We start from the raw sequence: 121,896 nt of genomic DNA, 5'->3' as shown, positions 1-121,896 counted from the left end.
TACATGACCCAGCAATTTCTACCCCAGAAGTCTATCTAGGAAAAATAAAAACATGCATCCAAACAAAGACCTGTATATACACAGGGAGAAGGAAGGAGGGAGAGAGGGACAGGGAAGGATGAAAGAGAAGAGAAAAGGAAAAGGGAAGTGGGCAATTAAAAAAATGGGACAATGAATCTGGATCAAGGGTACACGGGGATTCCTTATATTATTCAAGTAACATTTCTGTAAGTTTGAAATTAGAACAAAATTGAAAATTACAAAAAAAAAAAAAGAGGCAAGATACTGTATAGCAAACTCCTTCTATCAACTTCTTCAATGAAGACCATATACAGCTTAAAAGTTATTAGAAAACTGTAGGTAATTTTAATAAAATCACTTCAAGAATATAATCTGGTTGGAAAGCCAATACAATGAGCTCTAAAATAATTCTCTATTCAGTTAAATAAAGTCATCTGTAAATCCTGTAACAACATGTTCCTGTTCACAAAATCTGAATGAAAGCAAACATGACTTTGCATAACCAGGAGGGTAATTCAAAGTTCACTTTGAAAGGACTGAGATTTGGGGTTAATCTTTCTTTTAATACCAAGCATAATTATATAGTTATTCAGATTTTGAAGTGACTCACTTTTTATTTAACAAAATATTTGCTGCTCTGAAATAAATTTCATTAGTAAGAATGATGATGTTTAAAAAAAAAAAAGATTATGAAAATGCAAGCTGCATTTCTAAGAGGTTGTAATCATTTAAATTCTGATTAAATCTGTGCATTTACAATTCTCTCTTAGACGGACAAACACAGAACTATGTTATATATGGACAATTGGGAGCACAATAATTAAGTGCATCTTAATGAAGTTTCCACTGACCTATATAGAAATATGCTTCACTTGAGCCAAACGGCAGCATTTCTTCATCAACGATAAATGGTACTATCGAAAAACAAAGATAATCCTTTGATAATTTTACGTTGCCAAGTAAAAGTACTTCCCAAGAGCTAAAGGCACAATTTTTATTCACATCTAGTAGAGGAACCAACCATAAAATCATTACTTATTTTCAACTGAATAACTGATTAACATTTCTGAAACAAGCTGTTTCCAGTCCTAATAGTTCTTTATTTTCTTTAACATATTTGCTATGGGTTGATAATTTGCCATAGGTGTCATCATGAGAATAACCAGAATTAGATTAAATGTGACAAAAGAGAGACAAAGTGTTTCACACTCTTGAGTGATACCAAGGCAAGAATGGGAGAAAAGCATCGCAAAAGGAGACTACCGAAATGCTACTTATATATTCCTGCAGCGAAACCAGCAATGCATCCATTTTAAGAGTTATCATCTCACTTCCAATTTCTTTCCCTCAAGAACAATTTGAATCTCTTTGGCATCCAAAGTCTCATAGGTTAGTAAAGCTTCTGCTAGATTCTTATGCTCTTTTGCATGAGTCTTCAAGATATGTTTCGCTCGTTCATATGAGTCCTGAAATGAAAAAAAGGAGGTATCTAAGAGGCAGAAAACGTAGTAGAAGCAAAAACCATAAATAAGGAAAAAAAAAGTATATGCCTTAAAAAATGTGAACTATATTCATTTCTATTTATAAAAGATAAAAAAGCGTGAAGCTTTTTAAAAAAAAAATTACATAGAATGTTTTATTTGTCCCAGTGGTACAGGTCTGTGAATCATCCGGCTTACACATTTCACAGCACTCACCATAGCACCTACCCTCCCCAATATCCTAACACAGCCACCCTCTCCCCTCCTCCCTGCAGCAACCCTCAGTTTGTTTTGTGAGATTAAGAGTCTCTTAAGGCATGGAGCTTTTAAACACCCAGCATGGAGCCTACTTGATTGATTGATTGATAGATAAGGCAAGCCTGGTTCTCAAAGATTAGTTTCATACTTGCAAACGTTCTATTTTTAACCCAAAATCTATCACATGGATAAGTGAGGACTACTTGGGCAGCTATACTTAAAGATATGTAAGTATATATTATACTTACCTGCTTTTTAAATAAGGTCCGAGAACAAAGAATCTATTTCTCTATTCAATATACATGTTAAAAAGGAAAGGCAGGTTTGCTCCTTTTGCTTTGTGAGATTTCACCAATTTATTCACTGTAAATGGCCAGAAAAGATCTACTTTTCTATTCTCTTATTTGGTAACAACTTATCTGTCAGTCAGTGACAACTATACTCCTGTAAAATGAGTTTACCAACACCAAGAAGCATAGGTCATATAAAAATAACACAACTATTAAAAATAAACATCGTTAGACATTCTGAACAAAACTGTTCTGGTCAAGTGAAATATCAAATTAAAGAGAACATATAAAGTCTTATAAATATGTCATGGAATATTGAAACTAATAACCTAGGATGAATTAGTATTAATTTTAAAAATTCCATTGGAATGAAACCCTTACACTGTAACAAGTAAGACTATGATAAGGTTTTTATATCTTTAAGCTTCATATGGATTTGAACCTAAAATGTATACTAGAGAAGCATCATTTTCCTTAATAATAATGTAAGTGCGCCATCTAGTGGAAAGAGTACCTACCGCCCTCGCAAGCTTAACATTTCAGAAAAGTATTAAGAGCAAAGAAAGAGTATTTCCAATGCTCTAATACCAGAAGAGATAATTTACTCAAAATAACATAAATAGTAAAAAAAAAAAGAATGAAGATTCAGGGAAGGGAGAGAGAATTCCTCTTCTGAAACACCTTCTAAACCTTTCCATCACATAAACTTTTCATAAACTTAATGACTTTAAAGCTTTTACCTCCTTGAGTTAATCAGAACCTGGCCCTCCAGGGGACACTCCGAATACCTCACTTGACAGCTACTGATTCACTCCTATCCCAGATATTTCAGAGTAAGGAGGTGAGACCTTTGCTCCCCTCACCGCTGACAGACTATTACTTTACAACCCTTTTCTATAAACCATGATTCCTTTGAAGTTCACACCATCTGACTTCAACATGCTTCATTCTGCCATCTACAACCCTAATTCCAGTTCTCGCTCACTAGACTTTCTGCCATTTAGCTCAGTCTTTTCCATTCCAAGACCTGCCTTCATGTACAACCAACTGGAATGCACATATCCAACCTCTGCACTAAGCACCAGACCCACGTATCCCTCCCCACGTGAAGTCTTCACTAAACACCTCAAATTCAGGGGCGCCTGGGCAGCTCAGTTGGTTAAGTGTCTGCCTTCAGCTCAGGTCATGATCCCAGAGCCCAGGGATCGAGCCCCACATTAGGCTCCCTGCTCAACAGGGATATCTGCTTCTCCCTCTGCCCCTCACCCACCCCACTTTATGCTCACGCTCTCTTGCTCTCTCTCAAATAAACAAGTAAAACCTTAAAAAAAGAAAACAAATTCAATATGTATAAAACTCAGCTTACAATCTACACACTTCCCCCCCTTAGGCCATCATCAGTGTTTTCTCAGTCAACGGCACACACAACTAGATGGCTGCACCAGGCAGAAATGGAGGACACAGCTTTGTTACTTCATTTAGCTGCTCTCTCACCCAAATATCAGAAAGGCATTCGATTCCGCTAGATCAGCATCTCTTGAATGCATTCATTTTTCTCAATTTCCCCTCTCACTACCCTAATCCAAGCATCTGCTCTGCCTTAAGGAGATTCCACAGAACCTACTCACTCATCTCACTGAATCGACGCTCACGTACTCTGTACTGGACCCTGCAATCAAAAAGACTTTCGTTTTCATATGTTTATAAAAAATAAAATTAAAAAAAAAAAAAGACTTTTGTTTTCAAGGACCTTTATGCTTCATTCTCAGCATATATACACAGCGAGGCACAAAACAACTGGTATTTGCGGAATAAAATGTATGTCAGAGTGAAAAATAATAAAGATTCAAATAATCAAATATAAAAACACTATGGTTTTACAGATGAAGTAGAATATTTGTAATTACTGATATTAACTGTTCCTAGCCTATGGCCAAAATAAAATAAAGTTTCAGACTATGACCAGAGGCTCCCAACTATATACTGGAATTATGGCTTCAATGGTGCACTCATTCTCTTGATTATAAATAGCAACAGTTTTAAACAGGGGATAACCATTATCTTCTGGTAGCGCCTAACTATTTAGGCACATTAATGACTAGACAGATGAATAAGCACAGAAAAACAGAATTATTACCCTTAGAAGGATTCTAATTTCTTGTTCAATAGCAGATTGAGTTTCTGGACTCAGTTTCCCAGTATCACTGTAGGTCATAACTCCAAGCTAAAACAAATGAAAAGAAAGAAATTGAACAGAAACACCCCAAATCACTAATAAATGTAAAAAGAGTAAGTACTATCCCATACTTAAGGAAACCTCATCAAGGGCAAGGAAGAAATTCAGGATAGAAATTTCATCATTCTTCTGAAAGTGTAAGACTAAAAAGTATGAACAAGAGAGAAACTTTAAAATCCCAACTATGGTTCTGAGTACGTTCTTAGAAAACCTTTGTCACTATTCCAAATCCAGAAATCCACAATGTAGTGTATTGGAAGTGCCGTGTGAAGCCACAGTGATAACGTAGGAGAGTGAAATGCGTGGGAAGAGCAAAGCAAGCAAGCTCGGCAAACAGAAGTTTTAGGTCATATGAACAGAAACAGAATATCTTATCATTTGCTTAACTCATGACATACTATTATTGTTCAAGCAGCCAGAATGGAAAGTGAATACTATACTTTAGCACTCAAAAAAAAAAAAAAAAAAAAAAAATTTAGTTTAGAATGAGCTGTGACAAATCTACTCGGAATGAGACAGGGGGAAGGTAAATGTTACCAATTTATAACGAGAACCCTCTCTCCTACAGTGCCTGGGGTAGCTCAGTGGGTTAAGAGACTCACTTCAGCTCCGGTCACGGTCCCGGAGTCCTAGGATCAAGTCCTGCACTGGGCTCCCTGCTCAGCTGGGAGTCTGCTTCTCCCTCTGACCATCTCCCCTCTCATGCTCGCTCTCTCCAATAAAAAAATAAAGTCTTAAGAATAAAAAAAGAACCCTGTCTCATAAGGAGGCACTTGGCAAATCATCACTTGATTCATGAGCGAGGGGTAAATTAGCTATTACCTTTTCGCTCATTCCAAATTTGGTAACCATCCGCTTTGCAATTTTAGTTGCATTATCAAAATCACTGGAAGCACCTAAAAGTTAAAAATATAGACTCAGTATTTAAAAATATTTTTATATCAGCAAGCACAATCTGAACTAAAGCCATTCTTTACAGCCAACCTGTTGTGATATGGTCAGTTCCAAATATAAGCTCCTCAGCCACTCTTCCTCCCATGCTAACATCCATCTGCGCAAGCAGCTGAGCTCTAGTTTCGTTCCATCTGTCATTTTCAGGCAAGAGGGACACCTAGAAATTGGAAACAAAGAAAAACTCCAGACACAGTTGGAAATGCTTCTATTAATGATCAGAATTATCATCTGGCTCTTGCTATAGCACTTCATGTCATGATGCTGACAGCTCAAAGACATTTAGTAGAGATGGTCTCAGGTGACTAACGATAAAACTGGCATTATGAAAAGGAAGAAAAATTCTTTATAAAGCAAAAGTTCATTTTATGTGTCATAGCTATATAACCCTGCAATAGGATAATGCTGCAATAGGATGGACTTGTACCCAGGTGCCGAAAAAGAAAGGCTTAAAATGTCTATTGTTAGAAAGATAAGAAGGGGCACCTGGGTGGCTCAGCGGGTTAAAGCCTCTGCCTTCGGCTCACGTCATGATCCCAGGGTCCTGGGATCAAACCCCGCATCACATTGGGCTCTCCGCTCAGCAGGGAGCCTGCTTCCTCCTCTCTCTCTGCCTGCCTCTCTGCCTACTTGTGATCTCTGTCTGTCAAATAAATAAATAAAATCTTAAAATAAAAAAGGAAAATAAGAAAATGAAACTTGTACTCAGCGAGAAAAATCTTAGAAAGACTATTGAACCACTAACCTAGTTTCTTTGCAGAGGGAAAAAAGCAATGACATATTTAAGAATGATACTTTGTTGTCATTCCAGACTTAAATTTCATCATGTAAATATATAATATTTGAACTATTAGTATTTATTAGCAGGTAAGTTTCACGAGTATCTCATCTCACAATGGTTCAGAAACTTATAAAGAAGAAAGTTATCAGCAATCTTAGAACTTAGTTGAATTTTCTTTTTAATTATTTTCCTCAACAGTTTCCTACATAAGCTTTTAGAGAGTGTTATTTGAAAGAAAAGAAAAAAAACAAGATACTTACATGTCCAAGTGTTGGCCCTCTTGGCATGATTGTAGCTTTGTTGATAGGCATTGCGTCCTTAGTGTAATATGCAATAATAGCATGACCGGATTCATGATATGCTGTGATGGTTTTGTTTTTATTGTCAATTTCCACACTTCTACGTTCAGGCCCTAAGGATAAAAATTTATTGAATAAAATTATTCCATTAGGAAGGCATATTTAGATGAATGAAACCCACTTGCCTTTAAGTAATTCTTAGAGTGATATGACTTAATATCGTTTAAGTTATCTTAAACCAAAATAACTTGCCAACTGACAACAAAATTGTAAGAGCTGTCCTCTTACTCCTTACTATCAACCAGGAAAATTTAGTTCTATTTCCAGAAAATAAATTGAAACAAGAAGTCTCACAGCTAAACTCTTCTGAAGCCAATTCAAGATTTAAAATCAAATGCTGAAAATTGGCAAAATTTTTCTTTTATCTGTACAATTATTCTTTTATCAGCAATACCAAATTAAGAATAAACACAGGGTACCCCCTGCCCCCAAAGAGTATAATCATATAAACTGTATTTGTTCTGTAAGATGCCGAAATGTGTGGCTACTTTTGAGTAAATATATTCTTGCTCCTGTACCTTTCTTTCTTGTAACATTTTTCTCAAAAAGAATTTATTCTCTAACATAATGAACAGTGTAAGACAGGGAAAAGAAAAGAGAGAAAACCTACCCATTAGAATTTTATCTTTGGAAAACTCTAGTTCCTTCATGGTAACCATTTCTTTTCCATCAACAGCTGCCTTTAATGCAGCCTGATTCACAAGATTCTCCAACTCTGCTCCAGAAAAGCCAACAGTACCTCGAGCTATAATTTCTGGATCCACAGCTACGTAGATAAACACAATATTAAAATTCCAAAACGACTCTTCACAAATGACTGATATTCCGAAAGAAAACAGAAAACAGCTATCCTGAACTAGAACTTAAAATATTTATATCACCGATAAAAAAAAATAATAATAAAATACTTATATCACTGGAACTACAAAATAAACTTACTTTTTCTAAAGGAAAACCAAAACTGCCATTAAAGAGATCATTAAAATCCCACTGGGACACATCACAAAAGTTCTTAAATTTAAATAACTTTGTTAAAAATTTAAAAATGCAGGGCGCCTGGGTGGCTCAGTGGGTTAAGCCGCTGCCTTCGGCTCAGGTCATTATCTCGGGGTTCTGGGATCGAGTCCCGCATCGGGCTCTCTGCTCAGCAGGGAGCCTGCTTCCCTTCCTCTCTCTCTGCCTGCCTCTCTACCTACTTGTGATCTCTGTCAAATAAATAAATAAAATCTTTAAAAAAAAAAAAATTTAAAAATGCAGAGTTGCCAGACATGATTTATAAACCTTCAAATTATGACCTAAACGTTACTAGCCTAAGCACAACTGAGAATGTATACTCATAGACAACATTTTGTTTTCTGAATTTCATCTTGAAATACTTTATACATAAGTATTTAGTATTATATGTACATTAATAAAAACTCCCATTATAAGAGGAAGTATCAGGGTTTTTTTTTTTTTAAATCTTTTTTTTTTTTTTTTTTTAAGATTTTATTTATTTATTTGTTAGAGAGAGAGAGGGAGCGAGCATGAGCACAGGCAGACAGAGTGGCAGGCAGAGGCAGAGGGAGAAGCAGGCTCCCCGCCAAGCAAGGAGCCCGATGTGGGACTCGATCCCAGGACGCTGGGATCATGACCTGAGCCGAAGGCAGCTGCTTAACCAACTGAGCCACCCAGGCGTCCCCAGGGTTTTTTTTATTTTAAAATTTTATTTATTTTTATTTGAGAGACAGAGTAAGAGAAAGCATGAGAGGGAAGAAGGTCAGAGGGAGAAGACGACTCCCCATGGAGAGGGGAGCCCCATTTGAGACTCAATCCTGGGACTCCAGGATCGTGATGGGAGCTGAAGACAGTCACTTAACCAACTGAGCCACCCAGGCGCCCCAACATATCATGTTTTATAAATTGATTCACCTATTCTTGAAAATACTACAGCTTAATTTAATAGCTGCATTTATTACTCAAATGGGTCCATAAGATTTTCGTATGTTTGTTTTACAGTTTGCCTCTTTTGGGCCCAAAGTGATGATATTTTATGTGCTTTTTCTACTATTTCATACTTTACATTCATCTAAAAACGCTTATATTGATCTGCAAGTATTATCTGAAAATTCTCAAGAAAACATTTTTCTTTTAAAGGAATTTTTTTATATTTTAAAATTTTAAATTAATTAAATTCACTAAATTTATTATTTTAATTGTTTAATTTATTTAATACCTAATTATTCATTTATAATAATTTTATTTATAATTTATTTATATCTAATCATTTAAAATTATTATTTATTTAATATTAATTAGATTTATTTTTAAATTTTTATATTTTTAAATTTTTTTGAGAGAGTGAGCAAGAAAGAGCGCAGGAGCAGAGGGACAGGGACAAAAAGACTCCCTTGCTGAGCAGAAAGCCTGACGGCAGGGCTTGATCCCAGGACCCTCACAACCTGAACCAAAGGCAACTACTTAACCAACTAGGCCACCCAGGAGCCCCACAAAAACATCCTTTAGCATTGGGATTCAAACGACAGAATGTCCTACATATATAATTATCAAGAAATAAACTTTTTTAAAAGGAAATACAAATGGAGAGAAAAGAGGACATAGAAAAAACTGGTCTTCTGAGACATTTATCAAGTAAGGACCACAAACAGGGCGGAATGAAATATTACCATTACATAGAGAAAATAATAAAGTTTGTTAATAGAATTAGACTTACACTGATCAAACTTTATTTTATTGAGATACCATTTCAAAATTTCTGTTCGACCTTTTACATCTGGTCTTGGAACTGTAACTTGCATGTCAAAACGACCAGGACGTATTAAGGCACTAAAGGGAGAAAACGGGAAGAAAATATAAATTAATAATCTGAGTACTGAAGGTCAAGTTAAATAGGACTGACACTATGAAGAAAAGATGGAAAAATAATGGCAACCAGAAGTTGGATGGAGTTTTGTTTCTTATTTTAATTCTGGGACAGCCAACATACAGTGCTCTGTTAGTTTCAGGTGTACAGTACAGTGATCGACAATTCCACACGTCACCCACTGCTCATCACAAGTGCGCTCCTTAATCCCCATCACCTATTCCAGTCTAGACTGGAAATCTGAATATAAGGATTCAGAGCACTCCTTGTAAAACATGGCTCAAGTAACAGTTTCAATAACCAGAAGGCAGGACAAAGGTTGATAGGAGATAGATAGCAGGCACCCCTCATAAACAAAATCATGCAAGCTAGTCACTCTAGGAACAATAATTCTACAGCAGTCTATTTTGAGAGCTACACTGTGATAGCTTCCTATCACAACTGCTCTAAGTATAGAATGTTAAACCACAAACTTAGGCAAAGATTAAAAAAAAAACTATTAAATCAAATTTAAATATGAATACCTTCTATGGCAAAATCAAAAATTTAAAACTATAATACATTTTATTTTAAAAATGTTCTCCACCATCCCCAAACTTTTGTGATATAAAGTTGTCAGAAGATTCTTTTAACAACTTTCCTGAAATTTAATTTATACATCACAGATTTCAAAGTACATAATCCAGTGGTTTTTAATATAGTCAGAGTTGTGCACTTACCAAATATCTAACTTAAGAATATTTTTATTCCCCCACTCCAAAAAGAAACCCCATAGCCACCAACAGTCACTCTCCATTCTTCCCTCCTTCTGGCAGCCACTAATCTACTTTCTGTTGCCACTGATTTGCTTATTCTGGACATTTCACATAAACAGAATCATATGTGATGTTTGGTGATGGGCTTCCTTCTCTTTTAAAGTTCATCTACGTTTCAGTACATATTGGTACTTGTCAAAAAAAAAGTCTTTTAATACATACTTATCTAATGCCTCTGGGAAGTTTGTGGCTCCTATTATGATAACTCCTTCATTGGGTTTAAAACTGGTAAAAAAGAAGAAAAGTAACATTTCACTCAAAATTAAAACAATACACATTTAAAAATGCTCTACACAAAACTATCATTAAATTTAGTAACAGTAAAGAAAAGGGACTGGTCCTTTTTATACTCAAAGTGATAAGACATCTCTATCATTTTTTAAAAAGAACAAATGTTACTACGCCAGTACACTTTAATAAAACTGCTAACAATACATCACAAAGTCATGTCTTCACGGTATTTGTTCTACTTAGGAAGACATAACCTAACAGAAAAGGCTAGGGAACCTGACTAATTTGTGAAAAATTATTCTCAAGCTAACCACTTCAAATTATTTGCTCCTAGACTTCCCATTTAGTTCCAAAAGGTCAAATATGGTTTTAAGTCCTTCTCTCAAAGCAACCCCACCTCTTGCTCTTTATATTTTAAAAACTGATGCAAACTTTTATTTTTTTTTTAGAGTTTTTTTTTTTTAAGATTTTATTTATTTGTCTGACAGACAGAGATCACAAGTAGGCGGAGAGGCAGGGAGAGAGAGAGACGGAGAAGCAGGCTCCCTGCTGAGCAGAGAGCCCAATGCAGGGCTCAATCCCAGGACCCTGAGATCATGACCTGAGCCCAGGGCAGAGACTTTAATCCACTGAGCCACCCAGGAGCCCCTGATGCAAACTTTTAATCTACCACAACATTAAAATCGAGTCACAAACTGTAGGAACCAGCAAACACTCTTTACGTCTCCAGACTAGTATTCTCAATAGGAACCATCACTTTCCTGTCATGCGACAATCAATGAAAAAAGGTACAGAGATCACCAATAAAGAAGAGCTGATACTTCAGTCACCCCATTAGTAATGGAAAGAACACAATACAGAGAATCCAGCTTGTCTTGACTTAATACACAGGGACTACTCTGTTGCCTACATGTTTTTCCTCTTTCTTTTTTTTTTTAAGATTTTAATTTTAAGTAATATCTATACCCCACGTGGGGCTCAAATGTACAACTCTGAGAGGAAGAGCTGCATGCTCCACTGACTTAGCCAGATGCCCCGCTATTTCTCGAATGTGCCCAAATATATTACCATGTCCCAAAGACAGATGAAGATTCAATTACCCATCCATTTCAGCAAGAAGCTGATTTATAGTCTGCCTGGAATATGGATGCATTGGAGACTCAATTCGCTTCCCACCAACAGAATCTAATTCATCAATAAATATAACACAGGGAGCATTTGCTTTTGCTTCCCCTAGGAAAAGAGAAAAGACACAAATAAGTTTAATGAAATGAATGTTTTTTGAACAAAATCATGTAAGTATTAAAAACCTGTAAGACTGTCAAAGGCAAAACAAAAGACATTCATTACGGAGAAGTACATAAAATGAGATCTCTTTCTTTTAAAACTGATTTAAGAACAGTAGCCTCAGGAAAAAAACTGTACCATACAAAATGATATATAATAAAAACAACCGAGCATTCATTCTTCTGACTGTACAAGCCACAATCAGATCTGAGGCTAACTATTCCTTAATTACGTACTACTGAATTAATGAATAAGATAAAAAGGACAACAACAAAAACCCAGCTTTTCAACAGGCCCCAACCTCACCTAACACTTCTAGCTCCTCTATTGGGGGTAAGTACAGTTCTCTTTTAGATGACACATTAAATTACCTAAAACCCAAACCCCACAATGGTGAGGTCAGCTATCAGTCATAATTGAATAGGAAATAAAGGGTAAGAATCCCTTTTCCCCTAAAATTAACAAAATTTTGTATTGTATGAAAGATAATTAAAACGTACTAAATAGATTTCTGATACGGCTGGCTCCCACACCCACAAACATTTCATCAAATTCTGATCCAGAAGCATAATAAAAAGGAACATCAGCTTCTCCAGCCACAGCTCGAGCAAGAAGAGTCTTTCCTGTCCCTGGTGGTCCAACTAAAAGTATCCCTAAAAGAGAAAACAAATTCACTGATTCAACTTAAAAAATAAAAATAAAACCTGATGTGAGCCTATGAAACAAATAGTTATTAATTAATGTATACATAGTTTTGAGGTTGAAAGCACATGACTATTATTTTGAAACAAAGAAAACATGTCTCTGGTAATGATTCACTTCGGGAACTTCTTCAAAACTAATTTCCCTCTACCGTGAGAGAATGGACCATAATAAACTTACTTGTCATTAAACAAGTAAGATAAAATTCACATAAACACAGATTAAAAGATTAAGCAACCAAATGTGACACATGAACCCCTGACTTGATGTTCTTCCATAAAACACATATTTCAGAAACTCTGATGAAAATTTGATTTGGACATCTGATGAAAAATGAAAAAATTCCAGAGTACAAGATATTAAGGAAATAGTATTTAATTTTATTTGGTAGGATAAATTATTCTCTTTAGGATAATGTCCTTAGTCTTAGGTGACACATAACAAAGTATGTAGAGGTAAAGTAGTTCATTTCTACAGCTTTGTAACTTTTCCTATGTTCGAAAATTTTCTTAACAGCAGTACATTTTTTATAAGTTGGAATAACAGATTTCTCTGGTCTCCATGACTTTTCATTTTTCATTTAAAAAGGCCAAAAAAACCCTATTTATTGCTATATTTTAACATAAAAAACTCTTTTTAAAGGAAAGTTGTTGAAAAATACCCTTAAGACTACCCTTGTATTGCCATGTTATTGTCATTCTTAACTGGTTTAAATGGCAGAATCTATTTTTGTAAATGAGAATTTTCCCACAATTTTATAAAATATCCCTTGTGATTAGAAAGCAAAGTGTTTAACTATTCTATGACTTTAAACTTTAAACTTTCTGATGTTATAGTACTGATTTTAATAAATGAATCCTAAATTAGCAGAGATTCATACCAACACTTTTATACACTGCTGAACATTGTCAGTAGAGATAGTGGGCGGTTTAGAAACAAACCTTAAATATGAGTGCCACCTTTAACTTACCAATTCCATTTCTAGAATTAGAACCCAGAATAATGAATAAATAAATGAGTAAATCTAGAATTTATTCTGAAGAGATAATTAAGGATGTAGGCAAAGCCTTGAGATAAGATGATCATCACAAGTGCTGATTTTATCATTTTCATTAAAAATGTCTGAGTATATTAATAAAAAAAATGTCTGAGTATAGTTGACACATAGTCACATTAGTTTCAGGTGTACAACATAGTGATTTGACAAGTTTAAACATTATGCTGTGCTCACAAGTGTAGCTACCCTCTGTCACCATACGACACTATTACAGTATCACTGACAGTATTTCCTATGCCTTTTACTCCTCTGACTTACTCATTCGACAACTGAAAGCATGTTTCTCTCTTTCCTCTTCATGCGTTTTGCCCAGCCCTCACACTGCTAATTTTAACCACAAAACACTGGAAACCACAAAACACTGGAAACTGTCAACGTTTAAGGTAAGTGATTACAGTATAGCATGATCACATAGTCCCAGGACACCACAAAGTCATTACAACCTTGTACCCAATTCTAGCATATGGTTTTCCCTCACTCCAACAAACAATTCTCCAACACCAGTCAGGCACCCTAACATTCCAATCAATTCTGACGCTACCTACCTGGAGATAGCATCAAATACCCTAAGTTAAGGACTTCATCCCAAAAGACTAAAGAATACATACTAACTTGTGGAAAGTTCCGGCCCTCTTATCACATGGTTGATTCTCCTGGCAACCAGCTGCTAACCTTAGGTGTGCTCTAAAAGTCGGCTCATTAATGGAAGAGAAATCTATTGCTGTCATCAGTATAACACTACAAGAAACGGGACTAAGACTAAATATATATTTCTACTTATAAATCACAACAGTCACTAAAAGAGAAAACATCAAAGACAAACAGGACTATTCCACAAATTAGTATGTTTTGAGGTCATCAAAGATCCACACCCACTCCCATGATAACAGAGTGAGGAGGGGAGCCTGGGTGGCTCAGCCAGTTAAACATGAGACTTCGGCTCACCTCACGACAGGGTCGTGAGACTGATCCCCGCATGGGGCTCTACACTGAGTGCACAGTCTGCTTCAGATTCTCTCCCTCTGCCCTCCCCTCACCGGCTCCTGCACTTGCATGTGTGCTCACTCTCTCTCTCTCAAATAAATAAATAAGTAAATAAACGAATAGGCTAAACAACCTTTTCAGATGGAAGAAAAATCAAGGGGTGCCTGGGTGGCTCAGGCAGTTAGGCAGCAACTCTTGATTCTGGTTCAGGTCATGATCCGTCTGGCTGAAGATTCTCATTCTCTCTCTCCCTCTGTCCCTCCCCACCGCCTGCTCTCCCGCTCTCTCTCTCTCTAAAATAGTTTTTTTTTTAAAGATTAAAGAAAAATCTAAATGTGTAAACCTGGATTGAGTCTTAAACCTGGATTTGGGGTGGGGGATGGGAGGACCTCACTACAAAAGGTATAATAAGAGAAATGCAGAAATTTGAATATAACTAAAATTTCATAATTAGTTCTGGAACCGTGTGAAATTTCCTGACTTTAATAACTATACTGGAGTTATGTAATAGAATATTCTTCTACTTTAGGAGATACATAACGAGGTATTTGAGGTTAAAGGAGCATGATATCTACGATTTACTCTTAAACAGTTTAAAAATACATTTATTTAAGAAACTGAGTAAATGAGACAAAGTCCTAAAAAACTATTGAGTTCGGTTAAGAGTACAGAGAGTTCTTGCACTATTCTCAAAATTTAAAATCTGAAATTGTATGGGGTGCCTGGGTGGCTCGGTGAGTTGAGGCCTCTGCCTTCGGCTCGGGTCATGGTCCCAGGGTCCTGGGATCGAGCCCCGCATCAGGCTCTCTGCTCTGCAGGGAGCCTTCTTCCTCCTCTCTCTCTCTCTGCTTGCCTCTCTGCCTACTTGTGATCTCTGTCCGTCAAATAAATAAATAAAATCTTTAAAAAAAAAATAAAATCTGAAATTGTAATAAAATTCAAAATCCCCCTCCTCTCAAAAACAGGTTATACAATGGTATGTTCAGGATGAAGACTTATTTATAAAATAGCCATGAAGAACTAAACTTTAAGCTTTTAAGTTGGTAAAAATTAAATTACCTATGGATTATAGTATTTTTTTTTAATGTCAAGTCATGGATAAAGGGAAGGGACCTTACCTTTTGGAAGTTTACCTCCAAGCACAGTAAATTTTTGTGGATTTTTCAAGAATTCAACAACCTCCTGTAATTCCTGTTTAGCTTCCTCCACCTAAAATGACACAATTTATCAAATGATTATAAATAATGATTAGATTATCAAGGCCTCCTCTTTGAAAATAGTAAATTGAACTGGAAATTAACTAGAAGACTCCCTTACAAATGCACACACAAAAGGGTTTTCACCCGACTCCTTTTGCCAATTAAACGGTCTCCTTAAATATCTCAACAAAAAAATATTTTAACTTCTTAAATTTTTGAGAAATAGTGTTTCCCCAGTTAACAAGGACTTATATTCACAACTCTAGTTAAATGTATCAGCGGCATTTGACATAAACAGAAAGACTCACAAGTTTCAAATCCAGAACTTTTGACCTGGTTTATAAGCTTAGGGGCAAATTATGTGGGCTTAATACATATCAACGAAAAGGGAGCCTGGGTGTTTAAGTTATAACATTACCTTGTGATTAACTCTTAGATTATTTTCATTATAAGGAATTACGACTAGGTCGTAAATGACTTAGTTCCTTAAAATGTCAAAGGATGGAGACTATAATAAAGCTAAAATTAAGCTTTAGTGTAGGGATTAAAATTAAGCTAAAATAAAGCTATAGTGTACGGATATTGTTTTGCAAATGGTTGTAGCAAAAAAAAAGTTTAAATTATTTAATCCCGGGGTGCCTGGGTGGCTCGTTCATTAAGTGTCTGCCTTCAGCTCAGGTCATGATCCCAGCATCTTGGGATCGAGCCCCGCATGGGACCGAGCAGGAAGCCTGCTTCTCCCTCTCCCACTCCCCTTGCTTGTGTTTACTCTCTTGCTGTGTATCTCTCTTTCAAATAAATAATATCTTTTAAAAAAATAAAAGATTTAATACCCCCAATACAGAAATCACGTAGAATTAAGATCTCTCACAAGAATAAAGCCCAATTTGGTCAACAAAGATGGCATGCAGAATATTAGCTCAACTTTAAAAACTCTGATTTAAGATTAAGACAGCTGCCTATCAGGGCCGCCCAGGTGGCTCAGTCAGTTAAGTGTCTGCCTTTGGCCCAGGTCATGATTTCAGGATCCCAGGACTGACTCCCACATCGGGCTCCTGCTCAGTGGGGAGGTCTGCTCCTCTCCCAGCTTAGCTGCCTTTTGCTCACTTTCTCTCAAATAAATAAAATCTTAAAAGGAAAAAGAAGCTGCCTATCAGAAATTAGTTAGCATACAACAAGAAGTAACAAATACAAATATGTAGAGCCAGAACGGTATCAAAGATGAGTGCAGAAGACCAGATATTAAATACTAGTGGTGGCAGTATGCTGAACTGGAAAGCAAAGACCCTTAGAGAGGAGAAACCGCCATGACTTGGCTCTACCACAGAATATAGACCTTGTGTTCCAGACTTAAATTTTTGAAGGAAAACAAAACAAAACCAGACATCATTAAAAATGTTAGCTATCAATTTAAACTAAAAGCACATTTAGGTGTGTACTTTCATGTATTTATTTTAAATTACACTGGTGTAATAATAGGTTTGCAGCCAATTTGCAACACTATATTAGACAACTTTGAATAGTTTTCAGTTGGGAAAAAATGAACTCAAGTACGTTGGTCAGGGTTAAAAAGGAACTACCTGACAAGAAGTGTACTAAATCATGAAACATCTCTGGGCTGAAGGGCATTATGAAAATCTAGAATTAAACTCATGACTCTCTTAGATTCCTAGATCATTTTCTAGGACTTTCTCTAGGAAGTATACAATCGATAAAGAGTAAACAAGTTTTTTAATTAGGCTTAGAATGGTCTTTGAAAGATACTGATTAAATTATTAAAACTTAATAAAATGTTTGTAAAGTTAACATTTCTAAGTAAAGCTCTGTCCACCCCTAAGGAGAAATACATACATATGTTCACCAAGAAATATAAAAAATATTCACAAGACCACTCTTTAGGCCTAAACTAGAAACAACCCAATGTCTACCTAATGGAGAATACACACTATTGTGACTCATAGAATACTATGCAATGGGGATGAATGAAGTAAAACTTCATGTAAAAACATGGATGGATCTCATAACATCACGTTGAATGAAAGAAGCCATATACACTACATGTATTATGTTTATGTAAAGTTCAAACACAGGCCAGTTAATACATGTTATGAGACAGAACAACGATATGCTTGCAGTAGGAAGAAAGGGACACTAGGAAGTTTCTGGTAATATTTTATTTCTTGAGCTGGGTGCCAATAATATACTGAGTTCACTGTGTGAAAACTTACTAAGGTACAGATTTGTGATTTGTACAGTTTGGTGTGAATGCTAAGCTTCAAAATTTATGTTTATAAAGAGATCTGGGCGGCGTCTGGGTGACTCAGTCAGTAAAGCAGCTACCTTCAGCTCAGGTCTGATCTCAGGATCCTGGGATCAAGCCCTACCTACATCAGGATCTCTGCTCAGCGGGGAGCCTGCTCCTCCCTCTCCCTCTGCCACTCCCTCTGCTTGTGCTCTCTCGCACACTCTCTCTTGAATAAGTAAATAAATAAGATCTTAAAAAAAATAAGGTCCCCTCCAAAAAATAGAAAAAAGACATTATGTATATAAAAAGATATCTGGCCCTTTATCTACTAAAATACGTTTTTTGAATATTTAAAGATATCCATATACTAAAAGAAGGCCAAAGACATTTGGTCAAGGTAAAAACTAAACTTACATTTCCTCTGCCCAAACTTTGTGTCAAGAAAATTCCCAACTGAGGTATATAAAATCTATATAGAAGAATATAGTTTAGGGATCAAGGCAATGAATGAAGGTATAAAAGCCCTTATTAGTATTTTTATGGCAACTATATATAAAATTACTCCTCTATGACCGGAAATTCTAGGTAAGGAAATGAAATTCCTATACTAGCTCTTTACGAGTCAGTAAAACTGATCACAGGTACCACCTACTAACCCACCTATTTTGGTAAATGTTATAAATTACATTGGTCTATATAAATTTAGATTCTATAGCGATGATAGCAATATAAAATTTAAACAGTAATTATAATATTTGTTTAGATTAGCACAGAAAACTGTGATCATCTATAAACTTTGGGATGAGCCCTTTCTAGCATTATCAATATGTCTTCTTTAGCTTCATAATCAGAACTGGACTCATGCCAAAAGAAGTGTAGTCCATTGAGTACTGAAGTATATACACTGCAGGGAGAAAGGAAGAATGCCTCGCGGACCATAATCTCAGCACAGGTTCAATGGAGAGCAGGCTGACTGCGCATCTTAAAATGGGCAGGGCCCTCTGCACTAATCAGTTTTCAAATACTCACCGCACCAACCTCTTCCTCAATTATTATCTTTTCCCAATTCCGACACGGCTCACAGCTGTTTAAATTGTCAATGGAACGGAAGGACTACTTGGTATAAAATTATCACAGTGACTCCTGGTACTTTATTCCCTGATAGTCGAGGTTGTGAAAAATATTTATGCGTAGATAGGGAACAGAGTGTGGAAGAGTAGCTGCTCCCATTCTACTCCACATGACAGTGGGCTTTCGCCCGGTCAAACAAGTCAGGCACGTGAATTCTCAGGATCTTTGCTCTCTCTCTTCCTCTGGCTAGAAGAGTCCTTTGCTCAAATACATACATGGTTTAGGCACAGCTGGCTGGCTCAGTCAGTAGAGCATGTGATTCTTGATCTCAGGGTTAAGTCTGAGCCCCATGTTGGGTGTAGAGATTACTTAAAAATAAAATCTTAAAAAAAAAATACATGCATGGTTTACTCCATCATCTTCAAATCTTCACTCAAATGTCACCTTCTCAGACACTGAATATCCCCATTTAAAACTGGGAACTTTCTCTCAAAACTCCCAATCTTCTTCACACCGCTCCGTATTTTCCCCATAGGACTTCAAAACAGTTAAACATACTCTATTATTTCCTTATGTGAAATATCATGGTTTAGTTTCTGTTAGAAATGACAGCAGAGATTTATTTCTTCTGTCCCAATACCTAAAAGAGGGCTGGAGAATACACAGTGAAGCTAAAACTTCCAAGGTTCTAATCATGGCTTCGTTAGTGTCCAGCCCCATCCAGGAGCCCACCAGAGTGGCCTCGTACAAATGACAGTGCCATCACCCAGGAAATTCCTAGGGATTTTAGAAGCCCTGTGTCAGACATCAGCATCAAAGACCAAACTGCGGAAGCAAAGATGCACTTAGTACTCTTGTCATTTAGGGAATTATAAGAGTTTTAGTGCCTCAAAGTGGAGGTAGAGACCAATAAATATATTTTCTATTTTATACCTTTAAAATCAAATATTGGCCTTATATAATTAGATAATATTTGAAGACTAAAGGGTAAACTTTTTAACTTACTCCTTTAACATGTTCAAAGGTGACATTTTTCATCTGGACGGGATCTACTGCAGAGTCAAGCCCCGTTGTTGTCCGGAAGCGGACTAAAGAGAAAAAAAATGTTTATATATTTGAGGGTTTTAGAAATACCTTCATAAAATACCTTATTATTCAGACATAAGAAAGTACAGAAAAGGGGCGCCTGGGTGGCTCGGTGGGTTAAAGCCTCTGCCTTCGGCTCAGGTCAAGATCACAGGGATCTGGGTCGAGCCCCACATCCGGCTCTCTGCTCAGCAGGGAGCCTGCTTCCTCCTCTCTCTGTCTCTGCCTGCCTCTCTGCCTACTTGACTGTCGAATAAATAAATAAAATCTTAAAAAAAAAAAAAAGAAAGAAAGTACAGAAAATTATATCTAAGTTTGCATACATTAATTCATAGTGAAGTAAAGAAACTACATCTTCCAGATTTCTAGACCATGTTCAAGGAAAAAATGACTCACATTAAAATGACATCTTTATTTTTTTTAAAAGATTTAATTTATTTATTTGACAGAGAGAGACATGGCGAAGGAAAGAACACAAACAGGGGGAATGGGAGAGGAGGAACAGGCTTCCCGCTGAGCAGGGCATCTGATACTGGCTTGATCCCAGGATTCGGGGATCATGACCATAGCTAAAGGCAGACACTTAACGACTGAGCCACCCATGTGGCCCTAAAATGACATCTTTATACCTTCCAATTAAAATGAAAAATTATTTACATCTTCTACTATAATATCTAACAAGAGAAATTTAAACCATTCTCAAACTCAACTCTGCATAAAAAGCACTTGAGAAATGTATTAATGCAAGTTCCCAGGCCATGGCCCAGAACTTCTGGTTTGTAGATTTAGAAAAAGGCCCAGGAGAGTTTGCATTTGCCCTCAGATGATATTTATCAGTAATGACATCATTAATAACAGTGAAAGCTTGGAAAGACAGTAAAATACTTCAGTTCAACTACAGGGAACTATTACAAAACTTTCTTAAAACCTCACCCCTTTAGTTAAACTTCCCTACTGAACAGATGTAAGTGAGTAAATAGAGCAATTTCTAATTTCCTCAGAAAAAGAAAAAAATATTGTCTGTAAGACAGAAATTTAGATGCCAAAAAAAAAAGATCAGTAAGCAAAACCAGAGTTTTGTTGAAAACACTTAACATACCAAGAATACACAAGTTGGCAGAGCAAATGTAATATAGTAACTCTACATTGGACACTAACAGTTTTAGCCCACTACATTGTTTATTTAAGGATCTACACAGAGGGACTTTATAAATTATCCAAATTAAATTTATAGCCAAACCACCTGAACCTTATAAGAAATTATAAGGCAATGCACTTCACATTTTGATATATATTTTTGTTTAATATAAGAAATTAAGAAACATAAAACAATAGCCCGAACTAACCCCACACCTCCAATATCGATCATATGGTGTCCCTACACTGGTTGTGTTTTGAAAATAAGGAGACAAAAGAAGGTGACTCTAGCTATAAAAAGAATATTCTGGGGGCGCCTGGATGGCTCAGTCGGTTAAGCATCTGCCTTCGGCTCAGGTCATGACCTCAGGGTCCTGAAACTGAGCCCCACATCCGGCTCCCTGCTCAACGGGGAGCCTGCTTCTCCCTGTGCCTGCTGCTCCCCATGTTTGCACTCACTCCCTGTCAAATAAATAAAATCCTAAGAAAAAAAAGACTATTCCTGGATGTTAAAATCTCATCTAAGGTTTGATGCCACAAAAAACTTAAAATATCTGGGGTAACAGGCAAGTTCGGGGATGAAGTCCTGATCCAGACCAACTGTTATTCTTTAATTGTTACCAGTTTTTTCTCTCAAGGCAACCAGTCAGAAAGAACATAGAAAACACGAGTAAAAACTGAATAGCTGAGAAAGCGACAGGAACTACTTAGGATGGGCATTATTACTTCCTTTTAGACTCGTAAACTGAGAACTACGAGAATCGCTTGAGGCAATTCTTAATTGTACACTAAATTTATGTGTGCGTGTGTGTGTGTGTATATATATATATATATATTTTTTTTTTTTAGATTTTATTTATTGGAGAGGGGGAGAGAGAAAGAACACACGTGGGGGAAGGTGCAGACGCTTCAATCCCAGGACCCTGAGATCATGACCTGAACTGAAGGCAGATGCTTAACCAACTGAGCCACCTGGGAACCCCAAATTTTTATATATTTATGTATTATATATAAATTTTTCATAACTTTATTGGTGTGTCTTTGAAATAGGGGACTATTTCACTTTGTATTGCTATTATAAAATTATTCTACATGTTTTTTCAATTTTATAATTGGACAGGTGTAATTTTCTAGAAGTCTGGAAAACCAACCATTAACAGAAGCTAAGCTAACATTTTTGCTCTAACATAATCCCTGGAACATTAACAAAATATTATTTTCTCAAAATACAACTTGAAATTCGTACAGTGTCTGAAGGAACTTTTCTTGTAACCCACAAAGCAATGTTAAATATAATGAGGCCTGATAATGCCGTTGGCATGTAAACATAACAGATTAAAACTTTTCTACCGCAATGCAAAAAACCACCTCAAATTGACCCAATGTGTGAAGTGTTGACTTAGGAAAGAAAGGCCTAGACACCAGAACAGTAAATGCTGGGGTGCCTGGGTGGCTCAGTGGATTAAGCCTTTGCCTTCAGCTCAAGTCATGGTCTCAGGGTCCTGGGATCCAGCCCCACATCACGCTCTCCGCTAAGCACGGAGCCTGCTTTTCCTCTCTCTCTGCCTGCCTCTCTGCCTACTTGTGATCTTTCTCTCTCTCTGTCAAATAAATAAATAAAATCTTTAAAAAACAAAAACAAAACAGGAAATGCTTCTTCTCTCCTGTCTAAGGCAGACTATGAAAAAAAAAGTCTAGTATTTAAACGATTAAAAAAAAAAAGATAGGGGTGCCTAGGTGGCTCAGTGGGTTAAGGCCTCTGCCTTCGGCTCTGGTCATGGTCCCAGCGTCCTGGGATTGAGCCCCATATCGGGCTCTCTGCTCAGCGGGGAGCCTGCTTCCTCCTCTCTCTCCCTGCCTGCCTCGCTGCCTACCTGTGATCTCTATCTGTCAAATAAATAAAATCTTAAAAAAAAAAAAAAAAGATAAATAAAAAGAGCCTTTACCAGATAAAAATGGATTTTTTAAGAGTCCATAAATGCCAAACAGCAGCAGAACGAAGAGAATCAGACGAGTTCGTCTCAGAGAATCTGGAGGAGGAAAAGAAAAAAAAAACCCAAATCATATAACAACAATGACAAATGACACCTTGATGAAAAGCAAGAATTAGGTTATTGATGGTAATCATGTTCCATCAAATTCCATTTTGGAACCTGACATTCTTTTGTACAGTTGCCATGATTTCCTTTCAGCACCCTATTATCAAAAACCTCATGAAGGCACTCACGCTTCTGTCCTTGACTCCGGTTCTCATTTGAGAAAAGGGAGATTGTCAACAGGTATTTCCATTTTGACACAGCTTAAGTTACAAATATAATGGAATATAACCATTGGAAAGGTGCATATGTGTTAGAAAAAATATGTGTAACCACTTAAAGGTAGGACTATGACTTCCTTTTAGATATTCTTCCCAAATATGGATGGTGTCTAATCAACTTACCATTGGTTTTTTGCGTTAGGGCTTGAGCTTTCAGAAAACCCTCTGCAAAACCAGTTTTAAATGCATCTTGGTGAGCTTCAGGTATATTTTTGGTTTTCATGAGTTTGTCCAAGCTCTCAACATCCGATCCCCTGTCTCGCAACAGGAACCCCTAAATACACAAACAAGGCATTACTATATAGATAACACTCCCCAATAATATAATGATCACTTACAAAAAAATCCTTCCAAAAATTCTAGAATTTCTAGTTTTTGTTGACCATCAGAAGAATTACACTAAGACTCAAAAATAAATTACTTAATCAACGGCAAGGAAACTAACCCTGGAACTTATACTTCCATCAGTCGATTAAGAAAGAAACTCTCTGTAAGAACACTATACTGAAAACAGTAGGTCGCCTTTGGACTCAGGGTTCTGATGGTTTGATGTTCACACTCCTTTATCCCTACTAGAGGAAACACCTCATTAATTTATTAAATGTTTACTGAGTACCTTTTACAAACTTGGACTCATATAGGTTGTGAAAATGTAAAGATAAATAACCAATGATCAGAAAGAATGTCCTCAGTCTACTGGGGAGAGATAAACAAATAACTAATTTTTTGAAATCATTTTGATATTATGTTAGAAGTTCTAGGTCTGGGAGCACCAGGGTGGCTCAGTCGGTTAAGCATTCAACTTTCAGTTGTAGGTCAGGTCGTCATCTCAGAGTCATGGATCAAGCCCAACGTCAGGCTCGAGCTCAGCAAGGAGTCTGCCGAAGATTCTCTCCCCTCTCTTTCCCTCCCCCACCTTGCTCCTCCTCTAGTCGCATGCATTCCCTCTCTCAAGTAAAGAAGATCTTAAAAAGAGAAAAAAAAGAGGTTCTAGGTCTGGTGGTAAAATAAATGCTACCTCAGAAGTCAAGAGAGGCGTCACAGAGAATAGGATTTCTAAACCACAGGGAACACAAAGCATAAACAATCTGACAGCGCCATGAAATAACAGGCCTTAGCAGTCGGGAACGGCAAGCGATCTCGTATGACAGGACTTTAAATGTCAAGAAACAAGCGCAGCAGAGGTTCAGAGGGGGCCATATTTAAAGATGAGAATAGAAAAATGGTTGGCAGAGGCCAAGTGGATGCTACAGCAGGAAACTGACAAGAAAGCAGGGGAATACAATTACTACATTAAAACATTTTAGACAGATGGTGGGTTGGTGGCAGTCTGGAGGCTGGACTAAAGGTAACCAGGAGACTAAGGGGTGCCTGAGAGGGTTAGTCAGTTAACCATCCAACTCGACCTCCACTCAGGTCATGACAGCAAGGTCATGAGATCAAGCCTCACCGCTGAGCTCCACGCTCAGTCAGGCTCCACACTCAGCAGAGTCTGCCTGAGATTCTCTCTCTTTCTCCCCCTACCCCTCCCACCTGCATGCGTTCCCATGCACTCGCTCTCAAATAAATTCTTTAAAAAAAATAAAGGCAAGAGGCTAAATGAACGATTATTAGAGTCCTTTAGGCAAGAAACTGTTACAGTCTATCTCTGCAGTGGAATGGGGATGAAAAGAGACAGATCTAAGAAATATTTAAGAGGCTAGATCGATAGGACCTTAGTGATTAATGGATATGATAGGAGAGAAAAGATGAACAAATCAAAGTTGATTACTAGGTTTCTCTCTTGGGCAGATGCTACTCATTAACACAGAGAACACACAGGTAGGTGTTTTAGGACAAAAAACAAAAGGAGATGTCTAACAGGCCAAAGGAGAGACATGACTGGGACACTCACGAGAGTTGGAAGTGTAATGATTACATAGGTTATTAATCCTTCAGAAAATCAACTGACCAGTAAAAGAAGTCAGATATTGAATGTTCTCATTTTAATAATTTTTAAAAGACTGCTTTTTCGAACAACAAAATAATGTCTAATTACCTTCACAAATGATGGTGCTATATGCTGTGTCTCCGCCAATCGTTCAGAGGTGGACTGTAAACGTCGAGTTCTTGATTTCAAAGTTTTAAAACCCCGAGACTGTATGAAAACTGAATGGAACAGTATCAGATTTACGCCCCATTGCAAATGCTTATAAGAAAAATACCTAGGATTCAAAACTGACACCAAGCCCATCATCCTAAGTTTATCATCTCACTTTTTAACATAGTTCTTTGTCTGTTACTTCACTACCCTGGTAATTAAAGTCATTAAAATGGATTGAATCTATAAAATAACTTATAGTCTCTCGGTAATTTTAAAATGTGAAAAGAAAAAAACACCCACTGATGAATATCAAATAAAAGTCAGTGTCTAATTCCTCAAACCCCAATGCCACTTCCCAGGAGTGCCCACTGTTAATTTCATGACTAGGGCGCCTGGGTGGCTCAGTCAGTCAAGCATCCGACTCTTGATTTCAGCTCAAGTCTTGATCTCAAGGTTTTGAGTTCAAGCTTGCATTGGGCTCCACACTGGGCATAGAGTCTAATTCAAAAAAATGAAAAATAAAATAATAAAAGCTTTGAAAAAAAACTTCATGACTAAATTTCTATGTATTTAAATACATGCTCTTTCTACAAAAATAATACATAATTTTTTGCAGTTATCTTCTTGCACTGAACAATCAATATACCACGGACATTTTTTAGAACAGATCAGACTACATTCAATTTAATGGCTGTTAATATTTTCCCAATTTATCAGATTTGAATATTCAACCACTTTCCTACCATGGACATTAGTTGTTTCCTGTTTTCTTACTGCTAAGAATGCTTCAGTTAAAATTCTTATACATATCACCTTTCAGCACACATAGACTAAATTCTTAAAAGTGAAACGTGAGGTCTGAATTATTTAACACTAAGAAACTGCCCTCTAAAAGGCTGTTACTGATTTATACACCACCAATGAAAAGGAGTATCCTTTTCTCCACCTCCTTTCCAATACAGAATAAAAATTTTTAATTAAAAAAAATTTTTTTAAGATTTTATTTGTCAAAGAGCACAAGCAAGGGGAGCGACAGGCAGAAGGGGAAGCTGGCTCCCCGCTGAGCAAGGCGTGCAATGCGGAACTTGATCCCAGGACCCTGGGTTCACAACCTGAGCTTAACCAACTGAGCCGCCCAGGCATCCCTATAAATTTTTTAATTTGTACAAATCTGATAGACAAAAAGCAGTGTCCTGGTTTAATTTACATTTCAGATTAGAAACGGGGGAAATTTTTGAAAAGCTTTTACTTTTATTCAATATTTTCTTTAGTTAATTCAATACTCATAACCTTTCCCATTTTCATGTATAAAAAGGATGCATGTTATGTAAACTAACTTTAAGTCATATATATTTGAAATATTTAATGTCTTTGTCTTTTGATACAGCAACTTATAAGGTTAAAATAGACCTATCTTTTAATCTTTAATGTTTTCTGCACTGTCCTGACTAGAGAGCCTCACCCCCAAACAGTGATTTTAAGAGAAGCCCCCCTGGGTGGCTCAGTCAGTTAAGTTGTCCAATTCTTAGTTTTGGCTCAGGTCCTGGTCTCAGGGTTCTGGGATCGAGCCCTGCATCAGGCTCCACACTGGGCTTGGGGTCTGCTTGGGATTCTACCTCTCCCTTTCCCTCTGCCCCTCCTCTATCTCTCTCCCTCTCCAAATAAAACAATTAAAAAAAAAATGGAGTCTACTGACTTTTAACTTTGTTCAGACCTTTACCTATTTGGGACTTATTTAAGATTAAACTAAGATATGATTAAATTAAATTAATTTAATTAAGATTCTCTTATGTCCAAGTTTATTTTTTATTTTATTTTTTTAAGTAATCTCTGCACCCAACTTGGGGCTTGAACTCACAACCCCAGATCAAGAGATGGATGTTTTACTAAGCCAACCAGGTGCCCCATTTTACTGTCAAGTTTAAAATCAACTTCTTGGTTTTCATAGCAAGTGTTTAGGGTTTTGAACATGGTGGCAGTGAATAATAAATTTGAGCATAAACTAAAACTATCATAGTACTGAGTCCTTTCAAAGAGGATTATGGTATTCTCTCATTTTAGTTTACCCAGCTCTTTTATTTCGTTCCATGAAGTTTCACAGGCGCGCATATATATATATATATATATATATATATATATATACACACACATACATATACATACATACACATGTATATATTATATATTACATTCAATACAATATTTGTACTGAATAATAACACAAATATTCAACATAATGTATATACATGTATGTGTGTGTACACATATGTATACATATATGTGTGTATACACATACATACATGTATATACATTATGTTGAATATTTCTTGTGAGGACAAAAGATTCAATGGGTTTGGAAGAAACTATAAATAAAAGCTATTGATAGAATATAAGATATTGATTTTTATGCATTTATCTTATATGATACTAGAGTAGCCTTTCAGTTGATTTTTTTAAGTTTTCTGGAAACATATTACCTGGTAAACAAAGAACAATCATAATTTTGACCTTCCTTAAACTTCTATAACTCCTTTTTAATTATATTGTTTAAAACTTCCAAATTACTCAACAAAAACAGGCTACTAGTATCTTATTTCCTATATTCCTAAGATCCTAATAGATATCCTTAATAAATTTTAAAACTTCCTATTCTAGTTTTTGATAACTTGGTAGGAAGTGTAACAATTAAAATCTATCACATGCCTTTTTCATACATTGAAATAGTATTATTCTTTTCTAATCTATGAACATAAATTAACATACTTCCTAATATTAAATCACTCATATTCCTTATTCATATTTTCAAGCACATTTCTATACTTCCTTTTTCAGATTTTATTTATGATTTCTGTATTTACATTATTAGGTGAAACTGCAATCTATCATGTCCTTTTCTATGATAACATTTTAGTATCCGTAATCTCGTGGAATAAACAGGAAAGCCTATTCTACCTTTTTCTTGATTTTGGTCCTGAAAAACAGAACATAAACCATAAAAACCATCTGAGCCGAAGTGCCTCTGGGACACTATTATATTTCAAAGTTCATAGTTACTGTCTTATCTCTTGAGTCAGTGTTGTTCATTTATAACTTGGATTACTGTTTCAACACATTTTTATTTATACACACTCTTCAAAGTTTTAAATCTTCCCTATATGTGGCTGTTATCACTTTTTTTACTTCTAACACTTCTAACATTTTCTCAGTGTTTTTAATTAGATTGTTCTATTTTCGTTTTCTTAAATTAAATCTGTTCTTCATTTAACTAAGTAAAACTCTCTTATATTCGTTTTATAAATACTAATTTCTCTAATTTACTTAGAGTATTCTCAAAATGAATGTGTAATCGATTTATTTTCTTTCTTACTTCCTAATAAATTACACAATGCCCTCAGCAACAGCTGGCCCTCAAAGATTTTGATGTTGATTTTCACTGTGGTTCATTACTAATTGTCTGCAATTTGTTTCTCTTTCCTTCAGCCACAAGACACTTACAAAAGTATCTTTAAATGTCCATAGAATTGGGAATTTTTTAAGTTATCCTTTCTGTTATTTGATTTCAATATTATATGATCAGAGAACCTGACCCCAGGTTATAACTTTCTAAAAATGAAGAGTTTCCTTATTCCCTAACGAATGCTCAGTTTTTATAAGTCTTCCATGAATATTTAAAAATATATCATCCTTCTTTAAGAATTCTTCTGTCTTCTGCATTAACCATTTCTTCAGGGCATTACTGGTCTCTGTGCCCTACGTGGCACCTCTCTTTCACGCTACAAGTTTTCCTCAACGTGTAAAGATCTTGCTGTTCCAGTTGTAATTGCAAAGAGAATACAGTAATCAATACTGACTGTAGATAGGTTTCCTCGAAACTAGCTAGGTGGTCAATACATTTATACTACAAAATACGGACTTACAATGAGTGAGTAGGGTACAATTAGTGTATGATTCAAACCCATTATTTCTCTCCTTGGCCTCAATGCTCACACAGTCTTCAGAGACAGACTTCTCTACACACACACCCTTTATTACAACAAGTCTTTTGCCAGTTGTGGCATAAAAGTTACAAGCGCTATCTATTCTGGGACTGGCCCACTTTTGGCAATCTTCCAGTTCAACTGTTCACGAATCATCCACTGTTACTGACTTGGAAATGGGTTTTTCCCCTAACTTCTCCTGGAAAAAATAGCACACACCTCTTTTGTGTCACTAAGTTCCATGAAGGTAGGTAACGTATGTCTTTTTCATCTACAATTATCACTGTCACCTAACAGACTTCACTAGCATCTGGAATTAAATAAATGTAAATGCATGCATATTTGATTTTGCTATCAATGTGATGTCACCTATTTCTTACCTTATAGAAAGTCCTCTAATTTCTGGTCCACTGATGAAACCCCTCTGCTGTTGCCCTGACTTTTCCTACACTTTAAATTTTTTTTCTGTCATTGCAATTGATTGGGACAATTTCAAAAACGAAATTTTAAGAATATGGGGAAGTAAACAAACGTGCTTAGTTAATTATGTTGAAGGTGTAGATAAATTCCCTAAAGTTTGATTTACTGTGGCACTTATCACTCACATTCAAAATTCAGCTACTATATATATATTTCCCCAACTAAAAATCAGACATACCCAAACTAATTGACTCCAAATAATCTATCAGTTCTAATGTGAGCTATGAGCTATAAATGACTGTTTATAAACATTAATATTATTAAGAAAGATAAATAAGAAGCTGTTAAAGAAATCTTTTTTTTTTTAATTTCAAAATAAATGCAGTTGTTGTTTCATACCTGGCCAGCACTGAAGATCTGAACAAATACTTTTAAGAGTTCTTGAATGTTGTCTGTATAAGCAAGAGGAACGTAAAGTACTAAACATATCTAAGTAACCTGGAGGAAAATTGAAAAAAAGTAAATTTTCTATTTACCAAGCTAAAAAAAAAGTCACAAAATACAATAATTATATCAAATATTAGAAAGCAAAAGTATGAGCTTAGCCTTTTATTTGTTCATATGACTTTGCTTGTAGGAGTTTTTAAAAATACTGCTATTCTAATTACAGTTCATCGCATTACTACAATCTACCAGTTATCCAACAGATTATCTTTTTGATCTGACATATGACTACAGCTGCCAAAGAAATTAAATTCAAACCACAAGGTAAAAGACACATGTGTTTACCTAAAATTACTTTTAGCAAAGAACACAAAGAGATAAAAAACTGCTACTTCCTAGGGACCATTTCAAAAATGCTAATAAATAATGTGATTTAACACTGTAAACCCGAAGCAGTCATCTTTCTCTCTCAAAGCTTCTGGTCACTAGGTTCAAAGACAGTTCCTCCCATAGCTGGAAGCCATCATCTTTGGTGGTCCTTCGAATTCCCACAGTAGACTAATGGGTCCCATCCTATTTTATATTCGTGATCCTCGGGAGGAAGTAAACAGGACCAAGAGAAACTGGTTCTCCTCTATCCCAATACCCTAGACAGAATGCATGGATTTTCCTAGGAATCAACACACCCCGTCCTAATACCTCTGCCTGCCTATGCCAAGAAAACAGCTGGCAAGGAACCTTAAAAGGAAATGTAAATATGCCGACCAGAAGACCAACAGTAATCTAAACTACAAAGCTAAGATAGTAACAAAAATTTTACTCTACTGAACACTAACTATGAGCCAAATAGCACAGTATGGGCTAAATAAACTATTTAGATTATTGCATTTGATCCTGCAAAGTGAGATAAGGAGTTTTTCCTCACGCTTCACATGAGAAAACAGCAGTTTGGGGGACTAAAGTAAATGCCACAGCCACTCAGTGGCAGGAATGAGTCTGATCCTAGTCTACTCCTCATCCTTAACCACTCAGCCTGAGGACTTCTCTCAGGAAGGAGGTAGTGTAACATTAAAATAGAAGCAGATTTTTAGTCCAAGGCCCCAAGCTCAAAAACTTCATTTTTCTCATTCTTGAATTCTTTACTTATACTACAACCCATATACGAAATAAAAGCAATAGAATAATTAGTAAATGAATTAAGTTTATACCAAGTATGACTTCAATCAAAACTTTATCACAAAATGAATTAAACTTGCATGTTCCTGGGCTATTATAGCTTATACTGATTACTGAAATCTGTTCTTCCATCAATTGAAAAAAAAAGTATTTTGATAAGTTCTAACATTTATTGTTTAAGCATCATCCAAAAAGAAACTCATGAAGTGAAACCCCTTCTACAAACCACCAACTTATTTTAACACCAGATTGTTACAAGACTGAAATAAGAAAATATACATTCTTTCAAAAAAAAGGACTATGATTATTACTTCAATGTATTCTCAGAAACTAGCATGGTTCTTGGAATCCAATAAAAGTTTGTCACCTAAAATTAAAACAATACTCCACTATTCCACAATCTATGTAATGTGCTATAGCAGATCTTGGGACAAATAAAGAAGCCTAGTGTGGAAAAACCAGTAATTTAGGAAGATGAAATTTCATTTGGTAAAGTCTAAATATAGTCTATAGTTTAGTTAAACATACTGTTCCAATATTATTTTCTTAGTTTTGACAAATGCACCATGTTTAAGCAGGCAGTTAACATCAGAGGAAGCCAGGTGAAGGACATACAGGAACTCAGTACTATCTCTGCAACTTTCCTGTAAATCCAAAATTATTCCAATATGAAAGGTAATTAAGAAAAGGAAAAGAAAGGAAAGAGGGAAAGAAAGAGAAAAGGAAAAAGGAAAGGAATGGGACAGAACTCAGGAAAGAAGCTAACACACAGTAAGCATAAATAAATGCTATCTGTTAAATTTTTAGTAACTAAAACGGCTTACTTAAATTGAACAAAAAATACACCAACTTACCATATTTATTTTCAAAGAAGGACTGTGCAGAGATATGAGATGTATGCCAATGGGAAGAAACACGCTTGCCTTTACAAAATCCAGGAAGTAGACTGTCTACTAGTTGATCAATCTGTCCAAGTTTTAATTCAGATAATCCAAGGTCTCTTAAATTAAGTACAGGCTGTAAAAGAATGAGTCAACCAAGTTAGCAATTAATACCAAGATATTTAACTTAAAGAGTTCTTATTAGCTGAAAAATTATGGATTCAAAAAATCTAACAAAGGTATTAAGTCTTTTTGTTTCCTAATATTTAAAAACTAAACTGGAAAAAACAAAACAAAAAACAAATTGGTGCAAATATTTATTTTTAAAAAGACATTATTTATTTATTTATTTGCCAGAGAAGACAGAGCAAAAGCAGGGGGAGCAGCAGGAAGAGGGAGAAGCAGGCTCCGGCTCAGCAGCCCAAGACCCTGGGATCGTGACCCAAGCTGAAGGCAGACACTTAACCAACTAAGCCACCCAGGCATCCCTGGTGCAAATATTTTTATAGTTCTGGTTCTATGCAGATTAGTCATATGAGGCTTGACAAAGATTAAAAATATATTCCCAATAGTGCCTCTAAATTATGGACTTTTAAAGCTTCCTTCAGTCTCTAATGCCCATAAACAAAAGCACATTTGATTTAAAAAAAAAAAAGGTGGGGGGGGATATGCTGTTACCAAAGGACATCTCACTCCTCTGGTCTCACTGCTGAGATCCTACTTTGAAATGAGAGGTTCTATAATTACCCATACCTACCTTCTAATAAAGAGGAAAATTGAACAAAGTAAAAAATGTGTGGGGGCACCTGGGTGGCTCAGTGAGTTAAAGCCTCTGCCTTTGGCTCAAGTCATGATCCCAGGGGTCCTGGGATGGGCTCTCTGCTCAGCAGGGAGCCTGCTTCCCTTCCCCTCTCTCTGCCTGCCTCTCTGCCTACTTGTGACCTCTCTCTGTCAAATAAATAAAAATTTTTCAAAAAAATGTGTGAAAACCAAGGAAGAAAATACACTCACATTAAAATAGTTCTAAACTAACTACAAATAGGATAGAAGTGAGTTATTTTCTTGTCCACAGGAGCTGTCAGGCAGACATGAAAGACAAATAAAAATTAGCCCCAGACAGCCAGAAGTTCTAACACGGGAAACAAAAATAAACAGAACAAGTAAAGTATCAGCTTCTGATGACTGATGTGAAGTTAGATTCATAAAAACTTCACATACGCAAAAATAAATGAATGAAGTTAGATCCATGGATTATATAGTTCTGGACTGATGTCCAGGGGTTTCTCAGCTACTAGCTTTAGGACAAGTCATTCATATTCTCAGAATCAACTGCCTCATTAGTACAATGCCTATGAGACATGCCCTGCCAACTTCACAACAAGGTGGTATGGATCAATGGAAAAGATCACGTGTTGCTCATCTGACATCCAAACACCAAGGCGAGCATAGTTAAAGGTATGATGAAACAAAATTCTTAAAAGTGCTCTTTATTAAAAACTACACAATATAAAGCGTATCATTACAATGAAAACAGCACTGTAATACTCAAAAGCTACTTTTCAAAAGTTATCCTTTATTATTATTTTTTTAAGTAGGCTTCACGCCCAGCATGGAGTCTGACATGGAGCCCAGTGCAGGGCTTGAACTCATGACCCTAAAATCAGAACCTGAGCTGAGATCAAGAGTTGGACACTTAACCAAAGGGGCCACCCAGGTGCCCCTCAAAAGCTATCTTTTAGAATGGGAAGCCAAAATGTCTATTTATAATGCAAAGACTTCAAAAGGGAAATGCAGATTCTTAACTAAAAATTACTTCCCTTACTTACTGGCTGTCAGGTCCTTGAAACGTAAGAAGAAATAAGGTACATATAAGCATAGCAATTATCATACAACATAATAACTGCTATTATAGAGATATTTAAAACAAAAAGTGGTAAAGGGCGCCTGGGTGGCTCAGTGGGTTGGGCCTCTGCCATCGGCTCGGGTCATGATCTCGGGATCCTGGGACTGAGCCCCGTGTCGGGCTCCCTGCTAAGCAGGGAGCCTCCATCCCCCTCTCTCTGCCTGCCTCTCTGCCTAATTATGATCTCTCTCTGTCAAATAAATAAATAAAATCTTAAAAAAAAAAAAGACAAAGTAACTTTTCTTTAGGTACAATAAAGCCAGAATTAGACATCTTTAATCATAAAGGAGATAAGCTAAAGACATTTCTGTCTTGTTACAAGTGCCTATTCACAGACAGACATTTCAGACATGTTTACAACATACTAAATCAAAAAAATCACTGTTTCTGACACAATCAGTGTAAAAACTATTACCTCACTGCCAGCAGCCTCATGCTCAGGAACTACATCTCGATGGGGGTTTTGCGAAGCCAACGCACTGACAGAAACAGATGTGCTTTTTGGTGAATGGAAGGCATTGATGAGGTGACTCAGAGGAACTGTAACCTAAAAGAAGATCAAAGTTGAAATTAAGTAGTGTGCTTTTTAAAATTAAAACAGAAAAAAAATCTCTTTATCGTCAGGATCTGGGATTTGTAAAAAGTTAAACATGCACTGTGCATCAGAACTATGTATTAAAAAATATAAATACTCAGATTTATTGCTAGTAAGAAAAAACCAGGTAAATTCTTCCAGGACAGTAGTCTGGCTATATGAATCCAAAGTATTAAAAATATATTTTTTATTCCCCATTAATCTATTTCCTAGTAGTTTATTCTAAGGAAAAAATCTGAAAAGTGCTTGTATATGCATACATGACAATTCTCATTTAAACATTTAAAAAGCAGTGGAAGGTAGAAATGCCCACCATTAAGACAGTGGGCTAAATAAATGATACCACCACAAAACAAAATATTTCAGACTTAAAAAAAAAAGTAATATATATCCAGAATTTTATTCTTCTCAACTTCCTCACTGCACCATCCTGTTCTCATTCTATTCTAAGTCACATCACTTATACACAGATTTTCGCAATAGCCCTCCTACCTACTCTCCCCCAACCTGCTCTATTAAAAACAAAGTCAGATCTCATCACTCCTTGGCTTAAAACCCTCCAACAGCTTCTCTTCTCACTCACAATAAAAGCAAAAGTCCTAAGCATTATGACACAGAAAGCCCTCCACGGTTATTACCTTTCCAAATTTATCCACCACCATGTTCTCCTTCATTCTCTGTTTCAGCCATACTGGCCTCCTTCCTGTTCTTGGAACAACACCTAGCAAGCTCTCACCTCAAGGACTTCACATTGTTTTATTCCCTTTTGTCTGGTTTGCTGACTTTAGTTCTTAACTCAAATGGCATCTTCTCTTAAGTCTTTTCGCTAGCTAACCTATTCAAAATTTCAACAACCATCCCCTAAAAAAATATTCCTGGGTGCCTGGGTGGCTCAGTGGGTTAAGCCTCTGCCTTCGGCTCAGGTCATGATTCCAGGGTCCTGGGATCGAGTCCCGCATCAGGCTCTCTGCTCAGCAGGGAGCCTGCTTCCCATCCTCTCTGTCTCTCTCTGCCTGCCTCTGCCTACTTGTGACCTCTCTCTCCGTCAAATAAATAAATGAAATCTTTAAAAAAAAAAAAAATTCCTTACCCTTTTCACTACTCCATGTTCTCTTCTTAACAGTTCTAGTATCTAACACACCTTATACATAATCTACTTATTTATCTATACGTTGTTTCTCTTGTTTTTCTCTCTCAACCAATTCTGACACCAGCTGGTTGTCCAACAATCCAATTCTCAAACTAATTGCCCAGTGTTAGTGTAGAACCCACAAGTTAAAGGCTCAGCCCCCCCAAGTCTGTTTCCATTTCAGATAACAGTCACAAGTTCTAAGCCATTCATACTTCTGATCTACCAGCTATAAATCTGGGGTTTCTTCAATCTCCTCCCCAGGTCTGATAATTTGCTAGAACAGCTTACAGAACTAAGGAATATACTTTACATTTACCGGTCTATTAAGGAAGAAAGGAAGGAAGGAAGAAAGGCAGGTAAGTAGGAAGGAAGGGAGGGAGAGAGAAAAGAAGGAAGGGGAAGGGAAGGGAAGAGGAGGGAAGGAGGTAGGGAGAAAATGGGAGGGAGTAAGGAAGGAAGGAAAGGAAAGAGGGAAAGGAAAGGGAAGAGGAAAGGAAGGAAAGGAGGGAAAGAAGGGAAGTGCTTGGCTGTCTCAGTCGGTTAAGCATCCACCTTCAGTTTGAGTCATGATCTCAGGGTCCTGGGATGGAGTCCCACATAAGGCTCTCCACTTAGGAGAGTCTGCTTCTCCCTCTTCCTCTGTGATCACTCTTGTTTTCATGCTCTCTCAAATAAATAATTAAAAATCTTTTGGAAGAAAGGAAGGATGGAAGGAAGGAAGCAAGGAAGGAAGGAAGGGGGCCAGATGAATAGGTACAGCTCGAAGGGTCCAAGATGTGGAGTGTATCACCCTTCTGAATGGTGAATCTTTGCACTGAATCTCACCGCTTAAGAGTTTCTAAAAAGAGATCAATCCCCAGGCCAGCCCTCCCCTCCAAAAAGCTTGGGGAGTTAGGGCTGAGAGTTCCCACCTTCTAATCACTAGGTCTTTCAGGTGACCAGCTCAGCTCTGAGGCTGTCTAAAGACCCTATCCTAAGTCACCTCATAAACATAAATCCAGGTATAATCCAAAGGGGTGCCTCAGGAATAAGACACTCCTACCACACAGGAAATTCCAAGGGCTTTAGGAGCTTCATGACAAGAAATGGGAACAAAGACCAAATATTTACCTTTTATTATATATCATAGTCTCCCACTAAAATCTAAGTTTGATGTGGCAAGGGGTTTTTTTTCTCCACTCTATTTTACTTTATTTATGTACTTATTTAATGTAAAATTGTTAACAGAGTTAGGTGTCCCTGGAAAAAGACAGACCTAGCTTTCTTGACACAAGGCCCCCCAGCCATCTTGTGAGAGAATATAAAACAGCTTAACAACATGCTCTCATCTGATTTTTATAGCATAAATGAAATTGCGAACAAACCTGTTTTTAAAGAAAATGGCTTCGTCTCTACCTTTCTACCTAAAAGGGAATCTATGCCAACTCCAATAAATGGGAAGATACACCGGGACTTGTGAACTGATGTGAAATGTGAAATGTGAACCTTTGAGTTTCGAGTGTTTTGAAGATTGAAAAACCTTGCTCAGCATGGGTGACCACAAAAACCATGTAACGCCATCTACATGTCACAACTGAGAGAAACTGGGGAATGTTGTCTAATGTCACATAAAATGTACTGTTTTTTTGGGGGGGGGGGAATGTAAAACAGCCACTATCAGGCCAGAAGCCTAATCATGCCAGGGGCAATAAATCTGTGGTAAAAGCCCCAGAGTTCAAAAGTGAAGACTGATCTTCTCCAGTTATCTTTTCAGGATCTAAATCCCTTTAGCCCTCACCAACTGGAGGCAGAAAACTATTGATTCTATCCCTTGCTGGCCCCCCTGGTGACGCTGACCTGGACTCAGGCACTTTAAGACGACTTTTGCCTCAATTCCATGATGTATTCTCCATTCCACAAGCCTCGTCATGAATATGTACAAACCTTTAGCATAAAACTTTCCCAATTGTGTTATTCAGGGAAACATCTCTCTGGGAAAGAGGCCTAGTGTTCTCCTTTACTTGCTGCAAGACCTTTCCTTTTCCTATTCTTTGGCTTGGCTGTATCTTTTGGCTTGACGGTCACCAAGAGACAAACCCAGTTTTCAGTAACAAAATGTCTTTATACAATACTTACATGACTACATACTTTAGATTTTATTTTTGTTTTATTCATACTGTATCCCAGTGCAACAATAATGCACGGTAGATGCCCAATAAATATTTCTTGAGTAAATGAATAAATTAAATGGGTTCTTACCGTCCAGGCATATCTCATTTTACTGTACTTCACAAATACTGCATTTTTTATAAATTGGAGATCTGTGGTAACAGTGCACCAAGCGAGTCTTCTGGCGCATGTTTCCAGTAGCATTTGCTCACTTCACGTCTCTGCCACATTTAGGTAATTCTCACAGTATTTCAAACTTTTTTATTATTATTGTATTTGTTATGGTTACCTAACGATCAGTGATTTTTGATGTTAATACTGTAACTGTTTTGGGATGCCATGAATCACACCTATATAAGACACTGAGTTTAATCAGTAACTGTTGTGGGCCTTCTGACTGCTCCACCAATGGGTCCTTCCCATCTCTCTCCCTCTTCCTGGGCTTCCCCATTTGCTAAGACACATCAAAATCAGATGCCTACAATGGCATCTAAGTGTTCAAACGAAAGGAGGAGTCACATATCCCTCACTTCCAATCAAAATATAAATATGATTAAGCCTGGTAAGGAAAGCATGTTGAAAGCCAAGATAGCCTGAAAGCTAAGCCTCTTGTACTTTGCCAAGTTGTACATGCAAAAGAAATTCTTGAAGTAAATTCAAAGTACCATTATAGTGAACACACAAATGATAAAAAAGCAAAATGAGGCCTTCTTGCTGAAAGTTTTCGTAGTCTGGCTAGAAGAGCAAACCAACCACAACATTCCCCTAAGCCAAAGCTTCATTGAGAGCAACGGCCTAACTGTATTAAATCTATGAAGGCTGAGAGAGGTGAAGAAGCTGCAGAAGAACATTCTGAAGCTAGCAGAGGTAGGTTCATGAGGTTTAAGAAGCCCTCTCGGTAACGTAAATGTACAAGGTAAAGCAGCAAATACAGAAGCTGCAGCAAATTATCCAGAAGATCTAGATGACATAGGTAACTAATGAATAACTACACTAAACAGATTTTCAGTGTACAAGAAACAGCCTTCTAGTCTAAGATGCCATCTAGAACTTTCATAACTAGAGAGGAGAAGTCAATGCCTGGCTTCAAAGCTTCAAAAGACAGGCTGACTCTCTCGTTAGGGACTATTTTAGCTGATTTTAAGTTGAAACCAATGCTTATTTACCATTCCGAAAATCCTAGGCCCTTAAGAATAGTATTAAATCGGGACGCCTGGGTGGCTAAGTTGGTTAAGCCGCTGCCTTTGGCTCAGATCTTGATCCCAGGGTCCTGGGATCGAGTCCCACATGGGGCTCCTTGCTCAGCAGGGAGCCTGCTTCTCTCACTGTCTCTGCCTGCCACTGCCTGCTTGTGTGTACTCTCTCTCTCTCTCTCTCTGGCAAATAAAATCTTAAAAAAAAAAAAAAAGTCACTTTCTCTCTTTAAAAAAAAAAAGGAATAGTATTAAATCTACGCTGCCTCTGCTCTATAAATGGACAAAGCCTGGTTGATAGCACATTTACTTAGAATATGATTTAGTCAATACTCTAGGCCCCCTGTTACCAGACCTGCTGCTCATAAAAAAATGATTCCTTTCAAAATATTACTGCTCATTGCCAATGTCCTTGATTACCCAAGAGCTCTATTGGATGTATACAACCAGATTAATGTTGCTTTCCCGTCTGCTAACACAACATTCTTTCTACAGCCCCATGGGTCAGAAGCAATTTATACTCTCAAGTCTTATTATTTAAGAAATACATTTTGGGGTGCCTGGGTGGCTCAGTGGGTTAAGCCTCTGCCTTCGGCTTGGGTCATGATCTTGGGGTCCTGGGATCGAGCCCCACATCGGGCTCTCTGCTCGGGGGGGAGCCTGCTTCCTCCTCTCTCTGCCTGCTTGTGATCTCTATCAAATAAATAAATAAAATCTTAAAAAAAAAATACATTTTGTAAAGACTACAGCTGCCCTAGAGTGTGATTCTTCTGACAAATCTGGGCAAAGTAAACTGAAAACCTTCAGATGGCATTAAGAACATTTTCACAGGAAGAGGTAAAAATATCAACATTAACTGGGGTTTGGAAGAAACAGATTCCAAACCTTATGGGTTGACTTTGAGGGGGTCAAAACTTCACTGGAGAAAGTAACTGTAAATGTGGTGGAAATAGCAAGAACTAGAAGCAGACCCTGAAGATGTGAGGGAAGCGCTGCAATTCCATGATCCCACTAACACGGATGAGTTGCTTCTTATGGATGAGCCAAGAAAGTGGGTTCTTTTTAAGATTTTATTTATTTGAGAGAGAGTGTGTGTGAGCGAGCATGCAATTGAGAGAGAGCACACAAGCCACAAGCCGGGAGGAGAGGCAGAAGGACAGGGAGAAGCAGGCTCCCCGCTGAGCAGGAAGCCCAATGCGGGGCTCGATCCCAGGACCCTGGGATCATGACCTGAACTGAAGGCAGATATTTAACCAACTAAGCCACCAAGGTGCCCCAAAAAAGTGGTTTCTGGAGGTGAAATGTACTCTTGGTGAAGATGCTGTGAAGGCTATTGCAATGACAAAAAATCTGGAATATTACATAAACTGAGTTGATAAGGAAGCGCAGGGTTTGAGATGATTCAGTTCAATAATGAAAGAAGTTCTACTGTGGGTCAAATGCTATCAAACAGCATCACATCAGACAGAGAATTCATTCGTGAAAGGAAGAGTCCATCAATATTGCAAACTTCAGTGTTGTCTTATTTTAAGAAATTGCCACAGCCACCTCCCACCTTCAGCAGCCACTATCGTGATCAGTCATCAGCCAACAATTGTGAGGCAAGACCCTCCATCAGCAAAAAGACTATGAAAGCACAGGCGATAGGCGAGCCTGGATGGCTCAGTCAGTTAAGTGTCCAACTCTTGATTTCTGTTTGGGTCAGGATCTCAGGGTCGAGAGATGGGAGCCCAGTATGGGGTTCTGTACCCAGTAGGGAGTCTGCTTGAGATTCTCTCCCTTTCTGTCTCCCTCTGCTTCCTTGTGTGTGTGTGTGTGTGTGTGTGTGTGTGTGTGTCTACACTCTATCTCTAAAAATCCATCTTTAGGGGAAAAAAAAAAGGTACAGGACACCTGGGTAGCTCATTCAGTTAAGTGTCTGCCTTCGGCTCAGGTCACGATCCCACATCTGGCTCTTTGCTCAGCAAGGAGCCTGCCTCCACCCTGGCCTGTGCTCTCTCTCGCTCTCTCTTTGACGAATAAACAAAATCTTTAAAAAAAAAAAAAAAAAAAAAAGCACAGGGATAGGGGTGCCTGGGTGGCTCAGTTATTAAGCATCTGCCGGGTCCTAGGATCAAACCCTGCATTGGACTCCCTGCTTGGCAGGAAGCCTGCTTCTCCCTCTTCCACTCCTGCTGCTTGTGTTCCCTCTCTCTCTCTGTGTCTCTGTCAAATAAATAAATCTTTAAAGAAAAAAAAAAAAAAAGCATAGATGATGGTTAGCATTTTTCAACAATGAAGTATTTTTTAATTAAAGTATTACATTGTTTTTTAATAGATCATAGTATAGTGCAAACATAACTTTTAGATGCCCTGGGAAATCCAAAAATTCATTTGACTTTTGTTATTGTTAATACTGGCTTTACTGTGGTAGTCTTGAACCAAACCCACAGTATCTTCAGGGCATGCTTGTCTGCCAGGTTTTGTACTATGCGCTTCATTTATAATATCTCATTTAATCCTTAAAACAGGCATAAACAATACTTTTTACTTCTCATTTAATTGATAAAGACAGCAAGAATTTAGACAGGTTTAGGGGCACGTTCAAAGTCACACTCCACAAGTCAAGTGTATGAACAAAGATTCTCACCAAGGTACTCTGACTCCAGATTCCAGTTAGACTTTTACTGAAACAGAAATAAATTTACAATATATTGTAAAATTTTAAAAAATTCTTAAATGTAGGGGTGCCTGGGTGGCTCAGGGAGTTAGGCCTCTGCCTTCAGCTCAGGTCGTGATCTCAGGGTCCTGGGATGGAGCCCTGCATCAGGCTCTCTGCTCAGCAGGGAGCCTGCTTCCCTTCCTCTCTGCCTGCCTCTCTGCCTATTTGTAATCTCTGTCAAGTAAATAAATAAAATCTTTAAAAAAAAATTACTAAAAGATGGTTTGATCTCTTCTCAATGAAAAAGTTCACTTTTTGTATCTTTGCTAACTTCACAGTTTAAATTTAGGCATATTCCATCGGCTAAGCAGCCAGGAATTACAAATGTTTACCATCTTTCACAGCATAAAATGTGTAAGGGTTCTGTGAGCCCAGTTAAGCCTGCCTATGGTACACAAAATACCTTCACCATCTCTACCAACATCATGTACCCCTAACTCTCCATCCAGCTGGTGATAAATCTAAAATTGAGTCTTCTTGATACAAACTTCTTGAACTTCAGTTTTAAAGGGTTTAATACTGTTTCCAACAGGCCAAGTCAGACTTCTTTTGCAAAGACCTGGTAGGATTCCTCTAGATGTAAGCTAGGATGCAATAGGAAGTTACCCAAGTAAGAGGGTAGAAAGCTTTCAGAAGAGAGGAAGGAAAGGGACAAAGGCAGGGAAGGAATATGTTTTGTTTTACAGAACCAACAATTCCAGCCAAGGAGACATGATGTTTCACCTGGGAGCCCCTTGCCAGGTGTGTCTCCCTGACAGCCCCTTATGTGAGCCCCTTGCTAGGTGGGTCTCCTTGAAGCCCCTCTGAGCTGTCCTGAAGTTACCTTTAGCACATGATAACGCCAAGATCCCCTAGAGGCTGAGTTTCCCACCATTTTTTTGAACATACAATGTGTGCACTAGCACGCTGACACGCTGGGCCTGAGTGACTGACTTGAAGTGCTCCCTGCCCCACCCCCTAACACACCGAATAAAAGCTTCCCTATACTAACCCCACAGAGAGCCATCTGTCCCCTTACTTGTGAGAAGTAATAAAGTCCTTTGTTTTCAACAGTTCCTTGAGTTGTGTTCAACTTGATGCATCTCAAGTGGCAAACCCCCTGAGTTTGGTTACACGGACACTGTCATATTGGTAAATAACATTTCCATGCATCTGGCTGGTCAAACCAGAAACATTTCTTTCCATCATCCGTCATATCCAATCTCTCATTAAATTCTACTCCTTGTACAAAACAAAACAAACCAAAAAAACCCCTAACTCGTGGGGCGCCTGGGTGGCTCAGTTGGTGAAGCGACTGCCTTTAGCTCAGGTCATGAACCCAGGGTCCTGGGATGGAGCCCCACATCTGGCTCCTTGCTCAGCAGGGAGCCTGCTTCTCTCTCCGTCTACCTCCTACTCCACCTGCTTGTGCTCTCTCTGTCAAATAAATTAAAATTCTAAAAAACAAAAAAACAAAAAACAAAACCTAACTCATCCCCTTCTTTCCATAACCATTGCCCCCACTTTAGTAGTGCTTGATTCCCCTCCAGGATTACTGCAATAACATCCTTTACTGAAAACACCTCCACTCTTGCCCTTCTAATTCTCCACAGAAGCCAGAGTGATCTACTGAAAAGGTAAATCTGATCATGGCATTCTGTGCTTAAAGACATCCAATGGTTCCCAATACACTTAAAATGAAATCCAAAGTCCCGTCTTATTAGGGGTGCTTGGGTGGCTCAGTTGGATAGGCAGACAGTTAAGCATCTGCCTTCAGTTCAGGTCACGATCCCAGGGTCTTGGGATGGAGCCCTGGATTGGATCAAGCCCTGCCTCCAATGGCCGGGCTCCCTACTCAACTCCCTGCTTAGGGGGTGTCTGCTTCTCTTTCTTCCTCTGTCCCTCCCCCTCTCTCTCACTCTTTCTCAAATAAATATATAAAATCTTTTTTTTAAAAAAAGGTAAGTTACCTTATTATAACTTCCTCTATGATTTGCCTCACTGCTTCTCCCCCACCTCATTTCTGTCATCACACCATTTAATCACTACACACTAATCACCAATTAATCACTAGCCACACTGGCCTTATTTTTGTTCCTCCAATCAGCTAAGCTCTTCCTCATCTCAGGACCTGCAGATATCCTTGCAGATACCTGGGATAACTGTTTACTTCCATTCACTCTTTACCTGGCTAACTCCCATTCCATTTTTCTTCATATGTCCATCAAGATTCCACATTTGTTTTCTCCACCCGACCGGCACATTACTGATGCTCAATAAATAACTAATCACTTCACTTTCAATTATCCAGCCAGTACTAGCCAAAACAAAACAAACAAACAAAAAAACCAAGAGAGTGGGGTTACACAAAGGAACATAATTATACGTTCCTGAAACTTAAAAGTGTTAAAATTATTTTAAAATCTAAATATGTCCAAAACCTGTTTATTTGCAAAACTGAGAACTCAAAAAAAAAGACAAAAAACAAAAACAAAAAAACTATCAAAATGTTGCCATCCAAAAGAGATGATTAAATGAACCAAGGACAAAACATTGTCACAAGTGATTACTCCTGAAAGAAGATAATTAAGAGCCCTGGGTATTTTTTTTTTCTGCCCTACCTTTTGCTTTATGAAAAAAATGGGACAGGGGCTAAACAAAAATAGTAACGCAAGCAGTCAATAACTTAAAAATGTGTTTATTAGTCTTTTCTGGCCGAAAGAAAGAAAAAAAAAGCAAGCAAGCAAGGAAGCATTCGTGGTACTCAAATTATTACAACACGTTTGAGTTAAATTCCATTTAAAAAGGAAAGAAAGAATTGGGTATCGCGGTTGTTACAGTAAATCTCCGGAGAAGTGATAAGATAGAAAACATTACTTGCTCCCTTTACATCTAAGGCAAAGGCGTTTCCATCCTCACTCCGCACCCCCCACCCCAGAATGTCCGGCGCAGAACAATGCCTAATGGATTCTCTAGTAAAAATTTCACGCTATCAACTCGATCAACCAAGGTCTCCATCATATCGATCTCTGCTACAGCGTCCGCCTTCTACTCTCAGCGTAGCCGCTGATCCCGTCTCAATCCTAGGACTCGCTTTGGGTAGATCGCTTCCCTCCTAGGATCCCAAACGAGAAACAGCTTCTACAGAAACAAACGCCAAACAGCCGCGGGCAAGAAGGGAGGAAAAAAGGACCGATGCCGGACTCACCTGGGGCTGCACGGTACTCGACAGGGAAAACATCTCCTCCGGGCTCTCAGCTACCTCGCCAGCCTGCCGAAAGTGCCCCTCTGTCCACGGCTCGGCGGGGAGGTGCTGAGCCCTTCTTTCTTTTTCTTTCCCCCTCTCCCCTTAGCCCTTACTCTCCCTAGAAACAGAAAATGGCTTCCCCTTCTCACAGCTGCTGCAACGACAGACAATCTGCCCCGGAAGCTAAGGTTCCAACGCACCAGTACTTCCGGGGCGGGTGGGCAATGCTCTGGGCGGACGTTTGCCGCTTCCCTTTTCCCGGACTGACGTATCTCCAGCCGCAGCTGAGGTCCCCTGGCCCCTAAACGTGATGTTCACGTTGAATGATACAAGTGCGGGATCCCCAAACTCTCTGGCCGTATTTCTTCCTTAAGGGGCGACGGCATCGAACCTCTTCAATCTTTCTTTGTAAACCGAATTTACCAAACCTTCCAATATATTCTCCTTTTCCGACGGGGCCGTAAGGTACGATAAACTCTTTTGCTACAGTTTGGTGCTCTTTATCTTCCCCACAATAAATCGAAAATTCTTCCTGTTGGTCCTAATCCGCTTCAGTCCGGCAAGTTACATCGTGTTTGTATGTCGGATGACAGGGCCAGCCACCGGCTTCCTGCTCATCCAGTTTCTCCACATTCTCTGATTTGCACTAGCCAGACGGAACTGGCTGACATTTCCCGCCAGGGTGCGAGGTCGCGAAGGAGTAAAAACCAAACAAAGCAAAAGTGAGACGAGGGAAGGGTCCCGTCAACCTCGATTGGAGGTCGGGAGAAACCTCAGGTCTGCGATCGAGATTCCAATCCGAGTAGCCCCTTTCGCTTGTAGGCCAAAGACTGTCTGTGCCTCCCCCATTATTACAAATGAAGTGATTGTGCCACGGTCCCCGCCCTCGAAGAGTCTGCCGTTGTTTAGAGAATTTCCCAAGGTCTCCACCGGGGCCTACAAACCGGAGAAGACAGGGGCGGGGCTCTGCTGGGGGCGGGGCTACGCTGGACTCGGCGCGGCGAGCGCCACAACGCGATGGCGTCACTGACGGCCCTCGAGTGCGTGGGCGGGGTCTTACTTTGAACTCAGTTGGCGGGAGTTGTGGCTCGGAAAGGGGCTTTGGCTGATGCTGCAGGCTTCTATCCGGACTGGTTTACGATGGAGCCCACTGCGGGAAGCGAGAAGGAGAGTGACGGAGACGCGCTTACAGGGGAGTGCGGGAATAGGATCCCAGTGCCACGACCTCCCTCCATTGAGGAATTCACCGTAGTGAAGCCCATTAGCCGTGGCCCCTTTGGGAAGGTGTGCTCGGGCAGAAAGGCGTTAGGTTGTACGCAGTGAAGGTAAGAAGTGGGGGAGAAAAGAAAGGGAGAGAGTCCGGACCTTCGGCCCTCTTTCCTGCCTCCGGGTTGGCCAGGCCCCAGGGCCGCAGGAGCCTATAGAGCGCTGTGACATGACTTCTTACTTGGGGCGACTTGAGCGCGGCCAGGCTGGGTGTCTCGCCTCTGCCCCGCCCTTCCTTTCACTCCGCCAATGGCTTAGGAGAAGCCAGGATTTCTGAATCATGTTTACCATCCTGATCTTTACCGGGATTAAGTTGGAAACATTAAATTTGAAAGAATTATTTAAAGACTGAAACATGTTAGAACATCTCACTCCTTTATCCTTGCCGCAGCATATATCATTAGGAAAGCACTCAAGAGCTTTCAGTGTATTTGAGCCTCTCCTGGCCTCCCTTGGTCCTCACCCACTCCATAGTTTCGGATTACTCTCAATTTCAGCACTGAGGGAACATGAGAAAGGAAGGAAACCAGCAGTCTGAGTGCTGATGCATTTTCACCTTCCTTGCTATGTGAATATCTATCAGGTATCTTGGAATTGTCCTTGCCTGACTTTGAACAGTCCTCTCCGCCTAAGGGCTTCAACACTGAATCTTCTGTATTTCCTCTCTCCGTTTAATAAAATCACCTTCATCGCTGTCCTTCAGGCTAGAAACTTGAGTCATTTTAACTTTCTTCTACTTCATTTGTATAACCAGTGTCTCAGCTAGTCCTGTCAATTCTATCTCATATTCCTTCTTACCATCCCTTCCATTCCATTCCGAAGACTACCCAAATACAGGACTTCATTTTTTCTTTGTTTTTGTCTTCCTCCCTCCCACTTTCCCTCCCTCTTTCCTTCTTAAAAGTACAAGTCAATTTTTGGTAAATTACACTTTGGGTAACTATCACCACTATCCGATTTTAGAATATATCCATCACTCTAAAAAGATCTACTGCCTGTCTTCAGTACCTCCCCCTTAACACCCCTGGTCCCAGGATACCAGCAATCTACTTTCTATTTCTACAGATTTGCCTTTTCTCTACATTGCATGTAAATGGAATCTTACAACATATAGTCTTTTGCCTCTGGGTTTTTTGTTTTTGTTTTTGTTTTTACCAGTGTTTTTGAGATTCATCAGACCTTCATTTACATACCTAGTCTCTTGGAGTAAACCCCTAAGTAGAATCGCTACTTTTTTCATCCACTCCTTAGGCTGTGGCTTGCAAGCTAAAGTCCAAACTTCTTAGAAAAGGAATCATAGGGCGTCTAAGTGTCTCAGTCAGTTGAGCACTCAGGTCTTGATCCCGGAGTCCTGGGAGTCCCGGGATGGAGCCGCATGTCCCTTCGCTCCTCTTCAAACCTTACCTGACCTTTCCGACCCACTCCATTGAAATTAATTCTTCCTTGCTTCATATGTTCCACCAATTTTTTGCTTTTCTTTCTACTCTGTTTCCTAATCAGTCATTATTAGTTGTCGAAATAAAAATACCAATTCATTTTTTCGATGAATATTTGTTGAGTATCCCCTTTGTGTGTAGAGTCTAGGGTCCAGTGTTGCACAAAAACAAACATGCCTTCACAGAGTTTCCAATCTAGTGGAATGACAGGTAAAATCATGTTACAGACTGGCTTTGTCAATTTCCCTCAGTTTTCTTATGGAAAGTATATAAGGCTGGAATTTATAGTGTATTAATTATACACATTAATATTGATTTTATTACTCTTAATGATTCCCTGGAAGAAATATGTCTTTTAATCTTTCTGACAAGTGATCTCAATGTTACTGACTGTTCAGTTTAGTATTCCAATCTTAATATAGATTATATTACAATTTTGCTTCTGTACCAGTTACCTGGCAACTTGAAAAGGGTAGTTTGTTATTTTCTGTAAGACGCATTTGAGATTGTTAACTTTCAGTAGTTTTAACTATTAAGGTTTTTTTCCTTAAAAAAAAAGCGAACAGACTTCCAATATTCTTCCTCTTTCTGATTCAATTCCCATCCATCAAAGAATCAGAAGTTAAAGAAAATTTATTAGCTCCTAATTATCTGTGCCTAGGTTCCTGATTATCTGGGGGCTTATTAGGAACATTACTACCTTTGACTTTGTTATAAGACTAGTAGAATGGAACTATTTTTCTACAAATATGTAGGGCACTAGGGGAGCATGTGTTTACTTCTTTTTCCTTCTCAAAAGGGATGCGATGCCACTTGATGCTAAAATAAGCCGTTCTCTGAAGAAATGTTAGTTCTGTTTACCATATTAGCTCTTTTTCTGACCGGTTTCTGAGGGCAATGACAAGGACATCTATGTTCTTTCTATCTCTGGTTGTTTTCACAAAGGCAACTCTGAAACCTGAGAACACTCTTGTAATAAAAAAATAAAATGAATATATTGTTATGTTGTCTACCATAGGTTGTCAAAAAAGCAGATATGATTCAACAAAAATAGGACTCATCAGGTACAAGCTGAGAGGGATGCCTTAGCCCTAAGGAAAAGTCCTTTCATTGTCCATTTGTACTATTCACTACAGTCAGCAAACAATGTCTACTTGGTAAGTAATTAACTTTACATTTTTTTCGTCATCTAGCAATCACCAAATTCATTGAATTAAGAATACAGTTGAGGTGGTAGGGGTGGCACTTGGCTGGCTCAGCCAGTAGAGCATCCAACCCTTGATCTCAGGGTTGTGAATTCAAGCCCCTCATTGGGTGTAGAGAGTACTTAAAAATGATTTTTTAAAGATTATTTATTTATTTATTTCACAGAGAGAGAGAGAGAGATCACAAATAGGCGGAGAGACCGGCAGAGAGAGAGGGGGAAGCAGGCTCCCCGCTGAGCAGAGAGCCTGTGCGGGGCTCCATCCAGGACCCTGAGATCATGACCTGAGCTGAAAGCAGACGCTCAACCCCCTGAGCCACCCAGGCACCCCCAAAATAAATTTTTAAGGCATGCATCGGTGGCTCAGTGGGTTAAGCGTCTGCCTTCGGCTCACGTCATGATCCCAGGGTCCTTGGTTCAAGCCCTGCATCATACTCCCTGCTCAGTAGAGAACCTGCTTCTCTTTCTCCCTCTGCCTGCTGCTCCCCCTGCTTGTGCGCTTTCTCTCCCTCTTTCTCTATGTCAAATAAATAAATAAATCTTTAAAAATATATATTAAAAAAAAAAAAGAATACGGTCTCTGTGTTTAGAGTACTTGGGTTTGAATTACAACTTTTGCACTTACTAGCTTTATGACTTTGGCCAAGTTCCCGTAACTTCGTATGGACCAGTTTTCTGTGGAGAAAAAGAACTAATAGAGTGTGTGTGTGTGTGTGTGTGTGTGTGTAGGGTGGAGATTTAAGGAATTGTTCTATGGGATTGTCATGGTTGGCAAGTCTGTAATCTTGCAGTATAAGCCAGCAGACTGTAGACCCAGGGAATAGTTGATGTTGTAACTCAGGACTGAAAGCAGTGTAGAAGCAGAATTCCTTCTACTTGGGGTGGGGTGGGGTAGGGGGTATGGAGGACAACACCTTGATCTTTTTTTCTTTTAATGCTTTCAACTGACTGGATGGGGCCCACCTAGATTATGGAGGGTCATCAGCTTTTACTTAAAGTATACCTAAATGTGGGGCGCCTGGGTGGCTCAGTGGGTTAAAGCATCTGCCTTCAGCTCAGGTCATGATCCCAGGGTCCTGGGATAGGGCTCTCTGCTCGGCGAGGAACCTGCTTCTCCTGCCTCCCCTCTCTCTGCCTGCCTCTCTGCCTACTTGTGATCTCTGTCTATCAAATAAATAAATAAAATCTTTAAAAAAAGAAAAAAGTATACCTAAATCTTAATCTCATCTAAAACACAACTTCAGAGCAGCAATTAGGTTCATGTTTCACCAAGTCTCTGAGTACTATGGATTAGCCAAATGGGTACATAAAATTAAATATCCCATGTTAGTTTCCTCATCTGCGAAATGGAGGTAATAATAGCACCTACCTCAGAGGTTGTTATGAAATTTTTTTTAAAGATTTTATTTATTTATTTGACAGAGAGAAATCACAAGTAAGCAGAGAGGCAGGCAGAGAGAGAGGAGGAAGCAGGCTCCCTGCTGAGCAGAAAGCCCGATGTGGGGCTCGAACCTAGGACCTGGGATCATGACCTGAGCCGAAGGCAGCGGCTTAACCCACTGAGCCACCCAGGCGCCCCTTTGTTATGAAATTTTAATAGGTAAATATAAAGCATGTAAAATAGTATCTAACACATAGTGCTAAAAATATTTGGTAAGTAAAGGACATATACTAGGAATACTATAAAGTTTGCTGTATAATAAGGCAAGTATTGGGAAGTGGTGGGTTTTGAGCATGCGGACTTTAAGAGTTGCTTGTTTGTCATTTCTAATGAAGAATTTGCGGGAGCGAGAGAATTGGTGAGGATATTTTAACTACAAATTGTAGAGATCTGACTCCTGAGGTAGTCTGTGGATTAAATGTTTAGCATCTCCAATAGCTTCTGTTCAGTATGCACAAATGGTTTTCTACGGATGGTTGGGCCTTAGGATGTAGTTTTTTGGCCCTGAATTTGTAATTTGTGAACAGAATGTCATTTCATCATAATTGATTTGCCTTCAGGAGTGGAATACCTTTATCCTTGATATGCTAAAGCTCTCTGTAAGTCTGTGGAACATAACTGTGGGACACTTCAACTTTTTGCTGTATCAAAAGCTTGAAACTGAACAGAACATCGTATCCAGCTTCAAGCTGTACACCTGAAAATTCAGGATAGATTATAAAAATAGAGTCTAAAACTCTTTTGGTACCTGATGGTTAAATCCATTTTTAGTCTTCAGTAAATCTGTGAGTATATTTAGACTGACATTAAATGTGGCTTCAAAGATTTAATGAGAAGACTAGAAAACTTTGGAGAATAAGAAGTTTTTCTAGGACAGTGGTGAGCATTTTTTTTTTTTTTTTCATTTGGACTAATTCAGGATCAATAAAAGTTTTTTACACAGTTTAAGTACATGAACTACGATCATATTATACTATTGTTCTATACTGGTGACCTCATCCTTTCTAATGGCTACACAAAATTACATGGATTTATTAAGGAATTCCATAATTTTCATAACAAATGCCCTATTAATGAGTTGGTTTGGGTTCTTTGACTATTCTAAACAACACTCAAAAAAAATAAAATAAAATAAACAACACTCCAACAAATAGTTTAGTATGAATGGTAGTAGCTGGTTGTAATGACCTTCTCTGTAAGCGACAAGACCTGGCAATACTGTGGGGAAGGATATTGGAGCAAAGATACAAATTTGTATTGAGGGAATTCACCCTCAGGACAACATAAAGGGCAGCCCTTCAGGAGACCCCCTAGGTTCTAAGAAACCCAGAAATGTGGGTCTACTTTTTATAGGACGATTCACTGTCTGAGAGTGTTAAAAAAAAATAGAGTAGCATTAAGAAGGTGAAAACCAAATACTATAAGAATAATTGACTTTCCATTTTTTAAGCCTGTGGTAAGCCAAACCTAGCCCACTGTTTCTGCACAGCCTGTGAGCTGAGAATAGTTTGGCATTTTTTAAATGTTGAAAAAAATCGAAGGAAGAATAATACTTTGTGATAAGTGAAAACTATATGAAATTTGAATTTCAGTGACTAAATACATCTTATTGGAAGACAGCCACATTCTTTGTTTACTTATTGTCTATGGCTGCTCTTGGGCTACAACAGAAGATTGAGGTAGTTGCCACACAGACCGTATGGCTTGCAAAGCCTAAAATATTTACTATCTGGCTCTTCACAGAGAAAGAAGGAAACACTGACATATTGCATTCCCAAAGAAGGTAGGGGACTATTTAATCACACACGGCATACAGAACAGTATGTAGTAAAGGCATTAGAGAGCACCAGGAAGACTTAAAGGATTAAAACAATATCCTGTTAGTTTTAGGTGTAAATCATAGTGATTCCATATTTTTATACATTATGAAATGAGCCCCACAATAAGTCTAGTTACCATCTGTCACCAAAGTTATTGCAGTGTCATTGGCTCTATTTCCTGTGCTGTACTTTTTTCATCCCTGTAACTTAAGTATTTTACAACCTTTTTTTAGAGGGGACAGGGCAGAGGGAGAGAGAGAATCTTAAGCAGACTCCATTCCCAGCACAGAGCCCAACACCAAACTCGATTTCACGACCCTGAGATCATGACCTGAGCTAAAACCGAAAGTCGGCCACATAACTGACTGAGCCACCCAGGCACCCCATCACATCTTTATAGAAAGAAAAAATATAAGTTCATGCTGAAATTTCTTTTTTCTTTATGCTGAAATTTCCAATTCAGAGGGAAATCATAGAATTTTACCCAGCATCTTTAAAAATATATATATAACATATAAAAATATTTTGAAACAATGAATTCCTTTACCCTGACAATCTGGCTTCCTAAAAACATTAACGCAATTACTCCTTTGCTTTTTTTTAAAATATTTTATTTATTTATTTGACAGAGATTACAAGTAGGCAGAGAGGCAGACAGAGAGAGAGAGAGGGAAGCAGGCTCCCTGCTGAGCAGAGAACCCGATGTGGGGCTCGATCCCAGGACCCTGGGATCATGACCTGAGCCGAAGGCAGAGGCTTTAACCCACTGAGCTGCCCAGGTGCCCCTCATTTGCTTTAACATATAACATTATGTATTTAATATTTTCAAAATAACAATATCGATATTGTTTTACTAACACTAAAACAACTAGAGTCAATTTAGGAGTTTTTTTCCTGTTCTTTTTGTCCTTGGGATATAGTATCAAAATTCTGGATTTTGAAGTCACTTGAAATCATTTCTGCTTTGTTGTGAAACTTGAGATGGTGCTAGGGTCATTTGTTCCCCTTTTGTATCATAGATTTCTACTTAAAAAAAGGAATCCATAAAAGTACTAGAAGAAGGAGGGGCGCCTGGGTGGCTCAGTGGGTTAAGCCTCTGTCTTCAGCTCAGGTCATGATCCCAGGTTTCTAGGATCAAGCCCCACATCAGGCTTTCTGCTCAGCAGAGGGCCTGCTTCCCCCCGCTCTCTGCCTGCCTCTCTGCCTACTTGTGATCTCTCTCTCTCTCTCTCTCTCAACTAAATAAATAAAACCTTAAAAAAAAAAAAATACTAGAAGAAGGGGGCACCTAGATGGCTCAGTCAGTTAAGCATCTACCTTCCACTCAGGTCATGATCCCAAGGTCCTGGGATTGAGCCCTATCTGTCTCCTTGCTCAGTGGGGAGTCTGCTTCTCCCTTTCCCCTTACCCCTGTTCATACACTCTCTCTCTCTCTCTCTCTCTCTTACTCTCATGTGCTCTCGCCAATAAATAATATAAAATCTTTCCCGAAAAAAGTACTAGAAGGAAACTGATGTGAATGTTTTTGTAATCATAAATTGATATAGGTCTTACTAAGTACAAAATAAAACATTTTGATACAAAATACCATTTACATAGTCAAATAACAAGTCTGGAGAAAATATTGTTCAGAAAAATACAGAAAAGTCTAATTTTACTACTATGTAAACAGATTTTATACATCAATAAGAAAGAATTAAATACCCGAGTAGTAAAATGGGCAAAGAATAGAAGTGATTCACAAAAGACACATGAAAGACCAAAAATAGGAGCACCTGGCTGGCTCAGTCAGTGGAACATGTGATTCTTGATCTAGGGGTTGTGGGGTCAAGCCCCACACTGGGTGTAGGGATTACTTTAAAATCTTAAAAAAAAAAAAGTGTAAAGATCCGAAATCTCCCTACAAGTGAATAAACATCTAACCAAGTCCTTTTGTTCTTAGATTGACAAAGAGAAAAAGGATCCGTAATTATTGTTGACGAGGACATAAGAAACATTCTCATGAGCTCAAGTGCAGTATGTTTACTTATTTATTTACCTACTACTGAATTATAAACTCTTTCAGTGAAGAGACATTTTATTCTTGCTTATATTTCCAGTGCTAGCACTGTGTGTAGCACAGACTTGGGGCTTAGTAAATGTTTTAATGATTGATGTCATCAACAAAAACTAATAGACTAATAGACTAATCTCTATATACCAGGGAAACTACTGACCTAAAGAGGAAAGAAAGGACTTTGTTTTATGAAGGTCTTACTAGGCAGTATTTTATATCTTAAAACCATACAGATTTTTAAGAATAATGACAGTGCATGTAAAAGGAATAGTAGAGCTTTGCAACCACCTAGCAATATTGGAGTCAGACAAGAATCATCTGCGGTCACATGATGCTAAGATCAGTGCTTGAAATTTGTTGGGAAACAGGTTATTTACATACACTCAACATATTTCCTCCATTACTTATTAATTACCGGGGGTTAAAAAAAAGGACTTCATTGGAGAAATCTGGAAGTCACCACCGGAACTAAGTGATCAAAGTCAACATCCCCAGTAATGGAACATGCTGACAGTAGTTGTCTCATCTGGTGGGAGTGTCTCTAAGAACGAGTCGACATTACTTACCTAGAATTCCTGCCAAAAATGCAAACCTGAATTGAATAGTGAGGAAATAATCAGATGTCAGGAAAGACTGTCCCCCTCAACAAGGCAGAAATCTGTCCCAGTTTAAAGGAGGCTAAAGAGATGTGATAACTAAATGCCATGGAGGTCCTGGCTAGGGCAGGCTGGTAAGAAGTCTAATCAAGGACATTTGTTGAGATACTCAGAGAAATTTGAATACAGACTATCAATTAGATAAGAGTATTAGTATTAAATTCCTTGAATTTTATTATGCTATAGTTAGGTAAGAATATTCTTGTCAAGAGATACATGACGAAGAATTTTGTGGCGACAGGTCATGATCTCTTCAAGTTTATTCTCCGGTTATTTAGCAAAAACTTTAAAGCTATAAACATCATTTGTTAATGTTGCCACACTTTGAAACTGTTTAGTCTGAATAAAAATCATGCATTTAAGATATTTTTGCTAATAATCATGTTCCTTTGTTTATTATGTAATATAATTATGTTATTAACAAACACTTATTTTATATTCATACATGTGGAGAGGAAGAAAGCAAATGAGCAAAATGCTCACAGTGGTGAATCTAGATGAAGAGTACATGGGACTGTTCTTATGCCTTTCTGTGAGTCTGAATTTTTATTCAGATTAAGCAGTTCAAATTCAATTTAAAAAAAAGATATGGCAACATGAGCAAACTTGGTATTAATGTGTACTAAGATCAAGAAAATGTGTCTGTTCCAGAGCCATGCTAAAAAATAGATAACTATAGTACCCAAAAATGTTTTTAAGGTAATCAAATCATATTGTTTTTATTTTATAACATTTGTATTCCTTTTTGATAGGTAATGGAATATCTGATTGGTAGTGATGTGAAGTCTCTCCTACATGTATATGGTTATTTTGATGAAGAGATGGCCGTGAAATATATTTCTGAAGTAGCCTTGGCTCTAAACTATCTTCACAGACATGGAATCATCCACAGGTAAAGACGGACTTCTCTACAAACTATTCGTTAAGTATAAATCTTTTGCCTTTTACAAACTATTAGTTAAAACCGCAGATAATCAAATTATGTATTAAATATTTGAGTTTGAAATATTTGCAAAAGCATTTGCCCATGTAAAGTTTGGTAGTAACTAGTGTGAGTTTAAATATTCCATCACCTTGAGGCACCTTTGTGACTCAGTGGGGTAAGCATCTGCCTTCAGCTCAGGTCGTGATCCCAGGGTCCTGGAAATGAGCCCCACGTTAGGCTCCCAGCTCAGTGGGGAGTCTCCTTCTCCCTCTCCCTCTGCCCCTCCTCCTGCTCGTGCTCTCTCTCTCTTTCTCTCATAAATAATTTTTTTAAAGATTTTATTTATTTATGTATTTGACAGAGAGAGAGATCACAAGTAGGCAGAGAGACAGGCAGAGAGAGAGAGAGGGAAGCAGGCTCCCTGCTGAACAGAGAACCCGATGGATGCGGGACTCGATCCCAGGACCCTGAGATCATGACCTGAGCCGAAGGCAGCAGCTTAACCCACTGAGCCACCCAGGCGCCCAAATAAAATCTTTTTTAAAGAGTAAATAAAAGCACTAAGTTTTTAAAAAATGTATAAATTCCATCAATTCTTGTTTTTATCTCCCCTCCCTGTGCTTTGAATATGTTGCTTTGAACATGGGGACACCATTTTGTTGTGAAGAATATTGAATTTTTTTTCCACCCCCTTACCATCATACAGAAGAGTCATATTTTGGGGTGCCTAGGTGGCTCAGTTGTTAAGCGTCTGCCTTTGGCTCAGGTCGTGATATCTGTATTCTGGGATCGAGCCCCTCATCGGGCTCCCTGCTCAGTGAGCCTGCTTCTCTCTCTGCCTCTGCCTGTTGCTCCCCTGCTGTTCTCTCTCTCTCTCTCTCTCTCTCTCTCTTTCTTTCAAATAAATAAAATCGTAAAAAATAAATTTATTTATTTAAATAAAAAGTGCTATATTTTATAATGCCAACTGATTTGCGGTGTTTTACTCTGTGCAAAGGAAGTCATGTTCTAAGTGGCCCTTCTCTATTAAGGTTTAATCGTACCCTCCATGAAAGAGGTAAATATGATTTTGGTGTAGCCTGAGGTTTTTTTTATCTAATGAGGTTTATTTGTTATAATGGACTATCTACTGAATAATGCCAAAGATAATCTAGTATTAAACCGATTAACTTTCTCGTTGGTTCAAATATACAGAAGATAATTTACTTTTGAGAGTTGTTTTTTGTACTCTCAAAGCCAATAGTAAGTGCCTTGATTTAGTGAAAATAAATAGAGTTTGAGTCTTCTGAAATTTCTGGGTTTTCCCCTGCTAATTCTACATCAACACTAGCTCCTCTTTAATTGTCTACTATTTGTTTTCTGTTTGTGCAGGGATTTGAAACCAGACAATATGCTTATTTCTAATGCAGGTCATATTAAACTAACAGATTTTGGCCTTTCCAAAGTTACTTTGAATAGAGGTAAGAAAAATTGCAGGTAAGTACATTTTTAAAAACCCAACAACTACTTGCTATTAACTTACACTATTTTGTTCGTTTATAATGCTAAAATTTGATGATTATTTCTTCCCAAAAAAACTAGAAAGGTATAATGGTATTTCCTTTCAATTGAAGATAAAAAATGAATAAAAAGGGGCACGTGGGTGGCTCAGTGGGTTAAGCATCTGCCTTTGGCTTGGGTCATGATCGCGGGGTCCTAGGATTGGGCCCATGTCAGGCTCTCTGCTTGGTGGGGAGCCTGCTTCCTCCTCTCTCTCTCTGCCTGCCTCTCTGCCTACTTATGATCTCTGCCTGTCAATAAATAAATAAAATCTTTTAAAAAAAAGAAAAATGGGGGAAAAAAAGGATGAGAAATGGAAATAATCATTCCTAAATCATCAAGGACATTCAAAGTTCTTTGGATCTTCAAAGAGGAACTCAAAATTTCTGTTCTTCTGACTTTGTGTCTACTGAAACTGGTTTGACCAATTAAACATCAGTAAAGTGACTAAAATAACTATAAAATGATAAACAGTGATACCTACAGAACTTATTCAAACTGACAGAACCACCACCAAGACCTTGATAAACAAGGGCAAAGAAAATGAACACAATTCACACACACACGTATATGGGAGTATATTAATTTCACTCTCGGTAATGAAAGAAATGCTAATTTAAAAATAATAAATTAGTCATTTCACTGTTAAACTAGGCAAAAAAAGAAAAAAAAAGAGAGAGAGAGGGAGAGAGAACTGAAGATCTAAAATTGAGACTGCAAAACCACAGTTAGTTTTTCCAGAAACATTGTAAATTAGCACAGTGCTTTCCAAAGGTTATCTACCAATGTGTTTTAAGAAACAAAAGAGTTGGGGCGCCTGGGTGGCTCAGTGGGTTGAGCGTCTGCCTTCGGCTTGGGTCATGGTCCCAGGGTCCTGGGATCGAGCCCCGCATCAGGCTCCCTGCTCGGCGGGGAATTTGCTTCTCCCTCTTCCTCTCCCTCTGCCTGTCTCCCTGCTTGTGCTCTGTCTCTCTCTCAAATGAATAAATAAAATCTTTAAAAAAAAAAAAAAAGAAAGAAAGAAAAAAGAAACAAAAGAGTGTAGGATGCCTGGGTGGCTCAGTTGGTTAAGCAGCTGCCTTCAGCTTGGGTCATGATCCTAGAGTCCTGGGATAGAGTCTGTTGTCGGGCTCCCCGCTCAGCAGGGAGTCTGTTCCTCCCTCTGACCATCCCCCTGTCATACTTTCTCTCACTCTCACTCTCGCTCTCAAATAAATAAATAAAATTAAGAATTTAAGAAAAGAAACAAAAGAGTTTAATTCTTTTTGACCTAATTAGTCTTGTCTTAGAATTTTTCTAAGGAAATGGTTCAAGAGAACAAAATATAGGAATAAAACTTTGTAGCAGCATTGTTTCTAATAGGGAGAAACTAGAAATTACTTAAGTTTATCATAGAAACATGGAGATGTTTCTATGAGAGCTGACCGACTTGGTAGCATATTAAATTATTAAAATGGTAGCAGATAGAAATAAATGAACAGGAGAGCACAAAATTGGGCTTATAAATTATAAACCACAGGATTATAATTATTTGAAAATAAATACACACCTATAATTCTTTATTTGCAAGTACACATTTCAAAAGTTTTGAATACCTAAGGATTTTCATTTAGTTTGATAAAATTTGACCTGAGCTGATGGGGGCTATTTATGGTTTTTATTAGTCCCATTTGACGTAACTGCTCAGATTCTTCACAGCAGTAATAATAATATTTGAGTACAGGTTGCTAGATGAGATGCCACTAGAGATGTTCCTTACTATACAGCATACTGGATATTTACCCAAAGAAAACAAAAGTACTAATTTGAAAAGATAAGGTGCATCCTTATGTTGATTACAGCAGTATTTCCAATAGCCAAGATAGGGAAGAAATCCAAGCATCCATCAATAGATGAATTGATAAAGAAGATGTCGTGAGCAGACACACACACTAGGATATTACTCAGCCATAAAAAAGAATGAGGCCTTGTCATTTGTGACAACATGGGCAGACCTAGAGGGTATTATGCTAAGTGAAAGAAATCATCCAGAAAGACAGGTATCCTATGATTTCACTTATATCATGGAACCTAAAAACCAAAACAGACAAATAAAAAAGTGGAGACAGACCCATTAATACAGAGAACAAACTGATGATTGTGGGAGAGAAAAGGCAAAAGGGCAAAATGGGTGAACGGGAGTAGGAGACATAGGCTTCCATTATGGAATTATTCCAGTTATGGATATATATTCCACATTATTCCACATTATTCCAGTTATGGAGTAAGTCATGAGGATGAAAAGTACAGGATAGTGAATATAGACAATAATATTGTAATAGTATGGTATGGTGACAGACAGTAGCTACACTTGTGGCAAACATGGTATAACATAGAGTTGTTGAATCACTAGGTTGTGCACCGGAAACCATGTAAAATTATGTGTCATATCTCAATAAAAAAACAAAAAAAAACTGAAAAGATCACTATATATTCATCACCTTACCTTTCTAAAATCTAAACATTTTTAAATTGTGAGGCAAATCTAACCCCCTGGGTTTCAGATAAGATACTGAAAAAGTCATAAATCCGATAAATTTTGTGTTATGGTGATATAACAGTTTAATATTTTTTATTTTATTTTTTTTCCTATCTGATAATTTATTTAAAATTTGGCTCCCATAGGTTTGGCTCAGTTGGTAGAGCCCGCAACTCTTGATCTTGGGGTCATGAGTTCAATCCCCACACTGAGTAGTAGACAGCTTACATGAAAAATAAAAATAATGAAAATTAAAATAAAATAAAATTTGCCTCCCAAATAATTCTCTATTTGTATTAATATAAATAGTAATATGACAAATGTCTTAAGTATACAGATTCCGAATTTGGTTTTTGTCTTTTTTGTTTGATAGTGTTAAGAAATCCATAATATAAAATTTACCATTTTAAAAAAGTATACAGTTCAGTAGTATTAACTATATTTACATTGTTGTACAACAGATCTCTAGAACTTTTTCATCTTGCAAAACTGAAACGCTATATCCTAAATTCCCCTCCCCCCAGCCCCAGCAACCACAATTCTTTTTTCTGTATCTGTGAGTTTGATTACTTTAGGTACCTCATATAAGTAGAATCATAGCTTATTTGTCATTTTGTGACTGACTTATATCACTTAGCATAATATCCTCAAGTTTCATCCACATCACAGCATGTAACAAGATTTCCTTCTTTTTAAAGGCTGAATAACATCCGTTATTTGTATATATGCCACTTTTTTAATCTATTTTTGTGTCAGTGGACGTTTGGGTTGCTTCTCCTGAGATTCTACTGTGAATTATGCAATGAACATGAGCGTATAAACTCTCTTATAGACCCTGCTCTCAGTTCTTACCTATATATAGTTGGTAGTGGAATTCCTGGGTCATATAGTGATTCTATTTTTAATTTTTTGAGGAGCCTCTATTGTGTTTTTCATAGTGGCTCCATACAGTGGAGGATACTGATACTGGGGTTGTGAGTTCAATTCCCACACTGAGTGTAGAGATTAGTTAAAAATAAAATCTTTAGGGATGCCTGGGTGGCTCAGTCGTTAGCCATCTGCCTTCAGCTCAGGTCATGGTTCCATGGTCCTGGGATCGAGCCCTGCATCAGTCTTCCTGCTCAATGAGGGCCTACTTCTCCCTCTCCCATTCCCCTGCTTGTGTTCCCTCTCTCACTCTCTCTCTCTCTGTCAAAAAAAATAAATAAAATCTTTTAAAATAATAATAAAATAAAATCCTTTTAAAAAAGAAGTCTGACACCACATAGAATATCACACTTTTCCTACCGTTTGTGGGGGGTGGGGTTGTGTGATTATTTTTTTAATTATTTTTTAAGGAGTGCCTGGGTGGCTCAGTCAGTTGGGCATTTGCCTTCAGCTCAGGTCATGATCCCAGGGTCCTGGGTTTGAGCCTCGAATAAGGCTCCCTGCTCACCACTCCTTCTGCCTGCCACTCCCCCTGTTTGTGCATTCTCTCTCTGTCTCTGTCAAGTAAATTTTAAAAATCTTGAAGTAAATAAATAAATATATATATAAAGTTTTAATGTAATCTCTATACCCAGGTAGGACTCCAATTCATGACCCAGAGATCAGGAGTCGCATGCTCTACTGTCTGAGCCAGCCAGCACCCACCATTTTTGATGTCTAGAGAAAGCAGTACCTTATGTGTGAATGTTGAATTATTTTACAAAGTTTTGTACTGAAACTGATAAAAATTCTGTATCAATTTTTATTTTGACCTATACTTGCACATGTCAGTTCACAGGGGAGCCCATAACTTGTACTAATTCCTTAAATAGATTGTGATGTTGGAATTTAATTTATATTCCTAATATTCCTTCTTAATTTTTCTTACCACATTCTCTTCTAGTATTTGATTTATCAAGAATTATTTTGTTGCCAGTTAGATAATACTTTTGTTTAGTGACTGAGTACTCCCTAATTTAGGTCATTACACTGTGTTCTGTTCATTCCAGAGCAAGACTCTATTCTATCGAAGTTTCATGATTTCAATCTGTTGCTTTTTTTAAATAGAGAAAAATTTATCTTTTTTTTTTTTTTTTTGACCCCTTTCATCCATTTCTCCTGTCCCCAACTCTTGCTTCTGGCATCCACCAGTCTGTTCTCTGTACCTGTAAGCTTAGTTTTGTTTTGTTTTTTAAGATTCCATATATAATAGAGATCACACATTATTTGTCTTTCTCTTTCTGCTTGGTTGTGTTTTTTTTTTTTTTAAAGATTTTATTTCTTTATTTGACAGAGAGATCACAAGCAGGCAGAGAGGCAGGCAGAGAGAGAGGAGGAAGCAGGCTCCCTGCTGAGCAGAGAGCCCGATGCGGGGCTCGATCCAGGACTCCGAGATCATGACCTGAGCCGAAGGCAGCGGCTTAACCCACTGAGCCACCCAGGCGCCCCTTGGTTGTGTATTTTTATACTGTGGCATGGTGGCTTCTCTGGGTATGTTCATCTTACATAAGCCAGTATTATAGATACTGTGGGGGACAAAGTTCAGAACAGATGATTTTCTACTAGTAAGTCAATGACATTGAAGTTTTTGAAGAATTTCATATATTTTTCTTTCCATACACAGACATCAATATGATGGCTATCCTTACAAGACCATCAATGGCTAAACCTAGACAAGATTACTCAAGAACCCCAGGACAAGTGTTATCTCTCATCAGCTCTTTGGGATTTGTAAGTACTTGATTAGAAAAAAAGTCACATAACATGCCCTTTCATGATTGCCGTTTAAAATTTAATCCTTTTTTGGGGCGCCTGGGTGGCTCAGTTGGTTAAGCCTCTGCCTTTGGCTCAGGTCATGATCTCGGGGTCCTGGGATCGAGTCCCGTGTCGGGCTCTCTGCTCAGCGGAGAACCTGCTTCCTCCTCTATCTCTCTCTCTGCCTGCCTCTCTGCCTACTTGTGATCTCTCTCTCTGAAATAAATAAATAAAATCTTTAAAAATAAATAAATAAAAAATAAAAAAAATAAAAAATAAAATTTAATCCTTTTTTAAAATAAATGTTCAAAATAAATTGAAGTATCAAGCATGTTGAGTTACTTTAACATTATCTACTTAGGTGGTATAACAGTTTATGTATTTAGGTGGTAATTTTGTAGAGGTAAATCTTAGCATTTGTTTTTGTTTTTCTCTCTTTAATAGTACACACCAGTTGTAGAAAAAAACAAAGACTCTGCAAATATTCTTTCAACCCATGTATCTGAAACATCGCAGCTTTCTCAAGGACTAGTTTGTCCTATGTCTGTAGATCACAGGGATGCTACTCCTTACTCTAGCAAACTACGAAATTCATGTTAGTATAAAAGAAAAAGTAGTTTATTCCATTAAATGTGTCTTTTGAGGAAAAAAGTGTTTTTTAATTTTTAAATTTCTAGTATGGGTATGAAATACAAATACTTGAACAATCTGTGGCATTCCTGTATTTCCTCATGTAAATGCCATTTTTGACACAGATTGTTACGGATCTTTTTTTTTTTTTAATAAAGATTTTATTTTTATTTTAAGTAATCTCTATACCTAACATGGGCCTGGAATTTACAACCCCAAGATCAAGAGTCACATGCTCAACTGACTGAACCAGCCTGGTGCTTAAAGACTTAAAGACTTAGATCTTTAAGTCAATAGATTAAAATCCCTAGCTAATGAGAGATCCTTCCGTTAGCTTGGTATTAGAATGATCATTGGGTAAGTTTCATTGTACTGGGTCTATGGAAATCTTTATATAGAGAATACATATATTTATATATAATATTTTGTGTCTGTCTTTATAAAATTATTTCCAAAAGACTTTGAAATAAAATAGTTGAAGTAAAGATAAAATTTTTCATTAGGACACAATAAAAAACAGACATTAAGTAATAGAGGAAGAGAATGGGACATCTGGAGAGCACTTAACTTCACCTTTCATAACTTAGCAATGGTGGGTGATTTAGTTCCCTGCACTTGATGTTCTTTATCTTGGGAATGTGAATAATGATGCTTTGAGGAGCAATTAGTGTTACATGTTTTCATAGATGTTACCTCATTTTCAGTTTGGTCCTCAAATCCGCACATATCCAGGATATCTCCCTTATACATGAGAAAATTAATATTTGGAATTGTTTAGTTATACCCTAGTAAGTGAGTAAGCCAAGTGCTGATTGCAACTACAATTTTCTGCCCACTGACCCTTTCTTCCAAAGTCATTGAGTCTTAATTCTTCTGTCAAAATCACTTCTGTGGAAATCAAAATGGCTGACAAACATATATATCTTTGATAAATACAAAACTACTAAAATACAGAATATGCAGGTGTTACTATAGCCTTACACTTAAGTGAAAATAATTGCATCTCCCTTAGTCATTTTTTTTTTTAATCTAGTCAGAAGTCAACCAGGGCAAGGCACTGTGCTGGTCACCCAGTGGATATCAAGATGAGTAAGAGAGGTCCTTGCCTCAGAAGAGCTTGTAATTCTGTGTTGATTACATGTGTAAAGGAATAACAATAGCAAGCCTCTACAATAAAATCATAAGAAGGATACTGTGATACAACACAGAAAGCGTTAAATGCTAACTGGGAAAATCAGGAATGGTTCTTAGTAAAGATATAGCAGTAGCTCCAAGTGTATTGGAAAAGGGCATTTAGGTAGAGGCGTGAGCAAAGGCACTGACACTTGGAAGTGTTCCATCTTCAGACAATGGGGACTAAATGTGTAATGTGAGAATGAGAAGCATGTACAATGGGAAAGGAAGCTTAGCTAGTAGATGGGCAAGGATCAAGTGTCATTACAGGGAATCTAGAAACTGTAGGGAATGAAATCATCAAAAGTTCCAAAGAGGGGCGCCTGTGTTGCTCAGATGGTTAAGCATCTGCCTTTGGCTCAGGTCATGATCCCAGGGTCATGGGATTGAGTTCCGCCTTGGGCTCCCTGCTCAGCAAGGAGCCGCTTCTCCCTCTCCCTCTGCCCCTGCTTATGATCTCTGTCAAATAAATACATAAAATCTTAAAACACACACACACACACAAAATTTCCAAAGGAAGGAATGGTCTGATCATATCACTGATCCAGAAAGAATGTTTTAGCCAATATACAGTATGCACATGGCATTGGGGTAGAAACAAATTTCCATATTACTAGGGGGAGGCAAGCTGAGCAGTTTAGTCAAATATCAAGGTGAGTGTCCAGTGAGTTTCAGGAATTTCATTGAGAGGGTTTATGTACCAAAAAAAACGTTGTTCTGGATGGCCACTGAAATTCTATTTCTAGTTTTAAAGTTCCAAGATGCATTAAATCAAAAAACTGTAGGAATTTACTTGAAATTAAAGTCATGTGTTCACCCTCTTAGGGAAAGAAAAAACAAGATAAACATATACTTTTATATACATAGAAAATCTATATATGCACGTATTCTGCTCTGTCATAAAAGCGTCATTGCCTGTTTTGTCTCATAAGTTCAGGAACAACAGTTGTTAGCATCATTATATGATACACACGTATTGTGTAGGTGCTGCTGCTTTCTTGTCCTGGCCTGCTGTTAGCAATTCACTGTTACATGTCTTACCCAGTAGTATAAAACACAACATACTTGTGAGCACATAAACCTCAATATTAGAATAAAGCTATGTTTTTTATTTGAAAGAGAGAGAGAGCGTGCACAGGCAGGAGGGACAGAGAGAGGTAGAATGCGTCTCAAGAAGACTCCGTGCTAAGCGTGGAGCCCGACACGAGGCTCGATCTCACAATCCTGAGATCAGGACCTGAGCAGAAAGCAAGAATCACACCCTTAACTGATTGCACCACCCAGGTGCCCCTAAAGCAATGGTTTTAATTAAATACAAATTGAACTGAGTAAATTTAGTCACATTCCAATCTTATATCATAGCTGGATATAGCATATCAATAATGTTCTCTTATCAAGAAGAGTTTCTAAGTGGATAATGGATTTCTTTCTAATTGTAACTTAGTTCTTTTTTGTTCTCATTTTCACTTGTGAATGTTGAGGTTTGTTTGTTTCTTCCCTAAATATCCATGAAAGTACTTGTATGTATGAATGTTTATCTGAGCCGTCCTTGCGGATTGGATGATATTTGCACAGACGAACTCTGATGTACAATACTTAAGACTTTGCCTAATTATCTGGAAAGATTCAGGCTCAGTGAGGAACTCCAAAAAATGTGACATTGCTCCAATATTTTTTCTTCCCTGCAGGTCTTGAAACAGTTGCCTCCAATCCCGGGATGCCTGTTAAGTGCCTAACGTCTAATCTCCTGCAGTCCAGGAGAAGGCTGGCTACATCCAGTGCCAGCAGCCAGTCGCATACCTTCGTATCCAGTGTGGAGTCCGAGAGCCACAGCAGTCCCAGATGGGAGAAGGACTGCCAGGTGAGAGTTTCGTATGTCACATTTACAATGGAGACGCTTTACACTTTTCCATGTAAATTCTGCAAGGAAATGAAACTGTTACATGAATGGCAGTCAAGGTAGTCTTTATTTGCCTGTATATTCTGTCAAATTATTTTTAAATATTTCATTTCACATTCAAATGCAGAATTATTCATAATTAATATATAGTGAGCTTGCAGAACATTGATAGAAAACATTTGGTTCAGGGCATCTAGATGGTCTTTTTTTTTTTTTTTTTAATTCCCTACCATGACATAAACACTAGCTTATTGTGCTTTTTTTAATATTATTTTAAAACTTGTACTACCTCCTTCTATACGGTATTCTCCCAGTTTCTCATTTAATGGAATGATAACTCTTTCAGATCAGAAATAACTTTTAGACCACAAGGTAATGTATGTGTGCCTTTAAAAGTATTTATTTTAAGGACATTTGCTTGCTAAGTGAATGGAGTTACTTAAAGTTATTTACTTAAGTATATATTCTGCTTTTGCCTTTTTTAAGCTATTAAAACTGTTAAGTATTACAGGTGAGAGGAACAGAAGTTTTATTTTATTATTCTTTTTTTTAAGAATTTATTTATTTATTTGACAGAGAGAGAGATCACAAGTAGGCAGAGAGGCCCACAGAGAGAGAGGAGGAAGCAGGCTCCCTGCTGAGTAGAGAGCCCAGTGTGGAGCTTGATCCCAGAATCCTGAGATCATGACCTGAGCCAAAGGCAGAGGCTTAACCCACTGAGCCACCCAGGCGCCCTTGAACTGAGGTTTTAAATTATGAAGTTTCCTTCATTGAGTGCAGATAAAATAGTATTAGGTTAGAATAATGGTAATACACAAAGAATAAACCTTCTGTTAAGTGAATAATTTGGATTGTATTTACTGCTTATTCTCAGTAATATGATTTTCTTCATTGTTGGATATTTGTGTTCTTGAAGTAAGGTCAGATTATTTTTTAGTCAAGGCAGTGTTTCTCGATCTTTTCTCCTTCCCTTATAGGCTGCTCTACAGGTAATACACGCTACATGATAAACAGATTTCCTTTCCTAATACTGTTATTTCACCTCCTTCCTGTTCAAGAAAGCATATTGTATATTTCAAACCACACACACCCTTACCTTCTCCCTACTACTGTATCCAGGCGGAATGCAATGATTGGATGATAGTGGTGCCTCTCAAGTTATGATGAGGGAGTGAGAATGGACCCGACCCTCTAAACCCTGGCGTTATCCCTGGGTGATCTCTGTCTGCAGATCTATGAGTTGTAATTTAGGGATTGTTGTTATTCATGACGAAGCATTCCTTATTATTACTCAGTAAGTTAATAAAGTTTGATTTTTCACAAAAAAAAAAAAAAAAAACAACAACAAAAACCAGGCAGGGTTAGAGTTTATTGAAGACACACTCTTACTGAGTAATGTTGCAAAAACCCTGATTACCGTGCACCAATTTTTGATACTCTGTACAAAGGTCTGATCACAGAAAAGCACCTGCAGATAGTTGAAATTGAAACAGATTTTAAGAAAAGTGTTTTGGGGGCGCCTGGGTGGCTCAGTCGTTAAGCGTCTGCCTTCAGCTCAGGTCATAATCCCAGCGTCCTGGGATCCAACCCCATATCGGGCTCCCTGCTCAGCAGGGGAAGCCTGCTTTCCCTCTCCTAGTCCCCCTGCTTGTGTTCCCTCTCTCACTGTGTCCCTTTCTGTCAAATAAATAAATAAATCTTTAAAAAAAGTGTTTTGTCATTAATGCATCCTCATTTCATCTTGTTGACAGTGGATTTTAATTCCTGTTATTTTGGGGTTTTAACTATAAATTATGATTAATTTAGCTTCATCTTAATGGTGTGGTTTTATTATACTTATACAAGGTGATACCTGTTTATATTAACAAAATTTTTGTCTATAATTTTCCTTTAACTATATTTTAAGTCCTGTGCATTTTGTAATTCAAAACAGAATCATCTATACCCCTATTGCAAAGCAGAGATATACATAATATAGCCTTACCCTTAGTTTTGCCTGAAAATGTTGCCTATTAATTTGTCCTATTTAAAGAATGTGTATCAAATATGTATTCTAGGATATCAAATACATATTATACAAATACATATTAAATAATGAAAAGACATATTAAAGACTAGTTTATTTGAATTCTAGACTAGTGTTTCACTTAAAATATATATAAAAACATGCTTTAATTGTTTATATTGCTCTTTAATTCTCTGTTATTGTTCTGTTGTTCCAGGGGAAAGTGGGACTAGGTAGCATAGTAGTTTATGGGGTCATTTATTCCACCTAAGTCAACAGAGGTTTTAAAAGTTCAAGAATCTGTGTTATACACTAAAAAAGTGTTTTTTCCTCCCTCTCAGGAAAGTGACAATGCACTGGGCTCTACAGTGATGAGTTGGAATATAATGGAAAAGCCTTCATGTACAAAATCAACCAATGCCATCGAGACCCAAGGTTTCAATAAAAAGGATCTTGAGTTAGCCCTTTCTCCCATTCATAACAGCAGTACCATTGCTGAGACTGGAAGCTCTTGTGTAAACCTGGCTAAAAAATGCCTCCCCAAGGAAGTTTCTTGGCAAGCAGGAGAACTGGATATAGATAATATTCATGTGGCCACTGACACAGCACAGTCTGGTTTTCACCAGTCAGATCAGTGGGCTGTAGATCCTGGTGACAGGACTGCAGAGCACCTTGGGAAAAGAAGTTTTAAAAGAACTTTTGAGTTCGTTGACTCTAGTCCTTGTCAGACCATCATACAGAATAAAAAAAACTGTATGGAGCATGAGTCTAGAAATGAAATGAACGATGGGTATATAAGCCAAAGGACAGGCTTAACAATGGGAGTCCAAGGCCTGAAGCTGTCGGTGTGTGGGGGTCAGCGAGGTGACTGTGCCGATAAGGAGAGCACGGCCAGTTCTTTCACTGATAAACCACAAACCCCAGGAAAGTCACCGATCCCAATGATAGCAAAAAACCTTCTGTGTGAACTGGGTGAGGATTGTGACAAGAATAATAAGAAAGACCTCCTAAGTTCGAGTTTTCTATGTTCCGATGACGAGAGAGCTTCTAAAAGTATGTGTATGGACTCCGATTCCTCTTTTCCTGGAATTTCTATCATGGAGAGTTCATTAGAAAGGCAGTCCTTGGATCCAGATAAAAGCATCAACGAATCCTCTTTTGAAGAATCAAACATTGAAGACCTACTTTCCGTATCACCCAACTGGCAAGAAAACACCTTGCCAAAAGGCGATGAGAATCCTGCTGTCCAAGACGGTAGCCAAAAAATGTTAGCTCCGTCTTCAGAGGTGCTGAAAACATTAAGCTTATCTAAAAGAAATGCTGTAGCTTTTCGAAGTTTTAACAGTCATATCAATGCATCCAATAACTCAGAGCCATCCAAAATGAGCATTACCTCTTTAGATGCAATGGATATTTCCTGCATTTATAGCGGTTCATATCCCATGGCTATAACCCCTAATCAAAAAGGAGCATCCTATATGCCATATCAGGTGTGTTCCAACTTTTTAACACTTTGTTTCGTTTTGTTTTTTAAAAAAGTTTATTTATTTATTTGACACACACAGAGAGAGAGAGAGAGAGAGAGAGAATGAGCACAAGCAGGGGGAGTGAGAGAGGGAGAACCAGGCTCCTCATTGAGCAGGGAGCCCGATGCGGGGCTTCGTCCCAGGACCTGGGATCATGACCTGAGCCGAAGGCAGACACTTAACCCACTGAGCCACCCAAGCACCCCTTTCTAACACTTTGTTGTTGATTTTATGACAATAAACTATGAAGGCCAGGTACTTACCTCTTACCTAGACTATCTGAGATTTTCTGTTCTGCTGGTTGGGAATCTTTGGATTGTTGGAGGTTTTGCTCCAGAAAGTTAAGCTGGTAGCAATTTATTATTTTTAACTATAGCACCTTCTTCATTTGCGCTCTAGGCTTGCACATATTTTCTTTTCTTTTTTTAAGATTTTATTTATTTATTTGGGAGAGCACTTGCATGTACAAGCAGCAAGGAGGGGCAGAGGGAGAGGAGGAACAGATTCCCCACTGAGTAGGGAGCCCAATTCGAGGCTTGATCCCAGGATCCCAGGGTTCATGACCTGAGCTGAAGGCAGCCACTTAACTGACTGAGCCACCCAGGGGACCCTAGACTTTCACGTATTCTCAATCACATATTTACATATTTATAGTGACATATTTTCACTTGAAGATAGCAACTCTAAAATATAATATTAAAGTTAACTCTATCTTTAGTCCCTTCTAAGGACTTTCATAGATTATCTCTTTTCTTTATAGAAAATAGTTGGAAAATAGATATTTCAAATCTTATATTGTTTTTATTTTCTAAACCTTTATTTTCATAAACCCAAAGTTTCATTTTTTTCCCCTTTTTTTTTTTGGAGAGGCAACATAAACTTGAAAGTACAAACCCTGATTTAGGGTCACAAGAGTTGGGATTTTCTATTCAGAAGTTGCTGAGTGACGTAGAAGTCCCTTTTCCTCAGAGCCTATTTCTTATCTCTCTGTAGAATATGCTTACACCTGTTCTGCTTGTCTCACAGAATCCTTGTAAGACCACAGAATATTTTTAAAACTTTACCAATTAGCACAAGAAGTTATTTATATTTAGTACCAGCTGATGTGTTGTCCCAATAATTCATTTGTAAGCCACAACATCATCCCTTAGTGACCATTCTGAAGTTCCTATTAGTCCATGCTATCAAGAAAGAAATTTTTCTTAAGGATTCCTTCATTCTTTCTTGCATATCTAGATGTTACTGAAATAATTGGTCTTATCTAAGCTATTTCATTTCACCAGATATCAAGACTGTTCAAAATGTTAGTAATGAGTCCATTTTCAAAACCGATCAGGAATTTGCATAGGCCTTTTATGCCCAGCAGCCTAGCTTTGCTTTTGTTTTTAGCATTTCCGTTCACTGTAAGAGAAAATACGATATTTATTGTAAACTATTTTTAAATTAGCAGACCGCGAAACAGGTCAAATCAGCAACTCCATATCGAACTCCAAAGAGTGTGAGGCGAGGGGCGGCCCCCATGGATGATGGGCGGATTCTTGGAACCCCAGACTACCTCGCACCTGAGCTCTTACTGGCCAGGGCCCATGGTAAGGCTTCCATGTCTTTGAGTTTCTAAAGTGTTCTCTATCACTGCATTTTCTTTTGAGGTAAAATTGTTCTAAATTTCTTTGGTATTTGGATTACTTTTAGAGAGTAAAAGAAAAGGAACTCATGTGATACTGGTTTTCTCATAAATAAGGCATTTCTTATGGCAAAAGAAGACATGCAGCCATTTGTCCTTTGCATTCCCGCTCAGTCTCAGTGACCCCGAGCAGCCCTACCGTCCAGCGGCTCTGCTATCTTAGTTCAAAACATCTCACCAGCTTTGGCTCGGGAATACAAAGTTGAACAAGAACTTCTGTTCAGTCTGCAGCAGCGCATTCCTGTTTAGAGCTCGCCCTCACTTATCCCCTCACCACAAGGGTCAAGCCAAAAGTGAGCCATCTTCGGGATGCCGCAGAGGAAGACCAGGATGGCATTTCTACCTAGCCTCTTTATTCCCCTTTCTCTCTCTGAAGAATTTTCCCCTCCTGCCGTCTGAAGTGAACTGGATTGGTCTCCTAGGGCTACATCATCAAGTGCCACAAACTGGATGGTTCAAAGCAACAGGAATTGATTGCCTGACAGTTCTGGAAGCCGGAAGTCTGGCACCAAGGTGTTGACAGGACCATGCTCCCTCCGAAACGTGTAGGGCAACGACCTTGCCCTTCCAGCTTCTGCTGGTTTGCGAGCAACCCTTGGCTTGCAGGGGCCTCCCTCGAGCCAGCATGTTGCATTCCTCTGCCTCCATGGTCACGTGGCTGCGTTTTATGACACCAGCCATATTGGCTTAGGGGCCCACCCTACTCCCCTGTGACCTCTGCAGGGACCATTTTTCCAAATGGCACACTCAGAGGACTTCAGGGTTAAGACTCGAACATGTCTTTTCAGGCAGACATAATTCAGTCCATAATGTGGTCGTCTTCTTCTTCTTTTTTTTTTTTTTTAAAGATTTTATTTATTTATTTGACAGACAGAGATCACAAGCAGGCAGAGAGGCAGGCAGAGAGAGAGAGAGAGAGAGGAGGAAGCAGGCTCCCTGCGGAGCAGAGAGCCCGATGTGGGGCTCAATCCCAGGACCCTGGGATCATGACCTGAGCCGAAGGCAGAGGCTTTAACCCACTGAGCCACCCAGGCGCCCCATGTGGTCGTCTTCTTGATCGTGTCAGTTACTTCCCTATTCTTGGGGCTCCTTCCGGTGATCCAACTGTCTCATCTTCACCCCAACCCCCCATCCCACACAAACCCGCGTGCGCACACACACACACGCGCGCTCCTTCTATTTTTATTTCTATGCTGCCTTTTCTCTTTAGCCTGCAAATAAGCTTCCACTCTTGTCTTTCCCCACTGCCTAACTTCTCAAAGGTCGCCTCTTTCCTTTGCCTAATTATTTTTGCCCTGGCAATCTGATTGTTATCCCTACCATTTAACTGACACTTTTTTTTCCCCCAAAATTTCTATTTGTAAGTAATCTCTACACTCAACATCGGGCTCAAACTCACAACCCTAAGATCAAGAGACATCCACTCTATTAATAGAGCCAGCCAGACGCCCCTAACTGGCACTTTTTTATTAACAGTCATCAATGCTGTCATTCTTGTCACATCTACCAGCCTCTTCTCAGTCTCCTTCCTTCCTTTTACCTCTGTGGCCAACTCCTTAGCTCTTCAGTATATGGAGATTCTTCATGATCCTGCCCTTTCCCTTTTTTCCCTACCCCTGCTTCCGGTTAATGTCATCTCTTCCATGACTTCAGCTGTCAGACCCTTGTCGATACTCCCCAGATATCTGCCTCTACTCCTGACTTTCTCTAGGCTGCATACACATGGGGAAAGCACCTACTCAGCATTTCACTGGTGATTCAGTGCTGTATGTCAAAATGGGACGGGTCCAGCTTGCTCTTCCTCCGTTCACTCTCTGAAATCTGCCATCTTTGTGATGACACAGACATTGCCCCTGCCTTCAGGCATTTAAATCCTGTTGGTTCTGTCCCTGCAGAATTTCTTCTCTTTTCATCTCTGCCACTGTCCTCTGTAAGAACGTCCTCTTTCCCTTTCATTAGTTTATTAGCTCTCTTCCTGGGCCATCAACTTCATCCTCTTGTCTATAATCACTGCCACCAGATTTTCCCTCTTAAGACATAAAGTGGTCAGTCCATCTGCTCTCCTTGAAAACCATTTGCCTCCTTCCTACCTGCAAAATAAAATCCAGACCACTGATCACGGCATCGGAGGCTCTCAGCTCTTACACCAGCCGTGTCTCTCAAGGAATCTCTATTTCTTTTATAAAGAACAAAAATGTATTTCGCACACATGGTTCTGGAGTCTGGGTGGTCTACAATTGAGGCACAGGCAGATTCAAAGAATCCCTTTATAGGTCTTATGTTCTCATTCTATTTCTTAGACACATTTATTTTCAGGTTTTCCTTATTTTGTGCAAGTGTGCCTTAGTTGTGCCTTAGTTGAAAAAATCCAGAACCCAATCCTCTTCCCATTAAATTTCTTCTCATCTTATCATCAGTTCAAATGTTACCTTTTCCACAGAGCGTCCATTGGTCAATTATGGAGAAGTAGTTGTTCACGTCTCTGTCACTTTATTAGAAACTGTTTAAAGCATATGTCATTTTACCTATGTTATTATATTTGTCTCCACTATAAAAGCTTAAGAAAATTTCTCAAGATGAGAGAATCCAGAAGGATTCCGTGGTAGCACTCACTAAACACTGTTAATAATCTCTAAATGTGTTGAGACACATTTCAAATTCCCCTTTATCAGCCAAAGCAACTAAGTTCCTCTGACCCCCTGACCACCTAGGGGGACTCAAACCCCCTGGCTGCCTAGGGGGACTTGAACACCCAGTGACAGCTTGGGGGACTCGAACCCCCTGACTGCCTAGGGGGACTCGAACCCCCTGGTGACCTACCAGTGGAGGGAAGGGGCATCCCCACATCCACTCCAGCCCTGGGGAGCATGGCTGCTCCAGCTTCTCCAAGGTGGGCAATACCCTGGAGCTCCACAACCAGACAGACAGGATCCTGTGATCTTACCTCCAGAGGCTTTCCCAGAAATTCTGATGCTGGCTCAGTTCTTGGCGTTTGATCCCGGACAAGCCCCCAATGTTAGGGTCCGTAATCAAAGGAACGAGACTGATACAAAGTGAAGGTCAAGCAAAGCTTTATTTCATGCCCAGCATCGAGAATCAAATTGACCAGTCAGGGCCGTCTCTTGCAAAGAGATGACCCCTCCCAGCCTCACAGACTTTTCTAGAGGTAGTTTAGCCAGGCTATACACAGGTGGCCAATGAGATTGCAATACACAGAGAAAACTGCATAGTCATGCTAGGTCTGCAACACACAGAGAAAATTGCTATGGGTTTTCTCTGTGTGGCCAATTGAATTTCAATTTACCCTAGTAGATATATGCGCACCCCTCTGATTGGATGTCTTCATCTGGCCTGACCCGCCCTTGTATTTAGGCTTTGCAAGTAAGTTCCTCTGGGAGGGGCGGGGTCAATCTAAGTTCACTACATAAACACAAAATGACTCCCTCTGGCTAAGCAGGCCCTTACATCCCTATTACCATTTCTTCTTGTCTCTTTTATTCACGTCTTTCCCAAGCAGTAGCAACCGCTGCATTTTCAGTATGTTGCCCATGACAGCAGCTCTGTGGATCTTTTTGAGCTCTTTCATGCGGACGTTATACCCCTGCTGGGACTTGCTGACTTCTTCCTTCTTGTCAACCGGGGCCCCCAAGCCATTCATCAGCTCGGTGCGAAAGGTCGGGGATGAACGCCCCTTCCCAGTCCCGAAACCAAAAAACTTCTTCATTGCAAAGCCTAGAGGCTTCACCAAAACTTCACCTCCCGCTCGGCTTTTCACCACTTCTAGACACCAGCACCAGTGCTAGAGATAAGCCAAACCCACCGCGCAACAGTTTGGATTCTTGGAGCACCTAACAACCATAACCATGACGCCAAGCACAAATGCGCTTGCGCACCTCTGAAACCCGCATGGCTGCGCCTGCGCATAAAGGGTAGCGACTAAAGGTGCCCAAAGTGCATGTGCGAGGCCCAAGCCTCTCAGATCTCAGTGCGGCAGGGACTCCACTCAGCTAGCTGCTCTGAGGCTATAAATCTGGAGAATATTATTTTAAAGACTCTGGAGACCTACAACAAACTAGAAGTGTTTATTCATGAAAGTTACTGAAGTTTGATTGGAGTTGTGTGAGTCTGTGCTGTGCTCTCACTGCCCATGCCAGAAACTTGTCACTTAGAGAAGGGACTTGCCTGACCTGAGGCAGAGTAAGTCAAAGAGGTGGCCTCTATGCTAAGCAGACAGGCTTCTCTAGCCTGAGGTTGCAATGCTGTTTGGAGGAAACAAGATAAGAGTAGCAAGGTATTTAACTGTAAGCTCTGAGAGGTCAGAGAGCCATCTGAATGTGATAAGCACTCCACATAAACTCCAGGTTTACCCCGGGGCATGCAGTCGAAATTGAAGCTGGTTCAAGCCACCCACATACCCGTGGTTGCCAAGCCATGCGCATACACGCAAAGAAGCAAAACCAGGCAGCCTTGAAAATGACCCAAATGTTGAATGGACTTAGAAGCCCACACAGATCCATCAGCAGAGGAGAAAGCATGAATAATGGGGTCTGCACACAACATCTGCCCAATCTTTGGCTAAATGTTAAAGGATGCAGGCACAGCAGCAACATGTCAGAAGCAAGACTTAAAAATTTAAGAAATGAACAGAGACATCAATGGCTACACACTGCAGGAGAGACAGACTTCAGAAGTTTACTGGAGGCAAGTTATTAAGCAAAACAAGACAACCCCCTGGGGAGGAAATCAGAACCCCTAATTGCTACATTACCTGAAATTTAACAAGATTATAAAACAAAGAGACAAGAAAGGTGACCCTTACTACAAAAAGCATTAAGGAGAAACCATCTAAGTATTTCCAGATGGTAGATTCAGCAAAGATTTAAAAGCAGCTACATGGACATGGTCTAAGACTAATGGAAATAGTGTTGAAAACCATGATGAAAATGACACAACCCATGAAGAGTCTCAATAAAAAGATACAGGGGTGCCTGAGTGGCTCAGTGGGTTAAGCCTCTGCCTTTGGCTCAGGTCATGATCTCAGGGTCCTGGGATCGAGGCCAACATTGGGCCCTCTGCTCAGCAGGGAGCCTGCTTCCCCCTCTCTCTCTGCCTGTCTATATGCCTACTTATGATCTCTCTGTCAAATAAAAAAATCTTTAAAAAATAGAAATAAGGGGCGCCTGGGTGGCTCAGTGGGTTAGGCCGCTGCCTTCGGCTCGGGTCAGGATCTCAGAGTCCTGGGATCGAGCCCTGCATCGGGCTCTCTGCTCTGCAGGGAGCCTGCTTCCTCCTCTCTCTCTGCCTGCCTCTCTGTCTGCTTGTGTTCTCTCTGTCAAATAAATTGAAAAAAAAAATAGAAATAAAAAAATGAAAAGATACAAAGTAAATTAAAGAATTGAATGGGAACTTACAGATGAAAAATACAGTACCTGCAATGGAAAATTCAACTGATTTGAGATGACAGAAGAATCAGTGAACTTGAAGAATCAACAGAAATTACTCAATCTCAAGCAGAGAGGGAGAAAAGAAAAAAAAAATGAAGAAAATGAACAAAGCCTGAGACCAGATCAACAATAAGTGTACCAACACATATGTAAGGAGACCCCCAGAAGAAAGACAGAAAAGGATTAATAAATATATTTGAAGAAGTAATTGCCAAAAATTGCTTAAATTTGATGAAAACCTAATCTGCAGATCCATGAAGCCCAGTAAATCCTAACTAGGAAATAGACAAGGACATCCACACCTAAACATGTCATCATGGGGTCAAACTGCTAAAAGTCAAGGATAAGCAAAGAGAAACAAAACCTTGAAATCTGCAAGAGAAAAAAACCAACCTATCGAAAAGAACCCCAAGTGTAAGATTTATATACTCTCAGGACAAACACAAAAACACAGAAACACTGGTGGAAGAAAAAGATGGGAGAGTGGTTATAAATTCTCAGTGTGGGCGAGGAAGGTTGTTTTGATTCTTCCCGGATGTATCTTGATATCTTTGTTAAAGGACTCAACTTTCCTAGGTTAAAGGGGGATTAAAAATTGGTTTACCGGGGTGCCTGGGTGGCTCAGTGGGTTAAGCCTCTGCCTTCGGCTCAGGTCATGATCTCAGGGTCCTGGGATCGAGCTCCGCGTTGGGCTCTCTGCTCAGCGGGGAGCCTGCTTCCTCCTCTCTCTCTGCCTGCCTCTCTGCCTACTTGTGATCTCTGTCAAATAAATAAAGTCTTTTAAAAAAATATATTGGTTTACCTATAGAGGTAGTATTGATTGGGGAAAGGGGATTGCTTTGAAGTTTAACTCTATATGAATATTAGAAAATAAAAATAAAAAAGGAATAAACTAGACTAAACTAAAATTTTAAAAAAAATTCAAAAAATAGAAATGCAAAAGAAAAACACAGGTATATGTATCAAAAAGTTCAGGTTAGAAGGTTATTATGGAATTTGTTGTACTGGACAGCTTGCTGTGATGGTAAATTGGTTAAAAAATTATCTATAAAAAAAATGAGCCAGAATAGTGGGAAGTGGGAACAAATTAAAAATAAAAGTTGTCCTGTGAAGTAGTGGTGGTGGTTCTCTTATAGTCTTTTTTTTTTTTTTTCTTTCCTGGTTGGTTTTCTGGGGGAGGGGCCTGCCACGTGGGTTTTCAGTCAGTGATGTTCCTTGAGTTAAGTCCTCCAGCCCCCCTCAAGGGGGTGGGCTCTGAGGAAACCGGTTTTTTCAGGCTTTTGTTCTCTGGAGGTTTTTATGTTTGTTCACCTTTTTTTTTTTCCTCTCGCCTTGACCGCTTTTGATGATTTTTGTAGGTTTAGAGGAAAGCAAACGGCTCCCTGACCTCCCTCTCAGAGAGAAGCCTCAGTCTGTTCTTCTGTGGGTGCTGCAGAGCCCATATAAATCACCTCTTGGCCGCTGGCAGAGCAGGTTCCAAGTCGCGGTTCCTGGGGACGCAGGATCTTCTGCTTGTACCCAAAACCACGGCAGCAGCGGCGGCCATCTGGGCAGCTCCAGACCGCCAGAGAGGTTCCAAGCAGCGATCGCACAGTGAGATTTTCCCGCTGGCCCGGGCTGGGAGTGCCTGGTCTTTCTGGGTCTAAGAGCGCCCGGCTTGCGCGCACCTCTTTCAGGGGAGAGTCTGGGGCGCGCGTCTTAGGCTCTGCCCACTGGTGTCTTCTGCCCCTGTAGTGATCCAGATGTGTATAATTCTGATCTCAGGCTGATTTCATGGGTGATCGGAATACTTTGGTAGGTAATCAGCTCACTTTAGGGTACAGGTTGAAAAGGCGCCTCCTCCTACTTCCCCGCCATCTTGTCCCCCTGTCCAGAGGTGAGGGGGTGGGATGTTGGGGGAACCAGGTGGTGGGTATTAGAGAGGGCATGGACTGCATGGAGCACTGGGTGTGGTGCAAAAACAATGAATACTGTTATGCTGAAAATAAATTAAAAAAATGATTTAAAAAAAAACTATCACAAAAGGAGACCAAAATTATGATTAGCAGCTGACTTCTTACAAAAAAATAATGGGAGCTAGGAGTCTATGGGATAACATTATCCAAATGAAAAAAATAATAATAATGGAAGCTAGGAGTCTATGGGATAACATAATCTAAATGATTAAAGATTTTTAAAAAGGCTACCATGTATTCTATATCCAGCAAAACTATTCTTAAAAAAAACAAAGGCAAAAATAAATGACATTCCCAGAGAAAGACTGTGAAAATAAGATTATATAAAGCACTAGTTATGTCACTATATTGTTGAGTTGCTGTAACATGCACAGATATAACATACGAAACTAGGAGCACAGAGAAGAAAATGAGATCTACTGAAACAAAGTTCCTACATTTGACCAGAATTAGAGTAGACTGATAAGATGCACACAGTCGTACCTAGATCAATCACTAAGATGTAACTCAAAAAAGGAGGAACAGAAGGATCTCTTGAGATATGAGAAAAACAGGAAAGAAGAAGCAAAATGGGAAGTGTAGAAACAAGTATATCAAAACTAAATCTGAATTAACTAAACACTCCACTCAACAGAGACTGTCAATTGGATTTTAAAAAAAAAGCAAGATTGATAAAGAACTTGTGTTCAGAATATATGATCTCTTACACCACATAATAAGACAACCCAAAAGGGACAGTGAGGGTGCTCTGAATGGATGTTTCTCCAAAGAAAATATACACATGGCCAATAAAACAGGAGAGGATATCACTAGTGTAGATAAACGTATGTTAATCCATGAGATATTATTTCATTAACACCAGAATGACTCTAAGAATGACTTTTTTTAATCAAAAAGACTCTAAGAATATGCTGTACAAGATACAGAGAATGATGCATTTCATCAGGTCCGTAAAAAGGTAAACAGAAACTTACTACATGACCCAGCAATTTCTACCCCAGAAGTCTATCTAGGAAAAATAAAAACATGCATCCACACAAAGACATGTATATACCCAGGGAGAAGGAAGGAAGGAGAGAGGCACAGGGAAGGATGAAAGAGGAGAGAAAGGGGAAAGGGAAGTGGACAATTAAAAAATGGGACAATGAGGGACGCCTGGGTGGCTCAGTTGGTTAAGCAGCTGCCTTCGGCTCAGGTCAGATCCCGGCGTCCTGGGATCGAGTCCCACGTCGGGCTCCTTGCTCATCAGGGAGCCTGCTTCTCCCTCTGCCTCTGCCTGCCATTCTGTCTGCCTGTGCTTGCTCTCTCTCCCTCTCTCTCTCTGGCAAATAAATAAATAAAATCTTTAAAAAAAATGGGACAATGAATTTGGACCAAAGTTATATGGGGGTTCCTTGTATTATTCAAGTAACATTTCTGTAAGTTTGAAATTAGATCAAAATTTAAAGCTACCAAAAAAAAAAAAAGACGCAGGATACTATATAGCAAACTCCCTATATCAACTTCTTCAGTGAAGACCATATGCAGCTTAAAAGTTATTAGAAAACTGTAGGTAATTTTAATAAAATCACTTCAAGAGTATAATCTGGTTGGAAAGCCAATACAATGAGCTCTAAAATAATTCTCTATTCAGTTAAATAAAGTCATCTGTAAATCCTGTAATAACATGTTCATATTCACAAAATCTGAATGAAAAGCAAACATGACTTTCCATAACCAGGAGGGTAATTCAAAGTTCACTTTGAAAGGACTGAGATTTGGGGTTAATCTTTCTTTTAATACCAAGCATAATTATATAGTTATTCAGATTTTGAAGTGACTCACTTTTTACTTAACAAAATATTTGCTGCTCTGAAATAAATTTCATTAGTAAGAATGATGATTTTTAAAAAAAAAAAAAAAAGACCATGAAAATGCAAGCTGTATTCCTAAAAGGTTGTAATCATTTAAATTCTGATTAAATCTGTACATTTGCAATTCTCTCTTAGACAAAAACAGAACTATGTTATATATGGACAATCGGGAGCAAAATAATTAAGTGCATTCTAATGAAGTTTCCACTGACCTGTATAGAAATATGCTTCACTTGAGCCAAATGGCAGCATTTCTTCATCAACGATAAATGGTACTATCTAAAAACAAAGATAATCCTTCAATAATTTTACGTTGCCAAGTAAAAGTACTTCCCAAGAGCTAAAGGCACAATTTTTATTCACATCTAGTAGAGGAACCAACCATAAAATCATTACTTATTTTCAACTGAATAACTGATTAACATTTCTCAAATAAGCTGCTTCCAGTCCTAATAGTGCTTTATTTTTTATAACATTTGCTATGGGCTGATAATTTGCCATAGGTGTCATCATGAGAATAACCAGAATTAGATTAAATGTGACAAAAGAGAGACAAAGTGTTTCACACTCTTGAGTGATACCAAGGCAAGAATGGGAGAAAAGCATCGCAAAAGGAGACTACCGAAATGCTACTTATATATTCCTGCAGCAAAACCAGCAATGCATCCATTTTAAGAGTTATCATCTCACTTCCAATTTCTTTCCCTCAAGAACAATTTGAATCTCTTTGGCATCCAAAGTCTCATAGGTTAGTAAAGCTTCTGCTAGATTCTTACGCTCTTTTGCATGAGTCTTCAAGATACGTTTCGCTCGTTCATATGAGTCCTGAAATGAAAAAAAGGAGGTATCTAAGAGGCAGAAAACTTAGTAGAAGCTAAAATCATAAATAAGGAAAAAAATGTATATCCCTTAAAAAATGAGTCAATTATCAAATGGTTTCACTTATTTGTGGAGCATAACAAATAGCATGGAGGACATGGGGAGTTAGGAGAAGGGAGTTGGGGGAAATTGGAAGGGGAGGTGAACAATGAGAGACTATGGACTCTGAAAAACAATCTGAAGGGTTTGAAGAGGTGGGGGGGTGGGAGGTTGGGGGAACCAGGTGGTGGGTATTAAAGAGGGCACGGATTGCATGGAGCACTGGGTGTGGTACAAAAAACAATGAATACTGTTATGCTGAAATAAATTAAAAAAAGATTAAAAAAATGTGAACTACATTCATTTCTATTTATAAAAGATAAAAGCATGAAGCTTTTTTTTTTAAATTAACATAGAATGTATTATTTGCCCCAGGGGTACAGGTTTGTGAATCATCAGGCTTACACATTTCACAGCACTCACCATAGCATATACCCTCCCCGATGTCCAGAACCCAACCACCCCATCCCTCCCCCCACCTCCCCCCAGCAACCCTCAGTTTGTTTTGTGAGATTAAGAGTCTCTTAAGGCATGGAGCCTTTAAACACCCAGCATGGAGCCTACTTGATTGATTGATTGATAGATAAGGCAAGCTTGGTTCTCAAAGATTAGTTTCATACTTGCAAACATTCTATTTTTAACCTCAAAATGTATCACATGGATAAGTGAGGACTCCTTAGGCAGCTATACTTAAAGATATATAAGTATATACTATACTTATATGCTTTTATAATAAGGTCTGCGAACAAAGAAATCTATTTCTCTATTCAATATACACGTTAAAAAGGAAAGGCAGGTTTGCTCCTTTTGCCTTGTGATATTCCACCAATTTATTCACTTTAAAGGGTGAGAAAAGATCTACTTTTCTATTCTTATTTGGTAACAACTTACCTGTCATTCAGTGACAACTATACCACTGTAAAATGAGTTTACCAACACCAAGAAGCATACGTCATATAAAAATAACACAATTATTAAAAATAAACATCGTTAGACATTCTGAACAAAACTGTTCTGGTCAAGTGAAATATCAAATTAAAGAGAACATATAAAGTCTTATAAATATGTCATGGAATATTGAAACTAATAACCTAGGATGAATTAGTATTAACTTTAACAACTCCATTGGAATGAAACCCTTACACTGTAACAAGTAAGACTATGCTAAGGTTTTTATATCTTTAAGTTTCGTATACATTTGAACCTAAAATGTATACTAGCGAAGCATCATTTTCCTTAATAACAATGTAAGTGCGCCATCTAGTGGAAAGAGTACCTACCGCCCTCGCAAGCTTAACATTTCAGAAAAGTATTAAGAGCAAAGAAAGTATTTCCAATGCTCTAATACTAGAAGAGATAATTTACTCAAAATAACATAAATAGTAAAAAAAAGAATGAAGATTCAGGCAAGGGAGAGAGAATTCCTCTTCTGAAACACCTTCTAAACCTTTCCATCGTATAAACTTATCATAAACTTAATGACTTTAAAGCTTTTACCTCCTTGAGTTAATCAGAACCTGGCCCTCCTGGGGACACTCCAAATCCCTCACTTGACAGCTACTGATTCACTCCTATCCCAGATATTTCAGAGTAAAGAGGTGAGCTCTTTGCTCCCCTCACCGCTGACAGACTATTACTTTACAACCCTCTTCTATAAAGCATGATTCCTTTGAAGTTCACACCATCTGACTTCAACATGCTTCATTCTGCCATCTACAACCCTAATTCCAGTTCTCGCTCACTAGACTTTCTGCCATTTAGCTCAGTCTTTTCCATTCCAAGACCTGCCTTCATGTACAACCAACTGGAATGCACATGTCCAACCTCTGCCCTAAGCACCAGACCCACGTATCCCTCCCCACGTGAAGTCTTCACTAAACACCTCAAATTCAGGGGCGCCTGGGCAGGTCAGTTGGTTAAGTGTCTGCCTTCAGCTCAGGTCATGATCCCAGAGCCCAGGGATCGAGCCCCACATCAGGCTCCCTGCTCAACAGGGATATCTGCTTCTCCCTCTGCCCCTCACCCACCCCACTTTATGCTCACTCACTCTCTCAAAAAACAAATGAAACCTTAAAAAAAGAAAACACTTCAAATTCAATATGTATAAAACTCAGCTTACAATCTACACACTTCCCCCCCTTAGGCCATCATCAGTGTTTTCTCAGTCAACGGCACACACAACTAGATGGCTGCACCAGGCAGAAATGGAGGACACAGCTTTGTTACTTCATTTAGCTGCTCTCTCACCCAAATATCAGAAAGGCATTCGATTCCGCTAGATCAGCATCTCTTAAATGCATTCATATTTCTCAATTTCCCCTCTCACTGCCCTAATCCAAGCATCTGCTCTGCCTTAAGGAGATTCCACAGAACCTACTCACTCATCTCACTGAATCGATGCTCACATATTCTGTACTGGACCCTGCAATCAAAAAGACTTGTTTTCAAAGACCTTTATGCTTCATTCACAGCGAGGCACAAAGCAACTAGTATTTGTGGAATAAAATGTATGTCAGAGTGAAAAATAATAAAGATTCAAATAATCAAATATCCCCGCATTCTAACGACACTATGGTTTTACAGATGAAGTAGAATATTTGTAATTACTGATATTAACTGTTCCTAGCCTATGGCCAGAATAAAATAAAGATTCAGTCTATGACCAGAGGCTCCCAACTACGTACTGAAATTATGGCTTCAATGGTGCACTCATTCTCTTGATTATATATAGCAACAGTTTTAAACAGGGGATAACCATTATCTTCTGGTAGCACCTAACTATTTAGGCACATTAATGACTAGTCAGATGAATAAGCACAGAAAAACAGAATTATTGCCCTTAGAAGGATTCTAATTTCTTGTTCAATAGCAGATTGAGCTTCTGGACTCAGTTTCCCAGTATCACTGTAGGTCATAACTCTAAGCTAAAACAAACGAAAAAAAAAAGAAATTGAACAGAAACACCCTAAACCACTAATAAATGTAAACAGAGGAAGTACTATCCTATACTTAAGGAAGCCTCATCAAGGCCAAGGAAGAAATTCAGTATAGAAATTTAATCATTCTTCTGAAAGTGTAAGACTAAAAAGTATGAACAAGAGAGAAACTTTAAAATCCCAACTATGGTTCTGAGTACGTTCTTAGAAAACCTTTGTCACTATTCCAAATCCAGAAATCCACAATGTAGTGTGTTGGAAGTGCCGTGTGAAGCCACAGTGATAACGTAGGAGAGTGAAATGCGTGGGAAGAGCAAAGTAAGCAAGCTCGGCAAACAGAAGTTTTAGGTCATATGAACAGAAATAGAATATCTTATCATTTGCTTAACTCATGACATACTATTATTGTTCAAGCAGCCAGAATGGAAAGTGAATACTATACTTTAGCACTCAAAAAAAAAAAAAAAAAAGTTTAGTTTAGAATGAGCTGTGACAAATCTACTCGGAATGAGACAGGGGGAAAGTAAATGTTACCAATTTATAACGAGAACCCTCTCTCCTACGGTGCCTGGGGTAGCTCAGTGGGTTAAGAGACTCACTTCAGCTCCGGTCACGGTCCCGGAGTCCTAGGATCAAGTCCTGCACTGGGCTCCCTGCTCAGCTGGGAGTCTGCTTCTCCCTCTGACCATCTCCCCTCTCATGCTCGCTCTCTCCAATAAAAAATAAAGTCTTAAGAATAAAAAAAGAACCCTGTCTCATAAGGAGGCACTTGGCAAATCATCACTTGATTCATGAGCGAGGGGTAAATTAGCTATTACCTTTTCGCTCATTCCAAATTTGGTAACCATCCGCTTTGCAATTTTAGTTGCATTATCAAAATCACTGGAAGCACCTAAAAGTTAAAAATATAGACTCAGTATTTAAAAATATTTTTATATCAGCAAGCACAATCTGAACTAAAGCCATTCTTTACAGCCAACCTGTTGTGATATGGTCAGTTCCAAATATAAGCTCCTCAGCCACTCTTCCTCCCATGCTAACATCCATCTGCGCAAGCAGCTGAGCTCTAGTTTCGTTCCATCTGTCATTCTCAGACAAGAGGGACACCTAGACAATTGGAAACAAAGAAAAACTCCAGACACAGTTGGAAATGCTTCTATTAATGATCAGAATTATCATCTGGCTCTTGCTATAGCACTTCATGTCATGATGCTGACAGCTCAAAGACATTTAGTAGAGATGGTCTCAGGCGACTAACGATAAAACTGGCATTATGCAAAGGAAGAAAAATTCTTTATAAAGCAAAAGTTCATTTTATGTGTCATAGCTATATAACCCTGCAATAGGATAATGCTGCAATAGGATGGACTTGTACCCAGGTGCCGAAAAAGAAAGGCTTAAAATGTCTATCGTTAGAAAGATAAGAAGGGGCGCCTGGGTGGCTCAGTGGGTTAAATAAAGCCTCTGCCTTCGGCTCAGATCATGATCCCAGGGTCCTGGGATCAAACCCCGCATCAGGCTCTCCGCTCAGTGGGGAGCCTGCTTCCTCCTCTCTCTCTGCATGCTTCTCTGCCTACTTGTGATCTCCGTCTCTCAAATAAATAAATAAAATCTTAAAAAAAAAAAAGAAAGATAAAATGAAACTTGTACTCAGCGAGAAAAGTCTTAGAAAGACTAGCAAACCACTAACCTAGTTTCTTTGCGGAGGGGAAAAAGCAATGACATATTTAAGAATGATACTTTGTTGTCATTCCAGACTTAAATTTCATCATGTAAATATATAATATTTGAACTATTAGTATTTATTAACAGGTAAGTTTCACGAGTATCTCTGATCTCACAATGGTTCAGAAACTTATAGAAGAAAGTTATCAGCAAACTTAGAACTTAGTTGAATTTTCTTTTTTTTTTTTTTAAAGATTTTATTTATTTATTTGTCAGAGAGAGAGAGGGAGAGAGAGCGAGCACAGGCAGACAGAATGGCAGGCAGAGGCAGAGGGAGAAGCAGGCTCCCTACCGAGCAAGGAGCCTGATGTGGGACTCGATCCCAGGACGCTGGGATCATGACCTGAGCCGAAGGCAGCTGCTTAACCAACTGAGCCACCCAGGCGTCCCAGTTGAATTTTCTTTTTAATTATTTTCCTCAACAGTTTCCTACATAAGCTTTTGGAGAGTGTTATTTGAAAGAAAAGAAAAAAAAACAAGATACTTACATGTCCAAGTGTTGGCCCTCTTGGCATGATTGTAGCTTTGTTGATAGGCATTGCATCCTTAGTGTAATATGCAATAATAGCATGACCGGATTCATGATATGCTGTGATGGTTTTGTTTTTATTGTCAATTTCCACACTTCTACGTTCAGGCCCTAAGGATAAAAATTTATTGAATAAAATTATTCCATTAGGAAGGAATATTTAGATGAATGAAACCCACTTGCCTTTAAGTAATTCTTAGAGTGACATGACTTAATATCGTTATTAAGTTATTTTAAACCAAAATAACTTGCCAACTGACAACAAAATTGTAAGAGCTGTCCTCTTACTCCTTACTATCAACCAGGAAAGTTTAATTCTATTTCCAGAAAATAAATTTAAACAAGAAATGTCACAGCTAAATTGTTCTGAAGCCAATTCAAGATTTAAAATCAAATACTGAAAATTAGCAAAATTTTTGTTTTATCTGTACAATTATTCTTTTATCAGCAATACCAGATAAGAGTAAACACAGGGTACCCCCTGCCCCCAAAGAGTATAATCATATAAACTGTATTTGTTCTGTAAGAGGCCCAGTTGTATGGCTACTTTTGAGTAAATATTTTCTTGCTCCTGTACCTTTCTTTCTTGTAACATTTTTCTCAAAAAGAATTTATTCTCTAACATAATGAACAGTGTAAGACAGGGGGAAAAAAAAAGAGAGAGAGAAAACCTACCCATTAGAATTTTATCTTTGGAAAACTCTGGTTCCTTCATGGTAACCATTTCCTTTCCATCAATAGCTGCCTTTAATGCAGCCTGGTTCACAAGATTCCCCAACTCTGCTCCAGAAAAGCCAACAGTACCTCAAGCTATAATTTCTGGGTCCACAGCTACATAGATAAACACAATATTAAAATTCCAAAACGACTCTTCACAAATGACTCATATTCTGAAAGAAAATAGAAAACAGCTATCCTGAACCAGAACTTAAAATACTTATATCACTGTAACAACAAAATAAACTTACTTTTTCTAAAGGAAAACCAAAACTGCCATTAAAGAGATCATTAAAATCCCACTGGGACACATCACAAAAGTTCTTAAATTTAAATAACTTTGTTAAAAATTAAAAAATGCAGAGTTGCCAGACATGATTTATAAACCTTCAAATTATGGCCTAAACAGTTACTAGCCTAAGCACAGCTGAGAATGTATATGCATAGAACATTTTGTTTTCTGAATTTCATCTTGAAATACTTTATACATAAGTATTTAGTATTATATGTACATTAATAAAAGCTCCCCTTATTAGAGGAAATATCAGGGTTTTTTTTAATTTTAAAATTTTATTTATTTTTATTTGAGAGAGAGAGTGTGAGAAAGCATGAGAGGGAAGAAGGTCAGAGGGAGAAGACGACTCCCCATGGAGCAGGGAGCCCGATTTGAAACTTGATCCTGGGACTCCAGGATCGTGACCTAAGCAGAAGGCAGTCGCTTAACCAACTGAGCCACCCAGGCGCCCCAACATATCAGGTTTTATAAATTGATTCACCTATCCTTGAAAATACTACAGCTTGTCTACGGCCATACCACCCTGAACGCGCCCGATCTCGTCTGATCTCGGAAGCTAAGCAGGGTCGGGCCTGGTTAGTACTTGGATGGGAAAATACTACAGCTTAATTTAATAGCTGCATTTATTACTCAAGTGGGTCCATATATTTTCATATGTTTGTCTTACAATTTGCCTCTTTTGGGCCCAAAGTGATGATATTTTATGTGCTTTTTCTACTATTTCATATTTTACATTCATCTAAAAACACTTATATTTATCTGCAAGTATTATCTGAAAACTCTCAAGAAACCATTCTTTTTTAAAAAAAGGAATTTTTTTTAATTTTAAAATTTTAAATTAATCAAATTCACTAAATTTATTATTTTAATTCTGTTTAATTATTTTATATCTAATTATTCATTTGTAATAATTTTATTTATAATAATTTATTTGTATCTAATCATTTTAAATTTATTATTTATTTAATATTAATTAGATTTATTTTTAAATTTTTAAATTTTTTTGAGAGAGTGAGCAAGAAAGAGCACATGAGCAGGAGCAGAGGGAGAGGGACAAAAAGACTCCCTTGCTGAGCAGGAAGCCTGATGGCGGGGCTTGATCCCAGGACCCTCACAACCTGAGCCAAAGGCAACCACTCAACCAACTAGGCCACCCAGGAGCCCCACAAACATCCTTTAGCATTGGGATTCAAACGACAGAATGTCCTACATATATAATTATCAAAAAATAAACTTTTTAAAAAGGAAATACAAATGGAGAGAAAAGAGAACATAGAAAAAACTGGTCTTCTGAGATATTTATCAAGTAAGGACCACAAATAGGGCGGAATGAAATATTACCATTACACAGAGAAAATAATAAAGTTTGTTACTAGAATTAGACTTACACTGATCAAACTTTATTTTATTGAGATACCATTTCAAAATTTCTGTTCGACCTTTTACATCTGGTCTTGGAACTGTAACTTGCATGCCAAAATGACCAGGACGTATTAAGGCACTAAAGGGAGAAAATGAGAAGAAAATATAAATTAATAATCTGAGTACTGAAGGTCAAGTTAAATAGGACTGACACTCTGAAGACAAGAGGGAAAGATAATGGCAACCAGAAGTTGGATAGAGTTTTGTTTCTTATTTTAATTCCGGGACAGCCAACATACAGTGCTCTGTTAGTTTCAGGTGTACAGTACAGTGATTCGACAATTCCACACGTCACCCACTGCTCATCACAAGTGCGTTCCTTAATCCCCATCACCTATTCCAGCCTAGACTGGAAACCTGAATATAAACATTCAGAGCACTCCTTGTAAAACATGGCTCAAGTAACAGTTTCAATAACCAGAAGGCAGGACAAAGGTTGATAGGAGATAGATAGCAGGCACCCCTCATAAACAAAATCATGCAAGCTAGTCACTCTAGGAACAATAATTCTACAGCAGTCTATTATGAGAGCTACACTGTGATAGCTTCCTATCACAACTGCTCTAAGTATAGAATGTTAAACCACAGACTTAGGCAAAGATTAAAAAAAAAACTATTAGATCAAATTAAAATATGAATACCTTCTATGACAAAATCAAAAATTTAAAACTGTAATAAATTTTATTTTAAAAATGTTCTCCACCACCCCCAAACTTTTGTGATATAAAGTTGTCAGAAGATTCATTTAACAACTTTCCTGAAATTTAATTTACACATCACAGATTTCAAAGTACATAATCCAGTGGTTTTTAATGTAGTCAGAGTTGTGCACTTACCAAAAATCTAACTTAAGAATATTTTATTCCCCCACTCCAAAAAGAAACCCCATAGCCACCAACAGTCACTCTCCATTCTTCCCTCCTTCTAGCAGCCACTAATCTACTTTCTGTTGCCACTGATTTGCTTATTCTGGACATTTCACATAAACAGAATCATATGTGATGTTTGGTGATGGGCTTCCTTCTCTTTTATTTTTTTTTAAAGATTTTATTTATTTATTTGACAGAGAGAGATCACAAGTAGACGGAGAGGCAGGCAGAGAGAGAGAGGGGGAAGCAGGCTCCTTGCTGAGCAGAGAGCCCGATGCGGGGCTCGATCCCAGGACCCTGAGATCATGACCTGAGCCGAAGGCAGCGGCTTAACCCACTGAGCCACCCAGGCGCCCCAACTCTTTTAAAGTTCATCTACGTTTCAGTACGTATTGGTACTTGTCCAAAAAAAGTCTTTTAATACATACTTACCTAATGCCTCTGGGAAGTATGTGGCTCCTATTATGATAACTCCTTCATTGGGTTTAAAGCTGGTAAAAAAGAAGAAAAGTAACATTTCACTCAAAATTAAAACAATACACATTTAAAAATGCTCTACACAAAACTATCATTAAATTTAGTAACAGTAAAGAAAAGGGACTGATCCTTTTTATACTCAAAGTGATAAGACATCTCTATCATTTTTTAAAAAGAACAAATGTTACTACGCCAGTACACTTTAATAAAACTGCTAACAATACATCACAAAGTCATGTCTTCACGGTATTTGTTCTACTTAGGAAGACATAACCTAACAGAAAAGGCTAGGGAACCTGACTAATTTGTGAAAAATTATTCTCAAGCTAACCACTTCAAATTATTTGCTCCTAGACTTCCCCTTTGGTTCCAAAAGATCATACGTGGTTTTAAGAAGTCCTTCCTTCTCTCAAAGCAACCCCACCTCTTGCTCTTTATATTTTAAAAACTGATGCAAACTTTTATTTTGTTTTTTTTTAGAGTTTTTTTTTAAAGATTTTATTTATTTATTTGACAGACAAAGAGATCACAAGTAGGCCAGGCCTGGGCAAAGAGAGAGGGGAAAGCAGGCTCCCTGCTGAGCAGAGAGCCCAATGCAGGGCTCAATCCCAGGACCCTGAGATCATGACCTGAGCCCAGGGCAGAGACTTTAATCCACTGAGCCACCCAGGAGCCCCTGATGCAAACTTTTAATCTACCACAACATTAAAATCGAGTCACAAACTGTAGGAACCACCAAACACTCTTTACGTCTCCAGACTAGTATTCTCAATAGGAACCATCACTTTCCTGTCATGCGACAATCAATGAAAAAAGGTACAGAGATCACCAATTAAGAAGAGCTGATACCTCAGTCACCCCATTAGTAATGGAAAGAACACAATACAGAGAATCCAGCTTGTCTTGACTTCACAGGGACTACTCTGTTGCCTACATGTTTTTCCTCTTTCTTTTTTTTTAAGATTTTATTTTTAAGTAATCTATATACCCCATGTGGGGCTCAAATGTACAACTCTGAGAGGAAGAGCTGCATGCTCCACTGACTTAGCCAGATGCCCCGCTATTTCTCGAATGTTCCCAAATATATTACCATGTCCCAAAGACAGATGAAGATTCAATTACCCATCCATTTCAGCAAGAAGCTGGTTTATAGTCTGCCTGGAATATGGATGCACTGGAGACTCAATTCGCTTCCCACCAACAGAATCTAATTCATCAATAAATATAACACAGGGAGCATTTGCTTTTGCTTCGCCTAGGAAAAGAGAAGAGATACAAATAAGTTTAATGAAATCAATGTTTTTTGAACAAAATCATGTAAATATTAAAAACCTGTAAGACTGTCAAAGGCAACAAAAGACATTCATTAAGGACAAAGTACATAAAATGAGATCTCTTCTGGGGCGCCTGGGTGGCTCAGTGGGTTAAAGCCTCTGCCTTCGGCTCAGGTCATGATCCCAGGGTCCTGGGATTGAGCCCCACATCGGGGCTCCCTGCTCAGCAGTGAGCCTGCTTCCCCCTCTCACTCTCTGCCTGCCTCTCTGCCTACTTGTGATCTCTGTCTGTCAAATAAATAAATAAAATCTTTAAAATGAGATCTCTTGGGTGCCTGGGTGGCTCAGTGGGTTAAGCCGCTGCCTTCGGCTCAGGTCATGATCTCAGGGTCCTGGGATCGAGTCCCGCATCGGGCTCTCTGCTCAGCAGGGAGCCTGCTTCCTCCTCTCTCTCTCTGCCTGCCTCTCTGTCTACTTGTGATCTCTCTCTGTCAAATAAATAAATAAAATATTTAAAAAAAAAATAAAAAAAAAATAAAATGAGATCTCTTCTTTTAAAACTGATTTAAGAACAGTAGCATCAGGAAAAAAACTGTACCATACAAAATGATATATAATAAAAAACAACTGAGTATTCATTCTTTTGACTGTACAAGCCACAGTTAGATCTGAGGTTAACTATTCCTTAATTACATACTGCTGAATTAATGAATAAGATAAAAAGGACAACAACAACAGAAAACTCAGCTTTTCAACAGGCCCCAACCTCACCTAACACATCTAGCTCCTCTACTAGGGGAAAGTACAGTTCTGTTTTAGATGACACATTAAATTACCTAAAATTAAAACCCCACAATGGTGAGGTCAGCTATCAATCAAAATTGAATAGGAAATAAAGGGTAAGAATCCCTTTTCCCCTAAAATTAACAAAATTTTGTATCGTATGAAAGATACATTAAAACGTACTAAATAGATTTCTGATACGGCTGGCTCCCACACCCACAAACATTTCATCAAATTCTGATCCAGAAGCATAATAAAAAGGAACATCAGCTTCTCCAGCCACAGCTCGAGCAAGAAGAGTCTTTCCTGTCCCTGGTGGTCCAACTAAAAGTATCCCTAAAAGAGAAAACAAATTCACTGATTCAACTTAAAAAATAAAAATAAAACCTGATGTGAGCCTATGAAACAAATAGTTATTAATTAATGTATACATAGTTTTGAGGTTGAAAGCACATGACTATTATTTTGAAACAAAGCAAAACATGTCTCTGGTAATGATTCACTTTGGGAACTTCTTCAAAACTAATTTCCCTCTACCGTGAGAGAATGGACCATAATAAACTTACTTGTCATTAAACAAGTAAGATAAAATTCACATAAACACAGATTAAAAGATTAAGCAACCAAATGTGACACATGAACCCCTGACACATATTTCAGAAACTCTGATGAAAATTTGATTTGGACATCTGATGAAAAATGAAAAAATTCCAGAGTACAAGATATTAAGGAAATAGTATTTAATTTTATTTGGTAGGATAAATTATTCTCTTTAGGATAATGTCCTTAGTCTTAGGTGACACATAACAAAGTATGTAGAGGTAAAGTAGTTCATTTCTACAGCTTTTTTTTTTTTTTAAGATTTTATTTATTTATTTGACAGAGAGAGAGATCACAAGTAGACAGAGAGGCAGGCAGAGAGAGGGGAAGGGAAGCAGGCTCCCTGCTGAGCAGAGAGCCCGATGCGGGGCTGGATCCCAGGACCCTGAGATCACGACCCGAGCCGAAGGCAGCAGCTTAACCCACTGAGCCACCCAGGCGCCCCATTTCTACAGCTTTGTAACTTTTCCTATGTTCGAAAATTTTCTTAACAGCAGTACATTTTTTATAAGTTGGAATAACAGATTTCTCTGGTCTCCATGACTTTTCATTTTTCATTTAAAAAGGCCAAAAAAACCCTATATTATTGCTATATTTTAACATAAAAAACTCTTTTTAAAGGAAAGTTGTTGAAAAATACCCTTAAGACTACCCTTGTATTGCCATGTTATTGTCATTCTTAACTGGTTTAAATGGCAGAATGTATTTTTGTAAATGAGAATTTTGCCACAATTTTATAAAATATCCCTTGTGATTAGAAAGCAAAGTGTTTAACTATTCTATGACTTTAAACTTTAAACTTTCTGATGTTATAGTACTGATTTTAATAAATGAATCCTAAATTAGCAGAGATTCATACCAACACTTTTATACACTGCTGAACATTGTCAGTAGAGATAGTGGGCGGTTTAGAAACAAACCTTAAATATGAGTGCCACCTTTAACTTACCAATTCCATTTCTAGAATTAGAACCCAGAATAATGAATAAATAAATGAGTAAATCTAGAATTTATTCTGAAGAGATAATTAAGGATGTAGGCAAAGCCTTGAGATAAGATGATCATCACAAGTGCTGATTTTATCATTTTCATTAAAAATGTCTGAGTATAGTTGACACACAGTCACATTAGTTTCAGGTGTACAACATAGTGATTTGACAAGTTTAAACATTATGCTGTGCTCACAAGTGTAGCTACCCTCTGTCACCATACAACACTATTACAGTATCACTGACGGTATTTCCTATGCCTTTTACTCCTCTGACTTACTCATTCGACAACTGAAAGCATGTTTCTCTCTTTCCTCTTCATACATTTGGCCCAGCGCTCACACTGCTAATTTTAACCACAAAGCACTGGAAACCGCAAAACACTGGAAACTGTCAACGTTTAAGGTAAGTGATTACAGTATAACATGGTCACATAGTCCAAGGACACCACAAAGTCATTACAATCTTGTATCCAATTCTAGCATATGGTTTTCCCTCACACCAACAAACAATTCTCCAACACCAGTCGGGCACCCTAACATTCCAATCAATTCTGACGCTACCTACCTGGAGATAGCATCAAATACCCTAAGTTAAGGACTTCATCCCAAAAGACTGAAGAATACATACTAACTTGTGGAAAGTTTCGGCCCTCTTATCACATGGTTGATTCTCCTGGCAACCAGCTGCTAACCTTAGGTGTGCTCTAAAAGTCGGCTCATTAATGGAAGAGAAATCTATTGCTGTCATCAGTATAATGACTACAAGAAACGGGACTAAGACTAAATATATATTTCTACTTATAAATCACAACAGTCACTAAAAGAGAAAACATCAAAGACAAACAGGACTATTCCACAAATTAGTATGTTTTGAGGTCATCAAAGATCCACACCCACTCCCATGATAACAGAGTGAGGAGGGGAGCCTGGGTGGCTCAGCCAGTTAAACATGAGACTTCGGCTCACCTCACGACAGGGTCGTGAGACTGATCCCCGCATGGGGCTCTACACTGAGTGCACAGTCTGCTTCAGATTCTCTCCCTCTGCCCTCCCCTCACCGGCTCCTGCACTTGCATGTGTGCTCACTCACTCTCTCTCAAATAAATAAATAAGTAAATAAACGAATAGGCTAAACAACCTTTTCAGATGGAAGAAAAATCAAGGGGTGCCTGGGTGGCTCAGGCAGTTAGGCAGCAACTCTTGATTCTGGTTCAGGTCATGATCCGTCTGGCTGAAGATTCTCATTCTCTCTCTCCCTCCGTCCCTCCCCACCGCCTGCTCTCCTTCTCTCTCTCTCTTTCTCTAAAATAGTTTAAAAAAAAAAAAGATTAAAGAAAAACCTAAATGTGTAAACCTGGATTGAGTCTTAAACCTGGATTTGGGGTGGGGCATGGGAGGACCTCACTACAAAAGGTATTAGTAAGAGAAATGCAGAAATTTGAATATAACTAAACTTCATAATTAGTTCTGGAACCGTGTGAAATTTCCTGACTTTAATAACTATACTGGAGTTATGTAATAGAATACTGTTCTACTTTAGGAGATACATAATGAGGTATTTGAGGTTAAAGGAGCATGATATCTACGATTTACTCTTAAACAGTTTAAAAATACATTTATTTAAGAAACTGAGTAAATGAGACAAAGTCCTAAAAAACTATTGAGTTCGGTTAAGAGTACAGAGAGTTCTTGCACTATTCTCACAATTTAAAATCTGAAATTGTAATAAAATTCAAAATCCCCCTCCTCTCAAAAACAGGTTATACAATGGTATGTTCAGAATGAAGACTTCTTTGTAAAATAGCCACGAAGAACTAAACTTTAAGCTTTTAAGTTGGTAAAAATTAAATTAGCAATGGAATGTAGTATTTTTTTTTCATGTCAAGTCATGGATAAAGGGAAGGGACCTTACCTTTTGGAAGTTTACCTCCAAGCACAGTAAATTTTTGTGGATTTTTCAAGAATTCAAGAACCTCCTATAGTTCCTGTTTAGCTTCCTCCACATAAAATGACACAATTTATCAAATGATTATAAATAATGATTAGATTATCACAGCCTTCTCTTTGAAAATAATAAATTGAACTGGAAATTAACTAGAAGACTCCCTTACAAATGCACACACAAAAGGGTTTTCACCCAACTCCTTTGCCAATTAAACGGTCTCCTTAAATATCTCAACAAAAAAATATTCTTAACTTCTTAAATTTTTGAGAAATAGTGTTTCCCCAGTTAACAAGGACTTACATTCACAGCTCTAGTTAAATGTGTCAGCGGCATTTGACATAAACAGAAAGACTCACAAGTTTCAAATCCAGAACTTTTGACCTGGTTTATAAGCTTCAGGGCAAATTATGTGGGCTTAATACATATCAGTGAAAAGGGAGTCTGTGTGTTTAAGTTATAACATTACCTTGTGATTAACTCTTAGATTATTTTCATTATAAGGAATTACGACTAGATCGTAAATGACTTAGTTCCTTAAAATGTCAAAGAATGGAGACTATAATTAAGCTAAAATTAAGCTTTAGTGTACAGATTAAAATTAAGCTAAAATTAAGCTATAGTGTACGGATATTGTTTTGAAAATGGTTGTAGCAAAAAAAAAAAAAAAAAAAGTTTAAACGATTTCGTTCCTTAAGCGTCTGCCTTCGGCTCAGGTCATGATCCCAGCATCTTGGGATCGAGCCCTGCATGGGGCCCAGCAGGAAGCCTGCTTCTCCCTCTCCCACTCCCCCTGCTTGTGTTTACTCTCTTGCTGTGTATCTCTCTTACAAATAAATAATATCTTAAAAAAAAAAAAGATTTAATACCCCCAATACAGAAATCACGTAGAATTAAGATCTCTCGCAAGAATAAAGCCCAATTTGGGGCGCCTGGGTGGCTCAGTGGGTTAAAGCCTCTGCCTTCGGCTCGGGTCATGATCTCAGGGTCCTGGGATCGAGCCCCGCATCGGGCTCTCTGCTCAGTGGGGAGCCTGCTTCCTCCTCTCTCCCTCTCTGCCTGCCTCTCTACCTACTTGTGATCTCTGTCAAATACATAAATAAAATCTTAAAAAAAAAAAAGAATAAATCCCAATTTGGTCAACAAAGATGGCATGCAGAATATTAGCTCAACTTTAAAAACTCTGATTTAAGATTAAGACAGCTGCCTATCAGGGCCGCCCAGGTGGCTCAGTCAGTTAAGCGTCTGCCTTCGGCCCAGGTCGTGATTTCAGGATGCCAGGACTGACTCCCACATCGGGCTCCTGCTCAGTGGGGAGGTCTGCTCCTCTCCCAGCTTAGCTGCCTTTTGCTCACTTTCTCTCAAATGAATGAAATCTTAAAAGGAAAAAGAAGCTGCCTATCAGAAATTAGTTAGCATCCAACAAGAAGTAACAAATACAAATATGTAGAGCCAGAACGGTATCAAAGATGAGTGCAGAAGACCAGATATTAAATACTAGTGGTGGCAGTATGCTGAACTGGAAAGCAAAGACCCTTAGAGAGGAGAAACCACCATGACTTGGCGCTACCACAGAATATAGACCTTGTGTTCCAGACTTAAATTTTTGAAGGAAAACAAAACAAAACCAGACATCATTAAAAATGTTAGCTATCAATTCAAATTAAAAGCACATTTAGGTGTGTACTTTCATGTATTTATTTTAAATTACACTGGTGTAATAATAGGTTTGCAGCCAATTTGCAACACTATATTAGACAACTTTAAATAGTTCTCAGTGGGGAAAAAAGAACTCAAGTACATTGGTCACGGTTAAAAAGAAACTACCTAGACAAACCATAAGTGACTCTTAAGCTCACAAAACAAACTGAGGGTTGCTGGGGGGAGGGGGGTTGGGAGAGGGGGGGTGGGGTTATGGACATCGGGGAGGGTATGTGCTATGGTGAGTGCTGTGAAGTGTGTAAACCTGGCGATTCACAGACCTGTACCCCAGGGATAAAAATACATAATATGTTTATTAAAAATAAATAAATAAATAAATAAATAATTTAAATTTAAAAAAAAAAAAAAAGAAAGAAAAAGAAACTACCTGACAAGAAGTGTACCAAAACATGAAACATCTCTGGGCTGAAGGGCATTATGAAAATCCAGAATTAAACTCATGACTCTCTTAGATTCCTAATTCATTTTCTAGGACTTTCTCTAGGAAGTATACAATCATTATTAAAGAGTAAATGAGTTTTTTAATTAGGCTTAAAATGGTCTTTGAAAGATACTGATTCAATTATTAAAACTTAATAAAATGTTTGTAAAGTTAACATTTCTAAGTAAAGCTCTGTCCACCCCTAAGGAGAAATGCATACATATGTTCACCAAGAAACATAAAAAATATTCACAAGACCACTCTTTAGGCCTAAACTAGAAACAACCCAATGTCTACCTAATGGAGAATACACACTATTGTGACTCATAGAATACTATGCAATGGGGATGAATGAAGTAAAACTTCATGTAAAAACATGATGGATCTCATAAACATCACATTGAATGAAAGAAGCCATATACACTACATGTATTATGTTTATGTAAAGTTCAAACACAGGCCAAGTAATACATGTTATGAGACAGAACGATACGCTTTCAGTAGGAAGAAAGGGACACTAGGAAGTTTCTGGTAATATTTTATTTCTTGAGCTGGGTGCCAATAATATACTAAGTTCACTGCGTGAAAACTTACTAAGATACATATTTGTGATTTGTACAGTTTTGTGTGAATGCTAAGCTTCAAAATTTATGTTTATAAAGAGATCTGGGGGGCGTCTGGGTGGCTCAGTCAGTAAAGCGGCTACCTTCAGCTCAGGTCAGGATCTCGGGATCCTGGGAGCAAGCCCTACATGAGGCTCTCTGCTCAGCGGGGAGCCTGCTCCTCCCTCTCCCTCTGCCACTCCCTCTGCTTGTACTCTCTCACACGCTCTCTCTCAAATAAATAAATAAATAAAATCTTGGGGCGCCTGGGTGGCTTAGTGGGTTAAAGCCTCTGCCTTCGGCTCGGGTCATGATCTGGGGTCCTGGAATCGAGCCCCGCATCGGGCTCTCTGCCTGCTTACTCCTCTCTCTCTGCTTGCCTCTCTGCCTACCTGTGATCTCTGTCTGTCAAATAAATAAATAAAGTCTTTAAAAATAATAATAATAATAAATAAATAAATAAAATCTTTAAAAAAAAAGTCTTCTCCAAAAAATAGAAAAAAAATTACGTATATAAAAAGATATCTGGCCCTTTATCTATTAAAATACGCTTCTAAATATTCATAACCCCACCCCCCTCTCCCAACCCCCTCCCCCCATCAACCCTCAGTTTGTTTTGTGAGATTAAGAGTCACTTATGGTTTGTCTCCCTCCCAATCCCATCTTGTTTCATTTACTCTTCTCCTACCCCCTCAAAGATATCAATATACTAAAAGAAGGCCAAAAGACATCTGGTCAAGGTAAAAACTAAACTTACATTTCTTCTGCCCAAGCTTTGTGTCAAGAAAATTCCCAACTGAGGTATATAAAATCTATATAGAAGAATATAGTTTAGGGATCAAGGCAATGAATGAAGGTATAAAAGCCCTTATTAGTATTTTTATGGCAACTATATATAAAATTACTCCTCTATAACCAGAAATTCTAGGTAAGGAAATGAAATTCCTATACTAGCTCTTTAAGAGTCGGTAAAACTGATCACAGGTACCACCTACTGACCCACCTATTTTGGTAAATGTTATAAATTACATTGGTCTATATAAATTTAGATTCTATAGGGATGATAGCAATATAAAATTTAAACAGTAATTATATGTTTAGATTAGCACAGAAAACTGTGATAATCTATAAACTTTGTGATGAGCCCTTTGTAGTATTATCAATACGTCTTCTTTAGCTTCATAATCAGACTCATTCCAAAAGAAGTGTAGTCCATTGAGTACTGAAGTATATACACTGCAGGGAGAAAGGAAGAATGCCTCGCGGACCATAATCTCAGCACAGGTTCAATGGAGAGCAGGCTGACTGCGCATCTTAAAATGGGCAGGGCCCTCTGCACTAATCAGTTTTCAAATACTCACCGCACCAACCTCTTCCTCAATTATTCTCTTTTCCCAATTCCGACACGGTTCACAGCTGTTTAAATTGCCAATGGAAGGGAAGGACTAGTTGGTATAAAATTATCACAGTGACTCCTGATACTTTATTCCCTAATAGTCGAGGTTGTGAAAAATATTTATGCGTAGATAGGGAACAGAGTGTGGAAGAGTAGCTGCTCTCATTCTACTCCACATGACAGTGGGCTTTCGCCCGGTCAAACAAGTCAGGCACGTGAATTCTCAGGATCTTTGCTCTCTCTCTTCCTCTGGCTAGAAGAGTCCTTTGCTCAAATACATACATGGTTTAGGCACAGCTGGCTGGCTCAGTCTAGAGCATGTGATTCTTTTTTTTTTTTTTTTTTTTTTTTTTTAAGATTTTATTTATTTATTTGACAGAGAGAGATCACAAGTAGACGGAGAGGCAGGCAGAGAGAGAGAGAGAGAGAGGGAAGCAGGCTCCCTGCTGAGCAGAGAGCCCGATGCGGGACTCGATCCCAGGACCCTGAGATCATGACCTGAGCCGAAGGCAGCGGCTTAAACCACTGAGCCACCCAGGCGCCCTAGAGCATGTGATTCTTGATCTCAGGGTTAAGTCTGAGCCCCATGTTGGGTGTAGAGATTACTTAAAAATAAAATCTTAAAAAGAAATACATGCATGGTTTACTCCATCATCTTCAAATCTTCACTCAAATGTCACCTTCTCAGACACTGAATATCCCCATTTAAAACTGGGAACTTTCTCTCAAAACTCCCAATCTTCTTCATGCTGCTCCATATTTTTCCCATAAGACTTCGTCACATTTGAGCATACTCTATTATTTCCTTATATGCAATATCATGGTTTAGTTTCTGTTAGAAATGACAGCAGAGATTTATTTCTTCTGTCCCAATACCTAAAAGAGGGCTGGAGAATACACAGTGAAGCTAAAACTTCCAAGGTTCTAATCATGGCTTCGTTTCTTCTAGTGTCCAGCCCCACCCAGGAGCCCACCAGAGTGGCCTCGTACAAATGACAGTGCCATCACCCACGAAATTCCTAGGTATTTAGAAGCCCTGTGTCAGACATCAGCATCAAAGACCATACTGCAGAAGCAAAGATGCACTTAGTACTCTTGTCATTTAGGGAATTACAAGAGTTTTAGTGCCTCGAACTGGAGGTAGAGACCAATAAATATATTTTCTATTTTATACCTTTAAAATCAAATATTGGCCTTATATAATTAGATAATATTTGAAGACTAAAGGGTAAACTTTTTAACTTACTCCTTTAACATGTTCAAAGTTGACATTTTTCATCTGGACGGGATCTACTGCAGAGTCAAGCCCCATTGTTGTCCGGAAGCGGACTAAAGAGAAAAAAAATAATTGTTTATATATTTGAGGGTTCTAGAATTACCTTCATAAAATACCTTATTATTCAGATGTAAGAAAGTACAGAAAATTATATCTAAGTTTGCATACATTAATTCATAGTGAAGTAAAGAAACTACATCTTCCAGATTTCTAGACCATGTTCAAGGAATAAATGACTCACATTAAAATGACATCTTAATTTTTTTTAAAGATTTAATTTATTTATTTGACAGAGAGAGATATGATGAAAGAAAGAACACAAGCAGGGGGAATGGGAGAGGAGGAACAGGCTTCCCGCAGAGCAGGGCATCTGATACTGGCTCGATCCCAGGACTCTGGGATCATGACCATAGCTAAAGGCAGACACTTAACGACTGAGCCACCCATGCGGCCCTAAAATGACATCTTTACACCTTCCAATTAAAATGAAAAATTATTTCCCTCTTCTCCTATAATATCTAACAAGAGAAATTTAAACCATTCTTAAACTCACCTCTGCATAAAAATCACTTGAGAAATGTATTAATGCACATTCCCAGGCCATGGCCCAGGACTTCCGGTTTGTAGATTTAGAAAAAGGCCCAGGACAGTTTGCATTTTTAACTATCACCCTAAATTATCCTGATACAACTGGTCAGGGATGCATACCATGAGATACACTGCCTTAAACCTAGCATAAAAACAGCACTAGCATTTTATTTAAAAAGGGTAAACCTTAAAAGAGATTATTTCACTTTTCATGCAGCCTCCTCCTCTAGCAACTGTTATTACTTGCCCTCAGATGATATGTATCAGTAATGACATCATTAATAACAGTGAAAGCTTGGAAAGACAGTAAAATACTTCAGATCAACTACGGGGAACTATTACAAAACTTTCTTAAAATCTCTCCCTTTTGGTTAAACTTCCCTACTGAACAGATGTAAGTGAATAAATAGAGCAATTTCTAATTTCCTCAGAAAAAGAAAAAAATATTGTCTGTAAGACAGAAATTTAGATGCCAAAAAAAAAAAGATCAGTACGCAAAACTAGAGTTTTGTTGAAAACACTTAACATACCAAGAATACACAAGTTGGCAGAGCAAATGTAATATAGTAACTCTACATTGGACACTAACAGTTTTAGCCCACTACATTGTTTATTTAAGGATCTACACAGAGGGACTTTATAAATTATGCAAATTAAATTTATAGCCAAGCCACCTGAACCTTATAAGAAATTATGAGGCAATGCACTTCATATTTTGATACATATTTTGGTTTAATATAAGAAATTAAGAAACATAAAATAATAGCCAGAACTAACCCCACCCCTCCAATATCGATCATATGGTGTCCCTACACTGGTTGTGTTTTGAAAATAAGGAGACAAAAGAAGGTGACTCTAGCTATAAAAAGAATATTCTGGGGGCGCCTGGATGGCTCAGTCGGTTAAGCATCTGCCTTCGGCTCAGGTCATGACCTCAGGGTCCTGAAACTGAGCCCCACATCCGGCTCCCTGCTCAACGGGGAGCCTGCTTCTCCCTGTGCCTGCTGCTCCCCATGTTTGCACTCACTCCCTGTCAAATAAATAAAATCTTAAGAAAAGAAAAAAGACTATTCCTGGATGTTAAAATCTCATCTAAGGTTTGATGCCACAAAAAACTTAAAAGGTAACATGCAAGTTCAGGGATGAAGTCCTGATCCAGACCAACTGTTATTCTTTAATTGTTATCAGTTTTTTCTCTCAAGCCAACCAGTCATAAAGAACATAGAAAACACGAGTAAAAACTGAATAGCTGAGAAAGCAACAGGAACTACTTAGGATGGGCATTATTACTTCCTTTTAGACTGGTAAACTGAGAACTACGAGAATCGCTTGAGGCAATTCTTAATTGTATACTAAATTTATATGTGTGTGTGTGTGTGTGTGTGTGTGTGTGTGTGTGTGTGTATTTTTTAGATTTTATTTATTGGAGAGGGGGAGAGAGAAAGCACACACGTAGGGGAAGGTGCAGACGCTTCGATCCCAGGACCCTGAAATCATGACCTGAACTGAAGGCAGATGCTTAACCAACTGAGCCACCTGGGAACCCCAAATTTTTATATATTTATGTATTATATATAAATTTTTCATAACTTTATTGGTGTGTCTTTGAAATAGGGGACTATTTCACTTTGTATTGCTATTATAAAATTATTCTACATGTTTTTTCAATTTTATAATTGGACAGGTGTAATTTTCTAGAAGTCTGGAAAACCAACCATTAACAGAAGCTAAGCTAACATTTTTGCTCTAACATAATCCCTGGAACATTAACAAAATATTATTTTCTCAAAATACAACTTGAAATTTGTACAGTATCTAAAGGAACTTTTCTTGTAACCCACAAAGCAATGTAAATATAATGAGGCCTGATAATGCCGTTGGCATGTAAACATAACAGATTAAAACTTTTCTACCGCAATGCAAAAAACCACCTCAAATTGACCCAATGTGTGAAGTGTTGACTTAGGAAAGAAAGGCCTAGACACCAGAACAGTAAATGCTGGGGTGCCTGGGTGGCTCAGTGGATTAAGTCTTTGCCTTCAGCTCAAGTCATGGTCTCAGGGTCCTGGGATCGAGCCCCACATCACGCTCTCCGCTAAGCAAGGAGCCTGCTTTCCCCTCTCTCTCTGCCTGCCTCTCTGCCTACTTGTGATCTTTCTCTCTCTCTGTCAAATAAATAAATAAAATCTTTAAAAAACAAAAACAAAACAGGAAATGCTTCTTCTCTCCTGTCTAAGGCAGACTATGAAAAAAAAGTCGAGTATTTTAAAGATTAAAAAAAAAGATAAACAAAAAGAGCCTTTACCAGATAAAAATGGATTTTTTAAGAGTCCATAAATGCCAAACAGCAGCAGAACGAAGAGAATCAGACGAGTTCATCTCAGAAAATCTGGAGGAGGAAAAGAAAAATAAAACCTAAATCAAGTAACAACAAAGACAAATGACACCTTGATGAAAAGCAAGAATTAGGTTATTGACGGTAATCATATTCAAACCAAATGCCATTTTGGAACCTGACCTTCTTTTGTATAGTTGCCATGATTTCCTTTCAGCACCCTATTATCAAAAACCTCATGAAGGCACTCATGCTTCTGTCCTTGACTCTGGTTCTCATTTGAGAAAAGGGAGATTGTCAACAGGTATTTCCATTTTGACACAGCTTAAGTTACAAATATAATGGAATATAACCATTGGAAAGGTGCATATGTGTTAGAAAAAATATGTGTAACCACTTAAAGGTAGGACTATGACTTCCTTTCAGATATTCTTCCCAAATATGGATGGTGTCTAATCAACTTACCATTGGTTTTTTGCGTTAGGGCTTGAGCTTTCAGAAAACCCTCTGCAAAACCAGTTTTAAATGCCTCTTGGTGAGCTTCAGTTACATTTTTGTTTTCATGAGTTTGTCCAAACTCTCAACATCTGATCCCCTGTCCCGCAACAGGAACCCCTAAATACACAAACAAGGCATTACTATATAGATCACACTGCCCAATAATATAATGATCACTTACAAAAAAAATCCTTTCAAAAATTCTAGAATTTCTAGTTTTTGTTGACCATCAGAAGAATTACACTAAGACTCAAAAATAAATTACTTAATCAACGGCAAGGAAACTAACCCTGGAACTTACACTTCCATCAGTCGATTAAGAAAGAAACTCTCTGTAAGAACACTATACTGAAAACAGTAGGTCGCCTTTGGACTCAGGGTTCTGATGGTTTGATGTTCACACTCCTTTATCCCTACTAGAGGAAACACCTCATTAATTTATTAAATGTTTACTGAGTACCTTTTACAAACTTGGACTCGTATAGGTTGTGAAAATGTAAAGATAAATAACCAATGATCAGAAAGAATGTCCTCAGTCTACTGGGGAGAGATAAACAAATAACTAATTTTTTGAAATCATTTTGATATTATGTTAGAAGTTCTAGGTCTGGGAGCACCGGGGTGGCTCCGTCGGTTAAGCATTCGACTTTCGGTTGCAGGTCAGGGCATCATCTCAGAGTCACGGATCAAGCCCAACGTCAGGCTCGAGCTCAGCAAGGAGTCTGCCGAAGATTCTCTCCCCTCTCTTTCCCTCCCCCACCTTGCTCCTCCTCTAGTCGCATGCGTTCCCTCTCTCAAGTAAAGAAGATCTTAAAAAGAGAAAAAAAAGAGGTTCTAGGTCTGGTGATAAAATAAATGCTACCTCAGAAGTCAAGAGAGGCATCACAGAGAATAGGATTTCTAAACCACAGGGAACACAAAGCATAAACCATCTGACAGAGCCATGAAATAACAGGCCTTAGCAGTCGGGAACGGCAAGCGATCTCGTATGACAGGACTTTAAATGCCAAGAAACAAGCGCAGCAGAGGTTCAGAGGGGGCCATATTTAAAGATGAGAACAGAAAAATGGTTGGCAGAGGCCAAATGGATGCTACAGCAGGAAACTGACAAGAGAGCAGGGGAATACAATTACTACATTAAAACATTTTAGACAGATGGTGGGTTGGTGGCAGTCTGGAGGCTGGAGTCTGGAGAACTAGCCTGCAGCTCAGAGCTTTCTACCTTGCCTCTCTGCCATGCTCAGCATGTCTCTCATCTGCAGACCAGTTCCCATGTCACAAGCTGGCTGCAGCCTTCTCAGGACCCCATTCAGACACAACAGCATTGAGCAGAAGGAGGGGGACTGCTTATCCAGGTGATTCTGATAACAAGAAAAGAGCCTTTTCTCCAAGAACACGAAGGCCTCTCACATGCAGTGGCATGCCCACATCAGATTCAATAACTGACAAGGGAACTGGGTCACAATGACTGGCTTAGATCCATTAGAATTTCTTGCTGGGGGGGGCGCCTGGGTGGCTCAGTGGGTTAAAGCCTCTGCCTTCGGCTCAGGTCATGATCTCAGGGTCCTGGGATCGAGCCCCGCATTGGGCTCTCTGCTCAGCAGGGAGCCCGCTTCCCCCTCTCTCTCTGCCTGCCTCTCTGCCTACTTGTGATCTCTGTCTGTCAAATAAAATCTTAAAAAAAAAAAAAAAAAGAATTTCTTGCTGGGGTCTGGATACTGTATCTTTCTCAAGGCACACGAGTTAGGGTTACACACTGGAATGCAATAAAGGCTCTACATCCCAAGAAAAGGCAGGAACAGCTTTTAGATGGGCAAACAAGATTTTTATTTCGGGTAAAACTTCTGGAAACTTCGACATGCTTCCGAATGTGTATGGAAGAAGACCAATTGCAACTGTCCACAGCCAATCTCAGACCACCTTGACTATCCTATAATGCTATCCCATCCCAGGAATAGTGTGAGACTTCATCTGAAACTGTGCTAAATTAACTTGCTCCATTTAGTCTGCTTTTTACGTGGCTAGAGAGGAAATAAGGTGGGAGCAACAGCTATTTCTTCTGAGAAATTGGGCTACTCTATCCACAACCTCCTCTGGAAGAACATACACAGTAGCCTGCTACATCCCTTTCATGTATGCCATTGAAGGTTCTGCTGGCCACTTCACAACAATGCTCAAGACAGCCCAAACCTAACAGTAATCGCACACCGCTTTCTTTTAGATAGAAAAGTAAGTTGTAAAGCAATATAAGAAATCTCTCATCTAACTATTTATTGAGCTCCTATTCCATTCTCTTGCCTGGGACTATGGAATTAATGATTGGCAGACATAAGTCATGACCTCGTAGAGCTTGAATCCAGTAGGGAAGACAGGTGTCATTGGTTAACAATAACAATAGAAGCAAATGTAAAATTATCAGTGATAAGCGCGAAGGAAGAGCTGCAAGGCAGGTCCACGAAGGCAGACTTGAGGAGCTAAAGCCTGAGCTTATATCGCGGGCAGATAGGCGTCCGCCTGGTAAGTAGTGGAGAAGTAGAAGAGTGATCCAGACGGAAGGAGCCTCATGTGAGAAGACCCTGTGGCAAGAGAGAGCATGGCCAGAGAGGTGGGAGCATAGGGAGGGAGGGAGGTGGTGCACGTGAAAGCCAGAGTCTAAGGGAGGGGCCAGATCATTCAGGCACTGGTGACTTATGTTTAGAAACAGAGTCTTTATCTTTAATGTAAAGGGGAATTTCTGAAGTGTCTTGTCTAAGCGGTGGTATCAACAGATTCATATTTGAAAGGGTTATTCTGCCAGGATGGAGGTCAGATTGCATACAAGAAAGCCATTTTTAAGGCTAATAATGCAGTTTTCTACATTAAAAAAAAATGTTGTTCAGACTATGGTGGAAACTGACAGAAGAATTCAAAAGATGTTTCGAAAGTAAAAATTTCAGAATTCAGTGGTCGATAGGATGAGAGAAAAACTAGCCTGTCCAAATGAATAGTGGTGCCAGTCCATGAAAAGGGAACATAGAAATGGGACTTGGAGTAGAGCGGATATCAAAAATACGTGAAGATCTCATACAACTCAATAGCCAAACAAAACGAAACACAGTCTGATTTTACAATGAGTAGAGGCTCTGAATAGACATTTTTCCAAAGAAGACATACAGATGGCCAACAGGTACTTGAAAAGATGTTGGACATCATTCATAATCAAGGAATTTCTAATATACGTGCCGACTTTTTAGACATTCTGCCTCATTAGCCCACTAAGAATGGATGATTGTCTATCTCATTTCCTTAAGACCAATAGGACAATTAACAGGGTAGAAATTATTCCTTAAAGTCAGGCTTCTTACCTGGTTTTTGGTTCATACCACTCAGACAGAACCTTTCTTTCCACAGCTTTGCTGTCAAAGTAAATGTTAAATACTCTGAGAATGCTGTGTAAAATAGTGTAGAAACTGTCATTGTAAGACTATGATCAATTCTTTCAAACTAAACAATCTAGTTTTCATAGTGGGGGGGAGGCAGGGGGACATTTTATTATAAGTCTGTTTCCAAGTTTTCCACAAGAAAAGCACAGTCATCATGTTAATATAATGGGTCGACCCATTATAAAATAAACTTAACCTAAAATATAGGAGTATATAATTAAACTTCTCAGTATGCTGTTGAGCTCTACAAAAGCTTCTAATACCTGGCACTAAGAACGTTTACCCAGAAGAACTCTTCTTTTCTTATATTCTCCAGATTTTGCAAGAGCCATCTTCCCAGGCACTCACTACAGAACACTTACTACCTTTGTGAGATGGAAATTAATGAAAGTAACTACATCTAGAGCTTTCACTATTGGCACAATTACATGACCACACATCAGTATAAGGAAACATCTCCAATTCCCTGCTTTGAACACAAAGATTTTAGTCCCAAGATTTCTGTTGAATGTCTCATTTCAGGATTCCGAACAAATCCTACATACAATGGGTAAAAGGAAATCCAGTCACATTTGGTGATGGGGTGGGAAGGTACAGAGGGAGGGATAGAAGAAGGGTGAGGGAAAAAGACTGATTTTAGTTCAGGAGACTCTGAGATCAGAAATTCTTCTTGAGTCAACCTGCCCACCATTATGCTTACCCATAGAAGTAAATGGCTAAAAAAAACCAGGAAATACTAGAGGGTAACAACAGATCAAACCTTTAATTCTCTCTAAGAGACTTTCCTCCTAGGTTGAAGATCTCCAAACTTAGATCTAGTCCTTATCCATAATTATAAGCTGTGCATTTTCCCCGCATTTAGTAGATTAGTTCTTACTACATTGGGAACATTGGTCTGGGGCCATGTTACTATCCAGATACTTTCTTAGGAAGATATAATGGACATGGGTTACATTTAAAATCTATCCATAAACCTTTTCTTTTGAGTATTGCACCTTGTGTGGTCCATATAATCCTTATGCTAAGTGGACACACAACACAGACCAATCAATGAGGGTCTTTGTAGGAATACTGGGAGAGAAATTAATGGCTTCTGAAATTGATGGCTATTAAAATCATGAAGGTCTAGTGCTGCTGGGGCAATCTTTCCTGCAACCTGGACAGATGTGAGGAAGAATGAAGACAACAGGGGAAAAACAACAACAACAAGAAAACCAACAGTGGAACATCTATATGCAGCTGTTTGAAGTTATTCAAACCCTGAACTTTTAAGTCTCATGCGTGGATAAAATCCCGTTTGTTTAAGCTACTTTGCACTGGGTTTCTACTAACCATAACCACAAGGGATTGACTGATGAAGAAAAGGAGAACAGGGAATGAAGGGACGGTGAGGACAGGAAGGTCTTATAACTACAGCTGGACAACAGCCTTACAACAGCATTTATGACAGGAAGGTGGCTGGTTCCCCATTGGTTCCCTTCATTTGTCTTTTGTAGGCCCAGGACAGTTTGCTAAACCAGAATATGTTAACAGAGTTAGGTCAGAGCTGAGAAGTGGGTAGAACTGCCTTCTACTTTTGCTTCTCTCAGTACTCCTCTCACTTCAAAATATCATTTCTAGGAGAGTTCAACTCTCAGCACAGCTGACATTCTTACCCTCCTCCTCCTCCTACCTATATTCTCCGCCAGCTCATACCCTTGGACCAGACAGGGAACTCCTGGCCAAGACCACTTTACATCTGACTTCTCTTGGTGTAACCCAGTTTAAGTTGCCCAATGCCCTTTTCACTTACAAAACCCCCAGAGAAACTCCTTTCCCTTGGGTTGAGATTCCAACCATTTAGATCATTTAAATTCCATGCATATGCAATGCATATTATAAATCTTATTCCACCTACAAATTCTTATTTAATACCGTAACTCTAGCCTTATAGTCTATGAGCCCGTATTTGAGGGAAAGTTATAACCAAATGTCCCCAAACAGCTTGTAATCTTTAAAAAAATGTAAAAAATGAAAAATGGCAGTGTCACACTTTTAAAAATAGGAAACTGGTGCCATCTTGTGGTTACAAAGAAGTAAAAATAAAAATTTTATCTTTTTCAATATATTAAAGAATCATTGTCAAAATCAGGCCCACCTTAAACAATTGTTTCTCTCAGTGTTCTGAAATTCCCAGATAAAACCTCTTTATTCTTTCTTCAGAATATTGTTCATGTGGAGAGTTTTCCTTGTCAATCAGACTTATTGCTATCTCAGCCAGGAAAATCTAATTTCCTGAAAAAATAGTTTCCGTCCGCAAAGCTGACTTTTTACCTAAACATTACATTTTAGAAAGAAAGACGTGTACTTTTTTTTCTCAGAGTGAAGAGGCATAAAAGCTTTCATATTTATTTTGTTTTCCCCTATTTATTAACAATTGTATGCTCCATTGTTTGATTTTCCACATCATTTTTGGGAAAACGTTATTTAATAAGAATTCTGGTAACTGTAGTAACATTGGCCAAGGGGCAGTCTGTAATCAGCACGCTGCTTAGATAATCAGTAGGGGTTTTTTTTTTATAATCATTTTTTTAATTTATTTTCAACATAACAGTATTCATTGTTTTTGTACCACACCCAGTGCTCCATGCAATCCGTGCCCTCTCTAATACCCACCACCTGGTTCCCCCAACCTCCCACCCCCCCCCCACCTCTTCAGGCCCTTCAGATTGTTTTTCAGAGTCTACAGTCTCATCAGTAGGGTTTTAACAATTCAGGAAGGAACTTCCTGCCCTTTGTTTAATTAAAACAGCTTCTCTTGAAAAAAAAAAAAAAATCTCTTTTCTGACTGGTATTTACATGAAGAATTGCCCATGTTAAAGGAGGCAGCAATCCATGCGACAGCATCATTAAGCCAGCTCTGTGTTGCACTGTGCCAATGGGCACTGTCCACAGGGAAATGAGAGCTCTTTTAATCTTGAAAAGATAGGAAAGCCTGCCTTGGCCATGGTGATCAGGAAGTGAGGTTTAGCTCTCCCCACAGGGTGATAACAGCTTCTGGGAAATTGACTCTGGGCTGTGTATCTATCACTTGCCCTAAATCAACAAATTTGCCATTGATTGTGTCATATGGCCACTGTGCCTAGCAAAGCTTGATTCTCTTCCTCATCCTCCAGCCAAAATCTACTCCTGGTGCAAAGGATTAAGACGATGCAGCAAAGAAGGCAAGTTCCAATTAGATTAATTGAACCGGTTCTCTGTCCAGCAAACTGAGCCAATGACTAATGGTTCTACTACGGCAGGGAGCATCCCCCAGAAGGTTGTAGAGGCCCCTGTCATTGCTGATGGTTACCTGGGTCTCTTCTCATGCCCCAATGTCAATGCTCTACTATTTGGCTCCAAACCCGATGTCCAAAAGTCACCCTAAACTCTTTCTCCCTTACCTCCCACATCCAATTAATTGTAAGTTCTGCCAGATTAGCCTTCTAAATTTGTCTTAATTTAGCTCTTCTTTTCATCTTGGCCCTTGGACATGACAGCTCTTTTCAGTTCTTACTTACAAATAATTCTTTGCATCTAACTAAGCTGTGGAAATCTGGGGGAAAGTTTGAAACAAAGGTTACCCAAGTTCTTTGTTTAGTAACAAAACCAAAAACCTGGCACTACTCTCCCTCAGATTCTCATTCTCTATTGGGGGTAGCCTCCAGGGGCTTTGCCCTTTCAAATCTATCAGATCTTCAGCATTGCTCCCTTAATGAATCTTCCACTGGCTCACTATGTATGACAAGCTGAAGTCTCCTCCTCAACACAGACTCTTGAGCCTCCTGCTCTGGCCAGGCATGCTGGCCATCCCTCTTCTAACCTCTGCCTCACACTGCATGCTCCCTGTGTGCACCTGCTCTGGTAGCTGGGCCTCAGCCCACGTGCCTGTCCCCAACACCCCATTCACATCCCATATGCTTCTCATGACTAACTCCTACTTGTAATTTACATCTGAACTCCAATATCTCTTCCTTCCAGGCCTTTCCTTATTCACACACATCCCCAAACACACCCACTGAACCCCTGAAATGCCTATGTGTGTCTACTATTACACTTGGCATGTTGAATTAATATTATTCTTCAATCATCATGCTTTTTCTTATGGAATATTTAGTGATTAAATGTATAAACATCAAAGAAGAAAGACAGTGACATTAAAGTTTTGGCCAAAAGATACAAGATTTTTTAGATAGAAAAGATGAATCAAAGACAAATTTCAAGATGACAACATAGGAAGATCCTGAATGTTCCTCCTCCCACAGACACTACAAATCTACAGCTATGTGTGGAATAATTTCCTCTGAAGAAGTCCTGAACACTAGATGAGCGGTGCCTCCACAAGGAATAAAGAACCACACTGATACGAGTAAAAGAGGCAAAGACACCAGCCTACACACAGTGATCCACAATTGGGAAGTATCCCCAAAATAAGCAGCTTTTCCCTGAGGAGCAAGGAGTTCGTGCCCATACCAGGCACCCTACCCCTTGGGTCCTGAACTGATGAGATGAAACCCCAAAATGTAAAATCAATGGAGATTAGATCCAAAGGAAGCATAGAATTGTAGGGAACAGAGAACCTGACCTTAAAGGGCTGGGGTACAGACTCATTAGCCCTGGGACCCAGCAGTTTGTAAAGCACCTAGACCATATGTGAAGAAGACTCACTTACTAATTAAAGTGACTTCCAGAGAGGCAGGAAGCTACTAGGACTCCCTTCAGAGAAGGAATTGTTGCCAGGCACCACTTTTGTGATCTCACTCTACCTCTCGAATGCTGGGGAAGGTAGGTACCATTTTGGCAATCTTCCTCTAATTTGCTAGTGCAGGTGGGTGTGCCCCACTTCCCCTGCACCACAGGCAGTCAGGCATGCACCCCACCTCCAACACACTACACTTGTACCTCAGCCAGACAATTCCCCTACCCCTGCACACACTATACAGATGTGGGCCCACCATAGCCAGCAGGCGTGTGCAGCCCACACTGGGGACTCTTTTGTGATGCCTGCTGGACAAGGAAATTGAGTTTCTAGGCCCCATGGTCATTTTCTATATAAGGTCCCTCCTTCAATACTGTACAGATAGCAATTTCACTTAACAGACAAACACAGAGAATCAGGCAAAATAAGGAGACAGAGGTATATGTTCCTAAATAAAGAATAAAACAAAACCCAAAAACAAAACAAAACAAAACAAAACAAAAAAAACAAGAAATAAAGAAAACAAACCTTAATGAAATTGAGGTAAATAATCTACTTGAGAAAGAGTTCAAAGTCATGGTCATAATGACACTCACTGAACTAAGGAGAAGAATGGAGAAAAACACAGTCAGAACTCCAAAGTTCAGAGTATAAAAGAAAGTACCAAGCAGAAGTCACAGAGCTGAAGAATATAATAACTACATGGAAAAAATGCACTAGAGGGTTTCAATAGCAGACTGGACGAAGCAGAAGAACAGATCAATGAGTCAGAAGACAAAGCAAGAGAACTTGCCCAAATAGAGCAGGTAAAAAAAGTTTTTAAAGTGAAGCTATCTTAGGGTACTTGTAGGGCAACATGAAACTGAATAACATCTGCATTATACAGGCTGCAGAAGGAGAAGAGAGAGAGAAAGAGCCAGAAAACTTATTTGAAGATGTAATGGCTGAAGACTTCCCTAATATGGGAAGGAAACAGACAAACAGATCCCGGAAGCCCAAAAAACTCCAAACAAGATGAACCTAAAGAGATCCACACCAACACACATTATAATTAAAATGTCAAAAGTTAAAGATAGAATCTTAAAAGCAGCAAGAAAACAACTTGGTATGTACAGATATCAGCAGATTTTTTGGCAGAGATTTTGCGAAAGACCATAAGACTATCAGCAGATTTTTTGGCAGAAATTTTGCAGGCCAAAAGAATGGCATAATATATTCAAGGCACTTAAAGGGAAAAAACTTCCAACCAGGAACATTTTCCCCAGCAGGATTATCACTGAATACAGGAAAAACAGAGTTCTTTGGATAAGCAAAAGCTAAAGGAGTTTATCACAACACTGACCTTACAAGAAATGTTAAAGGGACTTCTTTAAGCTGAAAAGAAATGGCTTTAAAATAGTGGTGAGAAAATACAAAAAAGTAAAAATCTCACTGGAAAAGGTTAATATAAAGTAAAGGTAGTGGATGAATCACTTAGAAAGCTAATGTGAATGTTAAAAGACAAAAGTAATAAGATTAAAACTGCAATAATTTGTTAAAGGATAAATAAAATTTTAAAAATATAAAATGTAACATCAAAAATCTAAAACATGGCAGGGGAATAATTTTTTTTTTATTTTTTTTTTTTAGGGGAATAAATTTTTTTTTAAAGAAAAAATAGATTTTCAATGAGGGATACATTCTTATGATGATATTTAATAGATGCATTAAAAGATGATTTATGAGGGCACCTGGCTGGCTCAGTGGGTTAAGCCTCTGCCTTTGGCTCAGGTCACGATCTCAGGGTCCTGGGATCAAGTCCTGCATTGGGCTCTCTGCTCAGCAGGGAGCCTGCTTCCCGACCCCCACCGCCCACCTCTCTGCCTACTTGTGATCTCTGTCTGTCAAATAAATAAATAAAATCTTTAAAAAAAAAGATGATTTATGAGCTAGCAATTTTCCTAACATGCAATTCTGATTTTCCTTTCATATTGCCAATTCCTGTTATACAGAGGACAAGTTTCTTTAAAGAGATTTATATAAGTGGTATTTATAATTTCAGATTATTATTATAAAAATTATATATTTAATCTGTGGGAGGAAATCAAAATAAATATTAAGAAATCTAGAGAAGGCTCTTCTTTCCTAATTAAGGGACATCTTTAAGAAATTGAAAAGAAGAAGTAATAGAGCTACATATAGAAGATTTACAAGAATGTCCACAAAGCAAAAGAAATTTCAACATTCTGGTATTACCACAAGTGGAGAGAGGAATTTGGGCAGCTAAAATATCTAAAAAGTAGAAGTCACTGAAAGAGAAACTAAAATGAAGAGAAGGGACAAAATAGAAGGACAGGAAGTGTCAGAAATAAACCGGAAGTGACTAATGTCCAGTTTCATCCAGTTTAAAACAAAACAATTTTATGTATTCAAATAAGATATTCGTAGTTGCTCTGTTGAGTCTTCGAAAGTTCTGAGTGGATGGGGGGTTTCTTCTGATTCTATTGCTGATTTCTTCCACACTTGCATCAATTGTGATCTTCTCAACAAAAAGATGTCCCATTAGTTGTGTTATTTATCTATTGCTGGGTAACAAAATACCCCAGAACTTAGTGGGTTATTGTTCAAGATTCCCTGGTTATCAACTTGGTGGGGCTCAACTAAGCAGGTCTTCTTCGGGTCCCACCTCAGGTCATTCATAGGGTCCCCACGCATCTGATAGACTGCTTGAGATGGATTCATAGATCTGGAAGTTGGTACTGGCTGTCCCTCTCCATACATTCTCTTATTCTTAAAGAGACCAGCCCAGACTTCTTTACACAGAATTCTCAGGCAGCAAGAGAGACCAAACTCCAATGCACAAGAGCTTTTTGAATCAACCAATGTCATGTGTGCTAATGTCCCATGAGCCAAAGCAAGTCTCATGGCCAAGCCCCTGTTTAAAGAGGGTAGCAAACATACTCCAGCCCTTGAGGAAAGGAGCAGAAAAGTTCCACAGCACAGGGCATACACAAAGGGAGAGGAGGAATTTATGACTATAAACAACCTCCCTCAAATATCATCTAATTTATTTCTGAGGGTTCTGCAAATGTTCAAGATGCCGGTAGAATTTATATCTGGCACTTGCAGAAGTCAGTGCAGTCTACTGGAGGCCAATAAGGAAATCAAATGAGCAAAGATCTGAGACCAACCTTTTGTCTGTGGTTTGGAACCTGTCTCCTATTGATTCCATGCTTGAGCTTATCATGCCACTTTCTTTTTAAAAATTGTCCTCTGGATCCCTGTTTCTGCAGTAGTAAGCCCAAATTCCTTGGTGTGGCATTCGAAGCCCTTCACTATTTTCCCTTCTTGATTGTGGTTTATTATTTATAGTAAGCTAGTTGAGTTATATTTAGTAAATATACAGTAAGCTATTAGATTTAATACATAATGAGTCAAAGACAATGAAATCGATTCCTTCCTCACTTAAAAATATTTGTGGTGAAATACTGGTAGGGCAGCCCTCTTTCACAAAATCATTAAGGTTGCCATGTCTCTTCAAACATGCATTTTATAGCCACCTAGGAAGTATCAGTATCCTCATTCCAACTATCCAGAAGGAGATAGAGCCTGGGAGAGTATGCATGGAGAGTTTTAATGGGCCATCGTTGACTGATGCACACCCACTCTGCTTCATTCCTTCAGAACTTAGTTGCATGGTTACTGAAATAAAGCCTTATAACCCCACTTCCAAATCATTCATTTCTTCCCCACATCTTGGTGTCTAAACCTCTTCTGTCCTTTCTCCAACTGATAAACTCATGCTTACTATTTAAGATTTAGCTTTAATGTCACTTTCCCTGCAAAACCATTCCCAACTCCAGAAAGTTACTCACTCTTTATATTTATCCCCGTCAAAGCACTGAACGTACTGATTAACTAGATGTATTATTAAAAGTACTGACTAGCTCCATTTAAAAAGATCATAAGCCCTTCCCAGTAGGTAGATGCAATATTCACCATCGTCTAGAGATTGCACAGCTTTGTGTCTAGATAAAGTACAAAACTGTTGACTGAATCCAGTCATGGTTTCCAATTCAGGTCTTCAGGTAAATCATAAAACGCTCTGTTCCCATTCAGCGCTATTCAGACTATCCCAAGTCAGACGATGGAGTGATCATGGAAGGCTTGAAACTCCCATTTCTGCATTGTGACAAAACTGTACCCCACACTTTTTCTCCATGTTCTTTCATATCTGGGAGACCGTACAGATCCAGATGAAAAGAGAAGCTTGGTAATAGCCAAACCAAAGTTCAGTAGTGAGCCTGAGACCAGAGAACCATTTTAATTGTACTTATTCCCTCATCAAAAAGAAGGGAAAATGTGTATCTGAACTGTTGATAAAACACTAATCAAAATACACACCCTTTTTTTCTATTCTCTTAGCAAGTATTTTTTAAATTTTAATGTTACTCATTGCTGGAAAGGGTGAGACATTTTTCCTCTTAATTTAAGAAAGCTTTAAACAAGTTTCAAGGTTTAACACACAAAGATGTGTTGAGACAGGCACTGCCCTAGTTCTCAGATAGAAGTAGAACCTTAGTACACCAATGAAACAGCTTGGAAGTACACAGCCATAACAAAACACAACAAAACCCATTAAAATGTTCATACCTTCTGCTCTGAGATGCTCATTTTGAAACATATATTAAATAAATAAGCAAAGATATCAGCAAAAACTAAATGCACACTTGTTCATGATAACATTCCTTATAATATAACAAAAAGAAACAACCTAAACTGCAGGTTTAAAAACACATAAACTTTTGAAAGACTAAAAAATACACAGAATGTATAAATACCATGAGTCAATACCGATATAAACAATGGACTAGCAGACAATTGGGGGAAGAAGAGGCAAATCTATGCAGAAGAAGTCAAAAAATTTTATGTAAATACTCCATTTTTGAGGAGATGAAGTGTAGCTCTCCACTCCTGACATGTGGGCTCTGCAGAGTGGTTTCCTTCCAAAGAGGACCATGTGGAGATGAGGGTACTTCAGCCAGATTAGGCAAATGAGCATCAACAGTGATCAATTACACTGACAGCATGTGTCCTTGACATGATGTGATGAGAATAGTACACTACTTATGTGGTCTTCCTCCCCCAAAATCCATAGTCCCAGGCCAGCCACGAGAAAAAAAATATCAGACAAATCTCAATGGAGGAACATTCTACAAGGAAACTGACCAGTACTCCTCAAAATTGTCAATGTCATCAAAAACAAAGAAAGTCTGGGATTGCCGTAGCCAAGAGCAGACTAAGGAGACATGACAAATAAACGTAATGTAGTATCTTAGATGGGATCTCGAAACAGAGAAGAGACATCTGACAAAAACTAAGAAAATACGAATAAAGCACAAACTTTAGTTAATAATAATGTGTCTGTCGATATTTGTTCATTATTGTAACAAATGTACAGATGTAACAAATTAAAGTAAGATGTTCATAATAGGGAAAATTTGGTGTGGGGTGTACAGGAACTTTTTGCACTATCTTCTCAATTTTTCTATAAATCTAAATTTGTTCTAAAAAATAAAGTCTATCTTTAAAACTGCATTTAAAAACCCACAGAACGGCGTATAACTAATATGTAGCTTAATATGTGGATTACAGATTAACGTCGTCTCTTTTAATTATTCAAATTCAGTCATTCCTAGTGTCCATGTGGTTACCATGAAATTATCTTTTCCTTCCTTATCCTCCCCCCTTAGAAACAAAAAAATGTTGTGCTTGGGCCTAATGACATTGGTAATAACAATAATGATAACTGCTAACATTTACTGAGTGCCAGACATTAACTCATTGAATCCTCACACCATCCTGAGAAAGCCCTATTTTATTGCATGCCCATGATGACATGTGGCAGTTCCTTATAAAATTAAACATATACCATTTGGCCCAGCCATCCTGCTCCTATTTATTTATCCAAGGGGAATGAAAATTTACATTTATACCAAAACATGTACACGAACACTTTTAATAGCATTATTCATACTACTGAGAAACTGGAGATGACCCATATTTCCTTCAACGGGAGAACGGATAGACAAATGTAAATACATCCATACAATGGCATACACTCAACAGTATAGAAAAACCAACTATTGTTCTCCATGCAACACGATTTCATTCTCTACATGATCACAATACTGTTTAACATGCTTCTCTGTGCCTTGTGTTTCCCCTAAACAGGAATTCAGCTTGAAGAGATTCAAGTTCAGTTTTTTCCCAAGACTACTGCATAATTTCTTTTATTAGGAGAAACATAATTTCCGATGGTCTCTTTCATGAGGTTAACACTGCTGATGATCATTGCTTAGATACAGTAATTCACTAAGGATTTGCAAAATGAGGAGATTCTAATTCTGTCCTCCATTCTGGAATATTTCTGCAAAGAGAAACTTCCCTTCACTTCAACCACAGGCCCAAGGTAAATGTTGAATAGGGATTGCGCAACTTAGTGCAAAAAAAAAAAAAATTCTTAATACAAATATATATTACTTTTTTTAAAAAGATTTTATTTATTTATTTGACAGACAGAGATCACAAGTAGGCAGAGAGGCAGGCAGAGAGAAAGGAGGAAGCAGGGCTCCCTGCCAAGCAGAGAGCCCGACGCGGGGCTCGATCCCAGGAAACTGGGATCATGACCTGAGCCAAAGGCAGAGGCTTTAACCCGCTGAGCCACCCAGGCGCCCCTATATATTACTTTTGTAGAAAGAGAAACAACATATCTTTTTAACCATGAAGGCAGAAGGGATGATTCAGTACTTTATAAGGGTAAGTCCTCACTCCAGACCGGGGATCCCAGCCTCCACCTAGACACCTACAATGGTGTGAATCCCTACATCACCAGGCCAGGTCCCCAAGCTAACACACACAACAAGGTGCTTGGCTGCTAATGATGGAAGCTTGGTCCCATTTGAGGGCCAGAGGAATTCCAGGCCGGTCTGCTCAGTAGCAATACCAACATTGCTACTGTCCTTCCCAAGCCCCTAACCATGAAAAGCTTGAACCAGGTTCCTGTCTGTCCCAGAAGCCTGACCACATGGATCCTTAATGTTTCTCCAGCCACATGTCTGAATAAAGGCAGAGTATTCTGTAGGTGGCCCCATTTCCACAGGCAGAAAGAGGCAGTTAGGATTCCTTTCCACAGAAGGAACAGAGAAGAGATTGGTGAGTTCTCCAAACGTCCATGCTGGTAAGAGCAGGCTTGCACCAACCAGCGCCATTAAATTCTGGTGCTTGCTCTGGGAGCTGGGACATGCTGCTTCCTGCCCAAGCAGAGTTGAGGACAAATTCAAAAAAGAGCACCAGCTCATGAAGCATCGTAAAACCCCCACATAGGGCTTTATGGTGTGACATATTTTCCTAAACAGTCCATGAGAGACACGCAAAGGTAGAGAGAAAATGCAGTCTCTGGGAGGGGCTACAACGGGTTTCATTCTGAGTTCCAGTTGAAAGAATAAAAAGGCAGTGAAGTCACCTGTGAAACTCCTGGGATTTTTTCTAGAATTGGAGAAAAAGATGTTTCACCTGAAACCATCTGTGTGCTTTTTCTCTACTTCACAATTTCAGAATGCTTTGGGGAACTTAAAGGGGGAACTTCCTGTAACTCTTTGTAACTCTATGCTAGGGGTGACTAATAACTCGCAATGTCCTGACCTCGGGGACACTAAGATGTCTAAAGACTGTGCAGGGACAGCAGCAGGGACAGCAGCAGGTACAGTGTCAGTATTCTAACAGCAATTTAGGGCAAAGGTCAGTGCTCGCTGCAGAGCTGCGTTAGGTGAACAGTCATGTTAGCTTGCCAGAGAGAAGGCAGTGACTCACCGGCTCTTCTGCTGAGCACAGACCCTTCTTACGCCAACATAGTTCTAACTTACTCATCAGGCTAAACCTAGAAGTCAGTGTCATGGCATCCGATGTAATACTAAAGAAATGGAGAAATACAGACCTGCAGGGGCTGATAGAGCATTTCCTTCCATCCAGGGCTGTGTGTTCAGCTGGCACTGGACACACACGATGATTAATGTCATGCGTAGATCACGTAGCAAGCAACCAAGAGCATTTGGATGACCGTGGTATAACACAAGGGTGGTGTGTGCAGCCACACGGGGTAAACCAACACACAAACCCACCAAAAGTCGGGAATGGAGGGGAAATGTATATCCGTTTGGGGGTTTGGACCTGAACTGGTTCTACAACCTCCAGAACTGAATTCTCTCTGTGTCCAAAGGAAAATGAGCAGTAGGGCGGGGCTTGAAGTGCCAAGAAGAGTGTGACAATGTTTAGTCTGGAGAAAAGAAGACTGAGGCAAGACAGAAGGCTCCACATGTTTGAAGAGCTGTCACATGAAGGAGAATTTGACTGTGCTCAGACAGGGGGCAGGAGCCAGTGTGAAATGAAGCAGGGCGATTT

At 38.6% G+C, this 121,896-nt stretch overlaps 2 protein-coding genes and 1 long non-coding RNA gene across 3 annotated transcripts; 1 reads left to right on the top strand and 2 right to left on the bottom strand.

Annotated features, from left to right (window-relative positions):
• Window positions 1-343: 343 nt before the first annotated feature.
• LOC125107847 (ATP-dependent zinc metalloprotease YME1L1) lies at window positions 344-45,436 on the bottom strand. Its single transcript, XM_047743315.1, has 19 exons — window positions 45,212-45,436; window positions 34,671-34,802; window positions 32,326-32,488; window positions 30,251-30,349; window positions 25,410-25,519; window positions 23,495-23,645; window positions 23,001-23,084; window positions 19,837-19,919; window positions 15,435-15,525; window positions 12,074-12,226; window positions 11,387-11,519; window positions 10,218-10,280; window positions 9,091-9,203; window positions 6,988-7,143; window positions 6,279-6,430; window positions 5,271-5,397; window positions 5,109-5,182; window positions 4,188-4,274; window positions 344-1,487 (listed from the first exon to the last, which is right to left on the bottom strand). The coding sequence occupies exons 1-19, from the start codon at window positions 45,242-45,244 to the stop codon at window positions 1,344-1,346; spliced, it is 2,148 nt and encodes a 715-aa protein (XP_047599271.1). The 5' UTR covers window positions 45,245-45,436; the 3' UTR covers window positions 344-1,343.
• A 155-nt stretch (window positions 45,437-45,591) lies between these two features.
• LOC125106826 (serine/threonine-protein kinase greatwall-like) lies at window positions 45,592-106,368 on the top strand. Its single transcript, XM_047741453.1, is given in 14 exon segments — window positions 45,592-46,535; window positions 46,538-46,575; window positions 48,971-48,994; window positions 48,996-49,109; window positions 55,882-56,021; window positions 57,426-57,514; window positions 62,702-62,808; window positions 63,277-63,427; window positions 66,324-66,496; window positions 68,882-70,030; window positions 71,514-71,655; window positions 94,872-94,941; window positions 105,978-106,116; window positions 106,258-106,368. Coding segments are annotated over 14 exon segments (2,592 nt in total). The 5' UTR covers window positions 45,592-46,390.
• LOC125107855 (uncharacterized) lies at window positions 101,353-105,442 on the bottom strand. Its single transcript, XR_007129672.1, has 4 exons — window positions 105,286-105,442; window positions 104,791-104,874; window positions 101,868-101,950; window positions 101,353-101,640 (listed from the first exon to the last, which is right to left on the bottom strand). It is a non-coding gene; the product is annotated as an uncharacterized LOC125107855 (long non-coding RNA).
• Window positions 106,369-121,896: the final 15,528 nt, after the last annotated feature.

Source organism: Lutra lutra, chromosome 8, assembly GCF_902655055.1.
Source record: "Lutra lutra chromosome 8, mLutLut1.2, whole genome shotgun sequence".
Lineage (NCBI taxonomy): Eukaryota > Metazoa > Chordata > Mammalia > Carnivora > Mustelidae > Lutra > Lutra lutra.
The sequence above is the reverse complement of the archived record's forward strand: the minus strand, read 5'-3'. Positions and strand labels throughout refer to the sequence as shown.

What these genes read in the sequence shown, in the direction of transcription:
- LOC125107847 (XM_047743315.1), bottom strand. Translation starts at nt 45,244, where the DNA reads ATGTTTTCCCTGTCGAGTACCGTGCAGCCCCAG. An exon ending in CTTCTTGCTGAAATGGATGG is followed by an intron (nt 10,281 to 11,386) that starts GTAATTGAATCT and finishes CTTTTTTACCAG; the next exon opens with TTTTAAACCCAATGAAGGAG. An exon ending in TAAAATAAAGTTTGATCAGT is followed by an intron (nt 7,144 to 9,090) that starts GTAAGTCTAATT and finishes TTATCTACGTAG; the next exon opens with CTGTGGATCCAGAAATTATA.